Genomic DNA, 143815 nt, shown 5'->3' with positions numbered 1-143815 from the left:
TGTGGGACTTCTCTGGAATTTTGTGTGTTTTTTCTGGAATTGTGTGGGATTCTGAGGAGACTTGAAGAATTTTGAGGAATTTGTTTTAGATTTTGTGGGAATTTGTGGAGATTCTGTGGGATTTTACTGGAATTTGGTGGGCCTTTTCACGAACTTTGTGTGGTTTTGAGGAGACTTGAAGAATTTTGAGGAATTTTTCTTAGATTTTGTGGAAACTTGTGGAGGTTTTGTGTGATTTTTGTGGGATTTTGTGGGATATTGAGGAGATTTAGGATCTTGAGGGATTTCTCATGTATTTTGTGGGAATTTGTGGAGATTTGGTGGGATAATTTTCTGGAATTTGGTCGTGTTTTGAGAAGATTTAGGGAATTTTGTGGTGTTTTTTTTTTAATTTTGTGGGAAACTGTGCTGATTTTATGGGGCGTTTCTGGAATTTGGGCAAGTTTTCAGAAGATTTAGGGAATTGTGTGAGATTTTTCCTGGAATTTTGTTGGATATTAGGGAGATTTTGTGGGATGCTTGTGGAACTTTGGGGGACTTTTCTGGTATTTCGTGAGATTCTGTAGAGAACAGACGAATTATCAGGGATTTTTCATGTATTCTGTGGGAATTTGTGGAGATTCTGTGGGATTTTTCTGGAATTTGGCCGTGTTTTGAGAAGATTTAGGGAATTTTGTGGGACTTTTCTGGGATTTTGTTGGATTTTGAGGACATTTTGTGGGATGTTTCGGGAATTTGGTGGGGCTTTTCAGGAATTTTGTGGTATTTTGAAAAGATTTAGGGAATTTTGTGGTGTTTTTTCTTGAATTTTGTGGGAAACTGTGCTGATTTTATGGGGCGTTTCTGGAATTTGGTCGAGTTTTCAGAAGTGTTAGGGATTTTTGTGAGATTTTTGTGGGATGTTCTGGGAATTGGTGGAGATTTTGTGGGACATTCCTGTGAATTGGTAGGGTTTTGAAATGATTGAGGGAGTTTTGTGGGTCTTCTCTGGAATTTTGTGTGTTTTTTCTGGAATTGTGTGGGATTCTGAGGAGACTTGAAGAATTTTGAGGAATTTTTCTTAGATTTTGTGGAAACTTGTGGAGGTTTTGTGTGATTTTTGTGTGGTTTTGTGGGATATTGAGGCGATTTAGGGATCTTGAGGGATTTCTCATGTATTTTGTGGGAATTTGTGGAGATTTGGTGGGATATTTTTCTAGAATTTGGTCGTGTTTTGAGAAGATTTAGGAAATTTTGTGGGATTTTTCCTGGAATTTTGTTGGATATTAGGGAGAATTTGTGGGATGTTTGTGGAACTTTGAGGGACTTTTCTGGAATTTGGTGAGATTCTGTAGAGAACTGACGAATTATCAGGGATTTTTCATGTATTCTGTGGGAATTTGTGGAGATTTGGTGGGATTTTTCTGGAATTTGGCCGTGTTTTGAGAAGATTTAGAGAATTTTGTGGGATTTTTCTTGAATTTTGTTGGATATTGAGGAGATTTTGTGCGATGTTTGTGGAACTTTGAGGGACTCTTCTGGAATTTGGTGAGATTCTGTAGAGAACTGATGAATTATCAGGGATTTTTCATGTATTCTGTGGGAATTTGTGGAGATTCGGTGGGATTTTTCTGGAATTTTGGTTGTGTTTTGAGAAAATTTAGGGAATTTTGTGGGATTTTTCTGGGATTTTGTTGGGTATTGGGGACATTTTGTGGGATGTTTCTGGAATTTGGTGGGGCTTTTCAAGAATTTTGTGGTATTTTGAAAAGATTTTGGGAATTTTGTGGTGTTTTTTCTTGAATTTTGTGGGAAACTGTGCTGATTTTATGGGGCGTTTCTGGAATTTGGTCGAGTTTTCAGAAGATTTAGGGAATTTTGTGGGATTTTTGTGGGATGTTCTGGGAATTGGTAGAGATTTTGTGGGACATTCCTGTGAATTGGTAGGGTTTTGAAATGATTTAGGGAGTTTTGTGGGACTTCTCTGGAATTTTGTGTGTTTTTTCTGGAATTGTGTGGGATTCTGAGGAGACTTGAAGAATTTTGAGGAATTTGTTTTAGATTTTGTGGGAATTTGTGGAGATTCTGTGGGATTTTTCTGGAATTTGGTGGGCCTTTTCACGAACTTTGTGTGGTTTTGAGGAGACTTGAAGAATTTTGAGGAATTTTTCTTAGATTTTGTGGAAACTTGTGGAGGTTTTGTGTGATTTTTGTGGGATTTTGTGGGATATTGTGGCGATTTAGGGATCTTGAGGGATTTTTCATGTATTTTGTGGGATTTTGTGGAGATTTGGTGGGATATTTTTCTAGAATTTGGTCGTGTTTTGAGAAGATTTAGGGAATTTTGTGGGATTTTTCCTGGAATTTTGTTGGATATTAGGGAGATTTTGTGGGATATTTGTGGAACTTTGAGGGACTTTTCTGGAATTTGGTGAGATTCTGTAGAGAACTGACAAATTATCAGGGATTTTTCATGTATTCTGTGGGAATTTGTGGAAATTTGGTGGGATTTTTCTGGAATTTGGTAGAGTTTTGAGAAGATTTAGGGAATTTTGTGGGACTTTTCTGGGATTTTGTTGGATATTGAGGACATTTTGTGGGATGTTTCGGGAATTTGGTGGGGCTTTTCAGGAATTTTTTGGTATTTTGAAAAGATTTAGGGAATTTTGTGGTGTTTTTTCTTGAATTTTGTGGGAAACTGTGCTGATTTTATGGGGCGTTTCTGGAATTTGGTCGAGTTTTCAGAAGATTTAGGGATTTTTGTGGGATTTCTGTGGGATGTTCTGGGAATTGGTGGAGATTTTGTGGGACATTCCTGTGAATTGTTAGGGTTTTGAAATGATTTAGGGAGTTTTGTGGGACTTCTCTGGAATTTTGTGGGGTTTTTCTGGAATTGTGTGGGATTCTGAGGAGACTTGAAGAATTTTGAGGAATTTTTCTTAGATTTTTTGGAAACTTGTGGAGGTTTTGGGTGATTTTTGTGTGATTTTGTGGGATATTGAGGAGATTTAGGATCTTGAGGGATTTCTCATGTATTTTGTGGGAATTTGTGGAGATTTGGTGGGATAATTTTCTGGAATTTGGTCGTGTTTTGAGAAGATTTAGGGAATTTTGTGGTGTTTTTTTTTTAATTTTGTGGGAAACTGTGCTGATTTTATGGGGCGTTTCTGGAATTTGGGCAAGTTTTCAGAAGATTTAGGGAATTGTGTGAGATTTTTCCTGGAATTTTGTTGGATATTAGGGAGATTTTGTGGGATGCTTGTGGAACTTTGGGGGACTTTTCTGGTATTTCGTGAGATTCTGTAGAGAACAGACGAATTATCAGGGATTTTTCATGTATTCTGTGGGAATTTGTGGAGATTCTGTGGGATTTTTCTGGAATTTGGCCGTGTTTTGAGAAGATTTAGGGAATTTTGTGGGACTTTTCTGGGATTTTGTTGGATTTTGAGGACATTTTGTGGGATGTTTCGGGAATTTGGTGGGGCTTTTCAGGAATTTTGTGGTATTTTGAAAAGATTTAGGGAATTTTGTGGTGTTTTTTCTTGAATTTTGTGGGAAACTGTGCTGATTTTATGGGGCGTTTCTGGAATTTGGTCGAGTTTTCAGAAGATTTAGGGATTTTTGTGAGATTTTTGTGGGATGTTCTGGGAATTGGTGGAGATTTTGTGGGACATTCCTGTGAATTGGTAGGGTTTTGAAATGATTGAGGGAGTTTTGTGGGTCTTCTCTGGAATTTTGTGTGTTTTTTCTGGAATTGTGTGGGATTCTGAGGAGACTTGAAGAATTTTGAGGAATTTTTCTTAGATTTTGTGGAAACTTGTGGAGGTTTTGTGTGATTTTTGTGTGGTTTTGTGGGATATTGAGGCGATTTAGGGATCTTGAGGGATTTCTCATGTATTTTGTGGGAATTTGTGGAGATTTGGTGGGATATTTTTCTAGAATTTGGTCGTGTTTTGAGAAGATTTAGGAAATTTTGTGGGATTTTTCCTGGAATTTTGTTGGATATTAGGGAGAATTTGTGGGATGTTTGTGGAACTTTGAGGGACTTTTCTGGAATTTGGTGAGATTCTGTAGAGAACTGACGAATTATCAGGGATTTTTCATGTATTCTGTGGGAATTTGTGGAGATTTGGTGGGATTTTTCTGGAATTTGGCCGTGTTTTGAGAAGATTTAGAGAATTTTGTGGGATTTTTCTTGAATTTTGTTGGATATTGAGGAGATTTTGTGCGATGTTTGTGGAACTTTGAGGGACTCTTCTGGAATTTGGTGAGATTCTGTAGAGAACTGACGAATTATCAGGGATTTTTCATGTATTCTGTGGGAATTTGTGGAGATTCGGTGGGATTTTTCTGGAATTTTGGTTGTGTTTTGAGAAAATTTAGGGAATTTTGTGGGATTTTTCTGGGATTTTGTTGGGTATTGGGGACATTTTGTGGGATGTTTCTGGAATTTGGTGGGGCTTTTCAAGAATTTTGTGGTATTTTGAAAAGATTTAGGGAATTTTGTGGTGTTTTTTCTTGAATTTTGTGGGAAACTGTGCTGATTTTATGGGGCGTTTCTGGAATTTGGTCGAGTTTTCAGAAGATTTAGGGAATTTTGTGGGATTTTTGTGGGATGTTCTGGGAATTGGTAGAGATTTTGTGGGACATTCCTGTGAATTGGTAGGGTTTTGAAATGATTTAGGGAGTTTTGTGGGACTTCTGTGGAATTTTGTGTGTTTTTTCTGGAATTGTGTGGGATTCTGAGGAGACTTGAAGAATTTTGAGGAATTTGTTTTAGATTTTGTGGGAATTTGTGGAGATTCTGTGGGATTTTTCTGGAATTTGGTGGGCCTTTTCACGAACTTTGTGTGGTTTTGAGGAGACTTGAAGAATTTTGAGGAATTTTTCTTAGATTTTTTGGAAACTTGTGGAGGTTTTGTGTGATTTTTGTGGGATTTTGTGGGATATTGTGGCGATTTAGGGATCTTGAGGGATTTTTCATGTATTTTGTGGGATTTTGTGGAGATTTGGTGGGATATTTTTCTAGAATTTGGTCGTGTTTTGAGAAGATTTAGGGAATTTTGTGGGATTTTTCCTGGAATTTTGTTGGATATTAGGGAGATTTTGTGGGATATTTGTGGAACTTTGAGGGACTTTTCTGGAATTTGGTGAGATTCTGTAGAGAACTGACGAATTATCAGGGATTTTTCATGTATTCTGTGGGAATTTGTGGAGATTTGGTGGGATTTTTCTGTAATTTGGCCGTGTTTTGAGAAGATTTAGAGAATTTTGTTGGATTTTTCTTGAATTTTGTTGGATATTGAGGAGATTTTGTGCGATGTTTGTGGAACTTTGAGGGACTCTTCTGGAATTTGGTGAGATTCTGTAGAGAACTGACGAATTATCAGGGATTTTTCATGTATTCTGTGGGAATTTGTGGAGATTCGGTGGGATTTTTCTGGAATTTTGGTTGTGTTTTGAGAAAATTTAGGGAATTTTGTGGGATTTTTCTGGGATTTTGTTGGGTATTGGGGACATTTTGTGGGATGTTTCTGGAATTTGGTGGGGCTTTTCAAGAATTTTGTGGTATTTTGAAAAGATTTTGGGAATTTTGTGGTGTTTTTCCTTGAATTTTGTGGGAAACTGTGGTGATTTTATGGGGCGTTTCTGGAATTTGGTCAAGTTTTCAGAAGATTTAGGGATTTTTGTGGGATTTTTGTGGGATGTTCTGGGAATTGGTAGAGATTTTGTGGGACATTCCTGTGAATTGGTAGGGTTTTGAAATGATTTAGGGAGTTTTGTGGGACTTCTCTGGAATTTTGTGGGGTTTTTCTGGAATTGTGTGGGATTCTGAGGAGACTTGAAGAATTTTGAGGAAGTTTCCTTAGATTTTGTGGAAACTTGTGGAGGTTTTGTGTGATTTTTGTGGAATTTTGTGGGATATTGAGGGGATTTAGGGATCTTGGCGGATTTTACATGTATTTTGTGGCAATTTGTGGAGATTTGGTGGGATTTTTTTCCAGAATTTGGTCGTGTTTTGAGAAGATTTAGGGAATTTGGTGGGATTTTTCTGGAATTCTGTAGGCATTTTCAAGGACTTTGTGTGGTTTGGAGGAGACTTGAAGAATTTTGAGGAAGTTTCCTTAGATTTTGTGGAAACTTGTGCAGGTTTTGTGTGATTTTTGTGGAATTTTGTGGGATATTGAGGCGATTTAGGGATCTTGAGGGATTTTTCATGTATTTTGTGGGAATTTGTGGAGATTTGGTGGGATATTTTTCTAGAATTTGGTTGTGTTTTGAGAAGATTTAGGGAATTTGGTGGCATTTCTCTGGAATTTTGTTGGATATTGAGGACATTTTGTGGGATGTTTGTGGAACTTTGAGAAACTTTTCTGGAATTTTGTGGGATTCTGCAGAGAATTGACAAATTATCAGGGATTTTTCATGTATTTTTTGGGAATTTGTGGAGATTCTGTGGGATTTTTGTGGAATTTGGTAGAGTTTTGAAATTATTTAGATCATTTTCTGGGATGTTTCTGGAATTTGTTGGGGCCTTTTCAAGGACTTTGTGTGGTTTGGAGGAGACTTGAAGAATTTTGAGGAAGTTTCCTTAGATTTTGTGGAAACTTGTGCAGGTTTTGTGTGATTTTTGTGGAATTTTTTGGGATATTGAGGGGATTTAGGGATCTTGGCGGATTTTACATGTATTTTGTGGGAATTTGTGGAGATTTGGTGGGATTTTTTTCTAGAATGTTGTCGTGTTTTGAGAAGATTTAGGGAATTTGGTGGGATTTCTCTGGAATTTTGTTGGATTTTGGGGAGATTTTGAGGGATGTTTGTGGAACTTTAAGGGACTTTCCTGGAATTTGGTGGGATTCTGCAGAGAATTGACAAATTATCACAAATTTTTCATGTATTTTTTGGGAATTTGTGGAGATTCTATGGGGTTTTTGTGGAATTTGGTAGAGTTTTGGAATGATTTAGGTCATTTTGTGGGATATTTCTGGAATTTGGTGGGGCTTTTCAAGAATTTTGTGGTATTTTGAAAAGATTTAGGGAATTTGGTGGTGTTTTTCTTGAATTTTGTGGGCCTTTTCAAGGACTTTGTGTGGTTTTGAGGAGACTTGAAGAATTTTGAGGAAGTTTCCTTAGATTTTGTGGAAACTTGTGGAGGTTTTGTGTGTTTTTTGTGGAATTTTGTGGGATATTGAGGGGATTTAGAGATCTTGGGGGATTTTACATGTATTTTGTGGGAATTTGTGGAGATTTGGTGGGATTTTTTTCTAGAATTTTGTTGTGTTTTGAGAAGATTTAGGGAATTTGGTGGCATTTCTCTGGAATTTTGTTGGATTTTGGGGAGATTTTGAGGGATGTTTGTGGAACTTTGAGGGACTTTTCTGGAATTTTGTGGGATTCTGCAGAGAATTGACAAATTATCAGGGATTTTTCATGTATTTTTTGGGAATTTGTGGAGATTCTGTGGGGTTTTTGTGGAATTTGGTAGAGTTTTGGAATGATTTAGGTCATTTTGTGGGATATTTCTGGAATTTGGTGGGGCTTTTCAATAATTTTGTGGTATTTTGAAATGATTTAGGGAATTTTGTGGGACTTCTCTTGAATTTTGTGGGGATTTTTCTGGAATTCTGTGGGATTCTGAACAGACTTGAAGAATTATGAGGAATTTGTTTTAGATTTTGTGGGAATTTGTAGAGATTCTGTGGGATTTTTCTGGAATTCTGTGGGCCATTTCAAGGACTTTGTGTGGTTTGGAGGAGACTTGAAGAATTTTGAGGAAGTTTCCTTAGATTTTGTGGAAACTTGTGGAGGTTTTGTGTGTTTTTTGTGGAATTTTGTGGGATATTGAGGGGATTTAGGGATCTTGGGGGATTTTACATGTATTTTGTGGGAATTTGTGGAGATTTGGTGGGATTTTTTTCCAGAATTTGGTCGTGTTTTGAGAAGATTTAGGGAATTTAGTGGGATTTCTCTGGAATTTTGTTGGATTTTGGGGAGATTTTGAGGGATGTTTGTGGAACTTTGAGGGACTTTTCTGGAATTTTGTGGGATTCTGCAGAGAATTGACAAATTATCAGGGATTTTTCATGTATTTTTTGGGAATTTGTGGAGATTCTGTGGGGGTTTTGTGGAATTTGGTAGAGTTTTGGAATGATTTAGGTCATTTTGTGGGATATTTCTGGAATTTGGTGGGGCTTTTCAAGAATTTGGTGGTATTTTGAAAAGATTTAGGGAATTTGGTGGTGTTTTTCTTGAATTTTGTGGGAAACTGTGGTGATTTTATGGGGCGTTTCTGGAATTTGGTTGAGTTTTCAGAAGATTTAGGGATTTTTGTGGGATTTTGTTGGGATTTTCTGGGAATCGGTGGAGATTTTGTGGGACATTCCTGTGAATTGGTAGGGTTTTGAAATGATTTAGGGAATTTTGTGGGACTTCTCTGGAATTTTGTGGGGATTTTTCTGGAATTCTGTGGGATTCTGAACAGACTTGAAGAATTATGAGGAATTTGTTTTAGATTTTGTGGGAATTTGTGGAGATTCTGTGGGATGTTTCTGGAATTTGGTGGGCCTTTTCAAGGACTTTGTGTGGTTTTGAGGAGACTTGAAGAATTTTGAGGAAGTTTTTTAGATTTTGTGGAAACTTGTGGAGGATTTGTGTGATTTTTGAGGAATTTTGTAGGAAATTTTGGAGATTTAGGGATCTTGAGGGATTTTTCATGTATTTTGTGTGAATTTGTGGAGATTCTGTGGGATTTTTGTGGAATTTGGTAGAGTTTTGGAATGATTTAGGTCATTTTGTGGGATATTTCTGGAATTTGGTGGGGCTTTTCTTGAATTTTGTGGTATTTTGAAAAGATTTAGGGAATTTGGTGGTATTTTTCTAGAATTTTGTGGGCCTTTTCAAGGACTTTGTGTGGTTTGGAGGAGACTTGAAGAGTTTTGAGGAAGTTTCCTTAGATTTTATGGAAACTTGTGGAGGTTTTGTGTGATTTTTGTGGAATTTTGTGGGATATTGAGGGGATTTAGGGATCTTGGGGGATTTTACATGTATTTTGTGGGAATTTGTGGAGATTTGGTGGGATTTTTTTCCAGAATTTGGTCGTGTTTTGAGAAGATTTAGGGAATTTGGTGGCATTTCTCTGGAATTTTGTTGGATATTGAGGACATTTTGTGGGATGTTTGTGGAACTTTGAGGGACTTTTCTGGAATTTTGTGGGATTCTGCAGAGAATTGACAAATTATCAGGGATTTTTCATGTATTTTTTGGGAATTTGTGGAGATTCTGTGGGGTTTTTGTGGAATTTGGTAGAGTTTTGAAATTATTTTGGTCAATTTCTGGGATGTTCCTGGAATTTGTTGGGGCCTTTTCAAGGACTTCGTGTGGTTTGGAGGAGACTTGAAGAATTTTGAGGAAGTTTTCGTAGATTTTGTGGAAACTTGTGGAGGTTTTGTGTGATTTTTGTGGAATTTTGTGGGATATTGAGGGGATTTAGGGATCTTGAGGGCTTTTACATGTATTTTGTGGGAATTTGTGGAGATTTGGTGGGATTTTTTTCTAGAATTTTGTCGTGTTTTGAGAAGATTTAGGGAATTTGGTGGGATTTCTCTGGAATTTTGTTGGATTTTGGGGAGATTTTGAGGGATGTTTGTGGGACTTTGAGGGACTTTTCTGGAATTTTGTGGGATTCTGCAGAGAATTGACAAATTACCAGGGATTTTTCATGTATTTTTTGGGAATTTGTGGAGATTCTGTGGGGTTTTTGTGGAATTTGGTAGAGTTTTGGAATGATTTAGGTCATTTTGTGGGATATTTCTGGAATTTGGTGGGGCTTTTCAAGAATTTGGTGGTATTTTGAAAAGATTTAGGGAATTTGGTGGTGTTTTTCTTGAATTTTGTGGGAAACTGTGGTGATTTTATGGGGCGTTTCTGGAATTTGGTTGAGTTTTCAGAAGATTTAGGGATTTTTGTGGGATTTTGTTGGGATTTTCTGGGAATCGGTGGAGATTTTGTGGGACATTCCTGTGAATTGGTAGGGTTTTGAAATGATTTAGGGAATTTTGTGGGACTTCTCTGGAATTTTGTGGGGATTTTTCTGGAATTCTGTGGGATTCTGAACAGACTTGAAGAATTATGAGGAATTTGTTTTAGATTTTGTGGGAATTTCTGGAGATTCTGTGGGATTTTTCTGGAATTCTGTGGGCCTTTTCAAGGACTTTGTGTGGTTTTGAGGAGACTTGAAGAATTTTGAGGAATTTTTTTAGATTTTGTGGAAACTTGTGGAGGATTTGTGTGATTTTTGAGGAATTTTGTAGGAAATTTTGGAGATTTAGGGATCTTGAGGGATTTTTCATGTATTTTGTGTGAATTTGTGGAGATTCTGTGGGATTTTTGTGGAATTTGGTAGAGTTTTGGAATGATTTAGGTCATTTTGTGGGATGTTTCTGGAATTTGGTGGGGCTTTTCTTGAATTTTGTGGTATTTTGAAAAGATTTAGGGAATTTGGTGGTATTTTTCTAGAATTTTGTGGGCCTTTTCAAGGACTTTGTGTGGTTTGGAGGAGACTTGAAGAATTTTGAGGAAGTTTCCTTAGATTTTGTGGAAACTTGTGGAGGTTTTGTGTGATTTTTGTGGAATTTTGTGGGATATTGAGGGGATTTAGGGATCTTGGGGGATTTTACATGTATTTTGTGGGAATTTGTGGAGATTTGGTGGGATTTTTTTCCAGAATTTGGTCGTGTTTTGAGAAGATTTAGGGAATTTAGTGTGATTTTTCTGGAATTCTGTAGGCCTTTTCAAGGACTTTGTGTGGTTTGGAGGAGACTTGAAGAATTTCGAGGAAGTTTCCTTAGATTTTGTGGAAACTTGTGGAGGTTTTGTGTGATTTTTGTGGAATTTTGTGGGATATTGAGGGGATTTAGGGATCTTGGGGGATTTTACATGTATTTTGTGGGAATTTGTGGAGATTTGGTGGGATTTTTTTCCAGAATTTGGTCGTGTTTTGAGAAGATTTAGGGAATTTAGTGGGATTTCTCTGGAATTTTGTTGGATTTTGGGGAGATTTTGAGGGATGTTTGTGGAACTTTGAGGGACTTTTCTGGAATTTTGTGGGATTCTGCAGAGAATTGACAAATTATCAGGGATTTTTCATGTATTTTTTGGGAATTTGTGGAGATTCTGTGGGGGTTTTGTGGAATTTGGTAGAGTTTTGGAATGATTTAGGTCATTTTGTGGGATATTTCTGGAATTTGGTGGGGCTTTTCAAGAATTTGGTGGTATTTTGAAAAGATTTAGGGAATTTGGTGGTGTTTTTCTTGAATTTTGTGGGAAACTGTGGTGATTTTATGGGGCGTTTCTGGAATTTGGTTGAGTTTTCAGAAGATTTAGGGATTTTTGTGGGATTTTGTTGGGATTTTCTGGGAATCGGTAGAGATTTTGTGGGACATTCCTGTGAATTGGTAGGGTTTTGAAATGATTTAGGGAATTTTGTGGGACTTCTCTGGAATTTTGTGGGGATTTTTCTGGAATTCTGTGGGATTCTGAACAGACTTGAAGAATTATGAGGAATTTGTTTTAGATTTTGTGGGAATTTGTGGAGATTCTGTGGGATGTTTCTGGAATTTGGTGGGCCTTTTCAAGGACTTTGTGTGGTTTTGAGGAGACTTGAAGAATTTTGAGGAAGTTTTTTAGATTTTGTGGAAACTTGTGGAGGATTTGTGTGATTTTTGAGGAATTTTGTAGGAAATTTTGGAGATTTAGGGATCTTGAGGGATTTTTCATGTATTTTGTGTGAATTTGTGGAGATTCTGTGGGATTTTTGTGGAATTTGGTAGAGTTTTGGAATGATTTAGGTCATTTTGTGGGATATTTCTGGAATTTGGTGGGGCTTTTCTTGAATTTTGTGGTATTTTGAAAAGATTTAGGGAATTTGGTGGTATTTTTCTAGAATTTTGTGGGCCTTTTCAAGGACTTTGTGTGGTTTGGAGGAGACTTGAAGAGTTTTGAGGAAGTTTCCTTAGATTTTATGGAAACTTGTGGAGGTTTTGTGTGATTTTTGTGGAATTTTGTGGGATATTGAGGGGATTTAGGGATCTTGGGGGATTTTACATGTATTTTGTGGGAATTTGTGGAGATTTGGTGGGATTTTTTCCAGAATTTGGTCGTGTTTTGAGAAGATTTAGGGAATTTGGTGGCATTTCTCTGGAATTTTGTTGGATATTGAGGACATTTTGTGGGATGTTTGTGGAACTTTGAGGGACTTTTCTGGAATTTTGTGGGATTCTGCAGAGAATTGACAAATTATCAGGGATTTTTCATGTATTTTTTGGGAATTTGTGGAGATTCTGTGGGGTTTTTGTGGAATTTGGTAGAGTTTTGAAATTATTTTGGTCATTTTCTGGGATGTTCCTGGAATTTGTTGGGGCCTTTTCAAGGACTTCGTGTGGTTTGGAGGAGACTTGAAGAATTTTGAGGAAGTTTTCTTAGATTTTGTGGAAACTTGTGGAGGTTTTGTGTGATTTTTGTGGAATTTTGTGGGATATTGAGGGGATTTAGGGATCTTGAGGGCTTTTACATGTATTTTGTGGGAATTTGTGGAGATTTGGTGGGATTTTTTTCTAGAATTTTGTCGTGTTTTGAGAAGATTTAGGGAATTTGGTGGGATTTCTCTGGAATTTTGTTGGATTTTGGGGAGATTTTGAGGGATGTTTGTGGGACTTTGAGGGACTTTTCTGGAATTTTGTGGGATTCTGCAGAGAATTGACAAATTATCACGGATTTTTCATGTATTTTTTGGGAATTTGTGGAGATTCTGTGGGGTTTTTGTGGAATTTGGTAGAGTTTTGGAATGATTTAGGTCATTTTGTGGGATGTTTCTGGAATTTGGTGGGGCTTTTCAAGAATTTTGTGGTATTTTGAAAAGATTTAGGGAATTTTGTGGTGTTTTTCTTGAATTTTGTGGGAAACTGTGGTGATTTTATGGGGCGTTTCTGGAATTTGGTTGAGTTTTCAGAAGATTTAGGGATTTTTGTGGGATTTTGTTGGGATTTTCTGGGAATCGGTGGAGATTTTGTGGGACATTCCTGTGAATTGGTAGGGTTTTGAAATGATTTAGGGAATTTTGTGGGACTTCTCTGGAATTTTGTGGGGATTTTTCTGGAATTCTGTGGGATTCTGAACAGACTTGAAGAATTATGAGGAATTTGTTTTAGATTTTGTGGGAATTTCTGGAGATTCTGTGGGATTTTTCTGGAATTCTGTGGGCCTTTTCAAGGACTTTGTGTGGTTTTGAGGAGACTTGAAGAATTTTGAGGAATTTTTTTAGATTTTGTGGAAACTTGTGGAGGATTTGTGTGATTTTTGAGGAATTTTGTAGGAAATTTTGGAGATTTAGGGATCTTGAGGGATTTTTCATGTATTTTGTGTGAATTTGTGGAGATTCTGTGGGATTTTTGTGGAATTTGGTAGAGTTTTGGAATGATTTAGGTCATTTTGTGGGATGTTTCTGGAATTTGGTGGGGCTTTTCTTGAATTTTGTGGTATTTTGAAAAGATTTAGGGAATTTGGTGGTATTTTTCTAGAATTTTGTGGGCCTTTTCAAGGACTTTGTGTGGTTTGGAGGAGACTTGAAGAATTTTGAGGAAGTTTCCTTAGATTTTGTGGAAACTTGTGGAGGTTTTGTGTGATTTTTGTGGAATTTTGTGGGATATTGAGGGGATTTAGGGATCTTGGGGGATTTTACATGTATTTTGTGGGAATTTGTGGAGATTTGGTGGGATTTTTTTCCAGAATTTGGTCGTGTTTTGAGAAGATTTAGGGAATTTGGTGGGATTTTTCTGGAATTCTGTAGGCCTTTTCAAGGACTTTGTGTGGTTTGGAGGAGACTTGAAGAATTTCGAGGAAGTTTCCTTAGATTTTGTGGAAACTTGTGGAGGTTTTGTGTGATTTTTGTGGAATTTTTTGGGATATTGAGGGGATTTAGGGATCTTGGGGGATTTTACATGTATTTTGTGGGAATTTGTGGAGATTTGGTGGGATTTTTTTCCAGAATTTGGTCGTGTTTTGAGAAGATTTAGGGAATTTAGTGTGATTTTTCTGGAATTCTGTGGGCCTTTTCAAGGACTTTGTGTGGTTTGGAGGAGACTTGAAGAATTTTGAGGAAGTTTTCGTAGATTTTGTGGAAACTTTTGGAGGTTTTGTGTGATTTTTGTGGAATTTTGTGGGATATTGAGGGATTTAGGGATCTTGAGGGCTTTTACATGTATTTTGTGGGAATTGGTGGAGATTTGGTGGGATTTTTTTCTAGAATTTTGTCGTGTTTTGAGAAGATTTAGGGAATTTGGTGGGATTTCTCTGGAATTTTGTTGGATTTTGGGGAGATTTTGAGGGATGTTTGTGGGACTTTGAGGGACTTTTCTGGAATTTTGTGGGATTCTGCAGAGAATTGACAAATTATCAGGGATTTTTCATGTATTTTTTGGGAATTTGTGGAGATTCTGTGGGGTTTCTGTGGAATTTGGTAGAGTTTTGGAATGATTTAGGTCATTTTGTGGGATATTTCTGGAATTTCGTGGGCCTTTTCAAGAATTTTGTGGTATTTTGAAAAGATTTAGGGAATTTTGTGGTGTTTTTCTTGAATTTTGTGGGAAACTGTGGTGATTTTATGGGGCGTTTCTGGAATTTGGTTGAGTTTTCAGAAGATTTAGGGATTTTTGTGGGATTTTGTTGGGATTTTCTGGGAATCGGTGGAGATTTTGTGGGACATTCCTGTGAATTGGTAGGGTTTTGAAATGATTTAGGGAATTTTGTGGGACTTCTCTGGAATTTTGTGGGGATTTTTCTGGAATTCTGTGGGATTCTGAACAGACTTGAAGAATTATGAGGAATTTGTTTTAGATTTTGTGGGAATTTGTGGAGATTCTGTGGGTCTTTTCTGGAATTTGGTGGGCCTTTTCAAGGACTTTGTGTGGTTTTGAGGAGACTTGAAGAATTTTGAGGAATTTTTTTAGATTTTGTGGAAACTTGTGGAGGATTTGTGTGATTTTTGAGGAATTTTGTAGGAAATTTTGGAGATTTAGGGATCTTGAGGGATTTTTCATGTATTTTGTGTGAATTTGTGGAGATTCTGTGGGATTTTTGTGGAATTTGGTAGAGTTTTGGAATGATTTAGGTCATTTTGTGGGATGTTTCTGGAATTTGGTGGGGCTTTTCTTGAATTTTGTGGTATTTTGAAAAGATTTAGGGAATTTGGTGGTATTTTTCTAGAATTTTGTGGGCCTTTTCAAGGACTTTGTGTGGTTTGGAGGAGACTTGAAGAATTTTGAGGAAGTTTCCTTAGATTTTGTGGAAACTTGTGGAGGTTTTGTGTGATTTTTGTGGAATTTTGTGGGATATTGAGGGGATTTAGGGATCTTGGGGGATTTTACATGTATTTTGTGGGAATTTGTGGAGATTTGGTGGGATTTTTTTCCAGAATTTGGTCGTGTTTTGAGAAGATTTAGGGAATTTGGTGGGATTTTTCTGGAATTCTGTAGGCCTTTTCAAGGACTTTGTGTGGTTTGGAGGAGACTTGAAGAATTTCGAGGAAGTTTCCTTAGATTTTGTGGAAACTTGTGGAGGTTTTGTGTGATTTTTGTGGAATTTTTTGGGATATTGAGGGGATTTAGGGATCTTGGGGGATTTTACATGTATTTTGTGGGAATTTGTGGAGATTTGGTGGGATTTTTTTCCAGAATTTGGTCGTGTTTTGAGAAGATTTAGGGAATTTAGTGTGATTTTTCTGGAATTCTGTGGGCCTTTTCAAGGACTTTGTGTGGTTTGGAGGAGACTTGAAGAATTTTGAGGAAGTTTTCGTAGATTTTGTGGAAACTTTTGGAGGTTTTGTGTGATTTTTGTGGAATTTTGTGGGATATTGAGGGATTTAGGGATCTTGAGGGCTTTTACATGTATTTTGTGGGAATTGGTGGAGATTTGGTGGGATTTTTTTCTAGAATTTTGTCGTGTTTTGAGAAGATTTAGGGAATTTGGTGGGATTTCTCTGGAATTTTGTTGGATTTTGGGGAGATTTTGAGGGATGTTTGTGGGACTTTGAGGGACTTTTCTGGAATTTTGTGGGATTCTGCAGAGAATTGACAAATTATCAGGGATTTTTCATGTATTTTTTGGGAATTTGTGGAGATTCTGTGGGGTTTCTGTGGAATTTGGTAGAGTTTTGGAATGATTTAGGTCATTTTGTGGGATATTTCTGGAATTTCGTGGGCCTTTTCAAGAATTTTGTGGTATTTTGAAAAGATTTAGGGAATTTTGTGGTGTTTTTCTTGAATTTTGTGGGAAACTGTGGTGATTTTATGGGGCGTTTCTGGAATTTGGTTGAGTTTTCAGAAGATTTAGGGATTTTTGTGGGATTTTGTTGGGATTTTCTGGGAATCGGTGGAGATTTTGTGGGACATTCCTGTGAATTGGTAGGGTTTTGAAATGATTTAGGGAATTTTGTGGGACTTCTCTGGAATTTTGTGGGGATTTTTCTGGAATTCTGTGGGATTCTGAACAGACTTGAAGAATTATGAGGAATTTGTTTTAGATTTTGTGGGAATTTGTGGAGATTCTGTGGGTCTTTTCTGGAATTTGGTGGGCCTTTTCAAGGACTTTGTGTGGTTTTGAGGAGACTTGAAGAATTTTGAGGAATTTTTTTAGATTTTGTGGAAACTTGTGGAGGATTTGTGTGATTTTTGAGGAATTTTGTAGGAAATTTTGGAGATTTAGGGATCTTGAGGGATTTTTCATGTATTTTGTGTGAATTTGTGGAGATTCTGTGGGATTTTTGTGGAATTTGGTAGAGTTTTGGAATGATTTAGGTCATTTTGTGGGATGTTTCTGGAATTTGGTGGGGCTTTTCTTGAATTTTGTGGTATTTTGAAAAGATTTAGGGAATTTGGTGGTATTTTTCTAGAATTTTGTGGGCCTTTTCAAGGACTTTGTGTGGTTTGGAGGAGACTTGAAGAATTTTGAGGAAGTTTCCTTAGATTTTGTGGAAACTTGTGGAGGTTTTGTGTGATTTTTATGGAATTTTGTGGGATATTGAGGGGATTTAGGGATCTTGGCGGATTTTACATGTATTTTGTGGCAATTTGTGGAGATTTGGTGGGATTTTTTTCCAGAATTTGGTCGTGTTTTGAGAAGATTTAGGGAATTGGGTGGGATTTTTCTGGAATTCTGTAGGCCTTTTCAAGGACTTTGTGTGGTTTGGAGGAGACTTGAAGAATTTTGAGGAAGTTTCCTTAGATTTTGTGGAAACTTGTGCAGGTTTTGTGTGATTTTTGTGGAATTTTTTGGGATATTGAGGGGATTTAGGGATCTTGGCGGATTTTACATGTATTTTGTGGGAATTTGTGGAGATTTGGTGGGATTTTTTTCCAGAATTTGGTCATGTTTTGAGAAGATTTAGGGAATTTAGTGGGATTTTTCTGGAATTCTGTGGGCCTTTTCAAGGACTTTGTGTGGTTTGGAGGAGACTTGAAGATTTTTGAGGAAGTTTTCGTAGATTTTGTGGAAACTTGTAAAGGTTTTGTGGGATTTTTGTGGAATTTTGTGGGATATTGAGGGATTTAGGGATCTTGAGGGCTTTTACATGTATTTTGTGGGAATTTGTGGAGATTTGGTGGGATTTTTTTCTAGAATTTTGTCGTGTTTTGAGAAGATTTAGGGAATTTGGTGGGATTTCTCTGGAATTTTGTTGGATTTTGGGGAGATTTTGAGGGATGTTTGTGGGACTTTGAGGGACTTTTCTGGAATTTTGTGGGATTCTGCAGAGAATTGACAAATTATCAGGGATTTTTCATGTATTTTTTGGGAATTTGTGGAGATTCTGTGGGGTTTTTGTGGAATTTGGTAGAGTTTTGGAATGATTTAGGTCATTTTGTGGGATATTTCTGGAATTTGGTGGGGCTTTTCAAGAATTTTGTGGTATTTTGAAAAGATTTAGGGAATTTTGTGGTGTTTTTCTTGAATTTTGTGGGAAACTGTGGTGATTTTATGGGGCGTTTCTGGAATTTGGTCGAGTTTTCAGGAGATTTAGGGATTTTGGTGGGATTTTGGTGGGATTTTCTGGGAATCGGTGGAGATTTTGTGGGACATTCCTGTGAATTGGTAGGGTTTTGAAATGATTTAGGGAATTTTGTGGGACTTCTCTGGAATTTTGTGGGGATTTTTCTGGAATTCTGTGGGATTCTGAACAGACTTGAAGAATTATGAGGAATTTGTTTTAGATTTTGTGGGAATTTCTGGAGATTCTGTGGGATTTTTCTGGAATTCTGTGGGCCTTTTCAAGGACTTTGTGTGGTTTTGAGGAGACTTGAAGAATTTTGAGGAATTTTTTTAGATTTTGTGGAAACTTGTGGAGGATTTGTGTGATTTTTGAGGAATTTTGTAGGAAATTTTGGAGATTTAGGGATCTTGAGGGATTTTTCATGTATTTTGTGTGAATTTGTGGAGATTCTGTGGGATTTTTGTGGAATTTGGTAGAGTTTTGGAATGATTTAGGTCATTTTGTGGGATGTTTCTGGAATTTGGTGGGGCTTTTCTTGAATTTTGTGGTATTTTGAAAAGATTTAGGGAATTTGGTGGTATTTTTCTAGAATTTTGTGGGCCTTTTCAAGGACTTTGTGTGGTTTGGAGGAGACTTGAAGAATTTTGAGGAAGTTTCCTTAGATTTTGTGGAAACTTGTGGAGGTTTTGTGTGATTTTTGTGGAATTTTGTGGGATATTGAGGGGATTTAGGGATCTTGGGGGATTTTACATGTATTTTGTGGGAATTTGTGGAGATTTGGTGGGATTTTTTTCCAGAATTTGGTCGTGTTTTGAGAAGATTTAGGGAATTTGGTGGGATTTTTCTGGAATTCTGTAGGCCTTTTCAAGGACTTTGTGTGGTTTGGAGGAGACTTGAAGAATTTCGAGGAAGTTTCCTTAGATTTTGTGGAAACTTGTGGAGGTTTTGTGTGATTTTTGTGGAATTTTGTGGGATATTGAGGGGATTTAGGGATCTTGGGGGATTTTACATGTATTTTGTGGGAATTTGTGGAGATTTGGTGGGATTTTTTTCCAGAATTTGGTCGTGTTTTGAGAAGATTTAGGGAATTTAGTGGGATTTCTCTGGAATTTTGTTGGATTTTGGGGAGATTTTGAGGGATGTTTGTGGAACTTTGAGGGACTTTTCTGGAATTTTGTGGGATTCTGCAGAGAATTGACAAATTATCACGGATTTTTCATGTATTTTTTGGGAATTTGTGGAGATTCTGTGGGGGTTTTGTGGAATTTGGTAGAGTTTTGGAATGATTTAGGTCATTTTGTGGGATATTTCTGGAATTTGGTGGGGCTTTTCAAGAATTTGGCGGTATTTTGAAAAGATTTAGGGAATTTGGTGGTGTTTTTCTTGAATTTTGTGGGAAACTGTGGTGATTTTATGGGGCGTTTCTGGAATTTGGTTGAGTTTTCAGAAGATTTAGGGATTTTTGTGGGATTTTGTTGGGATTTTCTGGGAATCGGTGGAGATTTTGTGGGACATTCCTGTGAATTGGTAGGGTTTTGAAATGATTTAGGGAATTTTGTGGGACTTCTCTGGAATTTTGTGGGGATTTTTCTGGAATTCTGTGGGATTCTGAACAGACTTGAAGAATTATGAGGAATTTGTTTTAGATTTTGTGGGAATTTGTGGAGATTCTGTGGGATGTTTCTGGAATTTGGTGGGCCTTTTCAAGGACTTTGTGTGGTTTTGAGGAGACTTGAAGAATTTTGAGGAAGTTTTTTAGATTTTGTGGAAACTTGTGGAGGATTTGTGTGATTTTTGAGGAATTTTGTAGGAAATTTTGGAGATTTAGGGATCTTGAGGGATTTTTCATGTATTTTGTGTGAATTTGTGGAGATTCTGTGGGATTTTTGTGGAATTTGGTAGAGTTTTGGAATGATTTAGGTCATTTTGTGGGATATTTCTGGAATTTGGTGGGGCTTTTCTTGAATTTTGTGGTATTTTGAAAAGATTTAGGGAATTTGGTGGTATTTTTCTAGAATTTTGTGGGCCTTTTCAAGGACTTTGTGTGGTTTGGAGGAGACTTGAAGAGTTTTGAGGAAGTTTCCTTAGATTTTATGGAAACTTGTGGAGGTTTTGTGTGATTTTTGTGGAATTTTGTGGGATATTGAGGGGATTTAGGGATCTTGGGGGATTTTACATGTATTTTGTGGGAATTTGTGGAGATTTGGTGGGATTTTTTCCAGAATTTGGTCGTGTTTTGAGAAGATTTAGGGAATTTGGTGGCATTTCTCTGGAATTTTGTTGGATATTGAGGACATTTTGTGGGATGTTTGTGGAACTTTGAGGGACTTTTCTGGAATTTTGTGGGATTCTGCAGAGAATTGACAAATTATCAGGGATTTTTCATGTATTTTTTGGGAATTTGTGGAGATTCTGTGGGGTTTTTGTGGAATTTGGTAGAGTTTTGAAATTATTTTGGTCATTTTCTGGGATGTTCCTGGAATTTGTTGGGGCCTTTTCAAGGACTTCGTGTGGTTTGGAGGAGACTTGAAGAATTTTGAGGAAGTTTTCTTAGATTTTGTGGAAACTTGTGGAGGTTTTGTGTGATTTTTGTGGAATTTTGTGGGATATTGAGGGGATTTAGGGATCTTGAGGGCTTTTACATGTATTTTGTGGGAATTTGTGGAGATTTGGTGGGATTTTTTTCTAGAATTTTGTCGTGTTTTGAGAAGATTTAGGGAATTTGGTGGGATTTCTCTGGAATTTTGTTGGATTTTGGGGAGATTTTGAGGGATGTTTGTGGGACTTTGAGGGACTTTTCTGGAATTTTGTGGGATTCTGCAGAGAATTGACAAATTATCACGGATTTTTCATGTATTTTTTGGGAATTTGTGGAGATTCTGTGGGGTTTTTGTGGAATTTGGTAGAGTTTTGGAATGATTTAGGTCATTTTGTGGGATGTTTCTGGAATTTGGTGGGGCTTTTCAAGAATTTTGTGGTATTTTGAAAAGATTTAGGGAATTTTGTGGTGTTTTTCTTGAATTTTGTGGGAAACTGTGGTGATTTTATGGGGCGTTTCTGGAATTTGGTTGAGTTTTCAGAAGATTTAGGGATTTTTGTGGGATTTTGTTGGGATTTTCTGGGAATCGGTGGAGATTTTGTGGGACATTCCTGTGAATTGGTAGGGTTTTGAAATGATTTAGGGAATTTTGTGGGACTTCTCTGGAATTTTGTGGGGATTTTTCTGGAATTCTGTGGGATTCTGAACAGACTTGAAGAATTATGAGGAATTTGTTTTAGATTTTGTGGGAATTTCTGGAGATTCTGTGGGATTTTTCTGGAATTCTGTGGGCCTTTTCAAGGACTTTGTGTGGTTTTGAGGAGACTTGAAGAATTTTGAGGAATTTTTTTAGATTTTGTGGAAACTTGTGGAGGATTTGTGTGATTTTTGAGGAATTTTGTAGGAAATTTTGGAGATTTAGGGATCTTGAGGGATTTTTCATGTATTTTGTGTGAATTTGTGGAGATTCTGTGGGATTTTTGTGGAATTTGGTAGAGTTTTGGAATGATTTAGGTCATTTTGTGGGATGTTTCTGGAATTTGGTGGGGCTTTTCTTGAATTTTGTGGTATTTTGAAAAGATTTAGGGAATTTGGTGGTATTTTTCTAGAATTTTGTGGGCCTTTTCAAGGACTTTGTGTGGTTTGGAGGAGACTTGAAGAATTTTGAGGAAGTTTCCTTAGATTTTGTGGAAACTTGTGGAGGTTTTGTGTGATTTTTGTGGAATTTTGTGGGATATTGAGGGGATTTAGGGATCTTGGGGGATTTTACATGTATTTTGTGGGAATTTGTGGAGATTTGGTGGGATTTTTTTCCAGAATTTGGTCGTGTTTTGAGAAGATTTAGGGAATTTGGTGGGATTTTTCTGGAATTCTGTAGGCCTTTTCAAGGACTTTGTGTGGTTTGGAGGAGACTTGAAGAATTTCGAGGAAGTTTCCTTAGATTTTGTGGAAACTTGTGGAGGTTTTGTGTGATTTTTGTGGAATTTTTTGGGATATTGAGGGGATTTAGGGATCTTGGGGGATTTTACATGTATTTTGTGGGAATTTGTGGAGATTTGGTGGGATTTTTTTCCAGAATTTGGTCGTGTTTTGAGAAGATTTAGGGAATTTAGTGTGATTTTTCTGGAATTCTGTGGGCCTTTTCAAGGACTTTGTGTGGTTTGGAGGAGACTTGAAGAATTTTGAGGAAGTTTTCGTAGATTTTGTGGAAACTTTTGGAGGTTTTGTGTGATTTTTGTGGAATTTTGTGGGATATTGAGGGATTTAGGGATCTTGAGGGCTTTTACATGTATTTTGTGGGAATTGGTGGAGATTTGGTGGGATTTTTTTCTAGAATTTTGTCGTGTTTTGAGAAGATTTAGGGAATTTGGTGGGATTTCTCTGGAATTTTGTTGGATTTTGGGGAGATTTTGAGGGATGTTTGTGGGACTTTGAGGGACTTTTCTGGAATTTTGTGGGATTCTGCAGAGAATTGACAAATTATCAGGGATTTTTCATGTATTTTTTGGGAATTTGTGGAGATTCTGTGGGGTTTCTGTGGAATTTGGTAGAGTTTTGGAATGATTTAGGTCATTTTGTGGGATATTTCTGGAATTTCGTGGGCCTTTTCAAGAATTTTGTGGTATTTTGAAAAGATTTAGGGAATTTTGTGGTGTTTTTCTTGAATTTTGTGGGAAACTGTGGTGATTTTATGGGGCGTTTCTGGAATTTGGTTGAGTTTTCAGAAGATTTAGGGATTTTTGTGGGATTTTGTTGGGATTTTCTGGGAATCGGTGGAGATTTTGTGGGACATTCCTGTGAATTGGTAGGGTTTTGAAATGATTTAGGGAATTTTGTGGGACTTCTCTGGAATTTTGTGGGGATTTTTCTGGAATTCTGTGGGATTCTGAACAGACTTGAAGAATTATGAGGAATTTGTTTTAGATTTTGTGGGAATTTGTGGAGATTCTGTGGGTCTTTTCTGGAATTTGGTGGGCCTTTTCAAGGACTTTGTGTGGTTTTGAGGAGACTTGAAGAATTTTGAGGAATTTTTTTAGATTTTGTGGAAACTTGTGGAGGATTTGTGTGATTTTTGAGGAATTTTGTAGGAAATTTTGGAGATTTAGGGATCTTGAGGGATTTTTCATGTATTTTGTGTGAATTTGTGGAGATTCTGTGGGATTTTTGTGGAATTTGGTAGAGTTTTGGAATGATTTAGGTCATTTTGTGGGATGTTTCTGGAATTTGGTGGGGCTTTTCTTGAATTTTGTGGTATTTTGAAAAGATTTAGGGAATTTGGTGGTATTTTTCTAGAATTTTGTGGGCCTTTTCAAGGACTTTGTGTGGTTTGGAGGAGACTTGAAGAATTTTGAGGAAGTTTCCTTAGATTTTGTGGAAACTTGTGGAGGTTTTGTGTGATTTTTGTGGAATTTTGTGGGATATTGAGGGGATTTAGGGATCTTGGGGGATTTTACATGTATTTTGTGGGAATTTGTGGAGATTTGGTGGGATTTTTTTCCAGAATTTGGTCGTGTTTTGAGAAGATTTAGGGAATTTGGTGGGATTTTTCTGGAATTCTGTAGGCCTTTTCAAGGACTTTGTGTGGTTTGGAGGAGACTTGAAGAATTTCGAGGAAGTTTCCTTAGATTTTGTGGAAACTTGTGGAGGTTTTGTGTGATTTTTGTGGAATTTTTTGGGATATTGAGGGGATTTAGGGATCTTGGGGGATTTTACATGTATTTTGTGGGAATTTGTGGAGATTTGGTGGGATTTTTTTCCAGAATTTGGTCGTGTTTTGAGAAGATTTAGGGAATTTAGTGTGATTTTTCTGGAATTCTGTGGGCCTTTTCAAGGACTTTGTGTGGTTTGGAGGAGACTTGAAGAATTTTGAGGAAGTTTTCGTAGATTTTGTGGAAACTTTTGGAGGTTTTGTGTGATTTTTGTGGAATTTTGTGGGATATTGAGGGATTTAGGGATCTTGAGGGCTTTTACATGTATTTTGTGGGAATTGGTGGAGATTTGGTGGGATTTTTTTCTAGAATTTTGTCGTGTTTTGAGAAGATTTAGGGAATTTGGTGGGATTTCTCTGGAATTTTGTTGGATTTTGGGGAGATTTTGAGGGATGTTTGTGGGACTTTGAGGGACTTTTCTGGAATTTTGTGGGATTCTGCAGAGAATTGACAAATTATCAGGGATTTTTCATGTATTTTTTGGGAATTTGTGGAGATTCTGTGGGGTTTCTGTGGAATTTGGTAGAGTTTTGGAATGATTTAGGTCATTTTGTGGGATATTTCTGGAATTTCGTGGGCCTTTTCAAGAATTTTGTGGTATTTTGAAAAGATTTAGGGAATTTTGTGGTGTTTTTCTTGAATTTTGTGGGAAACTGTGGTGATTTTATGGGGCGTTTCTGGAATTTGGTTGAGTTTTCAGAAGATTTAGGGATTTTTGTGGGATTTTGTTGGGATTTTCTGGGAATCGGTGGAGATTTTGTGGGACATTCCTGTGAATTGGTAGGGTTTTGAAATGATTTAGGGAATTTTGTGGGACTTCTCTGGAATTTTGTGGGGATTTTTCTGGAATTCTGTGGGATTCTGAACAGACTTGAAGAATTATGAGGAATTTGTTTTAGATTTTGTGGGAATTTGTGGAGATTCTGTGGGTCTTTTCTGGAATTTGGTGGGCCTTTTCAAGGACTTTGTGTGGTTTTGAGGAGACTTGAAGAATTTTGAGGAATTTTTTTAGATTTTGTGGAAACTTGTGGAGGATTTGTGTGATTTTTGAGGAATTTTGTAGGAAATTTTGGAGATTTAGGGATCTTGAGGGATTTTTCATGTATTTTGTGTGAATTTGTGGAGATTCTGTGGGATTTTTGTGGAATTTGGTAGAGTTTTGGAATGATTTAGGTCATTTTGTGGGATGTTTCTGGAATTTGGTGGGGCTTTTCTTGAATTTTGTGGTATTTTGAAAAGATTTAGGGAATTTGGTGGTATTTTTCTAGAATTTTGTGGGCCTTTTCAAGGACTTTGTGTGGTTTGGAGGAGACTTGAAGAATTTTGAGGAAGTTTCCTTAGATTTTGTGGAAACTTGTGGAGGTTTTGTGTGATTTTTATGGAATTTTGTGGGATATTGAGGGGATTTAGGGATCTTGGCGGATTTTACATGTATTTTGTGGCAATTTGTGGAGATTTGGTGGGATTTTTTTCCAGAATTTGGTCGTGTTTTGAGAAGATTTAGGGAATTGGGTGGGATTTTTCTGGAATTCTGTAGGCCTTTTCAAGGACTTTGTGTGGTTTGGAGGAGACTTGAAGAATTTTGAGGAAGTTTCCTTAGATTTTGTGGAAACTTGTGCAGGTTTTGTGTGATTTTTGTGGAATTTTTTGGGATATTGAGGGGATTTAGGGATCTTGGCGGATTTTACATGTATTTTGTGGGAATTTGTGGAGATTTGGTGGGATTTTTTTCCAGAATTTGGTCATGTTTTGAGAAGATTTAGGGAATTTAGTGGGATTTTTCTGGAATTCTGTGGGCCTTTTCAAGGACTTTGTGTGGTTTGGAGGAGACTTGAAGATTTTTGAGGAAGTTTTCGTAGATTTTGTGGAAACTTGTAAAGGTTTTGTGGGATTTTTGTGGAATTTTGTGGGATATTGAGGGATTTAGGGATCTTGAGGGCTTTTACATGTATTTTGTGGGAATTTGTGGAGATTTGGTGGGATTTTTTTCTAGAATTTTGTCGTGTTTTGAGAAGATTTAGGGAATTTGGTGGGATTTCTCTGGAATTTTGTTGGATTTTGGGGAGATTTTGAGGGATGTTTGTGGGACTTTGAGGGACTTTTCTGGAATTTTGTGGGATTCTGCAGAGAATTGACAAATTATCAGGGATTTTTCATGTATTTTTTGGGAATTTGTGGAGATTCTGTGGGGTTTTTGTGGAATTTGGTAGAGTTTTGGAATGATTTAGGTCATTTTGTGGGATATTTCTGGAATTTGGTGGGGCTTTTCAAGAATTTTGTGGTATTTTGAAAAGATTTAGGGAATTTTGTGGTGTTTTTCTTGAATTTTGTGGGAAACTGTGGTGATTTTATGGGGCGTTTCTGGAATTTGGTCGAGTTTTCAGGAGATTTAGGGATTTTGGTGGGATTTTGGTGGGATTTTCTGGGAATCGGTGGAGATTTTGTGGGACATTCCTGTGAATTGGTAGGGTTTTGAAATGATTTAGGGAATTTTGTGGGACTTCTCTGGAATTTTGTGGGGATTTTTCTGGAATTCTGTGGGATTCTGAACAGACTTGAAGAATTATGAGGAATTTGTTTTAGATTTTGTGGGAATTTCTGGAGATTCTGTGGGATTTTTCTGGAATTCTGTGGGCCTTTTCAAGGACTTTGTGTGGTTTTGAGGAGACTTGAAGAATTTTGAGGAATTTTTTTAGATTTTGTGGAAACTTGTGGAGGATTTGTGTGATTTTTGAGGAATTTTGTAGGAAATTTTGGAGATTTAGGGATCTTGAGGGATTTTTCATGTATTTTGTGTGAATTTGTGGAGATTCTGTGGGATTTTTGTGGAATTTGGTAGAGTTTTGGAATGATTTAGGTCATTTTGTGGGATGTTTCTGGAATTTGGTGGGGCTTTTCTTGAATTTTGTGGTATTTTGAAAAGATTTAGGGAATTTGGTGGTATTTTTCTAGAATTTTGTGGGCCTTTTCAAGGACTTTGTGTGGTTTGGAGGAGACTTGAAGAATTTTGAGGAAGTTTCCTTAGATTTTGTGGAAACTTGTGGAGGTTTTGTGTGATTTTTGTGGAATTTTGTGGGATATTGAGGGGATTTAGGGATCTTGGGGGATTTTACATGTATTTTGTGGGAATTTGTGGAGATTTGGTGGGATTTTTTTCCAGAATTTGGTCGTGTTTTGAGAAGATTTAGGGAATTTGGTGGGATTTTTCTGGAATTCTGTAGGCCTTTTCAAGGACTTTGTGTGGTTTGGAGGAGACTTGAAGAATTTCGAGGAAGTTTCCTTAGATTTTGTGGAAACTTGTGGAGGTTTTGTGTGATTTTTGTGGAATTTTGTGGGATATTGAGGGGATTTAGGGATCTTGGGGGATTTTACATGTATTTTGTGGGAATTTGTGGAGATTTGGTGGGATTTTTTTCCAGAATTTGGTCGTGTTTTGAGAAGATTTAGGGAATTTAGTGGGATTTCTCTGGAATTTTGTTGGATTTTGGGGAGATTTTGAGGGATGTTTGTGGAACTTTGAGGGACTTTTCTGGAATTTTGTGGGATTCTGCAGAGAATTGACAAATTATCACGGATTTTTCATGTATTTTTTGGGAATTTGTGGAGATTCTGTGGGGGTTTTGTGGAATTTGGTAGAGTTTTGGAATGATTTAGGTCATTTTGTGGGATATTTCTGGAATTTGGTGGGGCTTTTCAAGAATTTGGCGGTATTTTGAAAAGATTTAGGGAATTTGGTGGTGTTTTTCTTGAATTTTGTGGGAAACTGTGGTGATTTTATGGGGCGTTTCTGGAATTTGGTTGAGTTTTCAGAAGATTTAGGGATTTTTGTGGGATTTTGTTGGGATTTTCTGGGAATCGGTGGAGATTTTGTGGGACATTCCTGTGAATTGGTAGGGTTTTGAAATGATTTAGGGAATTTTGTGGGACTTCTCTGGAATTTTGTGGGGATTTTTCTGGAATTCTGTGGGATTCTGAACAGACTTGAAGAATTATGAGGAATTTGTTTTAGATTTTGTGGGAATTTGTGGAGATTCTGTGGGATGTTTCTGGAATTTGGTGGGCCTTTTCAAGGACTTTGTGTGGTTTTGAGGAGACTTGAAGAATTTTGAGGAAGTTTTTTAGATTTTGTGGAAACTTGTGGAGGATTTGTGTGATTTTTGAGGAATTTTGTAGGAAATTTTGGAGATTTAGGGATCTTGAGGGATTTTTCATGTATTTTGTGTGAATTTGTGGAGATTCTGTGGGATTTTTGTGGAATTTGGTAGAGTTTTGGAATGATTTAGGTCATTTTGTGGGATATTTCTGGAATTTGGTGGGGCTTTTCTTGAATTTTGTGGTATTTTGAAAAGATTTAGGGAATTTGGTGGTATTTTTCTAGAATTTTGTGGGCCTTTTCAAGGACTTTGTGTGGTTTGGAGGAGACTTGAAGAGTTTTGAGGAAGTTTCCTTAGATTTTATGGAAACTTGTGGAGGTTTTGTGTGATTTTTGTGGAATTTTGTGGGATATTGAGGGGATTTAGGGATCTTGGGGGATTTTACATGTATTTTGTGGGAATTTGTGGAGATTTGGTGGGATTTTTTTCCAGAATTTGGTCGTGTTTTGAGAAGATTTAGGGAATTTGGTGGGATTTCTCTGGAATTTTGTTGGATTTTGGGGAGATTTTGAGGGATGTTTGTGGGACTTTGAGGGACTTTTCTGGAATTTTGTGGGATTCTGCAGAGAATTGACAAATTATCAGGGATTTTTCATGTATTTTTTGGGAATTTGTGGAGATTCTGTGGGGTTTCTGTGGAATTTGGTAGAGTTTTGGAATGATTTAGGTCATTTTGTGGGATATTTCTGGAATTTCGTGGGCCTTTTCAAGAATTTTGTGGTATTTTGAAAAGATTTAGGGAATTTTGTGGTGTTTTTCTTGAATTTTGTGGGAAACTGTGGTGATTTTATGGGGCGTTTCTGGAATTTGGTTGAGTTTTCAGAAGATTTAGGGATTTTTGTGGGATTTTGTTGGGATTTTCTGGGAATCGGTGGAGATTTTGTGGGACATTCCTGTGAATTGGTAGGGTTTTGAAATGATTTAGGGAATTTTGTGGGACTTCTCTGGAATTTTGTGGGGATTTTTCTGGAATTCTGTGGGATTCTGAACAGACTTGAAGAATTATGAGGAATTTGTTTTAGATTTTGTGGGAATTTGTGGAGATTCTGTGGGTCTTTTCTGGAATTTGGTGGGCCTTTTCAAGGACTTTGTGTGGTTTTGAGGAGACTTGAAGAATTTTGAGGAATTTTTTTAGATTTTGTGGAAACTTGTGGAGGATTTGTGTGATTTTTGAGGAATTTTGTAGGAAATTTTGGAGATTTAGGGATCTTGAGGGATTTTTCATGTATTTTGTGTGAATTTGTGGAGATTCTGTGGGATTTTTGTGGAATTTGGTAGAGTTTTGGAATGATTTAGGTCATTTTGTGGGATGTTTCTGGAATTTGGTGGGGCTTTTCTTGAATTTTGTGGTATTTTGAAAAGATTTAGGGAATTTGGTGGTATTTTTCTAGAATTTTGTGGGCCTTTTCAAGGACTTTGTGTGGTTTGGAGGAGACTTGAAGAATTTTGAGGAAGTTTCCTTAGATTTTGTGGAAACTTGTGGAGGTTTTGTGTGATTTTTATGGAATTTTGTGGGATATTGAGGGGATTTAGGGATCTTGGCGGATTTTACATGTATTTTGTGGCAATTTGTGGAGATTTGGTGGGATTTTTTTCCAGAATTTGGTCGTGTTTTGAGAAGATTTAGGGAATTGGGTGGGATTTTTCTGGAATTCTGTAGGCCTTTTCAAGGACTTTGTGTGGTTTGGAGGAGACTTGAAGAATTTTGAGGAAGTTTCCTTAGATTTTGTGGAAACTTGTGCAGGTTTTGTGTGATTTTTGTGGAATTTTTTGGGATATTGAGGGGATTTAGGGATCTTGGCGGATTTTACATGTATTTTGTGGGAATTTGTGGAGATTTGGTGGGATTTTTTTCCAGAATTTGGTCATGTTTTGAGAAGATTTAGGGAATTTAGTGGGATTTTTCTGGAATTCTGTGGGCCTTTTCAAGGACTTTGTGTGGTTTGGAGGAGACTTGAAGATTTTTGAGGAAGTTTTCGTAGATTTTGTGGAAACTTGTAAAGGTTTTGTGGGATTTTTGTGGAATTTTGTGGGATATTGAGGGATTTAGGGATCTTGAGGGCTTTTACATGTATTTTGTGGGAATTTGTGGAGATTTGGTGGGATTTTTTTCTAGAATTTTGTCGTGTTTTGAGAAGATTTAGGGAATTTGGTGGGATTTCTCTGGAATTTTGTTGGATTTTGGGGAGATTTTGAGGGATGTTTGTGGGACTTTGAGGGACTTTTCTGGAATTTTGTGGGATTCTGCAGAGAATTGACAAATTATCAGGGATTTTTCATGTATTTTTTGGGAATTTGTGGAGATTCTGTGGGGTTTTTGTGGAATTTGGTAGAGTTTTGGAATGATTTAGGTCATTTTGTGGGATATTTCTGGAATTTGGTGGGGCTTTTCAAGAATTTTGTGGTATTTTGAAAAGATTTAGGGAATTTTGTGGTGTTTTTCTTGAATTTTGTGGGAAACTGTGGTGATTTTATGGGGCGTTTCTGGAATTTGGTCGAGTTTTCAGGAGATTTAGGGATTTTGGTGGGATTTTGGTGGGATTTTCTGGGAATCGGTGGAGATTTTGTGGGACATTCCTGTGAATTGGTAGGGTTTTGAAATGATTTAGGGAATTTTGTGGGACTTCTCTGGAATTTTGTGGGGATTTTTCTGGAATTCTGTGGGATTCTGAACAGACTTGAAGAATTATGAGGAATTTGTTTTAGATTTTGTGGGAATTTCTGGAGATTCTGTGGGATTTTTCTGGAATTCTGTGGGCCTTTTCAAGGACTTTGTGTGGTTTTGAGGAGACTTGAAGAATTTTGAGGAATTTTTTTAGATTTTGTGGAAACTTGTGGAGGATTTGTGTGATTTTTGAGGAATTTTGTAGGAAATTTTGGAGATTTAGGGATCTTGAGGGATTTTTCATGTATTTTGTGTGAATTTGTGGAGATTCTGTGGGATTTTTGTGGAATTTGGTAGAGTTTTGGAATGATTTAGGTCATTTTGTGGGATGTTTCTGGAATTTGGTGGGGCTTTTCTTGAATTTTGTGGTATTTTGAAAAGATTTAGGGAATTTGGTGGTATTTTTCTAGAATTTTGTGGGCCTTTTCAAGGACTTTGTGTGGTTTGGAGGAGACTTGAAGAATTTTGAGGAAGTTTCCTTAGATTTTGTGGAAACTTGTGGAGGTTTTGTGTGATTTTTGTGGAATTTTGTGGGATATTGAGGGGATTTAGGGATCTTGGGGGATTTTACATGTATTTTGTGGGAATTTGTGGAGATTTGGTGGGATTTTTTTCCAGAATTTGGTCGTGTTTTGAGAAGATTTAGGGAATTTGGTGGGATTTTTCTGGAATTCTGTAGGCCTTTTCAAGGACTTTGTGTGGTTTGGAGGAGACTTGAAGAATTTCGAGGAAGTTTCCTTAGATTTTGTGGAAACTTGTGGAGGTTTTGTGTGATTTTTGTGGAATTTTGTGGGATATTGAGGGGATTTAGGGATCTTGGGGGATTTTACATGTATTTTGTGGGAATTTGTGGAGATTTGGTGGGATTTTTTTCCAGAATTTGGTCGTGTTTTGAGAAGATTTAGGGAATTTAGTGGGATTTCTCTGGAATTTTGTTGGATTTTGGGGAGATTTTGAGGGATGTTTGTGGAACTTTGAGGGACTTTTCTGGAATTTTGTGGGATTCTGCAGAGAATTGACAAATTATCACGGATTTTTCATGTATTTTTTGGGAATTTGTGGAGATTCTGTGGGGGTTTTGTGGAATTTGGTAGAGTTTTGGAATGATTTAGGTCATTTTGTGGGATATTTCTGGAATTTGGTGGGGCTTTTCAAGAATTTGGCGGTATTTTGAAAAGATTTAGGGAATTTGGTGGTGTTTTTCTTGAATTTTGTGGGAAACTGTGGTGATTTTATGGGGCGTTTCTGGAATTTGGTTGAGTTTTCAGAAGATTTAGGGATTTTTGTGGGATTTTGTTGGGATTTTCTGGGAATCGGTGGAGATTTTGTGGGACATTCCTGTGAATTGGTAGGGTTTTGAAATGATTTAGGGAATTTTGTGGGACTTCTCTGGAATTTTGTGGGGATTTTTCTGGAATTCTGTGGGATTCTGAACAGACTTGAAGAATTATGAGGAATTTGTTTTAGATTTTGTGGGAATTTGTGGAGATTCTGTGGGATGTTTCTGGAATTTGGTGGGCCTTTTCAAGGACTTTGTGTGGTTTTGAGGAGACTTGAAGAATTTTGAGGAAGTTTTTTAGATTTTGTGGAAACTTGTGGAGGATTTGTGTGATTTTTGAGGAATTTTGTAGGAAATTTTGGAGATTTAGGGATCTTGAGGGATTTTTCATGTATTTTGTGTGAATTTGTGGAGATTCTGTGGGATTTTTGTGGAATTTGGTAGAGTTTTGGAATGATTTAGGTCATTTTGTGGGATATTTCTGGAATTTGGTGGGGCTTTTCTTGAATTTTGTGGTATTTTGAAAAGATTTAGGGAATTTGGTGGTATTTTTCTAGAATTTTGTGGGCCTTTTCAAGGACTTTGTGTGGTTTGGAGGAGACTTGAAGAGTTTTGAGGAAGTTTCCTTAGATTTTATGGAAACTTGTGGAGGTTTTGTGTGATTTTTGTGGAATTTTGTGGGATATTGAGGGGATTTAGGGATCTTGGGGGATTTTACATGTATTTTGTGGGAATTTGTGGAGATTTGGTGGGATTTTTTTCCAGAATTTGGTCGTGTTTTGAGAAGATTTAGGGAATTTGGTGGCATTTCTCTGGAATTTTGTTGGATATTGAGGACATTTTGTGGGATGTTTGTGGAACTTTGAGGGACTTTTCTGGAATTTTGTGGGATTCTGCAGAGAATTGACAAATTATCAGGGATTTTTCATGTATTTTTTGGGAATTTGTGGAGATTCTGTGGGGTTTTTGTGGAATTTGGTAGAGTTTTGAAATTATTTTGGTCATTTTCTGGGATGTTCCTGGAATTTGTTGGGGCCTTTTCAAGGACTTCGTGTGGTTTGGAGGAGACTTGAAGAATTTTGAGGAAGTTTTCGTAGATTTTGTGGAAACTTGTGGAGGTTTTGTGTGATTTTTGTGGAATTTTGTGGGATATTGAGGGGATTTAGGGATCTTGAGGGCTTTTACATGTATTTTGTGGGAATTTGTGGAGATTTGGTGGGATTTTTTTCTAGAATTTTGTCGTGTTTTGAGAAGATTTAGGGAATTTGGTGGGATTTCTCTGGAATTTTGTTGGATTTTGGGGAGATTTTGAGGGATGTTTGTGGGACTTTGAGGGACTTTTCTGGAATTTTGTGGGATTCTGCAGAGAATTGACAAATTATCAGGGATTTTTCATGTATTTTTTGGGAATTTGTGGAGATTCTGTGGGGTTTTTGTGGAATTTGGTAGAGTTTTGGAATGATTTAGGTCATTTTGTGGGATATTTCTGGAATTTGGTGGGGCTTTTCAAGAATTTTGTGGTATTTTGAAAAGATTTAGGGAATTTTGTGGTGTTTTTCTTGAATTTTGTGGGAAACTGTGGTGATTTTATGGGGCGTTTCTGGAATTTGGTTGAGTTTTCAGAAGATTTAGGGATTTTTGTGGGATTTTGTTGGGATTTTCTGGGAATCGGTGGAGATTTTGTGGGACATTCCTGTGAATTGGTAGGGTTTTGAAATGATTTAGGGAATTTTGTGGGACTTCTCTGGAATTTTGTGGGGATTTTTCTGGAATTCTGTGGGATTCTGAACAGACTTGAAGAATTATGAGGAATTTGTTTTAGATTTTGTGGGAATTTCTGGAGATTCTGTGGGATTTTTCTGGAATTCTGTGGGCCTTTTCAAGGACTTTGTGTGGTTTTGAGGAGACTTGAAGAATTTTGAGGAATTTTTTTAGATTTTGTGGAAACTTGTGGAGGATTTGTGTGATTTTTGAGGAATTTTGTAGGAAATTTTGGAGATTTAGGGATCTTGAGGGATTTTTCATGTATTTTGTGTGAATTTGTGGAGATTCTGTGGGATTTTTGTGGAATTTGGTAGAGTTTTGGAATGATTTAGGTCATTTTGTGGGATGTTTCTGGAATTTGGTGGGGCTTTTCTTGAATTTTGTGGTATTTTGAAAAGATTTAGGGAATTTGGTGGTATTTTTCTAGAATTTTGTGGGCCTTTTCAAGGACTTTGTGTGGTTTGGAGGAGACTTGAAGAATTTTGAGGAAGTTTCCTTAGATTTTGTGGAAACTTGTGGAGGTTTTGTGTGATTTTTGTGGAATTTTGTGGGATATTGAGGGGATTTAGGGATCTTGGGGGATTTTACATGTATTTTGTGGGAATTTGTGGAGATTTGGTGGGATTTTTTTCCAGAATTTGGTCGTGTTTTGAGAAGATTTAGGGAATTTGGTGGGATTTTTCTGGAATTCTGTAGGCCTTTTCAAGGACTTTGTGTGGTTTGGAGGAGACTTGAAGAATTTCGAGGAAGTTTCCTTAGATTTTGTGGAAACTTGTGGAGGTTTTGTGTGATTTTTGTGGAATTTTTTGGGATATTGAGGGGATTTAGGGATCTTGGGGGATTTTACATGTATTTTGTGGGAATTTGTGGAGATTTGGTGGGATTTTTTTCCAGAATTTGGTCGTGTTTTGAGAAGATTTAGGGAATTTAGTGTGATTTTTCTGGAATTCTGTGGGCCTTTTCAAGGACTTTGTGTGGTTTGGAGGAGACTTGAAGAATTTTGAGGAAGTTTTCGTAGATTTTGTGGAAACTTTTGGAGGTTTTGTGTGATTTTTGTGGAATTTTGTGGGATATTGAGGGATTTAGGGATCTTGAGGGCTTTTACATGTATTTTGTGGGAATTGGTGGAGATTTGGTGGGATTTTTTTCTAGAATTTTGTCGTGTTTTGAGAAGATTTAGGGAATTTGGTGGGATTTCTCTGGAATTTTTTTGGATTTTGGGGAGATTTTGAGGGATGTTTGTGGGACTTTGAGGGACTTTTCTGGAATTTTGTGGGATTCTGCAGAGAATTGACAAATTATCAGGGATTTTTCATGTATTTTTTGGGAATTTGTGGAGATTCTGTGGGGTTTTTGTGGAATTTGGTAGAGTTTTGGAATGATTTAGGTCATTTTGTGGGATATTTCTGGAATTTCGTGGGCCTTTTCAAGAATTTTGTGGTATTTTGAAAAGATTTAGGGAATTTTGTGGTGTTTTTCTTGAATTTTGTGGGAAACTGTGGTGATTTTATGGGGCGTTTCTGGAATTTGGTTGAGTTTTCAGAAGATTTAGGGATTTTTGTGGGATTTTGTTGGGATTTTCTGGGAATCGGTGGAGATTTTGTGGGACATTCCTGTGAATTGGTAGGGTTTTGAAATGATTTAGGGAATTTTGTGGGACTTCTCTGGAATTTTGTGGGGATTTTTCTGGAATTCTGTGGGATTCTGAACAGACTTGAAGAATTATGAGGAATTTGTTTTAGATTTTGTGGGAATTTGTGGAGATTCTGTGGGTCTTTTCTGGAATTTGGTGGGCCTTTTCAAGGACTTTGTGTGGTTTTGAGGAGACTTGAAGAATTTTGAGGAATTTTTTTAGATTTTGTGGAAACTTGTGGAGGATTTGTGTGATTTTTGAGGAATTTTGTAGGAAATTTTGGAGATTTAGGGATCTTGAGGGATTTTTCATGTATTTTGTGTGAATTTGTGGAGATTCTGTGGGATTTTTGTGGAATTTGGTAGAGTTTTGGAATGATTTAGGTCATTTTGTGGGATGTTTCTGGAATTTGGTGGGGCTTTTCTTGAATTTTGTGGTATTTTGAAAAGATTTAGGGAATTTGGTGGTATTTTTCTAGAATTTTGTGGGCCTTTTCAAGGACTTTGTGTGGTTTGGAGGAGACTTGAAGAATTTTGAGGAAGTTTCCTTAGATTTTGTGGAAACTTGTGGAGGTTTTGTGTGATTTTTATGGAATTTTGTGGGATATTGAGGGGATTTAGGGATCTTGGCGGATTTTACATGTATTTTGTGGCAATTTGTGGAGATTTGGTGGGATTTTTTTCCAGAATTTGGTCGTGTTTTGAGAAGATTTAGGGAATTGGGTGGGATTTTTCTGGAATTCTGTAGGCCTTTTCAAGGACTTTGTGTGGTTTGGAGGAGACTTGAAGAATTTTGAGGAAGTTTCCTTAGATTTTGTGGAAACTTGTGCAGGTTTTGTGTGATTTTTGTGGAATTTTTTGGGATATTGAGGGGATTTAGGGATCTTGGCGGATTTTACATGTATTTTGTGGGAATTTGTGGAGATTTGGTGGGATTTTTTTCCAGAATTTGGTCATGTTTTGAGAAGATTTAGGGAATTTAGTGGGATTTTTCTGGAATTCTGTGGGCCTTTTCAAGGACTTTGTGTGGTTTGGAGGAGACTTGAAGATTTTTGAGGAAGTTTTCGTAGATTTTGTGGAAACTTGTAAAGGTTTTGTGGGATTTTTGTGGAATTTTGTGGGATATTGAGGGATTTAGGGATCTTGAGGGCTTTTACATGTATTTTGTGGGAATTTGTGGAGATTTGGTGGGATTTTTTTCTAGAATTTTGTCGTGTTTTGAGAAGATTTAGGGAATTTGGTGGGATTTCTCTGGAAGTTTGTTGGATTTTGGGGAGATTTTGAGGGATGTTTGTGGGACTTTGAGGGACTTTTCTGGAATTTTGTGGGATTCTGCAGAGAATTGACAAATTATCAGGGATTTTTCATGTATTTTTTGGGAATTTGTGGAGATTCTGTGGGGTTTTTGTGGAATTTGGTAGAGTTTTGGAATGATTTAGGTCATTTTGTGGGATATTTCTGGAATTTGGTGGGGCTTTTCAAGAATTTTGTGGTATTTTGAAAAGATTTAGGGAATTTTGTGGTGTTTTTCTTGAATTTTGTGGGAAACTGTGGTGATTTTATGGGGCGTTTCTGGAATTTGGTCGAGTTTTCAGGAGATTTAGGGATTTTGGTGGGATTTTGGTGGGATTTTCTGGGAATCGGTGGAGATTTTGTGGGACATTCCTGTGAATTGGTAGGGTTTTGAAATGATTTAGGGAATTTTGTGGGACTTCTCTGGAATTTTGTGGGTTTTTTCTGGAATTCTGTGGGATTCTGAACAGACTTGAAGAATTATGAGGAATTTGTTTTAGATTTTGAGGGAATTTGTGGAGATTCTGTGGGTCTTTTCTGGAATTTGGTGGGCCTTTTCAAGGACTTTGTGTGGTTTTGAGGAGACTTGAAGAATTTTGAGGAAGTTTTCTTAGATTTTGTGGAAACTTGTGGAGGATTTGTGTGATTTTTGTGTGATTTTGTAGGAAATTTTGGAGATTTAGGGATCTTGAGGGATTTTTCATGTATTTTGTGTGAATTTGTGGAGATTCTGTGGGATTTTTGTGGAATTTGGTAGAGTTTTGGAATGATTTAGGTCATTTTGTGGGATGTTTCTGGAATTTGGTGGGGCTTTTCTTGAATTTTGTGGTATTTTGAAAAGATTTAGGGAATTTGGTGGGATTTTTCTAGAATTTTGTGGGCCTTTTCAAGGACTTTGTGTGGTTTGGAGGAGACTTGAAGAATTTTGAGGAAGTTTCCTTAGATTTTGTGGAAACTTGTGGAGGTTTTGTGTGATTTTTGTGGAATTTTGTGGGATATTGAGGGGATTTAGGGATCTTGGCGGATTTTACATGTATTTTGTGGCAATTTGTGGAGATTTGGTCGGATTTTTTTCCAGAATTTGGTCGTGTTTTGAGAAGATTTAGGGAATTTGGTGGGATTTTTCTGGAATTCTGTGGGCCTTTTCAAGGACTTTGTGTGGTTTGGAGGAGACTTGAAGAATTTTGAGGATGTTTTCGTAGATTTTGTGGAAACTTTTGGAGGTTTTGTGTGATTTTTGTGGAATTTTGTGGGATATTGAGGGGATTTAGGGATCTTGAGGGCTTTTACATGTATTTTGTGGGAATTTGTGGAGATTTGGTGGGATTTTTTTCTAGAATTTTGTCGTGTTTTGAGAAGATTTAGGGAATTTGGTGGGATTTCTCTGGAATTTTGTTGGATTTTGGGGAGATTTTGAGGGATGTTTGTGGGACTTTGAGGGACTTTTCTGGAATTTTGTGGGATTCTGCAGAGAATTGACAAATTATCAGGGATTTTTCATGTATTTTTTGGGAATTTGTGGAGATTCTGTGGGGTTTTTGTGGAATTTGGTAGAGTTTTGGAATGATTTAGGTCATTTTGTGGGATATTTCTGGAATTTCGTGGGCCTTTTCAAGAATTTTGTGGTATTTTGAAAAGATTTAGGGAATTTTGTGGTGTTTTTCTTGAATTTTGTGGGAAACTGTGGTGATTTTATGGGGCGTTTCTGGAATTTGGTTGAGTTTTCAGAAGATTTAGGGATTTTTGTGGGATTTTGTTGGGATTTTCTGGGAATCGGTGGAGATTTTGTGGGACATTCCTGTGAATTGGTAGGGTTTTGAAATGATTTAGGGAATTTTGTGGGACTTCTCTGGAATTTTGTGGGGATTTTTCTGGAATTCTGTGGGATTCTGAACAGACTTGAAGAATTATGAGGAATTTGTTTTAGATTTTGTGGGAATTTGTGGAGATTCTGTGGGTCTTTTCTGGAATTTGGTGGGCCTTTTCAAGGACTTTGTGTGGTTTTGAGGAGACTTGAAGAATTTTGAGGAATTTTTTTAGATTTTGTGGAAACTTGTGGAGGATTTGTGTGATTTTTGAGGAATTTTGTAGGAAATTTTGGAGATTTAGGGATCTTGAGGGATTTTTCATGTATTTTGTGTGAATTTGTGGAGATTCTGTGGGATTTTTGTGGAATTTGGTAGAGTTTTGGAATGATTTAGGTCATTTTGTGGGATGTTTCTGGAATTTGGTGGGGCTTTTCTTGAATTTTGTGGTATTTTGAAAAGATTTAGGGAATTTGGTGGTATTTTTCTAGAATTTTGTGGGCCTTTTCAAGGACTTTGTGTGGTTTGGAGGAGACTTGAAGAATTTTGAGGAAGTTTCCTTAGATTTTGTGGAAACTTGTGGAGGTTTTGTGTGATTTTTATGGAATTTTGTGGGATATTGAGGGGATTTAGGGATCTTGGCGGATTTTACATGTATTTTGTGGCAATTTGTGGAGATTTGGTGGGATTTTTTTCCAGAATTTGGTCGTGTTTTGAGAAGATTTAGGGAATTGGGTGGGATTTTTCTGGAATTCTGTAGGCCTTTTCAAGGACTTTGTGTGGTTTGGAGGAGACTTGAAGAATTTTGAGGAAGTTTCCTTAGATTTTGTGGAAACTTGTGCAGGTTTTGTGTGATTTTTGTGGAATTTTTTGGGATATTGAGGGGATTTAGGGATCTTGGCGGATTTTACATGTATTTTGTGGGAATTTGTGGAGATTTGGTGGGATTTTTTTCCAGAATTTGGTCATGTTTTGAGAAGATTTAGGGAATTTAGTGGGATTTTTCTGGAATTCTGTGGGCCTTTTCAAGGACTTTGTGTGGTTTGGAGGAGACTTGAAGATTTTTGAGGAAGTTTTCGTAGATTTTGTGGAAACTTGTAAAGGTTTTGTGGGATTTTTGTGGAATTTTGTGGGATATTGAGGGATTTAGGGATCTTGAGGGCTTTTACATGTATTTTGTGGGAATTTGTGGAGATTTGGTGGGATTTTTTTCTAGAATTTTGTCGTGTTTTGAGAAGATTTAGGGAATTTGGTGGGATTTCTCTGGAATTTTGTTGGATTTTGGGGAGATTTTGAGGGATGTTTGTGGGACTTTGAGGGACTTTTCTGGAATTTTGTGGGATTCTGCAGAGAATTGACAAATTATCAGGGATTTTTCATGTATTTTTTGGGAATTTGTGGAGATTCTGTGGGGTTTTTGTGGAATTTGGTAGAGTTTTGGAATGATTTAGGTCATTTTGTGGGATATTTCTGGAATTTGGTGGGGCTTTTCAAGAATTTTGTGGTATTTTGAAAAGATTTAGGGAATTTTGTGGTGTTTTTCTTGAATTTTGTGGGAAACTGTGGTGATTTTATGGGGCGTTTCTGGAATTTGGTCGAGTTTTCAGGAGATTTAGGGATTTTGGTGGGATTTTGGTGGGATTTTCTGGGAATCGGTGGAGATTTTGTGGGACATTCCTGTGAATTGGTAGGGTTTTGAAATGATTTAGGGAATTTTGTGGGACTTCTCTGGAATTTTGTGGGTTTTTTCTGGAATTCTGTGGGATTCTGAACAGACTTGAAGAATTATGAGGAATTTGTTTTAGATTTTGAGGGAATTTGTGGAGATTCTGTGGGTCTTTTCTGGAATTTGGTGGGCCTTTTCAAGGACTTTGTGTGGTTTTGAGGAGACTTGAAGAATTTTGAGGAAGTTTTCTTAGATTTTGTGGAAACTTGTGGAGGATTTGTGTGATTTTTGTGTGATTTTGTAGGAAATTTTGGAGATTTAGGGATCTTGAGGGATTTTTCATGTATTTTGTGTGAATTTGTGGAGATTCTGTGGGATTTTTGTGGAATTTGGTAGAGTTTTGGAATGATTTAGGTCATTTTGTGGGATGTTTCTGGAATTTGGTGGGGCTTTTCTTGAATTTTGTGGTATTTTGAAAAGATTTAGGGAATTTGGTGGGATTTTTCTAGAATTTTGTGGGCCTTTTCAAGGACTTTGTGTGGTTTGGAGGAGACTTGAAGAATTTTGAGGAAGTTTCCTTAGATTTTGTGGAAACTTGTGGAGGTTTTGTGTGATTTTTGTGGAATTTTGTGGGATATTGAGGGGATTTAGGGATCTTGGCGGATTTTACATGTATTTTGTGGCAATTTGTGGAGATTTGGTGGGATTTTTTTCCAGAATTTGGTCGTGTTTTGAGAAGATTTAGGGAATTTGGTGGGATTTTTCTGGAATTCTGTGGGCCTTTTCAAGGACTTTGTGTGGTTTGGAGGAGACTTGAAGAATTTTGAGGATGTTTTCGTAGATTTTGTGGAAACTTTTGGAGGTTTTGTGTGATTTTTGTGGAATTTTGTGGGATATTGAGGGGATTTAGGGATCTTGAGGGCTTTTACATGTATTTTGTGGGAATTTGTGGAGATTTGGTGGGATTTTTTTCTAGAATTTTGTCGTGTTTTGAGAAGATTTAGGGAATTTGGTGGGATTTCTCTGGAAGTTTGTTGGATTTTGGGGAGATTTTGAGGGATGTTTGTGGGACTTTGAGGGACTTTTCTGGAATTTTGTGGGATTCTGCAGAGAATTGACAAATTATCAGGGATTTTTCATGTATTTTTTGGGAATTTGTGGAGATTCTGTGGGGTTTTTGTGGAATTTGGTAGAGTTTTGGAATGATTTAGGTCATTTTGTGGGATATTTCTGGAATTTTGTGGGGCTTATCAAGAATTTTGTGGTATTTTGAAAAGATTTAGGGAATTTTGTGGTGTTTTTCTTGAATTTTGTGGGAAACTGTGGTGATTTTAGGGGGCGTTTCTGGAATTTGGTCGAGTTTTCAGAAGATTTAGGGATTTTTGTGGGATTTTGTTGGGATTTTCTGGGAATCGGTGGAGATTTTGTGGGACATTCCTGTGAATTGGTAGGGTTTTGAAATGATTTAGGGAATTTTGTGGGACTTCTCTGGAATTTTGTGGGGATTTTTCTGGAATTCTGTGGGATTCTGAACAGACTTGAAGAATTTTGAGGAATTTGTTTTAGATTTTGTGGGAATTTGTGGAGATTCTGTGGGTCTTTTCTGGAATTTGGTGGGCCTTTTCAAGGACTTTGTGTGGTTTTGAGGAGACTTGAAGAATTTTGAGGAATTTTTTTAGATTTTGTGGAAACTTGTGGAGGATTTGTGTGATTTTTGAGGAATTTTGTTGGAAATTTTGGAGATTTAGGGATCTTGAGGGATTTTTCATGTATTTTGTGTGAATTTGTGGAGATTCTGTGGGATTTTTGTGGAATTTGGTAGAGTTTTGGAATGATTTAGGTCATTTTGTGGGATGTTTCTGGAATTTGGTGGGGCTTTTCTTGAATTTTGTGGTATTTTGAAAAGATTTAGGGAATTTGGTGGTATTTTTCTAGAATTTTGTGGGCCTTTTCAAGGACTTTGTGTGGTTTGGAGGAGACTTGAAGAATTTTGAGGAAGTTTCCTTAGATTTTGTGGAAACTTGTGGAGGTTTTGTGTGATTTTTGTGGAATTTTTTGGGATATTGAGGGGATTTAGGGATCTTGGCGGATTTTACATGTATTTTGTGGGAATTTGTGGAGATTTGGTGGGATTTTTTTCCAGAATTTGGTCGTGTTTTGAGAAGATTTAGGGAATTTAGTGGGATTTTTCTGGAATTCTGTGGGCCTTTTCAAGGACTTTGTGTGGTTTGGAGGAGACTTGAAGAATTTTGAGGAAGTTTTCGTAGATTATGTGGAATCTTGTGCAGGTTTTGTGTGATTTTTGTGGAATTTTGTGGGATATTGAGGGAATTTAGGGATCTTGAGGGCTTTTACATGTATTTTGTGGGAATTTGTGGAGATTTGGTGGGATATTTTTCTAGAATTTGGTCCTGTTTTGAGAAGATTTAGGGAATTTGGTGGGATTTCTCTGGAATTTTGTTGGATTTTGGGGAGATTTTGAGGGATGTTTGTGGGACTTTGAGGGACTTTTCTGGAATTTTGTGGGATTCTGCAGAGAATTGACAAATTATCAGGGATTTTTCATGTATTTTTTGGGAATTTGTGGAGATTCTGTGGGGTTTTTGTGGAATTTGGTAGAGTTTTGGAATGATTTAGGTCATTTTGTGGGATATTTCTGGAATTTGGTGGGGCTTTTCAAGAATTTTGTGGTATTTTGAAAAGATTTAGGGAATTTGGTGGTGTTTTTCTTGAATTTTGTGGGAAACTGTGGTGATTTTAGGGGGCGTTTCTGGAATTTGGTTGAGTTTTCAGAAGATTTAGGGATTTTTGTGGGATTTTGTTGGGATTTTCTGGGAATCGGTGGAGATTTTGTGGGACATTCCTGTGAATTGGTAGGGTTTTGAAATGATTTAGGGAATTTTGTGGGACTTCTCTGGAATTTTGTGGGGATTTTTCTGGAATTCTGTGGGATTCTGAACAGACTTGAAGAATTATGAGGAATTTGTTTTAGATTTTGTGGGAATTTGTGGAGATTCTGTGGGTCTTTTCTGGAATTTGGTGGGCCTTTTCAAGGACTTTGTGTGGTTTTGAGGAGACTTGAAGAATTTTGAGGAATTTTTTTAGATTTTGTGGAAACTTGTGGAGGATTTGTGTGATTTTTGAGGAATTTTGTAGGAAATTTTGGAGATTTAGGGATCTTGAGGGATTTCTCATGTATTTTGTGTGAATTTGTGGAGATTCTGTGGGATTTTTGTGGAATTTGGTAGAGTTTTGGAATGATTTAGGTCATTTTGTGGGATGTTTCTGGAATTTGGTGGGGCTTTTCTTGAATTTTGTGGTATTTTGAAAAGATTTAGGGAATTTGGTGGTATTTTTCTAGAATTTTGTGGGCCTTTTCAAGGACTTTGTGTGGTTTGGAGGAGACTTGAAGAATTTTGAGGAAGTTTCCTTAGATTTTGTGGAAACTTGTGGAGGTTTTGTGTGATTTTTGTGGAATTTTTTGGGATATTGAGGGGATTTAGGGATCTTGGGGGATTTTACATGTATTTTGTGGGAATTTGTGGAGATTTGGTGGGATTTTTTTCCAGAATTTGGTCGTGTTTTGAGAAGATTTAGGGAATTTAGTGGGATTTTTCTGGAATTCTGTGGGCCTTTTCAAGGACTTTGTGTGGTTTGGAGGAGACTTGAAGAATTTTGAGGAAGTTTTCGTAGATTATGTGGAAACTTGTGCAGGTTTTGTGTGATTTTTGTGGAATTTTGTGGGATATTGAGGGAATTTAGGGATCTTGAGGGCTTTTACATGTATTTTGTGGGAATTTGTGGAGATTTGGTGGGATATTTTTCTAGAATTTGGCCCTGTTTTGAGAAGATTTAGGGAATTTGGTGGGATTTCTCTGGAATTTTGTTGGATTTTGGGGAGATTTTGAGGGATGTTTGTGGGACTTTGAGGGACTTTTCTGGAATTTTGTGGGATTCTGCAGAGAATTGACAAATTATCAGGGATTTTTCATGTATTTTTTGGGAATTTGTGGAGATTCTGTGGGTTTTTTGTGGAATTTGGTAGAGTTTTGGAATGATTTAGGTCATTTTGTGGGATATTTCTGGAATTTGGTGGGGCTTTTCAAGAATTTTGTGGTATTTTGAAAAGATTTAGGGAATTTGGTGGTATTTTTCTAGAATTTTGTGGGCCTTTTCAAGGACTTTGTGTGGTTTGGAGGAGACTTGAAGAATTTTGAGGAAGTTTCCTTAGATTTTGTGGAAACTTGTGGAGGTTTTGTGTGATTTTTGTGGAATTTTGTGGGATATTGAGGGGATTTAGGGATCTTGAGGGCTTTTACATGTATTTTGTGGGAATTTGTGGAGATTTGGTGGGATTTTTTTCTAGAATTTGGTCGTGTTTTGAGAAGATTTAGGGAATTTGGTGGGATTTCTCTGGAATTTTGTTGGATTTTGGGGAGATTTTGAGGGATGTTTGTGGGACTTTGAGGGACTTTTCTGGAATTTTGTGGGATTCTGCAGAGAATTGACAAATTATCAGGGATTTTTCATGTATTTTTTGGGAATTTGTGGAGATTCTGTGGGGTTTTTGTGGAATTTGGTAGAGTTTTGGAATGATTTAGGTCATTTTGTGGGATATTTCTGGAATTTGGTGGGGCTTTTCAAGAATTTTGTGGTATTTTGAAAAGATTTAGGGAATTTTGTGGTGTTTTTCTTGAATTTTGTGGGAAACTGTGGTGATTTTATGGGGCGTTTCTGGAATTTGGTTGAGTTTTCAGAAGATTTAGGGATTTTTGTGGGATTTTGTTGGGATTTTCTGGGAATCGGTGGAGATTTTGTGGGACATTCCTGTGAATTGGTAGGGTTTTGAAATGATTTAGGGAATTTTGTGGGACTTCTCTGGAATTTTGTGGGGATTTTTCTGGAATTCTGTGGGATTCTGAACAGACTTGAAGAATTATGAGGAATTTGTTTTAGATTTTGTGGGAATTTGTGGAGATTCTGTGGGATGTTTCTGGAATTTGGTGGGCCTTTTCAAGGACTTTGTGTGGTTTTGAGGAGACTTGAAGAATTTTGAGGAAGTTTTCTTAGATTTTGTGGAAACTTGTGGAGGATTTGTGTGATTTTTGAGGAATTTTGTAGGAAATTTTGGAGATTTAGGGATCTTGAGGGATTTTTCATGTATTTTGTGTGAATTTGTGGAGATTCTGTGGGATTTTTGTGGAATTTGGTAGAGTTTTGGAATGATTTAGGTCATTTTGTGGGATGTTTCTGGAATTTGGTGGGGCTTTTCTTGAATTTTGTGGTATTTTGAAAAGATTTAGGGAATTTGGTGGTATTTTTCTAGAATTTTGTGGACCTTTTCAAGGACTTTGTGTGGTTTGGAGGAGACTTGAAGAATTTTGAGGAAGTTTCCTTAGATTTTGTGGAAACTTGTGGAGGTTTTGTGTGATTTTTGTGGAATTTTGTGGGATATTGAGGGGATTTAGAGATCTTGGGGGATTTTACATGTATTTTGTGGGAATTTGTGGAGATTTGGTGGGATTTTTTTCCAGAATTTGGTCGTGTTTTGAGAAGATTTAGGGAATTTGGTGGGATTTTTCTGGAATTCTATAGGCCTTTTCAAGGACTTTGTGTGGTTTGGAGGAGACTTGAAGAATTTTGAGGAAGTTTCCTTAGATTTTGTGGAAACTTGTGGAGGTTTTGTGTGATTTTTGTGGAATTTTTTGGGATATTGAGGGGATTTAGGGATCTTGGCGGATTTTACATGTATTTTGTGGGAATTTGTGGAGATTTGGTGGGATTTTTTTCCAGAATTTGGTCGTGTTTTGAGAAGATTTAGGGAATTTAGTGGGATTTTTCTGGAATTCTGTGGGCCTTTTCAAGGACTTTGTGTGGTTTGGAGGAGACTTGAAGAATTTTGAGGAAGTTTTCGTAGATTTTGTGGAAACTTGTGGAGGTTTTGTGTGATTTTTGTGGAATTTTGTGGGATATTGAGGGGATTTAGGGATCTTGAGGGCTTTTACATGTATTTTGTGGGAATTTGTGGAGATTTGGTGGGATTTTTTTCTAGAATTTGGTCGTGTTTTGAGAAGATTTAGGGAATTTGGTGGGATTTCTCTGGAATTTTGTTGGATTTTGGGGAGATTTTGAGGGATGTTTGTGGGACTTTGAGGGACTTTTCTGGAATTTTGTGGGATTCTGCAGAGAATTGACAAATTATCAGGGATTTTTCATGTATTTTTTGGGAATTTGTGGAGATTCTGTGGGGTTTTTGTGGAATTTGGTAGAGTTTTGGAATGATTTAGGTCATTTTGTGGGATATTTCTGGAATTTGGTGGGGCTTTTCTTGAATTTTGTGGTATTTTGAAAAGATTTAGGGAATTTGGTGGTGTTTTTCTTGAATTTTGTGGGAAACTGTGGTGATTTTATGGGGCGTTTCTGGAATTTGGTTGAGTTTTCAGAAGATTTAGGGATTTTTGTGGGATTTTGTTGGGATTTTCTGGGAATCGGTGGAGATTTTGTGGGACATTCCTGTGAATTGGTAGGGTTTTGAAATGATTTAGGGAATTTTGTGGGACTTCTCTGGAATTTTGTGGGGATTTTTCTGGAATTCTGTGGGATTCTGAACAGACTTGAAGAATTATGAGGAATTTGTTTTAGATTTTGTGGGAATTTGTGGAGATTCTGTGGGATGTTTCTGGAATTTGGTGGGCCTTTTCAAGGACTTTGTGTGGTTTTGAGGAGACTTGAAGAATTTTGAGGAAGTTTTCTTAGATTTTGTGGAAACTTGTGGAGGATTTGTGTGATTTTTGAGGAATTTTGTAGGAAATTTTGGAGATTTAGGGATCTTGAGGGATTTTTCATGTATTTTGTGTGAATTTGTGGAGATTCTGTGGGATTTTTGTGGAATTTGGTAGAGTTTTGGAATGATTTAGGTCATTTTGTGGGATGTTTCTGGAATTTGGTGGGGCTTTTCAAGAATTTTGTGGTATTTTGAAAAGATTTAGGGAATTTGGTGGTATTTTTCTAGAATTTTGTGGGCCTTTTCAAGGACTTTGTGTGGTTTGGAGGAGACTTGAAGAATTTTGAGGAAGTTTCCTTAGATTTTGTGGAAACTTGTGGAGGTTTTGTGTGATTTTTGTGGAATTTTGTGGGATATTGAGGGGATTTAGAGATCTTGGGGGATTTTACATGTATTTTGTGGGAATTTGTGGAGATTTGGTGGGATTTTTTTCCAGAATTTGGTCGTGTTTTGAGAAGATTTAGGGAATTTGGTGGGATTTTTCTGGAATTCTATAGGCCTTTTCAAGGACTTTGTGTGGTTTGGAGGAGACTTGAAGAATTTTGAGGAAGTTTCCTTAGATTTTGTGGAAACTTGTGGAGGTTTTGTGTGATTTTTGTGGAATTTTTTGGGATATTGAGGGGATTTAGGGATCTTGGCGGATTTTACATGTATTTTGTGGGAATTTGTGGAGATTTGGTGGGATTTTTTTCCAGAATTTGGTCGTGTTTTGAGAAGATTTAGGGAATTTAGTGGGATTTTTCTGGAATTCTGTGGGCCTTTTCAAGGACTTTGTGTGGTTTGGAGGAGACTTGAAGAATTTTGAGGAAGTTTTCGTAGATTTTGTGGAAACTTGTGGAGGTTTTGTGTGATTTTTGTGGAATTTTGTGGGATATTGAGGGGATTTAGGGATCTTGAGGGCTTTTACATGTATTTTTTGGGAATTTGTGGAGATTTGGTGGGATTTTTTTCTAGAATTTTGTCGTGTTTTGAGAAGATTTAGGGAATTTGGTGGGATTTCTCTGGAATTTTGTTGGATTTTGGGGAGATTTTGAGGGATGTTTTTGGAACTTTGAGGGACTTTTCTGGAATTTTGTGGGATTCTGCAGAGAATTGACAAATTATCAGGGATTTTTCATGTATTTTTTGGGAATTTGTGGAGATTCTGTGGGGTTTTTGTGGAATTTGGTAGAGTTTTGGAATGATTTAGGTCATTTTGTGGGATATTTCTGGAATTTGGTGGGGCTTTTCAAGAATTTTGTGGTATTTTGAAAAGATTTAGGGAATTTTGTGGTGTTTTTCTTGAATTTTGTGGGAAACTGTGGTGATTTTATGGGGCGTTTCTGGAATTTGGTCGAGTTTTCAGAAGATTTAGGGATTTTTGTGGGATTTTGGTGGGATTTTCTGGGAATCGCTGGAGATTTTGTGGGACATTCCTGTGAATTGGTAGGGTTTTGAAATGATTTAGGGAATTTTGTGGGATTTCTCTGGAATTTTGTGGGGTTTTTATGGAATTGTGTGGGATTCGGAGGAGACTTGAAGTATTTTGAGGAATTTTTCTTAGATTTTGTGGAAACTTGTGGAGGTTTTGGGTGATTTTTGTGGGATTTTGTGGGATATTGAGGCGATTTAGGGATCTTGAGGGATTTTTCATGTATTTTGTGTGAATTTGTGGAGATTCTGTGGGATTTTTGTGGAATTTGGTAGAGTTTTGGAATGATTTAGGTCATTTTGTGGGATGTTTCTGGAATTTGGTGGGTCTTTTCAAGAATTTTGTGGTATTTTGAAAAGATTTAGGGAATTTTGTGGTATTTTTCTAGAATTTTGTGGGCCTTTTCAAGGACTTTGTGTGGTTTGGAGGAGACTTGAAGAATTTTGAGGAAGTTTCCTTAGATTTTGTGGAAACTTGTGGAGGTTTTGTGTGATTTTTGTGGAATTTTGTGGGATATTGAGGGGATTTAGGGATCTTGGCGGATTTTACATGTATTTTGTGGCAATTTGTGGAGATTTGGTGGGATTTTTTTCCAGAATTTGTTCGTGTTTTGAGAAGATTTAGGGAATTTGGTGGGATTTTTCTGAAATTCTATAGGCCTTTTCAAGGACTTTGTGTGGTTTGGAGGAGACTTGAAGAATTTTGAGGAAGTTTCCTTAGATTTTGTAGAAACTTGTGGAGGTTTTGTGTGATTTTTGTGGAATTTTTTGGGATATTGAGGGGATTTAGGGATCTTGAGGGATTTTTCATGTATTTTGTGTGAATTTGTGGAGATTCTGTGGGATTTTTGTGGAATTTGGTAGAGTTTTGGCATGATTTAGGTCATTTTGTGGGATGTTTCTGGAATTTGGTGGGGCTTTTCTTGAATTTTGTGGTATTTTGAAAAGATTTAGGGAATTTGGTGGTATTTTTCTAGAATTTTGTGGGCCTTTTCAAGGACTTTGTGTGGTTTGGAGGAGACTTGAAGAATTTTGAGGAAGTTTCCTTAGATTTTGTGGAAACTTGTGGAGGTTTTGTGTGATTTTTGTGGAATTTTGTGGGATATTGAGGGGATTTAGGGATCTTGGCGGATTTTACATGTATTTTGTGGGAATTTGTGGAGATTTGGTGGGATTTTTTTCCAGAATTTGGTCGTGTTTTGAGAAGATTTAGGGAATTTGGTGGGATTTTTCTGGAATTCTGTGGGCCTTTTCAAGGACTTTGTGTGGTTTGGAGGAGACTTGAAGAATTTTGAGGATGTTTTCGTAGATTTTGTGGAAACTTTTGGAGGTTTTGTGTGATTTTTGTGGAATTTTGTGGGATATTGAGGGGATTTAGGGATCTTGAGGGCTTTTACATGTATTTTGTGGGAATTTGTGGAGATTTGGTGGGATTTTTTTCTAGAATTTTGTCGTGTTTTGAGAAGATTTAGGGAATTTGGTGGGATTTCTCTGGAAGTTTGTTGGATTTTGGGGAGATTTTGAGGGATGTTTGTGGGACTTTGAGGGACTTTTCTGGAATTTTGTGGGATTCTGCAGAGAATTGACAAATTATCAGGGATTTTTCATGTATTTTTTGGGAATTTGTGGAGATTCTGTGGGGTTTTTGTGGAATTTGGTAGAGTTTTGGAATGATTTAGGTCATTTTGTGGGATATTTCTGGAATTTTGTGGGGCTTATCAAGAATTTTGTGGTATTTTGAAAAGATTTAGGGAATTTTGTGGTGTTTTTCTTGAATTTTGTGGGAAACTGTGGTGATTTTAGGGGGCGTTTCTGGAATTTGGTCGAGTTTTCAGAAGATTTAGGGATTTTTGTGGGATTTTGTTGGGATTTTCTGGGAATCGGTGGAGATTTTGTGGGACATTCCTGTGAATTGGTAGGGTTTTGAAATGATTTAGGGAATTTTGTGGGACTTCTCTGGAATTTTGTGGGGATTTTTCTGGAATTCTGTGGGATTCTGAACAGACTTGAAGAATTTTGAGGAATTTGTTTTAGATTTTGTGGGAATTTGTGGAGATTCTGTGGGTCTTTTCTGGAATTTGGTGGGCCTTTTCAAGGACTTTGTGTGGTTTTGAGGAGACTTGAAGAATTTTGAGGAATTTTTTTAGATTTTGTGGAAACTTGTGGAGGATTTGTGTGATTTTTGAGGAATTTTGTTGGAAATTTTGGAGATTTAGGGATCTTGAGGGATTTTTCATGTATTTTGTGTGAATTTGTGGAGATTCTGTGGGATTTTTGTGGAATTTGGTAGAGTTTTGGAATGATTTAGGTCATTTTGTGGGATGTTTCTGGAATTTGGTGGGGCTTTTCTTGAATTTTGTGGTATTTTGAAAAGATTTAGGGAATTTGGTGGTATTTTTCTAGAATTTTGTGGGCCTTTTCAAGGACTTTGTGTGGTTTGGAGGAGACTTGAAGAATTTTGAGGAAGTTTCCTTAGATTTTGTGGAAACTTGTGGAGGTTTTGTGTGATTTTTGTGGAATTTTTTGGGATATTGAGGGGATTTAGGGATCTTGGCGGATTTTACATGTATTTTGTGGGAATTTGTGGAGATTTGGTGGGATTTTTTTCCAGAATTTGGTCGTGTTTTGAGAAGATTTAGGGAATTTAGTGGGATTTTTCTGGAATTCTGTGGGCCTTTTCAAGGACTTTGTGTGGTTTGGAGGAGACTTGAAGAATTTTGAGGAAGTTTTCGTAGATTATGTGGAATCTTGTGCAGGTTTTGTGTGATTTTTGTGGAATTTTGTGGGATATTGAGGGAATTTAGGGATCTTGAGGGCTTTTACATGTATTTTGTGGGAATTTGTGGAGATTTGGTGGGATTTTTTTCTAGAATTTGGTCGTGTTTTGAGAAGATTTAGGGAATTTGGTGGGATTTCTCTGGAATTTTGTTGGATTTTGGGGAGATTTTGAGGGATGTTTGTGGGACTTTGAGGGACTTTTCTGGAATTTTGTGGGATTCTGCAGAGAATTGACAAATTATCAGGGATTTTTCATGTATTTTTTGGGAATTTGTGGAGATTCTGTGGGGTTTTTGTGGAATTTGGTAGAGTTTTGGAATGATTTAGGTCATTTTGTGGGATATTTCTGGAATTTGGTGGGGCTTTTCAAGAATTTTGTGGTATTTTGAAAAGATTTAGGGAATTTTGTGGTGTTTTTCTTGAATTTTGTGGGAAACTGTGGTGATTTTATGGGGCGTTTCTGGAATTTGGTTGAGTTTTCAGAAGATTTAGGGATTTTTGTGGGATTTTGTTGGGATTTTCTGGGAATCGGTGGAGATTTTGTGGGACATTCCTGTGAATTGGTAGGGTTTTGAAATGATTTAGGGAATTTTGTGGGACTTCTCTGGAATTTTGTGGGGATTTTTCTGGAATTCTGTGGGATTCTGAACAGACTTGAAGAATTATGAGGAATTTGTTTTAGATTTTGTGGGAATTTGTGGAGATTCTGTGGGATGTTTCTGGAATTTGGTGGGCCTTTTCAAGGACTTTGTGTGGTTTTGAGGAGACTTGAAGAATTTTGAGGAAGTTTTCTTAGATTTTGTGGAAACTTGTGGAGGATTTGTGTGATTTTTGAGGAATTTTGTAGGAAATTTTGGAGATTTAGGGATCTTGAGGGATTTTTCATGTATTTTGTGTGAATTTGTGGAGATTCTGTGGGATTTTTGTGGAATTTGGTAGAGTTTTGGAATGATTTAGGTCATTTTGTGGGATGTTTCTGGAATTTGGTGGGGCTTTTCTTGAATTTTGTGGTATTTTGAAAAGATTTAGGGAATTTGGTGGTATTTTTCTAGAATTTTGTGGGCCTTTTCAAGGACTTTGTGTGGTTTGGAGGAGACTTGAAGAATTTTGAGGAAGTTTCCTTAGATTTTGTGGAAACTTGTGGAGGTTTTGTGTGATTTTTGTGGAATTTTGTGGGATATTGAGGGGATTTAGAGATCTTGGGGGATTTTACATGTATTTTGTGGGAATTTGTGGAGATTTGGTGGGATTTTTTTCCAGAATTTGGTCGTGTTTTGAGAAGATTTAGGGAATTTGGTGGGATTTTTCTGGAATTCTATAGGCCTTTTCAAGGACTTTGTGTGGTTTGGAGGAGACTTGAAGAATTTTGAGGAAGTTTCCTTAGATTTTGTGGAAACTTGTGGAGGTTTTGTGTGATTTTTGTGGAATTTTTTGGGATATTGAGGGGATTTAGGGATCTTGGCGGATTTTACATGTATTTTGTGGGAATTTGTGGAGATTTGGTGGGATTTTTTTCCAGAATTTGGTCGTGTTTTGAGAAGATTTAGGGAATTTAGTGGGATTTTTCTGGAATTCTGTGGGCCTTTTCAAGGACTTTGTGTGGTTTGGAGGAGACTTGAAGAATTTTGAGGAAGTTTTCGTAGATTTTGTGGAAACTTGTGGAGGTTTTGTGTGATTTTTGTGGAATTTTGTGGGATATTGAGGGGATTTAGGGATCTTGAGGGCTTTTACATGTATTTTGTGGGAATTTGTGGAGATTTGGTGGGATTTTTTTCTAGAATTTGGTCGTGTTTTGAGAAGATTTAGGGAATTTGGTGGGATTTCTCTGGAATTTTGTTGGATTTTGGGGAGATTTTGAGGGATGTTTGTGGGACTTTGAGGGACTTTTCTGGAATTTTGTGGGATTCTGCAGAGAATTGACAAATTATCAGGGATTTTTCATGTATTTTTTGGGAATTTGTGGAGATTCTGTGGGGTTTTTGTGGAATTTGGTAGAGTTTTGGAATGATTTAGGTCATTTTGTGGGATATTTCTGGAATTTGGTGGGGCTTTTCTTGAATTTTGTGGTATTTTGAAAAGATTTAGGGAATTTGGTGGTGTTTTTCTTGAATTTTGTGGGAAACTGTGGTGATTTTATGGGGCGTTTCTGGAATTTGGTTGAGTTTTCAGAAGATTTAGGGATTTTTGTGGGATTTTGTTGGGATTTTCTGGGAATCGGTGGAGATTTTGTGGGACATTCCTGTGAATTGGTAGGGTTTTGAAATGATTTAGGGAATTTTGTGGGACTTCTCTGGAATTTTGTGGGGATTTTTCTGGAATTCTGTGGGATTCTGAACAGACTTGAAGAATTATGAGGAATTTGTTTTAGATTTTGTGGGAATTTGTGGAGATTCTGTGGGATGTTTCTGGAATTTGGTGGGCCTTTTCAAGGACTTTGTGTGGTTTTGAGGAGACTTGAAGAATTTTGAGGAAGTTTTCTTAGATTTTGTGGAAACTTGTGGAGGATTTGTGTGATTTTTGAGGAATTTTGTAGGAAATTTTGGAGATTTAGGGATCTTGAGGGATTTTTCATGTATTTTGTGTGAATTTGTGGAGATTCTGTGGGATTTTTGTGGAATTTGGTAGAGTTTTGGAATGATTTAGGTCATTTTGTGGGATGTTTCTGGAATTTGGTGGGGCTTTTCAAGAATTTTGTGGTATTTTGAAAAGATTTAGGGAATTTGGTGGTATTTTTCTAGAATTTTGTGGGCCTTTTCAAGGACTTTGTGTGGTTTGGAGGAGACTTGAAGAATTTTGAGGAAGTTTCCTTAGATTTTGTGGAAACTTGTGGAGGTTTTGTGTGATTTTTGTGGAATTTTGTGGGATATTGAGGGGATTTAGAGATCTTGGGGGATTTTACATGTATTTTGTGGGAATTTGTGGAGATTTGGTGGGATTTTTTTCCAGAATTTGGTCGTGTTTTGAGAAGATTTAGGGAATTTGGTGGGATTTTTCTGGAATTCTATAGGCCTTTTCAAGGACTTTGTGTGGTTTGGAGGAGACTTGAAGAATTTTGAGGAAGTTTCCTTAGATTTTGTGGAAACTTGTGGAGGTTTTGTGTGATTTTTGTGGAATTTTTTGGGATATTGAGGGGATTTAGGGATCTTGGCGGATTTTACATGTATTTTGTGGGAATTTGTGGAGATTTGGTGGGATTTTTTTCCAGAATTTGGTCGTGTTTTGAGAAGATTTAGGGAATTTAGTGGGATTTTTCTGGAATTCTGTGGGCCTTTTCAAGGACTTTGTGTGGTTTGGAGGAGACTTGAAGAATTTTGAGGAAGTTTTCGTAGATTTTGTGGAAACTTGTGGAGGTTTTGTGTGATTTTTGTGGAATTTTGTGGGATATTGAGGGGATTTAGGGATCTTGAGGGCTTTTACATGTATTTTTTGGGAATTTGTGGAGATTTGGTGGGATTTTTTTCTAGAATTTTGTCGTGTTTTGAGAAGATTTAGGGAATTTGGTGGGATTTCTCTGGAATTTTGTTGGATTTTGGGGAGATTTTGAGGGATGTTTTTGGAACTTTGAGGGACTTTTCTGGAATTTTGTGGGATTCTGCAGAGAATTGACAAATTATCAGGGATTTTTCATGTATTTTTTGGGAATTTGTGGAGATTCTGTGGGGTTTTTGTGGAATTTGGTAGAGTTTTGGAATGATTTAGGTCATTTTGTGGGATATTTCTGGAATTTGGTGGGGCTTTTCAAGAATTTTGTGGTATTTTGAAAAGATTTAGGGAATTTTGTGGTGTTTTTCTTGAATTTTGTGGGAAACTGTGGTGATTTTATGGGGCGTTTCTGGAATTTGGTCGAGTTTTCAGAAGATTTAGGGATTTTTGTGGGATTTTGGTGGGATTTTCTGGGAATCGCTGGAGATTTTGTGGGACATTCCTGTGAATTGGTAGGGTTTTGAAATGATTTAGGGAATTTTGTGGGATTTCTCTGGAATTTTGTGGGGTTTTTATGGAATTGTGTGGGATTCGGAGGAGACTTGAAGTATTTTGAGGAATTTTTCTTAGATTTTGTGGAAACTTGTGGAGGTTTTGGGTGATTTTTGTGGGATTTTGTGGGATATTGAGGCGATTTAGGGATCTTGAGGGATTTTTCATGTATTTTGTGTGAATTTGTGGAGATTCTGTGGGATTTTTGTGGAATTTGGTAGAGTTTTGGAATGATTTAGGTCATTTTGTGGGATGTTTCTGGAATTTGGTGGGTCTTTTCAAGAATTTTGTGGTATTTTGAAAAGATTTAGGGAATTTTGTGGTATTTTTCTAGAATTTTGTGGGCCTTTTCAAGGACTTTGTGTGGTTTGGAGGAGACTTGAAGAATTTTGAGGAAGTTTCCTTAGATTTTGTGGAAACTTGTGGAGGTTTTGTGTGATTTTTGTGGAATTTTGTGGGATATTGAGGGGATTTAGGGATCTTGGCGGATTTTACATGTATTTTGTGGCAATTTGTGGAGATTTGGTGGGATTTTTTTCCAGAATTTGTTCGTGTTTTGAGAAGATTTAGGGAATTTGGTGGGATTTTTCTGAAATTCTATAGGCCTTTTCAAGGACTTTGTGTGGTTTGGAGGAGACTTGAAGAATTTTGAGGAAGTTTCCTTAGATTTTGTAGAAACTTGTGGAGGTTTTGTGTGATTTTTGTGGAATTTTTTGGGATATTGAGGGGATTTAGGGATCTTGAGGGATTTTTCATGTATTTTGTGTGAATTTGTGGAGATTCTGTGGGATTTTTGTGGAATTTGGTAGAGTTTTGGCATGATTTAGGTCATTTTGTGGGATGTTTCTGGAATTTGGTGGGGCTTTTCTTGAATTTTGTGGTATTTTGAAAAGATTTAGGGAATTTGGTGGTATTTTTCTAGAATTTTGTGGGCCTTTTCAAGGACTTTGTGTGGTTTGGAGGAGACTTGAAGAATTTTGAGGAAGTTTCCTTAGATTTTGTGGAAACTTGTGGAGGTTTTGTGGGATTTTTGTGGAATTTTGTGGGATATTGAGGGGATTTAGGGATCTTGGCGGATTTTACATGTATTTTGTGGGAATTTGTGGAGATTTGGTGGGATTTTTTTCCAGAATTTGGTCATGTTTTGAGAAGATTTAGGGAATTTAGTGGGATTTTTCTGGAATTCTGTGGGCCTTTTCAAGGACTTTGTGTGGTTTGGAGGAGACTTGAAGAATTTTGAGGAAGTTTTCGTAGATTTTGTGGAAACTTGTGGAGGTTTTGTGTGATTTTTGTGGAATTTTGTGGGATATTGAGGGGATTTAGGGATCTTGAGGGCTTTTACATGTATTTTTTGGGAATTTGTGGAGATTTGGTGGGATTTTTTTCTAGAATTTTGTCGTGTTTTGAGAAGATTTAGGGAATTTGGTGGGATTTCTCTGGAATTTTGTTGGATTTTGGGGAGATTTTGAGGGATGTTTTTGGAACTTTGAGGGACTTTTCTGGAATTTTGTGGGATTCTGCAGAGAATTGACAAATTATCAGGGATTTTTCATGTATTTTTTGGGAATTTGTGGAGATTCTGTGGGGTTTTTGTGGAATTTGGTAGAGTTTTGGAATGATTTAGGTCATTTTGTGGGATATTTCTGGAATTTGGTGGGGCTTTTCAAGAATTTTGTGGTATTTTGAAAAGATTTAGGGAATTTTGTGGTGTTTTTCTTGAATTTTGTGGGAAACTGTGGTGATTTTATGGGGCGTTTCTGGAATTTGGTCGAGTTTTCAGAAGATTTAGGGATTTTTGTGGGATTTTGGTGGGATTTTCTGGGAATCGCTGGAGATTTTGTGGGACATTCCTGTGAATTGGTAGGGTTTTGAAATGATTTAGGGAATTTTGTGGGATTTCTCTGGAATTTTGTGGGGTTTTTATGGAATTGTGTGGGATTCGGAGGAGACTTGAAGTATTTTGAGGAATTTTTCTTAGATTTTGTGGAAACTTGTGGATGTTTTGGGTGATTTTTGTGGGATTTTGTGGGATATTGAGGCGATTTAGGGATCTTGAGGGATTTTTCATGTATTTTGTGTGAATTTGTGGAGATTCTGTGGGATTTTTGTGGAATTTGGTAGAGTTTTGGAATGATTTAGGTCATTTTGTGGGATGTTTCTGGAATTTGGTGGGTCTTTTCAAGAATTTTGTGGTATTTTGAAAAGATTTAGGGAATTTTGTGGTATTTTTCTAGAATTTTGTGGGCCTTTTCAAGGACTTTGTGTGGTTTGGAGGAGACTTGAAGAATTTTGAGGAAGTTTCCTTAGATTTTGTGGAAACTTGTGGAGGTTTTGTGTAATTTTTGTGGAATTTTGTGGGATATTGAGGGGATTTAGGGATCTTGGCGGATTTTACATGTATTTTGTGGCAATTTGTGGAGATTTGGTGGGATTTTTTTCCAGAATTTGTTCGTGTTTTGAGAAGATTTAGGGAATTTGGTGGGATTTTTCTGAAATTCTATAGGCCTTTTCAAGGACTTTGTGTGGTTTGGAGGAGACTTGAAGAATTTTGAGGAAGTTTCCTTAGATTTTGTAGAAACTTGTGGAGGTTTTGTGTGATTTTTGTGGAATTTTTTGGGATATTGAGGGGATTTAGGGATCTTGAGGGATTTTTCATGTATTTTGTGTGAATTTGTGGAGATTCTGTGGGATTTTTGTGGAATTTGGTAGAGTTTTGGCATGATTTAGGTCATTTTGTGGGATGTTTCTGGAATTTGGTGGGGCTTTTCTTGAATTTTGTGGTATTTTGAAAAGATTTAGGGAATTTGGTGGTATTTTTCTAGAATTTTGTGGGCCTTTTCAAGGACTTTGTGTGGTTTGGAGGAGACTTGAAGAATTTTGAGGAAGTTTCCTTAGATTTTGTGGAAACTTGTGGAGGTTTTGTGTGATTTTTGTGGAATTTTGTGGGATATTGAGGGGATTTAGGGATCTTGGCGGATTTTACATGTATTTTGTGGGAATTTGTGGAGATTTGGTGGGATTTTTTTCCAGAATTTGGTCATGTTTTGAGAAGATTTAGGGAATTTAGTGGGATTTTTCTGGAATTCTGTGGGCCTTTTCAAGGACTTTGTGTGGTTTGGAGGAGACTTGAAGAATTTTGAGGAAGTTTTCGTAGATTTTGTGGAAACTTGTGGAGGTTTTGTGTGATTTTTGTGGAATTTTGTGGGATATTGAGGGGATTTAGGGATCTTGAGGGCTTTTACATGTATTTTTTGGGAATTTGTGGAGATTTGGTGGGATTTTTTTCTAGAATTTTGTCGTGTTTTGAGAAGATTTAGGGAATTTGGTGGGATTTCTCTGGAATTTTGTTGGATTTTGGGGAGATTTTGAGGGATGTTTTTGGAACTTTGAGGGACTTTTCTGGAATTTTGTGGGATTCTGCAGAGAATTGACAAATTATCAGGGATTTTTCATGTATTTTTTGGGAATTTGTGGAGATTCTGTGGGGTTTTTGTGGAATTTGGTAGAGTTTTGGAATGATTTAGGTCATTTTGTGGGATATTTCTGGAATTTGGTGGGGCTTTTCAAGAATTTTGTGGTATTTTGAAAAGATTTAGGGAATTTTGTGGTGTTTTTCTTGAATTTTGTGGGAAACTGTGGTGATTTTATGGGGCGTTTCTGGAATTTGGTCGAGTTTTCAGAAGATTTAGGGATTTTTGTGGGATTTTGGTGGGATTTTCTGGGAATCGCTGGAGATTTTGTGGGACATTCCTGTGAATTGGTAGGGTTTTGAAATGATTTAGGGAATTTTGTGGGATTTCTCTGGAATTTTGTGGGGTTTTTATGGAATTGTGTGGGATTCGGAGGAGACTTGAAGTATTTTGAGGAATTTTTCTTAGATTTTGTGGAAACTTGTGGAGGTTTTGGGTGATTTTTGTGGGATTTTGTGGGATATTGAGGCGATTTAGGGATCTTGAGGGATTTTTCATGTATTTTGTGTGAATTTGTGGAGATTCTGTGGGATTTTTGTGGAATTTGGTAGAGTTTTGGAATGATTTAGGTCATTTTGTGGGATGTTTCTGGAATTTGGTGGGTCTTTTCAAGAATTTTGTGGTATTTTGAAAAGATTTAGGGAATTTGGTGGTATTTTTCTAGAATTTTGTGGGCCTTTTCAAGGACTTTGTGTGGTTTGGAGGAGACTTGAAGAATTTTGAGGAAGTTTCCTTAGATTTTGTGGAAACTTGTGGAGGTTTTGTGTGATTTTTGTGGAATTTTGTGGGATATTGAGGGGATTTAGGGATCTTGGCGGATTTTACATGTATTTTGTGGCAATTTGTGGAGATTTGGTGGGATTTTTTTCCAGAATTTGTTCGTGTTTTGAGAAGATTTAGGGAATTTGGTGGGATTTTTCTGAAATTCTATAGGCCTTTTCAAGGACTTTGTGTGGTTTGGAGGAGACTTGAAGAATTTTGAGGAAGTTTCCTTAGATTTTGTAGAAACTTGTGGAGGTTTTGTGTGATTTTTGTGGAATTTTTTGGGATATTGAGGGGATTTAGGGATCTTGAGGGATTTTTCATGTATTTTGTGTGAATTTGTGGAGATTCTGTGGGATTTTTGTGGAATTTGGTAGGGTTTTGGCATGATTTAGGTCATTTTGTGGGATGTTTCTGGAATTTGGTGGGGCTTTTCTTGAATTTTGTGGTATTTTGAAAAGATTTAGGGAATTTGGTGGTATTTTTCTAGAATTTTGTGGGCCTTTTCAAGGACTTTGTGTGGTTTGGAGGAGACTTGAAGAATTTTGAGGAAGTTTCCTTAGATTTTGTGGAAACTTGTGGAGGTTTTGTGTGATTTTTGTGGAATTTTGTGGGATATTGAGGGGATTTAGGGATCTTGGGGGATTTTACATGTATTTTGTGGGAATTTGTGGAGATTTGGTGGGATTTTTTTCTAGAATTTTGTCGTGTTTTGAGAAGATCTATCTATCCATCTATCTATCTATCTATCTATCTATCTATCTATCTATCTATCTATCTATCTATTTCCTATCTATATATCTCCCTATCTATCACCCTATATACATTTCTTTAGTATAGATTTGTATATTTTCATTTCTATATTATTCATTTAAATGCCAAGCTTTTAAATAAATAGGGGAACCAAGTGAGAGAAGTGGCAGCATGGTACGGGTCGTCGCGAGTGCCAGAAGCCCGAAAAAGCGGCCGCGTCAAGGACCCCGGCAGAGTGCGGCGTCGTCACCGCTGCCTGTCGGCGCCCGACCGGCTCGCGCCCGGCCCCGGTGCCGCCGAACGCACAGCCCGTGTCCGCACGGCTGGAGCAGCCGCGGAAAATTGCGACGGGGCGGCGTCGACGCCGGGGTGTTTGTCAGGCAGTCGAATTCACGCACCCACTGCCCGGGGTCCTTCCATTTTCCCGCCTTTTTGGCCGCCATCCTTGGAAGGACAAGCCGGCCACGACCTGGCAGCCATCTTCTGCGTGGCGTGACGTAACTTCCGCCCTTCCTTGCCGCCATCTTTGCTGTGGCTGAAGCCACTTCCGGCAGAGCGGCCATCTTTGTTATGGCACAATTAAGGCCCCCGCTGCTCTCAGCGCGTCTGTCTTACTTATATGCCTGAACGAAAAACCTGCCGACGCCGACCGACTCCGAGCATTCCGCCCGATTTTCCGCCGCCTTTCCCGGGGCGAGGACGATGGCGGCGAGACTCAGCGGCTCCGTAGCTGGGTGGCGGCCGCGCCTGCGGCGGCAGGCATTGGAGTTAACGCCTCTGCCGCGGTCCTCCCGGCCGGCTCCGGCGGGGGGGGGGGGGGGGGAGGCCCGACGCGGCTCGGCTCGGTTCGACTCTTTCCGGCCCGCTTCGGCTCGGCTCTTTCTGGCCCGCTTCGGCTCGGTTCGGCCCCGCCCGCTTCGGCTCGGCTCGCCGCTGCTCGGCCCCGCTCGGCCAGGCCCCGCCCGGCTCGGAGCACAGCTGCAGTACCGCTCTGTGCCCACAATGCGGCAGCACTGCCGCAGAGCTCAGCCCGGGGTGGGCGGGGGGAGCCCCTGCAAGTGCAGAGAAGCGAGGCAAGAAACCACGTGTACAACCCCCTTCCATATGCTGCTACCTGTTTCCAGGCGACGACAAAGATCCATGAAGCAAATGCTTTTTCTTGGCCCATTTTGCTAAGCAAAGCTCTTCTGCAGCTCTTTAGTGCTTGCCAAACTCCAATGCGCGTGCTGCTGCTTCGATCGGATAAGAAGCACAGCTTTCTGACAGCAGCTTTCAGGTTGCTTCAGAAAGAGCTTGGCCATTTGAACGTGCAGCATGTCTGTGTGTGCATAAGCTGCAGGTGCAAGCTCCTGACAAATGTGTTCTGCAGGTACAGTTTCTCCCTGCCGGATGCAGTGGAAATGCTTTCTGCTGGTATTCTCACCAAGAGTCACAGAGTGCTTAACTCAGGAGCTCTGAGAATGGAAGCGCAAGAAGCGTTCCGCATTTGGTGGGATATTTTTCTAGAATTTGGTTGTGTTTTGAGAAGGTTTAGGGAATTTGGTGGGATTTTTCCTGGAATTTTGTTGGATATTGAGGAGATTTTGTGGGATGTTTGTGGAACTTTGAGGGACTTTTCTGGAATTTGGTGAGATTCTGTAGAGAACTGACGAATGATCAGGGATTTTTCATGTATTCTGTGGGAATTTGTGGAGATTTGGTGGGATTTTTGTGGATTTTGGCCGTGTTTTGAGAAGATTTAGGGAATTTTGTGTGATTTTTCTGGGATTTTGTGGGGTATTGAGGACATTTTGTGGGATGTTTCTGGAATTTGGTGGGGCTTTTCAAGAATTTTGTGGTATTTTGAAAAGATTTAGGGAATTTTGTGGTGTTTTTTCTTGAATTTTGTGGGAAACTGTGCTGATTTTATGGGGCGTTTCTGGAATTTGGTCGAGTTTTCAGAAGTGTTAGGGATTTTTGTGAGATTTTTGTGGGATGTTCTGGGAATTGGTGGAGATTTTGTGGGACATTCCTGTGAACTGGAAGGGTTTTGAAATTATTTAGGGAATTTTGTGGGACTTCTCTGGAATTTTGTGTGTTTTTTCTGGAATTGTGTGGGATTCTGAGGAGACTTGAAGAATTTTGAGGAATTTGTTTTAGATTTTGTGGGAATTTGTGTAGATTCTGTGGGATTTTACTGGAATTTGGTGGGCCTTTTCAAGGACTTTGTGTGGTTTGGGGAAGACTTGAAGAATTTTGAGGAATTTTTCTTAGATTTTGTGGAATCTTGTGGAGGTTTTGTGTGATTTTTGTGGGATTTTGTGGGATATTGAGGCGATTTAGGGATCTTGAGGGATTTTTCATGAATTTTGTGGGAATTTGTGGAGATTTGGTGGGATATTTTTCTAGAATTTGGTCGTGTTTTGAGAAGGTTTAGGGAATTTAGTGGGATTTTCCCTGGAATTTTGTTGGATATTGGGGAGATTTTGTGGGATGTCTGTGAAACTTTGAGGGACTTTTCTGGAATTTGGTGAGATTCTGTAGAGAACTGACGAATTATCAGGGATTTTTCATGTATTCTGTGGGAATTTGTGGAGATTCTGTGGGATTTTTGTGGATTTTGGCCGTGTTTTGAGAAAATTTAGGGAATTTTGTGGGATTTTTTTGGGATTTTGTTGGATATTGAGGACATTTTGTGGGATGTTTCTGGAATTTGGTGGGGCTTTTCAAGAATTTTGTGGTATTTTGAAAAGATTTTGGGAATTTTGTGGTGTTTTTTCTTGAATTTTGTGGGAAACTGTGGTGATTTTATGAGGCGTTTGTAGAATTTGGTCGAGTTTTCAGAAGATTTAGGGATTTTTATGGGATGTTCTGGGAATTGGTGGAGATTTTGTGGGACATTCCTGTGAATTGGTAGGGTTTTGAAATGATTTATGGAGTTTTGTGGGACTTCTCTGGAATTTTTTTCTTTTGACACAGGGCAAGAATGGAGTGCCTGGATCTGCAGGAGAACCTGGCCCAGCTGGTATCTCAGTAAGTACCACAAAGGGAAACTCATGCATCCAGGAGAGGTGACTGATAAAATGTAGGAGGAGTGGATTATCTGTAGCTGGTTTGTGTGTTGAGGTTTCCATGGCTGAAGAAGGGTAATCTGAAAATCACTGTCTGGCCACAAGTTTGAAGGGGGCTTGGCTACGTTCCTGGAATTGAGATGCTAGTTGGGTCATCACTGTTCCCAGTGAAAGTTAAGTTTTCACAGTAAATGGAAATGATTGATTGCCTAGCATGGCAAAAAGATTGGCATGCCTCGTCTTCACCAGTAGGTTTAATTTTGCCAAGCAGAGAGCGTGCAGCCAGCAGAGAGTTGTCACAAGGAAGGAGAGGGCCTGAGGGAGTTGGCAGGCTGCCATTGAGGAATAGTGGCAGCAGAAAAATCCTCACAGGCAATTGGGGGAAGAGCAGACAGCGGGCAGTAAACCAGGATCAGGAAGCATAATGAAACTCCCCTGAGGCCATCCTGTGGGGAAGAACAGCTTGGAAATGAAGAGCTGTTAGAAGGACAGTGCGGAGCTGGTGGTTTGCTTGTTTTTTTGTGTTTTTTCCTCTATTCTGCTGAAAGTCGTCCAGAATTCAGCAAATCCATGAAAATATTCCCTTGTGCCCAGTAGCATCTATCACAATGCAGGGCTCTTCCCTCTCTTTGCCCATGGAGACAGTACAGCTTGCTGGACTGTTGCATTAATAGGGAAACAAAAGCAGAGCAGGAGGAATGTGAAAAGCTGCAGCAGGACTTCACTCTTTGTGACTCTTGCAAAGCCATAAAACCAGCCCAGCCTCACCACTGACTTGTGCCCTGATCAAGCATCTGCAGGGATGTCTCAGAGAAGCAAATAACGCCTTTTTGTGTGGGGAGGTAGGACAGGGTGCTGCAGTCTGACAGCCTTTCTGCATCAAAAAATATGTGCCACAGGCTTTTTGTCCTTGACATAAGCTCTTTTTACCTTCCTGGGATTTCTGCCATTGCTTCTTACCCCATGGATCCTTGCTTTTGCCTTTCAAACTTATTTTCTTCTTTTCATTACACCCACCCATTCCCAATTCCTATCACTGATTTTTCACCTTCTGGGTCTTTATCAGGTCACTGTGGCTTTGGGATGCCTTGTGAATGCCAAGTTGGGATTATTATTTTAATCATCATAGTGTTATCACAGTACCTATACGATGTGACCCAGAGACTCACCAGACAGCTTCCTGCACAAACAGCACCACAGCAGCCTTTGCTCCAGAGGATTTAGAGTCCAAAAATAACATAGGAGATTGAAAAAGGATAAAGTCAGATGGATGAGGAAGGGGAAACAATGAGGCAGTGCTGGTCAGCAGAACAGACAGTCATCTCATCATTATCTTTCTCTGCCATTAAAATGAATCCTCTCCTTTTCATAAAGGTTATTATGGGAAGTGTCTGCTTGTGCTGTACATAAATCTATTTATTTTGAAATGCACTAATTTCCTTCACTGTGTGGTGTGACAAGCCAATATTTTATATTTCTATTTTGAAAAAAAGGAGATGTGAGGAAGGTTATCATGACAATAAGGGTGATTTTTTTTTTTTTTCCACCTTCACCAGTGCTGACTTGTAACCACAAGGTAAAACCTGCCAGGAGCCTTCTCTTTAGGCATTTGCTGACAGTACTCATCACAAGTCACACTTGCTCATGCTTAAGCCCACACACAGAAACACGGTCCAGCTCCTGAAGTCTCCAGGGCAAGTTGCACACCCCAAATCCATGTGCTTTGTGCCTGCCAGGCTCATTGGTGCTCACTTTGTATGCGTTTTACTCTAAGAAGAAAAAGGGCTATGTTCTGAACCGAAAAAGTAGGGAACAAACTCTGAAAGCAAAGGTTAAACTAAGAGTTAAAACCACATCAGAAGTGTGCCTGAAACAGTACTGTATCATGAACTGTCATTTCTACTGCCCTGATCTGCAAGGGAAAAGGGACAGTTTGACAGAATATCACAAGAGATAAGTGAAAGACAGACATTTTATAAATTGAACCTGGAAATAAAGGCAAAGGAGAAGCCCTGTATCTGTCTGTTGGTTGTATTTTTTGATTTGAGCAGTACGACCACCTGCACTGTTTCCTCGTTATCACCCATCACAGCATTTCCACTCTCAACACCCCCTTATAAACCATGTGACACCACCACAACCATGGAACACACCTCCTCCCCCTGCCATAATTGTCCCTTCCTTTTCATCTTCTCCCAGGGACCCTGCATAGCTTATTAATAATGCAACCACGGTGCCTGCAACCTGCTTTTCTAAAATACTTTGTTCTTCCTTGTCAGTGTTGGGAGTCCTGCTGCTAAAGGGAAATTTCCCAGTTCCAGTATCTGTAAATGAATGCTCTGGGAAAGAAGTGCTGGGGAAAGGGCTGCTAGTGTCTCTTTCATTTCTGTCCTAAGGGTCCCAAAGGAAATAAAGGAGAAACGGGCAGCCCAGGACTCCCTGGCTTTATAGGACCCCGAGGACCACCTGTAAGTATGTCTGGGGATGGATTAGATCCTCTCTTTACCTGCTTTTAAATGTTAGACAGGAAGATGGGACACGGTCATCTTCAGTTAGATTAAAAAAAAAAAGCATAAGCAGGAGATCTGACAAATCCAGAAGCCATATAATTTTACTTCCAAAGGAAACTGGACTGCAAAAATAGCATTTTTCATATGGATGAGCAACCACAATCTCATGTATGGAGCTGGTACCTGCCAGTCAGCCCTGATAATGTACACATTAATCAGACTGCTTCAGTAGTCTTCTTAATTCAAGTATGGGGTATTTAAGTTCTCAGATTATACCTCTGCATGAACCTTAGATGGTCTAAATAGGGAAATTCTGAGTGCCAGTAATAATACAGGTATTTCTGATATTCGCTATTCTAAAGGGAAATTCTTTTGTTGCTAGCAACAGAGGTACATTGCAATTAAAGCATTCATGTATCTCCCAAAGTGATCTAAAATAATAAATAATTAACCTATACCCATGACAATATCACAACCTCAGAATCCAGTATCTTTAGACCTTTCAAAGTGAGTAAAAGATGTTGAATTCCACTGGAAGGATGGGAAAAGTGAATGCTGGGTTTTTGGTGTTTTGTTGGTTTTTTTTAATTTCTAGATTTGTTGTGACAAAAAATGAGATTTAAAAGATTTTTGTGTCTCCAGCAGAGCTGAATCTTTCATGGGATGGTTCTTGCTTCTTTCTGTATTTTTTAGTATTTTATTTTATAATTTGAAAGTGAGCTTTTGGATGAAAAGAGGAGAAAGAAATATTTTTCTGGATAATTAATTTTAAGCAGCAAACATGGTGGCCATTTAAAACTAAAGTGGCCTTAAGGAAAACTCAAGTGAGTTTAATGCAGTCTAATTTGCATCACACATCTCTGATTAGTTCCATTTCTCATGGATACATGCATGGATACTAACACAGCTGAAGATGCTCTGTTTCCAGGGGAAAATATCACCTGAATGCATGTTATAGATATGATTATGCGTTTTGCCTGCAAACAGACTTAGAAAGATTATTTTTTTCTGTACATGAAATGGGAAAGTGGCCAGAATTTCAGGAACAAGTAGTTTAATGTTCATTTTGCTTTATCTGCAGTTCAGGACTGCAGTGATACTTTTTTCATTGAAACACTAAAATAGAAACTGTATTGTGTACTCATCACATTGTAAGTGAAAAAAAAATTAATATATATATAAATAATTCTATGAGGGTGCTTATTCAAATTATGATTATTTAATATAGTTCTGAAAGACAGGTGAGCAGGCTTAAAATTCCTTTATCCTCTGTATGTGTTTTTCCAGCTGGTGTAATACAAGTTGGTACTTCTTGCAAAATTTACTTAACTTACGTCTTCAGACACTTATGCGTATGATGCTGGTGCTCCTTAATTTAAGCAAGGCCATATAAAGTGTATGAAGCTTTGGGAATTGTTGGTAAGAAAAAGGAACAAAATGTATTGAAAGCAGGAACACACTTGGAGTGAAACATCTGCCCTCAGTTGGTTTGTTAGAAATTACTTCCTGTTATTTATTTTAACATGGCATGCAAATTCACTAAAAAATTCTTTCCAAATAGCAGGATGTGTCTATCCAGGAATGACCAATAGCAGTAAGATAAGGATAAATCATGCAAACCTGCTACCATATAGAAGAAAACTTGTTAACACAACGAAAGACTTGTGGTTATTAGGTGGAGTCTTTCTTCCAACTCCTCCAGTGCAATGCTAAATCCAGTTTCTGTGTCTCTTAGGGAGAGCCAGGTGAGAAAGGTCCTCCTGGAAAAGAGGTAAGTTAAATTCTTAATTGTTTCAATATAAGATTGGTGTCACAGGGAAAAAATCATCAAGGGTGTTAGCACAGTTGCAACAAATTGGGTTTTTTTGATAGAATGGTTGGAAGGGATCTTAAATATCATCGATTTATGCCCACCCTGCCAGGGGCAGAGACACCTTCCACTAGACCAGGTTGCTTGGAACCTCATTCAACCTGATTTTGAACCATTACAGAAATGGGAAATTCACAACTTGTCTGGACAATTTGTTCTAGTGCCTCACCACCCTCACAGTGAAAAATTTCTACCAAATATCACCCTCTCTGACTGTGAAGCCATTTAACTCTTGTTCTATCTCTACAGTCCCTGACAAAAAAGTTCATCCCCATTTTTCTTAAAAACTCCCTTTTAGTACTGGAAGGGGCTCTAAGGTTCCCCCAGAACCTTCCCTCCTTCAGGCTGAACAATCTCTGCCCTCTCAGCCTGAATCCACAGCAGAGGAGCTCCAGCTCTTTGAGCATCTTTGTGGCCTCATCTGAACTTGCTGTAACTGATTCATGTCCTTGCTTATATTCTGGCACCAGAGCTGGACACAGCACACCAGGTGGGGTCTAACTGAAGGGAAGTGGAGGGGGAGAATCATCCCCTCAACATGCTTGTCATGCTTTCTGTTTTGGTTTTTTTTTTTTGTGGGTTGTTGATTTTCTTTTTGTTTTGGATTTTTTTGTCTGGGTTTTTTTGTTGGGTTTTTTTTGGTTATTTTTCTTTAATAAAGAAAGAAGATTGTTGATAATTGAAAGCAAAAGGGAAAGCTCTCAGGAAACTGTGGGGTTGTCATGGAAATAAATTTTCCTGGGGTCACAGGAATCATTACAAAGGCATATGTTTCATTATTTACTCTTATTATGGATGGTTCTTTTATATTTACCTTTATTTTGTTGCAGGGCACACCAGGGAAACAGGGTGCAATTGGCTCCAGAGGAGAGAGGGTAAGTTGGAGAAGATTACAAGTTATTTCATTATGTTGAAATAAAGAGAGCTATTTTGAGTTAGGGCCTGGAGGCAGAGGTCATTCAAAACTGAAGCCAGTGTTTCCCAGTCTCCCAGGTCTCTCTTTAATCATTCTCCATCAGAATAATTTGTGGATCATTTGTAATGCACCAGATGTTGTACTCAGCAACTTAGCCAGCTTAGCTGTGAGCATTTCTCTGTGTTTGAAAATCAGAAGTTTGCCTCTTATTCTGTGGTGGTAATGTCCTTCTTTTCACTTAGGGTGAGCCTGGCATCAAAGGAGAAAAAGGCCCTCAAGGAGAAAAGGGTCCTCCAGGTGATCCTGGGATACCTGGTCATAAGGGCCATCCGGGACTGATGGGTCCCCATGGACCTCCAGGAGACACTGGGCAAGTTGGACCTCCCGGTCCTCCGGGACAACCAGGATTTCCAGGACCAAGGGTAAGATCTCCAGGGAACTGCTTTGTATGGTTATTTTCCTGCCACAGGGATCAGAAAAGTGTCTCGGGATGCATTGAGGCTGACAGAAACTGGAGCAGGAGCATGTTGTAAAGGGAGACAGTGTTTTTAAGCTCTTAATACCCATAAAGGGGAGCTGTCTCACATCTCAGGGAATCATAGCATCATAGAATGGTTTGGGTTAGAAGAAACATTAAAGACGATCTAGTTCCAGCCCCCTGCTATGGGCAGGGGACACCTTCCACTGGATCAGGCTGCTCCAATCTCTATCCAACCTTGGACACTTCCATGGATGGAAGTTGGGAAAGGCTTGTGGGGGTATTGACTTGAACTTCAGGGGAGCTAAATAATCCAGACCCATAGTCAGTGTGGCCAGTTGCTGACACTTTTTATTGCTAAATGCCTAAATCAGGTTCTCTGATGGTAGCCACAGCACTGGAGTCTCAAAAAAGATTCTTTCTATAAGGGCAGTAATATGTAGCACTTCATACAGAGGACTAACACCTTCCTCTGCTGCTGGTTGTTACGAGAGACAAAATGCTGAGCCGTGGAAAGGTCACCACTCTATTTCTGGAAATCCTGGAGTCAGCTCATCAGAATTCATGAAATACTATTTTTGTTTAATATTCTGCCTCTTTTTTTTTTTTTTTTTCCCCTGTTGGTCTCACTACTGAGAATGCCTGAGGGTGGTTTATGTTGTAGTATGAGAAAAACTACCAACAGCAGTGAAGCAACTGTGCCCATCCTGAGGATGAATTGGAGATTATCTCAGAGGAGAAAAAACAGAGAATAATGTCTGATGTAAATGCTGACTAAATTTTAGACAAAGCATTTCTTTGTGTGTGAAATCAAGTGATAGTTATGGAAACTTAATTTAACTAATAGGGTTAAAACCTGAAAACATAATTTGTAAACCTTTAAAGTATGCTTCACAATTATGTTTACTTAGTGGGATATACACTAAGAGCTATCAAAAATGCTTAGTACTTAATGACAAAATTGTTTCTTTTGTCACCAGTGACACATCTTTTTCTCATGCAAAATTTGTGACAGCAAGAAGGTAACAAATAGACCAACTCTGTATTTATTAACAATGCTATTGATTAAAACTGAAATGTCACTTAGCTATTTAATTAAATCTCATGTTTTTAATGAATAACTTCTGATTCAGAAGAACTCACTAGGTTTTCATAAAAAGAGGACACAAACTGCATCCTTGTATGTTAAAAGAGTAAGTGTGAGGAAAAAACAACACTTTTATAAGCAGCTGATCTACAAAAGAATGAAGTCTTTAGGTTGACCAGACACATTTTCAAAACTGGCAGAAATGTAAAGAATAATTTTAGCCAAAAAAAAATTGCAAATTATATTTAAAGTGAAACATCTTACTTTCTGATTTATAAAAGAAATGTTTGCTCTTGCTGCTTGAAAATGGTTTATTGTTTAAATGTAGTTACAATTTTCTTTTGAGCTTTTGCAAAAGCAAGAGCCTGGCTACCCTAAAAGCTTTTTATTATTATTATTTACTTGGAAAGCCACAATCTAAAAAATTATTCTACTTATCAAAAATGCTTTCATAATTTTTTTAGTTACATCATCCAGAGTTGTTCACATTACTTTCAGTTTCTACAGCTACTGCAGCTGTACAACAGCAACAGCACAAAAGACCTCAGAGAAAGGAATAAAGATACTGTACCTTGAGGGCTGGGTAGGGGGCCAAGGCCAGGAAGCCACATCCCCTGCCTCTCTTCAACAGCCTGAAATCAGGCAAAACCTTGTACTGCTTTGGAAGAATAAGTATCATATGCGTGTACTGGCTTCTGTTTCCCGAGATAAGGCCTGTTGGCAGGGGATACATCCAATGTAAGTGTTTTTACCAAGTCCAGATACCCAGCATTAGAACCTTTGGGGTACATGTACATCTCTCTGTGAGGAAATGTGCCATGATGAAAAAGAACATGGGATCTCTGCTGAGATCTGATAGGGCAGAGATGTCTCCTGATGTGATTTCTATAACTTGTCCTATAAATGCATAGTAAGGAGATTTTCTTAAGAATGGATATGGGAACAGTGTTGCAACTAGTGACCTCGGGACCCAGCTCCCTGCTTAAACCACTGAGCCCAGGGTTTTCTAGCAGGCTGGGAACAGAGAATGACTTTGACTCTGTATCCCACAGCAGAGTCCTGGAAAAGCCGACAGCCCAGGGCTTGGGCAGGGGCCCTCTTTGCTGGGTTAAGAACTGTCAGGATGGCCATGTCCAGAGAGTGGTGGGGAATGGTACTGCATCCAGTTGGTGTCTGGTGACTAGCGGTGTCCCCCGTGGCCAGTCCTGTTCAGTGTCTGTCCTGCTGATGTGGCCAAGGGCATTGAGGGTATCCTCAGGAGGAAATTTGTGATGACACCAAGGTGGGTGGGAGTGTTGATGTGCTGGAGGGTAGGAAGGATCTTCAGGGGCATGTGGACAGGCTGGATTGATGGTGTATGACCAGTGGGGTGAGGTTCCAGAAGAGCCAGGCCTGGGTCCTGCCCTTGTGTCCCAAGAATCCCCTCAGTGCCCCAGGCTGGGGGCAGAGTGGCTGGAAAGCTGCCTGGCAGGAAAGGCCATGGGGGTGCTGGCTTAGAGTATCCAAACTGACATGACCTGGCATGTGCCCAGGTGGGTAAGGGGGCTGGTGGCTTCCTGGCCTTCTATGTCAGCAGCAGCATGGCCAGCAGGACCAGGGCAGTGATTGTCCCTCTGTGCTGGGCTATGGGGAGGCCACACCTGGAGTGCTGTGTGCAGGTGTGTGCCCCTGGTAAGGTGTGGTCAGTGAGAGATGCCTGTGTGTGAATGAAGGTGCCAAAGAGACCATCTACCAAAGTTAACAATGGGGATTTTATTTAACAAGAAACGTGTGGTATAGAGGTAGGGATGGGAAAGAAACAATGGGGATTTGATTTAACAAGAAATGTGGGGTAGAGGGATAGGGATGGGAAAGAAGAGAGTGAGAAGGGGAGTAGGGGGTAAAGTTGGGGTGGGGTGCCAATGCCACCCGGACCTGCCACTGGGAGCCGACCATTCTCAGGGGGAGCTGGCATCTCAGGGCCTCCTCCTGGTTCTGGCTCTGGGCTCAGTCCTCTCGCTGCCCCCTGAGGCAGCTGAAGGAGAAGAGCCGGCGCAGAGCCCGCCGGGCCGTCTTGGCGATGGAGCGCCATGGCCGTGGGGCCGGGGGCTGCGGGACGGCTGCGCTGCCGGCGGGGCAAGCAGGAGCGCTGCGTGCCAGGGGCTGGGCAGGCAGCGGGCAAGCCCCTGCCGGCTCCCCAGCCCTGCGGGGCTCTTCCTGGGGAGGGGCGGCCTGGGCACAGCCAGCCTCAAGCCATTCCACTTCAATCTCCTCCATGGTTTCGGCAGGCGAGGCACAAACCAGAGACATCTTTGCCTCTTCAGGAAGAGCCATGGGGAGAGGCTCGCTGTGCCCCTCATTGCAGGGATCACCGTCTGCCGCTGGTGCTGTCTCTTCCTCTTCTTCTTCCTGTGTTGGGAGAGACAGCGCGCTCTCTGGCTCACTCTGCATCTCTCCTGGTGCTGCTCTGTCATGGAGCTCTTCTTCATCCCATATTTCCAGTACCTGGTTTAGAAGGGTACTTGATGGCGAGTCCCCAGAGACAGAGCACAGCTGTTCCAACAGGTCAGGATGTGCAATCTCTGTGTTGTTTTCTGCCTCTCCTGTGGAGCCCTTGACGAGAGCATCAGAAGGTATGGAGTTGTCTGCGACAGGGTCCAGCTCGGCCAACAACTGGTCAAGAGACACAAGCTGGGAGAACTTTTGTGTCTCTCCTGCAGCAACTTCCGTCACGCTGGATGCACTGTGCAGGTCCGAGGGGCCTACAGCTGGCTTCAGGGTGGGGCTTGGTGGATCCCTGGAGATGCATGTGGACCTTACGGGGCTTTCTTTGTCTTCTAGGGAGGAGAAGATGTCTCTAAACATCACATCATACACTTTGTCTTCCATCTCCTCCAGCTGCTTACTCATTTTACAGAGACGAAGCATCACAGCCTCGTCATCCTCTGGGCACAGCTGCTTGCGATGCGCACTTTGCTTGGCTGGACGATGAATTGCCTCTGCCCCTTGGCGCCCACTCAACCACTTTGTGGTTCTCTGGGTGGACTCGATGGGCCTGTTCTCATGAAGACATGGGCCCAGGTCTCTGAACACATCACTGCAGGTGCTGCTACCATGCCCTTCCAGAAGCTTGAGGAGCACCTCTGTCTCAGAGTGCCCCAGGTGCTGCCAAGCCGGCTGGCTCCCAGTGCAGATCTGCACGCTGTGTGCGGGTTGCACGGGTGGCAGGCGATGGTCCTGCCTTGCCGCTGACCCATGCCAGAACCCTTCTGTTCTGCTTGCCAGGGAAGGTGTTTCCCAGGCCCCACCAGCAGCCAGAGTTCCCCATGGTGAAGGTGTCATGAGCTCTTGGTAGCCACTGGCCACAGAGCCCACAACATGTGCTGTGCCTCTGGGAGGAGACCCAGAGGCTGCTGCTGCTGGCAGAGGGGGCAGCTTGAGCCTTGCAGAGGCTGCTCTTTGAATTTGAGGGCTGAGCTGGCAAGGAGGTTCCAGTGGCAGTTGAGGGCCATGGAGAGGCGGCAAGTCGGACACAGACAGTCTCTGTGTCTGTGTGACACTGCCGCGTGGCATCTTGATTGTTGAGGTGACCTGAGGTGGTCCCTGTGGCTGGCTGTGGGTCACCTGTGGGAAGCAGGGGTAGGAGTGGGATGGAGGTGGCTGTGTGAGCGCGGTGTCTCCCACGTGTCAGCAAGCCCAGGGCAGGTGCTGGCCACAGCAGCCAGGCTGGGCTGGGTTCCCAGCTGTGCTCATTGCCTCAGGGTCATTGCTGTGCCTGAGCCATCCCATCATTGGCTCCCTTGCAGAGCGTGGCCTGGTGCCAGGCCTGGCTGTCTGTGCCCCAGGGCTTCCCCCACCTCCCACTGCAGCCTCTCCCTCCATCCCCAGCCCTCACCTTTTGCTGCTTGGATAGCAGTGACTGCCCCTCATGGGGCTGGTCATGGGCATTTGCCTCCTCTTTCTTCCACATTGTGGGAGTGCTCTGACGAACACTGGCCACAATCACCCAGGGGAGCTGCTTCCTCCAGAGAAGCTGCTGCCTCCTCAGAGAGCTGCTCTCCTGGGAGTGGCCACTGCAGGGATTTGTTGCCCCCACAGTCACGACACAAACTCACGTCACAATGGCCTCTGGGCACGATGTCACCGCGGGTCACAAAGGCCTGGTGGGCACGGCCGCCCTTTGTTCCAGGGGCCAGGCGGTTTCCATGCAGCCAAGCCTCATCACAAAGGCCTTTTTTAGGCCTCTGTCCCTCTCTTTCCCTATGCTAGTTCTTCTTCCAATGACTTGCAGTTCTCGTTTCTCCCACCTTGTGTTCCTCCCCTAAACATCCCAAAAGAAGCCTTTTGCTGGTGGCCAACCGTTTTATTACCCATCCAGCCAAGCATGTGTCCCAGCATTTGGCCCCAACACCAGATAAAAAGGATCATCAGAAGGCAAAAAATAATTGAATTTAATCTGGCCACTACTGTAAAAGACAATAAAAAGTCTTTATTAGAAGAGATTAGGAACACAGGAGTGCCAAAGAAAAATCTACTCTTTATTTGATGTGAGGGTGAGGGGAACATGATCACAAGGGACGAGGAAAAGGCTGAGGTACAGAATGCCTTGTTTGCCTCAGCTTTCAGGAGTCAGATGGGTTATCTGGAGGACAAGCAGTCCCCTGAGCTGGCACACAGGGACAGGGAGCAGACCTGACCCCCTGCAATCCTGGTGTAAGTAATTGGTGACCTACAGAGCTGCTAAGACCCTGACAAGTCTATGGGGCTGCCCAGAGTCCCCCAGGGGTGCTGAGGGAGCCCATGGAAGAGCTTGCCAAGCAACTCTCCCATCCTTTATTGTCATCATTCCTGGCCAGTCAGGGAGGTCCCAGGTGACTGGAGGTGCCAATGGGACACCCAAGGTCCAAGAAGGGCTGCAGGGAGGATGTGAGGAACTGCAGGCCTGTCAGCCTGACCTCGGGGCCTGGTGAGGTTCTGGAGCAGATCATCGTGAGGGGGATCACATGGCCCAGAGAGGACAACTGAGGGATCAGGCCCGGCCTGATTTAGCGTTTAGGAAAGGCGGGTCCTGCCTGAGCAACCTGATGTCCTTTGCGCTGAGGATGATGCGCCTCAGGGCTGTGGGAAAAGCTGTGTATGGAGTCTCTCTGGACTTGAGCCAAGCGTTAGACTCTGTATCCCACAGCACAGTCCTGGAAAAGCCGACAGCCCAGGGCTTGGGCAGGGGCCCTCTTTGCTGGGTTAAGAACTGTCAGGATGGCCATGTCCAGAGAGTGGTGGGGAATGGTGCTGTATTGAATTAGCATCCAGTCAGTAGTGGTGGCCCCCGTGGCCAGTCCTGTTCAATGTCTGTCCTGCTGATGTGGCCAAGGGCATTGAGGGTATCCTCAGGAGGAAATTTGTGATGACACCAAGGTGGGTGGGAGTGTTGATGTGCTGGAGGGTAGGAAGGATCTTCAGGGGCATGTGGACAGGCTGGATTGATGGTGTATGACCAGTGGGGTGAGGTTCCAGAAGAGCCAGGCCTGGGTCCTGCCCTTGTGTCCCAAGAATCCCCTCAGTGCCCCAGGCTGGGGGCAGAGTGGCTGGAAAGCTGCCTGGCAGGAAAGGCCATGGGGGTGCTCGCCAACAGGGGCCAAACATGAAGCCAGCATTTGCCCAGGTGGGCAAGGAGGCCGGTGGCCTCCTGGCCTTCTGTGTCAGCAGCAGTGTGGCCAGCAGGACCAGGGCAGTGATTGTCCCTCTGAGCTGGGCACTGGGGAGCCTACACATTATATTCTCTATTGTCATGGTTTTTAAGCATTAACTAAAAAAATTACTGAAAAACTTACTTATTTCTTGCTGTGAGATATGGATTAGAACAAGAACAAAACAGGCTTAAAATTTAAAAGGAATAGAGAAAGTTTATTAACAAAACTACAAGAATAAGAACACCAGAATAAACTTCCAGAAAACTCTTTTATCCCCCACTACCCAACCATTCCCTTGCTCACATGACAATATAGAGACAGAAAAGTTTGGAACTTTGGTGTTTAAAACCGTCCCAATTCCTGCTAGTCTTTTCATCAGTCTTTGTAGAGAAACAGAAGTCTTCTTCTGCTAATCTATGGAGTTTCTCACAAGAAAGCTATTTCTGTTATAGCTCTCTATTTTTCTGATGCCAGCTGCCCGGAAATCTGTCATCAGTTCACTCCTCCCATTTCACATCACTATGAGGTGTGTATGGGTCAATGAATCTAGGGATGTCATTTTTAAGGACGAGTTATTCAAAGGCAAAAGTTCTCTTCATCTGTCTCTGTGAGCTTCTCTGGAAACAGAAGTTTTCTCTTTGCCTCTACAATGGCCCTAAATCTTCAACTATTACTTCTCCCCCCTCTGTTCCAGCACCTCACTGTATCCCAACTACTCCACCTTTTGCTCAAAATCCACACTTTGAACCCGCCATTCCTCCCAATATACTCTGTCATGAATTAAAGGAGTTTTTTCAGATCACTATTGTCCATCTCCATAGCTTTAACAGAAAAATATTTCAGCTTATAAAGCATCTCCTTATTCTCTACCTTTTCTGAAGTTTAATTCTTTTCTTTACTGTCTCTAATAGTTTATAAAGTCTCTTCACATGTTGATTACTCTCTTTTTCTTTCTCTGGAAAAAAGGATTAATCTGCAAGTCTCATCTGGGTAATGAAAAGGTTAAAATCTTGCCCAGGCTTTGTAGATAGTTCTGTGACTTCTGCTGGAGCAGCAGCTGGATTTGTCTGTGATGGAAAGTTCTTCATAGCTGCTCTAGAGAGTGTGGTCACTGTCTCAGCCTGACGCAGGTCAAGAGCTTTTTCCTTTCTTTACTCGGCAGTCTCTGGTGAATTCAATCCCAGCAAAAACTGCAGCCGAGCCAGGGACTGGCCTGGCCTGGCCAGAGCCCGGGGCAAGCCCCACAGGCCCCATCTCCCAGCCGGGAGCTGTGGCAGGTCCAGCCCAGCCCCCGCCTGGGCCACATGGCCTGGAAACAAAGAGACAAAGAAATTCCCAGGCTTAGGTCTTAAGGTGGTGTTCACAGGTTGATCTTACTTTTCAATGGTTAAAACTGCTGTCAATTCTTAGAAATGGCCAGCTGTTGGCTAGGAGAAAAAGTCCCATCAGCCGCCAGTAGTTTTAACTTCCTTAGGTGTTTTTCTTTGTTTTCTTAAATGCCAATCTGTCACATCTATGCAGTTCTGGGCCCCTCATTTCAGTAAGGATGTTGAGGTTCTGGAGTAGTTCCAGAGAAGAGAACAGATACAGTGAAATGTCTGGAACCCAACTCCTGTGAAAACTGAGGGTGCTAGTTTTGGTCATCTTGGAGAAAGGGACCCTTATGGGCCATTTTATTGCTCAATAAGTGCCTAAGAAGAGGATGTATCCACATGGAGTTCAGTCTCTTCTCTGAGACAGCTAGTGATAGGACAAGAGGACGTAGTCTCAGGCTGTGCCAGGGAGGTTTATTTTTAACACTATGAAGAATTTCCTCATAGAAGGGATAATTAAATCTTGGAATGGGCTGCCTTGGGAACTGGTGAAGTCACTGTCCCTAGAGGTGTTTAAGGAACGACTGGACATGTTACTCAGTGCCATGGTTTACTTGACATGGTGGTGTTCAGTCAAAGGCTGGACTTCATGATCTCAGAGGTCTTTTCCAGTCCATATTATTTTGTGATCGTTTTGAGTCCATTCACATTCCTGTTTTAGGCAGAGCAAGCAGCCCACTGTGTGCTGTGCATGATTATATGGCACCTGCTGAGCCCTTTATGGAGGGCTCAGTTTGCAGGAAAAGGCCCACCAAATTCCAGAAAAATCCCACAGAATCTTCACAAATTCCCACAAAATCTAAAACAAATTCCTCAAAATTCTTCAAGTCTCCTCAGAATCCCACACAATTCCAGAAAAACCCCACAAAATTCCAGAGAAGTCCCACAAAACTCCCTAAATCATTTCAAAACCCTACCAATTCACAGGAAGGTCCCACAAAATCTCCACCAATTCCCAGAACATCCCACAAAAATCCCTAAATCTTCTGAAAACTCGACCAAATTCCAGAAACGCCCCATAAAATCAGCACAGTTTCCCACAAAATTCAAGAAAAAACACCACAAAATTCCCTAAATCTTTTCAAAATACCACAAAATTCTTGAAAAGCCCCACCAAATTCCAGAAACATCCCACAAAATGTCCTCAATACCCAACAAAATCCCAGAAAAATCCCACAAAATTCCCTAAATCTTCTCAAAACACAACCAAAATCCAAAAAAATCCCACAGAATCTCCACAAATTCCCACAGAATACATGAAAAATCCCTGATAATTCGTCAGTTCTCTACAGAATCTCAAAAAATTCCAGAAAAGTCCATCAAAGTTCCACAAACATCCCACAAAATGTCCTCAATATCCAACAAAATTCCAGGAAAAATCCCACAAAATTCCCTAAATCTTCTCAAAACACGACCAAAATCCACAAAAATCCCACAGAATCTCCACAAATTACCACAGAATACATGAAAAATCCCTGATAATTCGTCAGTTCTCTACAGAATCTCACCAAATTCCAGAAAAGTAACTCAAAGTTGCACAAACATCCCACAAAATCTCCCCAATATCCAAGAAAATTCCAGGAATAATCCCACAAAATTCCCTAAATCTTCTCAACACACGGCCAAATTCCACAAAAATCCCACCAAATCTCCACAAATTCCCACAAAATACATGAAAAATCCCTCAAGATCCCTACATCACCTCAATATCCCACAAAATTCCACAAAAATCACACAAAACCTCCACAAGATTCCACAAAATCTAAGAAAAATTCCTCAAAATTCTTCAAGTCTCCTCAAAACCACACAAAGTCCTGGAAAAGGCCCACCAAATTCCAGAAAAATCCCACCAAATCTCCACAAATACCCACAAAATACATGTAAAATCCCTCAAGATCCCTAAATCCCTCAATATCCCACAAAATACCATAAAAATCACACAAAACCTCCACAAATTCGCACAAAATCAAAAAAAATTCCTCAAAATTCTTCAAGTCTCCTCAAAACCACACAAAGTCCTTGAAAAGGCCCCACCAAATTCCAGAAACATCCCAGAAAATGACCTAAATCATTCCAAAACTCTACCAAATTCCACAAAAACCCCACAGAATCTCCACAAATTCCCAAAAAATACATGAAAAATCCCTGATAATTTGTCAATTCTCTGCAGAATCCCACAAAATTCCAGAAAAGTCCCTCAAAGTTCCACAAACATCCCACAAAATTTCCTCAATATCCAACAAAATTCCAGAGAAATGCCACCAAATTCCCTAAATCTTCTCAAAACACGACCAAATTCTAGAAAAATATCCCACCAAATCTCCACAAATTCCCACAAAATACATGTAAAAGCCCTCAAGATCCCTAAATCCCTCAATATCCCACAAAATTCCACAAAAATCACACAAAACCTCCACAAGTTTCCACAAAATCTAAGGAAACTTCCTCAAAATTCTTCAAGTCCCCTCCAAACCACACAAAGTCCTTGAAAAGGCCTATAGAATTCCAGAAAAATCCCACCAAATTCCCTAAATCTTCTCAAAACACGACAAAATTCTAGAAAAATATCCCACCAAATCTCCACAAATTCCCACAAAATACATGTAAAATCCCCCAAGATCCCTAAATCCCCTCAATATCCCACAAAATTCCACAAAAATCACACAAAACCTCCACAAGTTTCCACAAAATCTAAGGAAACATCCTCAAAATTCTTCAAGTGTCCTCCAAACCACACAAAGTCCTTGAAAAGGCCTATAGAATTCCAGAAAAATCCCACCAAATTCCCTAAATCTTCTCAAAACACGACCAAATTCTGGAAAAAAATCCCACCAAATCTCCACAAATTCCCACAAAATACATGTAAAATCCCCCAAGATCCCTAAATCCCCTCAATATCCCACAAAATTCCACAAAAATCACACAAAACCTCCACAAGTTTCCACAAAATCTACGAAAACTTCCTCAAAATTCTTCAAGTCTCCTCCAAACCACACAAAGTCCTTGAAAAGGCCCACAGAATTCCAGAAAAATCCCACCAAATTCCCTAAATCTTCTCAAAACACGACCAAATTCTAGAAAAATATCCCACCAAATCTCCACAAATTCCCACAAAATACATGTAAAATCCCCCAAGATCCCTAAATCCCCTCAATATCCCACAAAATTCCACAAAAATCACACAAAACCTCCACAAGTTTCCACAAAATCTACGAAAACTTCCTCAAAATTCTTCAAGTCTCCTCCAAACCACACAAAGTCCTTGAAAAGGTCCACAGAATTCCAGAAAAATCCCACAGAATCTCCACAAATTCCCACAAAATCTAAAACAAATTCCTCATAATTCTTCAAGTCTGTTCAGAATCCCACAGAATTCCAGAAAAATCCCCACAAAATTCCAGAGAAGTCCCACAAAATTCCCTAAATCATTTCAAAATACCACAAAATTCTTGAAAAGCCCCACCAAATTCCAGAAATATCCCACAAAATGACCTAAATCATTCCAAAACTCTACCAAATTCCACAAAAACCCCACAGAATCTCCACAAATTCCCAAAAAATACATGAAAAATCCCTGATAATTTGTCAATTCTCTGCAGAATCCCACAAAATTCCAGAAAAGTCCCTCAAAGTTCCACAAACATCCCACAAAATGTCCTCAATATCCAACAAAATTCCAGAGAAATGCCACCAAATTCCCTAAATCTTCTCAAAACACGACAAAATTCTAGAAAAAAATCCCACCAAATCTCCACAAATTCCCACAAAATACATGTAAAAGCCCTCAAGATCCCTAAATCCCCTCAATATCCCACAAAATTCCACAAAAATCACACAAAACCTCCACAAGTTTCCACAAAATCTACGAAAACTTCCTCAAAATTCTTCAAGTCTCCTCCAAACCACACAAAGTCCTTGAAACGGTCTACCAAATTCCAGAAACATCCCACAGAATCTCCACAAATTCCCACAAAATCTAAAACAAATTCCCCATAATTCTTCAAGTCTGTTCAGAATCCCACAGAATTCCAGAAAAATCCCCACAAAATTCCAGAGAAGTCCCACAAAACTCCCTAAATCATTTCAAAACCCTACCAATTCACAGGAATGTCCCACAAAATCTCCACCGATTCCCAGAAAATCCCACCAAAATCCCACCAAAATCCCTAAATCTTCTGAAAACTCAACCAAATTCCAGAAACGCCCCATAAAATCAGCACAGTTTCCCACAAAATTCAAGAAAAAACACCACAAAATTCCCTAAATCTTTTCAAAATACCACAAAATTCTTGAAAAGCCCCACCAAATTCCAGAAACATCCCACAAAATGTCCTCAATACCCAACAGAATCCCAGAAAAATCACACACAATTCCCTAAATCTTCTCAAAACACGGCCAAAATCCACAAAAATCCCACCAAATCTCCACAAATTCCCACAGAATACAGGAAAAATCCCTGATAATTCGTCAGTTCTCTACAGAATCTCACAAAATTCCAGAAAAGTCCCTCAAAGTTCCACAAACATCCCACAAAATGTCCTCAATATCCAACAAAATTCCAGAGAAATGCCACCGAATTCCCTAAATCTTCTCAAAACACGACCAAATTCTAGAAAAATATCCCACCAAATCTCCACAAATTCATACAAAATACATGAAAAATCCCTCAAGATCCCTAAATCTCCAAAATTTCCTACAAAATTCCTCAAAAATCACACAAATCCTCCACAAGTCTCCACAAAATCTAAGGAAACTTCCTCAAAATTCTTCAAGTCTCCTCAAAACCACACAAAGTCCTTGAAAAGGCCCACCAAATTCCAGAAAAGACCCACAGAATCTCCACAAATTCCCACAAAATCTAAAACAAATTCCTCATAATTCTTCAAGTCTGTTCAGAATCCCACAGAATTCCAGAAAAATCCCCACAAAATTCCAGAGAAGTCCCACAAAATTCCCTAAATCATTTCAAAACCCTACCAATTCACAGGAATGTCCCACAAAATCTCCACCGATTCCCAGAAAATCCCACCAAAATCCCACAAAAATCCCTAAATCTTCTGAAAACTCAACCAAATTCCAGAAACGCCCCATAAAATCAGCACAGTTTCCCACAAAATTCAAGAAAAAACACCACAAAATTCCCTAAATCTTCTCAAAACTCTACCAAATTCCAGAAAAATCCCACCAAATCTCCACAAATTCCCACAGAAGACATGAAAAATCCCTGATAATTCGTCAGTTCTCTACAGAATCTCACCAAATTCCAGAAAAGTCCCTCAAAGTTCCACAAGCATCCCACAAAATCTCCCTAATATCCAACAAAATTCCAGGAAAAATCCCACAAAATTCCCTAAATCTTCTCAAAACACGACCAAATTCTAGAAAAATATCCCACCAAATCTCCACAAAATCCCACAAAATACATGAGAAATCCCTCAAGATCCCTAAATCGCCTCAATATCCCACAAAATCCCACAAAAATCACACAAAACCTCCACAAGTTTCCACAAAATATAAAAAAAAATCCTCAAAATTCTTCAAGTCTCCTCAAAACCACACAAAGTCCTTGAAAAGGCCCACCAAATTCCAGTAAAATCCCACAGAATCTACACAAATTCCCACAAAATCTAAAACAAATTCCTCAAAATTCTTCAAGTCTCCTCAGAATCCCACACAATTCCAGAAAAAACCCACAAAATTCCAGAGAAGTCCCACAAAACTCCCTAAATCATTTCAAAACCCTACCAATTCACAGGAATGTCCCACAAAATCTCCACCAATTCCCAGAACATCCCACAAAAATCTCACAAAAATCCCTAACACTTCTGAAAACTCGACCAAATTCCAGAAACGCCCCATAAAATCAGCACAGTTTCCCACAAAATTCAAGAAAAAACACCACAAAATTCCCTAAATCTTTTCAAAATACCACAAAACTCTTGAAAATCCCCACCAAATTCCAGAAACATCCGACAAAATGTCCTCAATACCCAACAAAATCCCAGAAAAATCCCACAAAATTCCCTAAATCTTCTCAAAACACGGCCAAAATCCACAAAAATCCCACCAAATCTCCACAAATTCCCACAGAATACATGAAAAATCCCTGATAATTCTTCAGTTCTCTACTGAATCTCACCAAATTCCAGAAAAGTCCCTCAAAGTTCCACAAACATCCCACAAAATCTCCCCAGTATCCAACAAAATTCCAGGAAAAATCCCACAAAATTCCCTAAATCTTCTCAAAACACGACCAAAATCCACAAAAATCCCACAGAATCTCCACAAATTCCCACAGAATACATGAAAAATCCCTGAGATCCCTAAATTGCCTCAATATCCCACAAAATTCCACAAAAATCACACAAAGCCTCCACAAGTTTCCACAAAATCTACGAAAAATTCCTCAAAATTCTTCAAGTCTCCTCAAAACCACACAAAGTCCTTCAAAAAGGCCCACCAAATTCCAGAAAAATCTTACAGAATTCCCTAAATCTTCTCAAAACTCTACGAAATTCCAGAAAAATCCCACCAAATCTCCACAAATTCCCACAGAATACATGAAAAGTCCCTGATAATTCGTCAGTTCTCTACAGAATCTCACCAAATTCCAGAAAAGTCCCTCAAAGTTCCACAAACATCCCACAAAATCTCCCCAGTATCCAACAAAATTCCAGGAATAATCCCACAAAATTCCCTAAATCTTCTCAAAACACGGCCAAAATCCACAAAAATCCCACCAAATCTCCACAAATTCCCACAGAATACATGAAAAATCCCTGATAATTCGTCAGTTCTCTACAGAATCTCACAAAATTCCAGAAGAGTCCCTCAAAGTTCCACAAAAAACCCACAAAATCTCCCCAGTATCCAATAAATTTCCAGGAAAAATCCAACAAAATTCCCTAAATCTTCTCAAAACACTACCAAATTCTAGAAAAATATCCCACCAAATCTCCACAAATTCCCACAAAATATATGAAAAATCTCTCAAGATCCCTAAATCGCCTCAATATCCCACAAAATCCCACAAAAATCACACAAAACCTCCACAAGATTCCACAAAATCTAAGAAAATTTCCTCAAAATTCTTCAAGTCTCCTCCAAACCACACAAAGTCCTTGAAAAGGCCCACCAAATTCCAGTAAAATCCCACAGAATCTCCACAAATTCCCACAAAATCTAAAACAAATTCCTCAAAATTCTTCAAGTCTCCTCAGAATCCCACACAATTCCAGAAAAACCCCACAAAATTCCAGAGAAGTCCCACAAAACTCCCTAAATCATTTCAAAACCCTACCAATTCACAGGAATGTCCCACAAAATCTCCACCAATTCCCAGAACATCCCACAAAAATCTCACAAAAATCCCTAACACTTCTGAAAACTCGACCAAATTCCAGAAACGCCCCATAAAATCAGCACAGTTTCCCACAAAATTCAAGAAAAAACACCACAAAATTCCCTAAATCTTTTCAAAATACCACAAAACTCTTGAAAATCCCCACCAAATTCCAGAAACATCCGACAAAATGTCCTCAATACCCAACAAAATCCCAGAAAAATCCCACAAAATTCCCTAAATCTTCTCAAAACACGGCCAAAATCCACAAAAATCCCACCAAATCTCCACAAATTCCCACAGAATACATGAAAAATCCCTGATAATTCGTCAGTTCTCTACAGAATCTCACAAAATTCCAGAAAAGTCCCTCAAAGTTCCACAAACATCCCACAAAATGTCCTCAATATCCAACAAAATTCCAGAGAAATGCCACCGAATTCCCTAAATCTTCTCAAAACACGACCAAATTCTAGAAAAATATCCCACCAAATCTCCACAAATTCATACAAAATACATGAAAAATCCCTCTAGATCCCTAAATCCCTCAATATCCTACAAAATTCCACAAAAATCACACAAAACCTCCACAAGTTTCCACAAAATCTACGAAAACTTCCTCAAAATTCTTCAACTCTCCTCCAAACCACACAAAGTCCTTGAAAAGGCCCACAGAATTCCAGAAAAATCCCACCAAATTCCCTAAATCTTCTCAAAACACGACCAAATTCTGGAAAAAAATCCCACCAAATCTCCACAAATTCCCACAAAATACATGTAAAATCCCCCAAAATCCCTAAATCCCCTCAATATCCCACAAAATTCCACAAAAATCACACAAAACCTCCACAAGTTTCCACAAAATCTAAGGAAACTTCCTCAAAATTCTTCAAGTCTCCTCCAAACCACACAAAGTCCTTGAAAAGGCCCACAAAATTCTAGAAAAATACCACCAAATTCCCTAAATCTTTTCAAAATACCACAAAATTCAAGAAAAGCCCCACCAAATTCCAGAAACATCCCACTAAATGACCTAAATCATTCCAAAACTCTACCAAATTCCACAAAAATCCCACAGAATCTCCACAAATTCACACAAAATACATGAAAAATCTCTCAAGATCCCTAAATCTCCAAAATTTCCTACAAAATTCCTCAAAAATCACACAAATCCTCCACAAGTCTCCACAAAATCTAAGGAAACTTCCTCAAAATTCTTCAAGTCTCCTCAAAACCACACAAAGTCCTTGAAAAGGCCCACCAAATTCCAGAAAAGACCCACAGAATCTCCACAAATTCCCACAAAATCTAAAACAAATTCCTCAGAATTCCTCAAGTCTGTTCAGAATCCCACAGAATTCCAGAAAAATCCCCACAAAATTCCAGAGAAGTCCCACAAAATTCCCTAAATCATTTCAAAACCCTACCAATTCACAGGAATGTCCCACAAAATCTCCACCGATTCCCAGAAAATCCCAACAAAATCCCACAAAAATCCCTAAATCTTCTGAAAACTCAACCAAATTCCAGAAACGCCCCATAAAATCACCACAGTTTCCCACAAAATTCAAGAAAAACACCACAAAATTCCCTAAATCTTTTCAAAATACCACAAAATTCTTGAAAAGCCCCACAAAATTCCAGAAACATCCCACAAAATGACCTAAATCATTCCAAAACTCTACCAAATTCCACAAAAACCCCACAGAATCTCCACAAATTTTCAAAAAATACATGAAAAATTCGTGATAATTTGTCAATTCTCTGCAGAATCCCACAAAATTCCAGAAAAGTCCCTCAAAGTTCCACAAGCATCCCTCAAAATCTCCCCAAAATCCAACAAAATTCCAGAGAAATCCCACCAAATTCCCTAAATCTTCTCAAAACACGACCAAATTCTAGAAAAAAATCCCACCAAATCTCCACAAATTCCCACAAAATACATGTAAAAGCCCTCAAGATCCCTAAATCCCTCAATATCCCACAAAATCCCACAAAAATCACACAAAACCTCCACAAGTTTCCACAAAATCTAAGAAAACTTCCTCAAAATTCTTCAAGTCTCCTCCAAACCACACAAAGTCCTTGAAAAGGCCCACAAAATTCTAGAAAAATACCACCAAATTCCCTAAATCTTTTCAAAATACCACAAAATTCAAGAAAAGCCCCACCAAATTCCAGAAACATCCACTTCTACTTGACTCCCTGTTCTAATGTGTAATGTCAGTAACATTCTCCTGCTTATTAAAAATGATTAATAGGCAAAATATGGGGTCAGAGGATGCAGAACTCATCTTTTTAATCTGCCCCCAAATATCCAAAGTACTGTTTCCTTTCAATGGAGAAACGAATGAATTTAAATCTTCTAGTTTTGCTTAAAATTGCTGCATCATTTCTGAAGGCTTTGCTATTACCCAAATTCCACTCAAAATTGGTAGTGAGGTCTCAAGTCACTCTTGTTATGGGTCATGAAGTTCTGCACAGAATAGAAGAACCATGTGAGTCTTGGTGTGAGGCCACTGAAGCAGAGTTTTCTCTCTGGTTTCACTCACCCAACTCTCTTGTCATTCACAGGATCCTATAAGCACGTGAGATCAGTCTTAGAAAATAAATCCAAACTATTGCTTCTCTACCATAAAAAGTGTGGAAGTTACTTTCTGTTGTTTCCATTCTGATTCGTTTGTGTGAGTATTTCAGGTCCTCAAATTTGTCAGTGTCCTACTTGATCATCACATTTAATCCTTTAGAGGTGCTAAAGATGCTCTTGTCCAAAATGACTTTGGGGAACAGTCATTCTTTGATCTGCACTCAGTAATTGTTTGATTTGCTCAAAGGACTGTAATCCTATGACAGAAGAAGAGCAATTAAATATCAGAATTATTCAATTACTCTTAATGTAGGGATTTAAATGTGTTTTCTTGCATTGTAGTGGTTTTGAATATTTTAAGACACTTGCACAGGCATAGGGTCTGAAACTCATAAAACAAGAAAAATGCCTAATTGCTCTATGCATGGATTATTTATAACTGTGTGGTCTATGAAGGAATAAGAGTCCATAAAAAGAATGCCACTGAGTGTTAAAACCAATCTGCTTGCTACATTTTTATTGGGAGGAGAGTCTTAGCTCTTTGGTTTCAGAAACATTGTGTTATGGATATGGTTCTTGCTTTCTAATTTTAAATCAGAAAGAGGAGGAGTAAATATTGGTTGAGGAACTTGGTGTATCAGGGTATAATTACTCTATAACAGATGAAGCCATGAAGCCTTTGGAGATTTCTGTTCTATTTGCTCTGAAGTTTAGACCTTCTAATTTACTTGGGAGGGGCAGGGAGAGGTTAGAATTACTGTATCTGCATATGGATTTGGGGAGGCATACCCTGAGTTAGGCAGAAGTGTTTATGTCAGCCTACCTCTCTCTCTTCCTATTTATTTTCTTGGTTCGTTTCTTCTCTGCTCTCTTAATGAACACATGGATTTAAACCTCTTAGGGCACACTGAGGCTTCCTTCTGGTTCTCTCCTTGTCTGGAAGATACCAGCATAGGTTATGCCGGTGCATGGGTTTTGTCTAACAAGCTTGGCACAGAATTTGTTCAAGGCTGGCAAATGGTGGCATCAGGAATGCAAAATACATTTAATTTCATTGAACGTGTAAAATGATTTCCTCCTGAATTCCCTTAAGTGATGCAATTCAGCCCAGAGTCAAGTTTTACATCCAAGTTGTTACAGAAATAGTAATAATTCAGTCATATAATGGCTGAAACAGCACTGCTATAGTGCACAATTCAAATCTGTCCCTACAGTGGTACTAAAATCAGTTATCACCTTTGAAAGCTTCTCTGGACACTTGGCACTTAAATTGATCAATTGATCCATTAACGCTCCCCTTTTGCTAACCTATTGGTTAGTTGGTCTCCTTTAATTTTCCCCTTTGGTGAAGCAGTTCCACTGGTCTGCATGTAATTATGGTCCTACATGCCTTTTCAAAAACTGCATTTTGGGAAGCTTGTGCTGGTTTTTGTGTGGGAGAAGTAGGGAAATTGTTGTTACCTGTGGTAACTATCCAGAAAAGGAAAAGAAACCCCAAACCCCCATAGCTGATGTACTATATCTATCTGGTTTATATTTCACATGACCTAGAATTTGTTACCTATGGCTGAAGGGAAACAAACAAACAAAAGCTACAAATGATAAAAAAGTCACAACTGAAAGAGGTGTAAGTAGTGAAAATGAGTTGGAAAGAAATGGCACTTGGAGTTGGATTAGATATAACAAGACCAGGCTTGCTCTGTTCTGAGAGTGAGGAATAATAGAAGAGATTGAAAAGTAACCTTAGCACTCAAGGGTCAAGAAGAAATAATGTTGGTTATTTTTCTTAACAACATCTTTTGATTTTAAATTTTCCTCTGATAATTGGCAGTATAGCAGAAGATGTATTCAGCAGCAACAGCAAATCTGTGCCACATTCAGTTTAACCATTTACCCATAGACTAGGAAATCAATGCTGTTTAATAAGGATAAAGGAGGGCAAAATTGTGATTCAAAACACTTTTCCTTCATAAAGCAAGTATTTTGTTTAAGCATTTTTAAAAATACAATACTGCTTCAGCAGAGTGTCCTAATAATGAAATAGTTTGTTAAATGTATACATTCAAATAGCCAGTAACTCTGTATTTACAGAGCTAATAGTGCTCTTGCTGGAAACACCAGGGAGGATAAAAACACTAAGTGGTTATTTTGCTTGGGAGAAAAATGATTCGGCTTCAGCAAATTGTCTGCTGATATTGAGGATTCTCAAACAACACATACCTTCCCATCCCTTGTCTACCTTGAAATCCCATTTCAATACGTTTCATTATCCTGTAAGTTAAATAAGAAAAGCTAAGAACGTAGGCAAGGCTTAACAGTGATGATCCATGTGAAGAGTGGTTATTTTTCTGTTTTACATTAAAAATTGAACAGGCTTTGAAAAGAAGCAGGCCCAGGTATTGTTTTGAAGTGAATTGTAACATCAGTACATTTGTAGTGAAATTGTTGCTGGGTGCTGTTTTGTAGCAGCAAAACTGCAGAGGTGAACAGAAGATGCAGAATGCATTTGAGGTGGAATTATTAACTACTTGGTGTAGGCTTCAAAGAGACAAGAGCTGCAACCATCAGCTCCTTGTGGTGCCTGGTCTGGGTGCTCCTTTAGGGTTTGGAGGTGGGGTAGAAAGCTGGTGCTTTGGAAGGCTTGAGTGTGTTTGCATCCATCTGTGCATGCCCAGCTTTATGATGGGTGGTACTGATTTAGCTCTTCACTTCTATTTCCTCTGGGAACCTAAATAAACATGATAGGACTCTTGGGAAACCCAGCTACTAGTACTGCATCACTGTCACCATGGCAGAGCTCAAATTATTAAAGCAAGGCAAAAAACCTCAAATCTAGTAAGTAAAAGTTCTATTTCATTTCTATTCCCTGGCAGTCGTATTTCTGGCCTATGACTGTAGTGTGTTGTAGATGTTCAAGATAAAAGTTGATTTCAGGTGATAAAGTACACTTAAATTTTCATAAGTCTTCATGTAAAAAACAGATCCTAAGCTTGTACAATTTTATGATTCACCCTTAGTCACTGGAGCTTAGAGTAGAGAATATATTCTGAAAGTGCCATGTTATCAGTGGCTTCTCAAGTCCTTTCTGATTTAGCCCCTGGCTCTAAGCAGACTGTCCTGCTTTCTGTGAGAGTAATAAAAAGATAAGCCTTGAGAGATGTGTAGGGGGGAGAAGGAGCTCATTTGCATTCAGATGAGCTATTCTTCCAGCCTCTCTCTCTATTTGATCTTATAAAAATTATCCTAGATTTGATCAAGAGCAGAGAAAAGATGCATAAATCCAAAGACAGGTTAACAGCAGAGTTTCTCATCATGGTAACTCCAGTAGAAAAGTGATGCATAGGAACACATCTTTGCACTCACTGAAACCTGTGTACAGTGTCTCGTGTCATTGGTCAGGAGTATTAGATGTGACACTGAGACATCAAACAACTTCACAATGAGCTGAAATAGAGAATTCCATCTTAATAAGGCTTCTCCTAAAATGCTGGTAGGGTCCCTTATCTTTGATGACATTAATTTTCTTTTTGGCCACCATTGCACATGGCATGCCAAATATTTTATTGCTAGAAACTATATTCCAAGGCTGTAGGGTTGTGTTCATGACACAGATACCATAAATTATCTTCAGCCATATCATCTGATAATTCTCCTAAAGTAGAGCTACTCATACAGGCCTGTGGGGCAATGCATCTGTAAATTTGTATTTCTAATGGAAGTGTCCTTACATTCATTTAGTACAAATGAGTGCAGACCCTCAGTGGTGTAAAGTCATTGGGATCCACTAAGCCAAGAACACTAGGCAGAGATATTTTCCAGCCCAGAATCCTGCTAGGATGCACAAATGTAGACCCTTCTCAGCCTTCCCCAATGACTTTGAGCTTATGGAAATAAGATTATAGGACAGGATGTAAAATTTGGTGGCAGATAGAGAACACTGCTGTTTCTTCTTCTCTGGCAGACTGTTCAGGAGGAAGTTTACTTGTAGTAATACCTTTTGGACCCAAAAAATGAAAGTAAACTTTAGAAAGTAAGTACCTCTGAGAAGAGCTGAACTCAGAATGTGGTTTAACATGGCAGATAAACACAAGATGCAGAGCAGGTATTTTTCTTTCACCTTTTTCACATTAATTGCCACGGGGGGAAAAGCTCCTACATCCTTGTTCTGTATGAGACTCTTTTTCTCTTTTACCAACTGTGGAGGAGCGAACCCAGGAATGAGCTGGGGAGGAAAAAGGACTGAACAGTTCTTTATTTTGGCCTCTGGAGAATCAAAGTTGTGGCCTGAAACCTACCCGAGCCAAGTGTATTTTCAGTTTGTAGAAGCTTGCTCTGCTATGAATTTCTGTCTCTTGGCTGGATACTCAGCATCTCTAAGTGCAGAATCCTCCCTGGCACCGTATATCCTTGCCTTGTCCCTGCCACCACCACTCAAATATTTTCCTTTCATTGTAAAGTGAGTGAGATTTTACTCAGGTGGAATTCTGCAGTGCTGGGAAAGAAGGTTTTTTCCTTCTTCATTTTTTTATAATGAATTTCTTTTTTATTCTATTCACACCTTCTGAGTGAGCCTTTCATAAGGGCTTCTGTATTTCACAGAGGTACACCTATTTGGGTTTGAAGACTTTGATACAATTGTAATCACTTGAAAATGGAACCTGTTCGATTTGTATGGAAGGCAGCCATTCTCCCTGTTCCAAACTTCATAAAATAGTTTATCCACGTTGAAAAAAACAGTACCTCTTGGAGATAGTGGAGACAGTGCATGATGGTGATTCCAGGGATGGAGAAGAAGGACCATCACCTTCCTCACACCATCAAACTTAAGACTAAGGTTTGCAGTTCTAATTTTAATCCACAGTAATCTACAGACAATCCTTTATTATCTAAAAAAGCTGATACCGTCAAGGTGGAAGCGGGCTGAAGTAGGAAGAGTTAGGTTTCTTCAAAGCTCTTGTTTCCAGCAGGATTGGAGAGCCTTTACCTTTTGTAACAGGAAGGTTTTAAATTTGTAATGCTGACCTTGCAACTGGAACTTGGTCGCTCCATTGTTGCACTTGGAGCAGCCAGATGACCTCAAAGGAGAAGTGCGTTGTTCTGACTTCTGTGGAAGCAGTGGCTGCAAATACCATCAGGAAGTGCTGGACTGGCAGGACATTGGATGGATGCTCTTAGGCCACAGAGCTGGAAATATCAGCTGTAGCCACATGGTAAGTCCATTTATGTAATTCCTAACCTGTTCCTCACACGATCTGTGCTCCTCTATTCCGTATCAGCTTGGTGAGGAGGGAGATGAGACTGTTGGGGGAAAGAAACCACTTATATTTAAAGCAGAGAAACTGTTCCATTAAAAATGGTGAAGATAAACCTGTGAGGCTACCAAAGAAATCTTTCTTTGTCTTCCAGTTAATAACTTCAAATGGATAACAAATCTATGCTGTATAATCTGCTTTGAATGGATTTCCTTTGGAACGTGTGCTTCTTCCTGAATGACAGAACTGCAATATTTTCACACTTGCAGTTTCACCCTCAAATGGCCACAGGAAATGCAGCAGCTTCTGTTTTCTGTTGCTTCTGTTTGTTAATGCTTCAAGGTGTTGCTCTGTATTTGTACCCAGCTGTCATGACCTTAGAAAGAGAATGTTGTAAAGATAGGAGTAAAAAAGCCAGAGAGCTCCTCCTTGCAGCAGACACGGGCAGCATTGGATCCTAATTGTTTTTGCAAGGCATCCTGATGGGGAGAGGCAGATGTCAAGAATGGCAACTTCAGCAGGTGTGTGGCTGCTTTGTAGCTTGGGCTGGATTCAGGAAGGGCAGTGTTCCAGAGAGCAAAGTCAAGAGTTTGAAACAAGTAAGTGTGAGGTGCCCAGAAAGGCAGGGCCCACACTGCTCATGTGTGTCAGGGGAAGGTGAGAATCAGGCCCATCTGCTCCTAGAAATGCAGGTTCCAGCTTTAGCAGCCAAAGGCTATGCAAATAAATGGCTTCTATGTATTGGAGAGCATAGAGCATGAAGTTAGTGTTTCATGCAGGTGTTTGAAGGCAATGTGGGATTCCAGAGCTTAGTGTTTGAATTGCAACTTGAATTTCCTTCTTTGCTGTTATTTAGACTGCTCTGAAGTAGTCATGAGAAGCAAAAATGAAAGGCAATGTTGTTTGATGGGGACTGTGGTAGGGCTTTCTTGCCAGATTTGAAATGGCTTGAATTGATTAAAATCTCCAGGTGAGGGGAAGGTTGTATCCATTCCTCTCTCTTATTAAAGCAAATTTTCCAAGAGGGATGTAAAATTGCAGTTGAGGGTTGGGGTGGTTTTTTCTTTTTTCCCTTCTTTCATGTGCAACCTAACAACTCCAATTTCGCAGGCCTATTTAACATTTGATCCCTAAAAGTCAGTCCTTTGCTTTGTATTTTGGGCACTTGTTCATCTTGGGGAATTTGTCATCTTCTCAGGGCATTGAAGGTCAACCAAATGCTGCAGGTTTCATTCTTCCTTTCATATGGTCTATGTCCTGGGGTTTGACTCTTAAGCAGAGCTATTTTTTTATTTTGCAGCCTAGCAGTTGTACGGTGGGGCTGTGTGCAGGTGAATTCACTTGAGAACGATGGGTAAATCAGCTCCTGGGAAGATGTGCACTGCCTGGCCCCGATGCTTCAGCATGCTTGAGGTCAGCTTGGCTGTCTCTGACTGTCTAATAATAATGCAGAATGATAGAATTAAGTATTCATTGTAATTGGTGATCAATAAGATTTGTTTTCAGCTAAATCTGCGTGCTAGTTTCTAAAGCACTCCAGTCTGTTTCATCAATGACCTTTGTGGTTTTAGCTTAAGCTTTCCAGTTTCTGCTGTTGTTATTTTCTGCCCTGTCGCTGGGAGAGGAAGGGATGATGGCTGGAGGTTTGGCAGTCAGCGAGGGCCTGGCCACCACTGCAGTTCTGTACACTCAGCCTTGGAGATGTGATCAGGAATGTGCTGTTAGTTGCCAGTTTTGTATTGCAAAGACTGAGCATGCTGCCATCACTGTGTTTGATGAGTGAGTTTTCATTGGTTTGGTCCAACTCCAAAGCAGCCTTAATTTGAAGGTGGAATTCTTTGTGGATGAGGCTGTGAAGAATATGGTGTTTATACTCCCATCCTACGGGCAGTACGGTAGAACAGCTCCTAACTGATTTGGTAATAAAGACCTAGTTTTTCTTCACTAAACCTGCCCTAGCCAAATTCATCAGCTGGTGATAGCTATCTCTGGAGTGGAAAACCTTTATTGAGTTGATTGACAATTTAATATACTTTGTCAAGCTGTGTTGTTTAGTTTCTGTTGATCCAGAGACACCTGAGGCTCCTTTTGCTTCCTAAGGGATTAAAGTAGCAAGCACTTAGAATGAGATATTGGGAAGATGGGTGCAGGAGACTTTGTAATTTACTATGGAAAAATGTAATAATGATGATGAATATTTCAGGTGGAAATGATAGCATTTCACTATATACTATGTGAAATGCTTTTATGTGTTTTTTTTCATTTCTCTTTTATTTTTTAATCCTGGATAAATTAAATGAGGCTTTTGGGGAAAGCATGAGCTGGAATTTCTATTGAGGTTGATAACCTCTGATTCTGCTCTCGTTTGTCTGTCTGCTGGAACTTGTAGCAAACTAGCTATGTCCAAGTTTAATTGTGTAATAATTATTTTTCAAATTGAGCCCTTCTCACTTGGTGCTGATGTATTTGGGGGAGGAAGGGGAATGGAGAGTAAAGAGCTCCTTTCATGAATACAATTGAAATTTCATCTTGCTGATTTGAGCCTTTCCAAGATTCAAGTGAGCATTGGATCAGGTTGGAACTGAGGGGATGACTCATGACTCTGGCATAAAAACTACATTGCATTCCACATATTAGGAGTTTTCTGTTGCCCACAAGAAAGTTCAGGAAAAAAAGACAAAAAGAGAAATGGGTTTCAAATTTCCTGTGCTATTTTCAGTTGACTCCTCTTTCTGGAGATGCCTTAGCAAGTGTAGGACATCTGAAAAACTTGGAACTGCAACTTTCTTGTTGAGGCTCTGATGAACATTGCTTCTGTCATCAAGTTCTTGTGATCATACTTTGAACTTAGCTGAGTAATGTTGGTATCAGCAGACTCTACTAAAGCCATGCCTTCCTAATTAATAATGCATTCTTAATAAAAAAAAAAAAAATCTATTTCTTCATGTATTTAATTACCTAGTGAGTGTAAGACTGAATGAAGTTAATACCGTGCAGATTTCAAGCAAAACGCTGCTTTTTAATGTGCTTCAGTATAGGCTATGCACAAGTCAATAGACATGATTTTTAAGCTTCAGTTACCTTTCATTACCCTGTGTGTATTCAAATTCAGATTGATGAATGCTGAACCAAAAGCAGACATCATAGAGCTAATTGAAGTTCTTTAAATTCAGAGGCAAACTATTTTCATAGCTTTGTTTTGAGGGTGGGTTGCTTTTGATGTTTGGGGGTTTTTTTGGCTAAGGCAATGGCAAACATTTATTTATCCAGCTCCCTCCCCATTTTCCACCATCGTTGTTGCCAGTGATGCCTGCAGTGCTCAGTGGTCAATGACCCTCAGCCAGGGTGAGCTGCAGGAGCCTTACAGACGGGCCTGTTCTTTCTCCCAGTGCTAGAACAAGTGCAACAGCACAGTGCCATTTTGCTAAAAGCTAATATTTTTCCCAGCAGCTTCTTCTCCAGGCAGAATGAAATGCTTTCTTCAAGAGCAACCACATCTTTTCTCTGCCTGAAAGGTTGTGTTTGTTTGGGGTTTTTTCTCTTGCCTTAGGTGAGTGATAAAAAAAAAAATGAAGAGGAAAGCCCAAGGAAATGCCAAAAGTACCACCTGGTAGTAATTTTGTGTGAGTGTCTCCATTTACACCTCAAACTTGCTCTTGGAGAACTTGGAGCTGCATTTAAAATGTATTTTGGTAGGTGGTCTGCTGCTGACTATCTGCATTTCTTCTTCCATTTCTTTTCTGTGCTTGTTTGGTATTGCTGCTGAATGTCCCCAAAGAGTAAAGTGGTGTGGAAGAGTTGAGGAAGCAGCTTTTGAAATTCTAAAGCTGATGTGTAGGTTTTGTTCCTCTTGGATTTTTAAAAGCAGGTATGTCATCCAAGTTAACTTTCTTCAGCAAGTAACAAGATTGTCGTCCTTCCACTGATGCTCTGTATTTTAACAGAGGTATTTGATGGTGCTGGAAAGGAGCAAGATGCAGAATGAGTTTGAGAGAAGTGATTTAAAGTGGGAGCACAGATGGTTGATTCCTAAAAATCAAAAAACGGATGTTTTGTTTTGTAGGAAAATGAAATCTAATCCTATTTGAGGGTCAACAGGATAAATACAAAGAACTAAATACAGATGTAGATACATATATACATATATGCGTATATATATATATATATATATATAAACCCCCCCCCCAGAGATCTATGAAGAAGGACTGATTGGTGCCATAGCCCAGGCAGCCTGTGGATCTAATTGCCTGCCTGAATTCAGCCCTTGCCTGGATGCCAGGGGAGACTTCCCTGGATTTGTCTCCAGACAGCTTTCCAGGGATGATCCTGCTCCTTTCCTGGTGCCCCAGAGTGCTGCAAGCCCCCCGTCCTGGGGCCATGGTGATGCCTGCCGGGGCCTTTAGGGTCCCCCCTAAAGTGCAGACAGGATTTGACTGCAAGCTTCCTTGGAAGGTGGAGGCAGGTGAATATTGGCCACCTTCTTCTTTCCCGCTGCCCTCCGCCCTCTTGCAAAGCCTGCTGGGGCACTCGGGCTCTCCATTGCAGGCAGTCTGGAGCTGCCATGCAAAGCCATCTCTCAAGGAGTCCCCAGGTCTCAGGTGCAACCTCAAGAAAATGACACAGCAACGTGTAGAAAACGTGAACTTTATTCACTTGACTACTTCTAAAATCTACAATCCAACGTTACTAGAAGACTATGGGGTAAGAATCTTAAGGCTAAGAAACTTCAATGCTTCAACTGTTTAGAACTGAACACTAAGGGAAAGGTCAACTTCTTGGGGGAAACGTGGTGGGGAATCGAACAACAACAGGGGTGTGGCTAACTTGTAAGGTGGGGAACGTCGCAGTGCCTGGGCTGGGCACTGGTCACCCGTTCCCCGTAAGGTTCTTTAGATGGAGCGCGACGCTGGAGGTCAGAGCTGTGGGGAGGTGCGGAGTCTCCTGTCACTGCCCTCTTTTGCCGCCGTCTTGGTGGTTGGCCTCCTCGGCTGAGAGCTGTAGCGAAGGTGCAGCCGCATCAGGTCACGGTTTTGCCTGAGCAGCTGCATCAACTTGGTGGGACAGCCGAGTCTTCGATGGCGGCGGGGCCCCGCACGGCCCGAAGGGCTCTGGAGATTCCGCTGCAAGGCAAAGCACAGGGATCCCCATGGAAGAGGCAGAGAGGCAGAGCGGGGCCGGCACCTGTGGGGCTGCCTTTGGCCTGGGAGACAGAGACTCGGGCTGAGTTGGGCTGGGCTGGCCCGGGGAAGAGGCTGCAGCAGGCAGAGCTCTGGCCGCCTCTGCTTGGTGCTGTCCATGGGGCTCAGCCCCTGGGCTGCATTCCCCAGCCAGGAGCTCAGGCCCCTTCTGCCGCAGGGCATTGGCCAAAGGGTGCCCAAGAGGCCCTCAAGGTCTGCCCCATCCCACCTGCCCCTGACCCCCCACCCCCTGCCTCACCTCTCCCCAGCGTCTCTGAAATCTTCTTCCAAGGGCCCATCCCATGGCCATTCCTATGAGGAGCACGTCAATGAGCAGGAGTGTCCTGGATGCCCACCAGAGGAGCGCAGAGTCCTTCTCCTCCAAGTCGAAATCCTCCGGAACCAGAGGAGAGGCACCCGTGCTCCTCTCGGGTTTGCTCACAGGGTCGAGGGGATGAGCCAAGAGCAGCAGCACGTAAAGCTGCAGCAGCGCGGAGGAGCCGTGAGCAGCCATAGTGCTCTGCCAGCAGCACCGAGGCTCTGGGCGTCTCTCTGCGAGCAGCTGTGCCTGGGCTCTGGGGCGCAGCAACAGCTGGGGACAGTTGCCAGCCAGCGTGCCGTCCCCAGAGGCTGTGATGTCACAGAAGCACAGAACGCCCTGGCTGCAGAGAGCCCTGAGAGAATGTTGAGTCCAAGCTGGGAGCCATGGCGGCAAGCATGGCCAGCAGAGCGGGGCCCGAGCGCTGCGGCCTGGCTTGCCTTGCACCCGTGCCACAATGATGACTCCAGCAGCCCCTGTCAGGCCATTGCAGTATCTGATGGCCCACGCTGGGCACAAGTTCTTCCCAATGGCCAGCGTAAACCTCCCTTGGCCCAGCTTCCAAGCCTTGTTGGCATCTGCTCTCTCTTGTCCTTGCCCACCTGGCTGGCGCTGCCGTGTTGCTCGCTGGCCTGTCTGTGGGAGAAGAGGCTGTGCCAATGAGTGCTGCTCAACTTGGAGGCCATTCAAAGGAGGATTTGATTGTGCCTGCTGTGGGAAGAAGGAATATGCGTGCACATGGCCACTGCCCATAGGTTTTACCCCAGATTTTCATGAGCAGCTGTCCTAGTGAAAGTCAAGTCTGTTTTAGTGAGTATTTGAGGGCTTCCAGAACACAGTGCCATCTCAGGGGAATTCTGCTGGTTGAGTTCTACTGAGGCTTTGAGATGAGTTGCAAATCCTGAAAATGTTCTCCTTGCCCAGGTAGTAATTTCACAGTTTAGACTGTGGGGATATTGACTGCTCAATGTTGAGGACCTCATGTAACTTTCAGCACCAGAAATTTTCAACCTCCAGTGATTGTCCTTGAGACAAAACCATTTGAAATCTTTTTTTCTGTGGACAGGAATTGCTTCGGTGTTACTTCACATCATCCATTAAAAATTTGATGCCTGGAACAAGTCCCGAGTGCTGTGTGATTTCCTTGGTCGTGTTCCTTGGAATGGCTTCCCCCCCATTTTGTGAAGCTGGCCCCAGAAAGGTCATAGATGGGTGAGAAGTTCTGAAAGGCCAAGTGGTGCAGATCTTTGCCTCCTGTTTCGAGGTCTGTGGTGAGCTGTGAGTCAAAGAGCTGATTTGAAGTGATGGTGAAAACACAGTTGAACCTTTTTGCAGCAGGATGGATGGATAGAAGCAAAGCACAGCACGACTGGCAGCAGCAAATGAATTAAAATGCATCCCTGGAATATGTTTCTTGGATTGTTCTTCTAGTATTGTGGTAGTAATTCTGATGTCTGAGTAGTGAACAAGCAACAAGTAGTGAACACGTGATTTGTAGTCAATTTTCTATTTCTTATGTAGTGGAGAGTATGGATGCTAGCTTTGGAGCAGGCTGCAGAGAGCTGCAGAAACTGCAGGCCCCATGGCCTATCAGTCCTGCCCGAGAAGCTAGCCTGGGATTTCATAGGAGGATTTCAAAACAATCCTCACAGACAGAAAACAGCTGCCAGGTGCTGTTTGTCTGTCCTCTTGTTTTCCTTGCAGGAGAAAGACAGGGGGGTGGTGAGCCCCGCTGACCAATGATGGTGATGTAGCACTTTACTAAGCAATAAGAGTTTCCTTTCTGTACTTTCCACGTATCTGTCTATTAGACAAGCCTAGAGTAATAAAGTAGAGAAGATTCTCCTGTTGTGACTCCCTTGAGAGTCCGTGTCGTTCTTTCCCACCGTTCCCAATCAGAACGACAGAAGAGATTTTTAAGAATTGTGTTTTTCTCTCCTGGTTGAGGAATGTGTTCTTCACGGGCTGAATCTTCATATCACTTGGTTTTTGTAGAAGAGCAGTTTCAGCAGCAGATGATTCTCCTTGCCCTCCTTTTCATGTTTCTTGTCTGTATTATTGCCTGGCAGGTTAACCTTTTCAAATTGCGTGCTGCAAAACATTGCTACTAAGGATAGTTGGTGTCCAAACAGGTTCTTTTCTCGCTTGGATTTCAACTATTGAAAGATGAAAGGTTTCTAATGAAGCTACAGAATTGCATATCACTGGGACCTTGACTTCTTCCCTGCTTGGATCTAGATAAAGAGATTCTTGCCAATTGAACTGCTGACATATTATGTAGAGATCAGGAGTGGCCACCACAAGTGGTACTGAATTCTTGGAAATGTGGTGATTTTTGTTAGAAATGATTTTAGCTTCGACAGTGCAAGCTTATCATATCCATCTGCATTTGTGTTCTATTAATCATGGGGTTTTGTATTAAGCATGGGCTTCAGTTTGCTGTCTTTTTGTCACTTCTTCAAATACCAGTTTTCTACACCTGCTGGCTTGTTCCTTCTGACTTCAAATGGTATCTCTTGGGCACATAACTTCATCTTATTGTGAACAGCGCAAAGAACATGTTTTGGTCTGTCTTGATTTGATGGAGTGATTGCTGTGGAAGGACTGGGAGGTTTTGTGGTTTAAGGTGAAAGAAGTTCAGCAGCCTTGGCAAGTAAGTGTGCCAGTTTACAAGGTGAATCTACAGAAACCCCCGTGCTTCAGCTGCAATGTACAATCTCTGAGGCTGCTGCTGTCGGGGTGCCTTTGTTCTGTTGGTTTGGGAACCCATATTCTACACAGCATCATTTGTCAGAACTCCATTTCACTTGTACAGTCCCTCTGTTTTCCCACTTCTGAATGATGGTTTTCTCTGTGCCTTTAACATGGGGAATTCTGGGTGATAAAAATAATACATATTCCATAATGTTTTTCGTTTCCTCTTGGAGTTTTTTCTAGTTTTCAAATAATTACCTTTTGTTTCTAGCTGGGGGCAAAATGCATTTGCAGTTTCAGTGGGTTTTTTCCCAATTTCTAATCTTACTTGGGCACTAGATAAGGGAGAAAAATGCCCTAGTTTCATGGAAAAGATTCTGTGTTATTCCATGCCTTGAAATGAATTAAAATACGGTTCTATTGCTCTCTGTTTCATTTCTTCACTTCATTTGGTAGAGTTTAGAAATCTCTTGCCATGAACTAGGTAGTGCAGAGTGCCTGCCTTGCTGTGTTGAACTCCTGGGTGAGCATGCCAGGCTTAGTTTAGAGATTTGCTTATAAACATCCCTTATTCCTTGTGAAATCTATCATTTGGTTTGTTTGTAGTTGTGTTAGAGGATAAAGAGGAGGGGGATCAGCCTGGAAAATTTGTCATCTGAACTGAATTTGTACCCTTTAGGCCATCAGTGACTGCTCCTTAGCTTTCTCAAGGCATGAAGGACACTGGGAGTTCCTCCCAGACTCTTCTTTTGGGACAGCAGTCCTTTCTCTTTGGCTCCATGAGATGCTCTGCACAGGAGTGCTTGAGCTCTGAAGGGCAGGGGCATTCCATGAGGGTGAATAATAAAGAACTGCTGTAGCCTGAACTGTTTCCAACTTAACCCAGCAGAAGGAATTGTTTCCCAGTTCTGAGTCTAATGGTGCTGCTGACAAATTTTGCAGTTTCAGAGCAGCAGTGCAAGATGTGCAAGGGGCTTGTGTGGAGGGAGAGCAGAAGCTTGTAACACTGGACCTTTGTCCCGTGGGCAGCTGTGCGATTTTAAGCGGGAATGTTCCGGAGGGGTGTGGAATTGAAGAAATGTTTGGAAGATTTGTAGGTTTGTTGCTGTAGGTGTGAAGGGTGGGGACAAGTCTTGTCCAGTGGCGGAGCAATGATTAGGTAAGGTACTGGGAGAGGCTCTGAGGATGGTGTTGCTGTTGCATGTGATTTTTCTGGAGGCCAGCTGATGCACACAAGATTTGTTATGACTACCAGGATTACAACTAAACAGAATGCAGTCATTTTTCTTGTAATTTAGTGCAGCATCTTTTGATCCGTGATGAGCTGAAGGCTCAGTGTAGAAGGCTGAAAGGAAATGGCATGCTCTCAAGAGATTTTGGTCTTTGCGGCTTCATGAAGGTGGATAGGACATAATTCCTTCGCTCATTGGAGCTGCAGAATTTAGTTTGATCTCCTCTGTTTCTAAGCCGTGCTAAAAGGTGTTCCTTCCCTCAATTTTGATGGCAGCAGAGAGTCAGCTAATGAATGTGGATCTAGGTAAGGTTTGTGGAACAAAATCAAACACAATTGTCTGAAAAGCTGTTAGACATGCCTACAGTCAGTGTCAACAGAGAAGGAAGAGGTTAAAATTCCATCTTAATTTTAGAGCTCTTCCTCTCTTCTGCCTGCTTTTCCCATAGTGCATATGGAACCAGCATAGTTCATTTGATCCCTACCCCTGAGTGCAGCAGCTCACCTGCTTTCTGCTGCCCGCCTTTGCTTTCTTGTCAGATGGAAACACTGAAATAGAAAAGGTGATGTGACTTAATTGACTTCATTCAAATGCCTTGGCAATTGAATTTCAGTCTCTTGGCTGGATACTCAGCATCTCTAAGTGCAGAATCCTCCCTGGCACCGTATATCCTTGCCTTGTCCCTGCCACCACCACTCAAATATTTTCCTTTCATTGTAAAGTGAGTGAGATTTTACTCGGGTGGAATTCTGCAGTGTTAGGGAATGAAGGCTTTTTCCTTCCTCATTTTTTTATGATGAATTTCTTTTTTATTCTATTCACACCTTCTGAGTGAGCCTTTCATAAGGGCTTCTGTATTTCACAGAGGTACACCTATTTGGGTCTGAAGACTTTGATACAATTGTAATCACTTGAAAATGGAACCTGTTCGATTTGTATGGAAGGCAGCCATTCTCCCTGTTCCAAACTTCCTAAAATAGTTTATCCACGTTGAAAAAAAAAATACCTCTTGGAGATAGTGGAGACAGTGCATGATGGTGATTCCAGGGATGGAGAAGAAGGACCATCACCTTCCTCACACCGTCAAACTTAAGACTAAGGTCTGCAGTTCTAATTTTAATCCACAGTAATCTACAGACAATCCTTTATTATCTAAAAAAGCTGATACCGTTCAAGTTGGAAGCAAGCTGAAGTTGGAAGAGTTAGGTTTCTTCAAAGCTCTTGTTTCCAGCAGGATTGGAGAGTCTTTACCTTTTGTGACAGGAAGGTTTTAAATTTGTAATGCTGACCTTGCAACTGGAACTTGGTCGCTCCATTGTTGCACTTGGAGCAGCCAGATGACCTCAAAGGAGAAGTGCATTGTTCTAACTTGTGTGGAAGCAGTGGCTGCAAATACCATCAGGAAGTGCTGGACTGGCAGGACATTAGATGGATGCTCTTAGGCCACAGAGCTGGAAATATCAGCTGTAGCCACATGGTAAGTCCATTTATGTAATTCCTAACCTGTTCCTCACACGATCTGTGCTCCTCTATTCCGTATCAGCTTGGTGAGGAGGGAGATGAGACTGTTGGGGGAAAGAAACCACTTATATTTAAAGCAGAGAAACTGTTCCATTAAAAATGGTGAAGATAAACCTGTGAGGCTACCAAAGAAATCTTTCTTTGTCTTCCAGTTAATAACTTCAAATGGATAACAAATCTATGCTGTATAATCTGCTTTGAATGGATTTCCTTTGGAACGTGTGCTTCTTCCTGAATGACAGAACTGCAATATTTTCACACTTGCAGTTTCACCCTCAAATGGCCACAGGAAATGCAGCAGCTTCTGTTTTCTGTTGCTTCTGTTTGTTAATGCTTCAAGGTGTTGCTCTGTATTTGTACCCAGCTGTCATGACCTTAGAAAGAGAATGTTGTAAAGATAGGAGTAAAAAAGCCAGAGAGCTCCTCCTTGCAGCAGACACGGGCAGCATTGGATCCTAATTGTTTTTGCAAGGCATCCTGATGGGGAGAGGCAGATGTCAAGAATGGCAACTTCAGCAGGTGTGTGGCTGCTTTGTAGCTTGGGCTGGATTCAGGAAGGGCAGTGTTCCAGAGAGCAAAGTCAAGAGTTTGAAACAAGTAAGTGTGAGGTGCCCAGAAAGGCAGGGCCCACACTGCTCATGTGTGTCAGGGGAAGGTGAGAATCAGGCCCATCTGCTCCTAGAAATGCAGGTTCCAGCTTTAGCAGCCAAAGGCTATGCAAATAAATGGCTTCTATGTATTGGAGAGCATAGAGCATGAAGTTAGTGTTTCATGCAGGTGTTTGAAGGCAATGTGGGATTCCAGAGCTTAGTGTTTGAATTGCAACTTGAATTTCCTTCTTTGCTGTTATTTAGACTGCTCTGAAGTAGTCATGAGAAGCAAAAATGAAAGGCAATGTTGTTTGATGGGGACTGTGGTAGGGCTTTCTTGCCAGATTTGAAATGGCTTGAATTGATTAAAATCTCCAGGTGAGGGGAAGGTTGTATCCATTCCTCTCTCTTATTAAAGCAAATTTTCCAAGAGGGATGTAAAATTGCAGTTGAGGGTTGGGGTGGTTTTTTCTTTTTTCCCTTCTTTCATGTGCAACCTAACAACTCCAATTTCGCAGGCCTATTTAACATTTGATCCCTAAAAGTCAGTCCTTTGCTTTGTATTTTGGGCACTTGTTCATCTTGGGGAATTTGTCATCTTCTCAGGGCATTGAAGGTCAACCAAATGCTGCAGGTTTCATTCTTCCTTTCATATGGTCTATGTCCTGGGGTTTGACTCTTAAGCAGAGCTATTTTTTTATTTTGCAGCCTAGCAGTTGTACGGTGGGGCTGTGTGCAGGTGAATTCACTTGAGAACGATGGGTAAATCAGCTCCTGGGAAGATGTGCACTGCCTGGCCCCGATGCTTCAGCATGCTTGAGGTCAGCTTGGCTGTCTCTGACTGTCTAATAATAATGCAGAATGATAGAATTAAGTATTCATTGTAATTGGTGATCAATAAGATTTGTTTTCAGCTAAATCTGCGTGCTAGTTTCTAAAGCACTCCAGTCTGTTTCATCAATGACCTTTGTGGTTTTAGCTTAAGCTTTCCAGTTTCTGCTGTTGTTATTTTCTGCCCTGTCGCTGGGAGAGGAAGGGATGATGGCTGGAGGTTTGGCAGTCAGCGAGGGCCTGGCCACCACTGCAGTTCTGTACACTCAGCCTTGGAGATGTGATCAGGAATGTGCTGTTAGTTGCCAGTTTTGTATTGCAAAGACTGAGCATGCTGCCATCACTGTGTTTGATGAGTGAGTTTTCATTGGTTTGGTCCAACTCCAAAGCAGCCTTAATTTGAAGGTGGAATTCTTTGTGGATGAGGCTGTGAAGAATATGGTGTTTATACTCCCATCCTACGGGCAGTACGGTAGAACAGCTCCTAACTGATTTGGTAATAAAGACCTAGTTTTTCTTCACTAAACCTGCCCTAGCCAAATTCATCAGCTGGTGATAGCTATCTCTGGAGTGGAAAACCTTTATTGAGTTGATTGACAATTTAATATACTTTGTCAAGCTGTGTTGTTTAGTTTCTGTTGATCCAGAGACACCTGAGGCTCCTTTTGCTTCCTAAGGGATTAAAGCAGCAAGCACTTAGAATGAGATATTGGGAAGATGGGTGCAGGAGATTTTGTAATTTACTATGGAAAAATGTAATAATGATGATGAATATTTCAGGTGGAAATGATAGCATTTCACTATATACTATGTGAAATGCTTTTATGTGATTTTTTTTCATTTCTCTTTTATTTTTTAATCCTGGATAAATTAAATGAGGCTTTTGGGGAAAGCATGAGCTGGAATTTCTATTGAGGTTGATAACCTCTGATTCTGCTCTCGTTTGTCTGTCTGCTGGAACTTGTAGCAAACTAGCTATGTCCAAGTTTAATTGTGTAATAATTATTTTTCAAATTGAGCCCTTCTCACTTGGTGCTGATGTATTTGGGGGAGGAAGGGGAATGGAGAGTAAAGAGCTCCTTTCATGAATACAATTGAAATTTCATCTTGCTGATTTGAGCCTTTCCAAGATTCAAGTGAGCATTGGATCAGGTTGGAACTGAGGGGATGACTCATGACTCTGGCATAAAAACTACATTGCATTCCACATATTGGGAGTTTTCTGTTGCCCACAAGAAAGTTCAGGAAAAAAAGACAAAAAGAGAAATGGGTTTCAAATTTCCTGTGCTATTTTCAGTTGACTCCTCTTTCTGGAGATGCCTTAGCAAGTGTAGGACATCTGAAAAACTTGGAACTGCAACTTTCTTGTTGAGGCTCTGATGAACATTGCTTCTGTCATCAAGTTCTTGTGATCATACTTTGAACTTAGCTGAGTAATGTTGGTATCAGCAGACTCTGCTAAAGCCATGCCTTCCTAATTAATAATGCATTCTTAATAAAAAAAAAAAAAATCTATTTCTTCATGTATTTAATTACCTAGTGAGTGTAAGACTGAATGAAGTTAATACCGTGCAGATTTCAAGCAAAACGCTGCTTTTTAATGTGCTTCAGTATAGGCTATGCACAAGTCAATAGACATGATTTTTAAGCTTCAGTTACCTTTCATTACCCTGTGTGTATTCAAATTCAGATTGATGAATGCTGAACCAAAAGCAGACATCATAGAGCTAATTGAAGTTCTTTAAATTCAGAGGCAAACTATTTTCATAGCTTTGTTTTGAGGGTGGGTTGCTTTTGATGTTTGGGGGTTTTTTTGGCTAAGGCAATGGCAAACATTTATTTATCCAGCTCCCTCCCCATTTTCCACCATCGTTGTTGCCAGTGATGCCTGCAGTGCTCAGTGGTCAATGACCCTCAGCCAGGGTGAGCTGCAGGAGCCTTACAGACGGGCCTGTTCTTTCTCCCAGTGCTAGAACAAGTGCAACAGCACAGTGCCATTTTGCTAAAAGCTAATATTTTTCCCAGCAGCTTCTTCTCCAGGCAGAATGAAATGCTTTCTTCAAGAGCAACCACATCTTTTCTCTGCCTGAAAGGTTGTGTTTGTTTGGGGTTTTTTCTCTTGCCTTAGGTGAGAGATAAAAAAAAAATGAAGAGGAAAGCCCAAGGAAATGCCAAAAGTACCACCTGGTAGTAATTTTGTGTGAGTGTCTCCATTTACACCTCAAACTTGCTCTTGGAGAACTTGGAGCTGCATTTAAAATGTATTTTGGTAGGTGGTCTGCTGCTGACTATCTGCATTTCTTCTTCCATTTCTTTTCTGTGCTTGTTTGGTATTGCTGCTGAATGTCCCCAAAGAGTAAAGTGGTGTGGAAGAGTTGAGGAAGCAGCTTTTGAAATTCTAAAGCTGATGTGTAGGTTTTGTTCCTCTTGGATTTTTAAAAGCAGGTATGTCATCCAAGTTAACTTTCTTCAGCAAGTAACAAGATTGTCGTCCTTCCACTGATGCTCTGTATTTTAACAGAGGTATTTGATGGTGCTGGAAAGGAGCAAGATGCAGAATGAGTTTGAGAGAAGTGATTTAAAGTGGGAGCACAGATGGTTGATTCCTAAAAATCAAAAAACGGATGTTTTGTTTTGTAGGAAAATGAAATCTAATCCTATTTGAGGGTCAACAGGATAAATACAAAGAACTAAATACAGATGTAGATACATATATACATATATGCGTATATATATATATATATATATATATATATATATATATATATAAACCCCCCCCCAGAGATCTATGAAGAAGGACTGATTGGTGCCATAGCCCAGGCAGCCTGTGGATCTAATTGCCTGCCTGAATTCAGCCCTTGCCTGGATGCCAGGGGAGACTTCCCTGGATTTGTCTCCAGACAGCTTTCCAGGGATGATCCTGCTCCTTTCCTGGTGCCCCAGAGTGCTGCAAGCCCCCCGTCCTGGGGCCATGGTGATGCCTGCCGGGGCCTTTAGGGTCCCCCCTAAAGTGCAGACAGGGTTTGACTGCAAGCTTCCTTGGAAGGTGGAGGCAGGTGAATATTGGCCACCTTCTTCTTTCCCGCTGCCCTCCGCCCTCTTGCAAAGCCTGCTGGGGCACTCGGGCTCTCCATTGCAGGCAGTCTGGAGCTGCCATGCAAAGCCATCTCTCAAGGAGTCCCCAGGTCTCAGGTGCAACCTCAAGAAAATGACACAGCAACGTGTAGAAAACGTGAACTTTATTCACTTGACTACTTCTAAAATCTACAATCCAACGTTACTAGAAGACTATGGGGTAAGAATCTTAAGGCTAAAAAACTTGAATACTTCATCTGTTTAGAACTGAACACTAAGGGAAAGGTCAACTTCTTAGGGGAAACGTGGTGGGGAATCGAACAACAACAGGGGTGTGGCTAACTTGTAAGGTGGGGAACGTCGCAGTGCCTGGGCTGGGCACTGGTCACCCGTTCCCCGTAAGGTTCTTTAGATGGAGCGCGACGCTGGAGGTCAGAGCTGTGGGGAGGTGCGGAGTCTCCTGTCACTGCCCTCTTTTGCCGCCATCTTGGTGGTTGGTTGAGGGCTGTCGCGAAGGAGCAGCCGCATCAGGTCACGGTTGTCCATCAGCAGCTGCATCAGCTCCGTGGGACAGCCCTGTCTTCGATGGCGGCGTGGCCCCGCACGGCCCAAAGGGCTCTGGAGATTCCGCTGCAAGGCAAAGCACAGGGATCCCCATGGAAGAGGCAGAGGGGCAGAGCGGGGCCGGCACCTGTGGGGCTGCCTTTGGCCTGGGAGACAGAGACTCGGGCCCAGTTGGGCTGGGCTGGCCCGGGGAAGAGGCTGCAGCAGGCAGAGCTCTGCCGCCTCTGCTTGGTGCTGTCCATGGAGCTCAGCCCCTGGGCCGCATTCCCCAGCCAGGAGCTCAGGCCCCTTCTGCCGCAGGGCATTGGCCAAAGGGTGCCCAAGAGGCCCTCAAGGTCTGCCCCATCCCGCCTGCCTGACCCCCCAGCCCCTGCCTCACCTCTCGCCAGCGTCTCTGAATTCTTTTTCCGAGCGACCATCCCATGGCCATTCCTATGATGAGCAGGTCCATGAGCAGGAATGTCCTGGCCGCCCACCGGATGCGCTCAGGGTCCGACTCGTCCAGATGGCAATCCTCCAGAAGCAGAGGAGAAGCACCCGTGCTGCGCTCAGGTTTGCTCACAGGGTCGAGGGGATGAGCCAAGAGCAGCAGCACGTAAAGCTGCAGCAGCGCGGAGGAGCCGTGAGCAGCCATAGTGCTCTGCCAGCAGCACCGAGGCTCTGGGCGTCTCTCTGCGAGCAGCTGTGCCTGGGCTCTGGGGCGCAGCAACAGCTGGGGACAGTTGCCAGCCAGCGTGCCGTCCCCAGAGGCTGTGATGTCACAGAAGCACAGAACGCCCTGGCTGCAGAGAACCCTGAGAGAATGTTGAGTCCAAGCTGGGAGCCATGGCGGCAAGCATGGCCAGCAGAGCGGGGCCCGAGCGCTGCGGCCTGGCTTGCCTTGCACCCGTGCCACAATGATGACTCCAGCAGCCCCTGTCAGGCCATTGCAGTATCTGATGGCCCACGCTGGGCACAAGTTCTTCCCAATGGCCAGCGTAAACCTCCCTTGGCCCAGCTTCCAAGCCTTGTTGGCATCTGCTCTCTCTTGTCCTTGCCCACCTGGCTGGCGCTGCCGTGTTGCTCGCTGGCCTGTCTGTGGGAGAAGAGGCTGTGCCAATGAGTGCTGCTCAACTTGGAGGCCATTCAAAGGAGGATTTGATTGTGCCTGCTGTGGGAAGAAGGAATATGCGTGCACATGGCCACTTCCCATAGGTTTTACCCCAGATTTTCATGAGCAGCTGTCCTAGTGAAAGTCAAGTCTGTTTTAGTGAGTATTTGAGGGCTTCCAGAACACAGTGCCATCTCAGGGGAATTCTGCTGGTTGAGTTCTACTGAGGCTTTGAGATGAGTTGAAAATCCTGAAAATGTTCTCCTTGCCCAGGTAGTAATTTCACAGTTTAGACTGTGGGGATATTGATTGCTCAGTGTTGAGGACCTCATGTAACTTTCAGCCCCAGAAACTTTCAACCTCCAGTGATTGTCCTTGAGACAAAACCATTTGAAATCTTTTTTTCTGTGGACAGGAATTGCTTCGGTGTTACTTCACATCATCCATTAAAAATTTGATGCCTGGAACAAGTCCCGAGTGCTGTGTGATTTCCTTGGTCGTGTTCCTTGGAATGGCTTCCCCCCCATTTTCTGAAGCTGGCCCCAGAAAGGTCATAGATGGGTGAGAAGTTCTGAAAGGCCAAGTGGTGCAGATCTTTGCCTCCTGTTTCGAGGTCTGCGGTGAGCTGTGAGTCCAAGAGCTGATCTGACGTGATGGTGAAAACACAGTTGTCGTGGTTTTAAAGCAGTAACTGAAAAAATACTAGAAAACTTACTTATTTCTTGCTGTGAGATATGGATTAGAGCAAGAGCAAAACAGGCTTAAAACTTAAAAGGAATAAAGAAAGTTTATTCACAAAACTACAAGAATAAGAACACCAGAATAAACTTTCAGAAAACCCTTTTATCCCGCACTACCCAGCATTCCCTTGTTCACATGACGAGATAGAGACAAAAGACTTTGGAACTTTGGTGTTTAAAACAGTCCCAATTCTTGCTAGAGTCTCTTTATCAGTGTTTGTATAGAAACAGAAATCTTCTTCTGCTAATCTATGGAGTTTCTCACAAGAAAAATATTTCTGTTATAGTTTTCTATTTGTTTGATGCCAGCTGCCCGGAAATCTGCCATCAGTTCACTCCTCCCATTTCACATCACTCTGAGGTGTGTATGGGCCATGAGTCCTCTTCATCTGTCTCTGTGAGCTTCGCAGGAAAACAGTTTTCTCATTGCCCTCAAGGCCTCAAATCTTCACTCCACTCTGTTCCAGCGCCTCACTGTATCACAATTACTCTACTTTTTACTCAAAATCCACACTTTGAACACTCCATGCTTCCCAATATACTCTGTCATGAATTAAAGGAGTTTTTTTCAGAACATGGTTGTCCATCTCCATAGCTTTAAGAGAAAAATATTTCAGCTTATAAAGCATCTCCTTATTCTCTCTTCCCTATCTAAAACTTAAGCCTTGTTTTTGTCCTATATTTTTCTAATACTAAAAAAAAAAAAATCTGTGTTTTTCTAAAAGTGAAAAAAAAAAATAAAAAAATAAAGTAAAGAGTAGAAACAGAATAATATTTCTGAGAGGCAGGACATTTTTTAGTTTGTGTTGTCCGATGGAACAACAGTCACTTGAAGAAATTCCATATAGTAGAACATGTCACATTTGTCAATTTTAACCTGAAATTTATTAACAGGAATGTCTGTACTACGAACATGTGTTAAGTATAGGAATATATTGCATGTTTTCCTACTTGTAAGAAGTAAATTTCTGTCTTTACAAGCTAACACCATTAATTTCAGCTCTTAGTTATTCCCATTGCATATTCTTTTAAACAGACTTAATCAGACAAATTTTGTGTTATTTAGCAAGTAATGCTTGGTTATTACTACAAGTTCTTGAAGTCATAACACTTAAAATTGCAGTACATATATATTATTCTTACTATGATGATGTGAGTTGGCTGCTAGTCATTTAACTATATATAAGGTCTTACTATTTCTTAGTGCAATTACTTAAAATAAGTGTCTTGGAAATTGTTTTTATTTTTAGATTTAAAACTGTTCTTACTAAAGTTGATTTGTTAAAGATTGGACAATGTATATTTAATAATTAATGTTCCCCAGTGATATTTATTGTCAGTCAGGATTCACTTTACAGTCAATAAATAACCTAAAAAATCTGAATTTTGTAGCCAGTTTTGTCTAATTCTTAGAGCAATGCTTTGGGAAATTGGAGATATATATATATGAATATAAATATGTATATCTGCTATATACCTTTTTTTTGATGGTTTTGTCCTACTACTGCAAATGTTTCTTTTTGTTTGTTTTTTCCTAACATACATAAAATTTTCTTAACCATATTTAAAGCTACCAGCTTGTTATTCTGACAAAACCCTGTGAGAATAAATTATTTTTATTAATACTCTACATGTCAAAACCTTGCAGTCAGTCAAATAACAGAAGGAGTGTTCATTGTCTCTCTCCCCCACTGATGCTGTTCTAGGAGTTGGAGTTAGAAGATTCAGACATCAAGTGAAACAGTGAAAGATGATAAGAAAACACTTGATTCTCACAAGGTATTTCCTACTAAAAGAGATTGTTTTGCAGTTTTGTTTGCTCTTGACACTATTTTGAGTAAATGTGAATTCCTAAGACATGCTCAAGGCAATTAAATATTTATGCTCCCCAAACTCAATTTTTAAGCAACATTTTCTGTTTACAAGAATCAGGTTTGCTTTGGTTTTATCTCTTTTCTTTCAGGTTACAAGACAGATTTTTTTATTATTATTTTCATTGGGGGAAAAAGATATGTATTTATAGTGTTTGTGAAGACTTTGCTCAGCTGAAAAAGTAATAGGTAACATGAGTATAACATTGTGTTCTTCCATATTTCTATTTTTAAGTCCTATTACATGTGATATTTTCCATTTTGCCTTCTATTAGGCCTGAAATTGGAAACTATTTAAAACCTAACAAACCCCGGAGTTTATCCCTGTTCTTTGAATAGCAACAGAAGTATGGCTGTCATGGTTTGACACATCAATGAAGAACAGCCTCTGCTCTGCAGCAGGTACTCAAGTGGAACTTTTGCAAGTGGGCTCTCATCAGGAGTGAAACACTGGCTGCTGACTCTGCTGCTTTTGGTCACAGACTGCTGCCTTTATGAACCAGGTTTGTCCTTCTGCCTCTTTTGTGTTTTATATAGACTTGATTACAAATGAGGCACTTGTCCTCTTACCTGGGAGTTGCAGCAGGTCAGCAGCAGCAGGAGTTACTGGCTGCTTCCCATCAGCTGACTCCTTTTAGCCAACCCTTCCCATTTCCTGCGCCAATCCGATTTTTCCAAGCAATTAGGAAGAAAACTAAACCATAACTTTTACAAAATCACTTTAGGGAAGATGTTGCTTAATTGTTTGCTTCATTCAAATGAACACTTCTAACATTCACTTCTCTGAGTAAGAATGCCTTTTATGAGAAGCTGCTAAAAATAGGAATTTGAGAGCAGGGATGTTAAAAGTAGGGCCAGAGAGGAGCAAATTTGTCGCAGGGCAAGTTCTGTTTGCACTGAGGGAGTACTATCAATTTTGTCTCTGTCCTGTCTTTCACTGGTCCTGAAACAACAGTGCCTGCTTGAACAAACCTGCTCCTCAGGAGTGATTGGATCTGGTGCTCTGGGTGTTAGCAGCTGCAGTGCTGAACCACAGGCAGACATGAGATCTGACTGGATCACCCTTGCTAACATTTTCATGTAGAACCCATAACTCACTTGATCAGCAACACTTGCTTGAATGCTGCCTTTTGCCTTGGCTCTTCCCACTAAATAGTTCTTGAGCTGGGAAGTGGTCCTGATCTAAGAATCTGCAGTAATCTTTAATTCTGCCTTTATAACTCAGGAAACCACAGTAACCTTCATTTTAGAATGTGAACATTTTTTGGACAAACACTGAATTGTAGCTTCATTGACATGAGCTAAAGTAAGCTCTTTCAGTGGTCCTAGAGTGGTAGCTGTAAAAGGCAATCAGAGTGAAGATCCTGAATAATTTTCTTTTCCAGCCAGGTTTTAATGTATTTCCCCTGCAAATCAATTCATGTATCATAGAGCTCAATTACCTGCCCATAAAATGAGAGTTGTTGCTCAGAACTGTGGAATTAGGGTAACAAGAACTGTAATGATACACTAGATAAACACTGTTGCAATACTCTCTCAGCCCTGTTAGGGTATTTTAAATTTGCAGCAGATCTCAGTAAGGATGAGAAAATGCTGAGCTACATAAAAATGATGGAGACTGGAGGAGAAATTAGCCTTGCAGTGTTCTACAGTCCCAACATTTCCAACCACCACACCTGGTAGTGAAAATGCTGGTTTGTATTTGAAAAAAAGGAACTGCAATCAATCAAATGCACTGCCAAGTATAAATTAATTTCTGTAAGTCAAGTCCCTTAGGAACAATTCCTTAATAAAAGATCTGTTTCAAATCTCCTAAGTCTTCTAAAACCAACCCCAACAAAACACAGAAAACATAGTGTCTTTATTTGACCTGTCCTAGACTTCATTTATTTATTTACAGTCTGAAGGATGAGTCAAGTACCTGCAGTGGTGCCTTTAGCAATGCAAAACAAAATATTTTGAATATTCTTATTTAGCGTTCCAGTTTTAATGAGCTTGGAGCATAGTGAAGGAGATCAGATGTTTGCAGGTTCTGGATGAGGGTAGAAATAATTAAAAAGCATCTTGAAAGTAACATCATATTTTTGTCAGCCATCTCTTCAGGGACTACTTTAAATCCCAGAATGTTCAAGAGCCATCATCACTGTACAAACAGAAGCTCCAACTGAACGAAACCAGAAGAAGTGGATATGGCAAATTCTCTGGTCCAAGTGGTGATATTAATCTGGTGAGGCTCTGGATTCCCATTTCAGACATACTATCACAGCTTAAATATAGGAAAAAATTGGGATTTTACTTTGCTGTGGTCTCTTTTTGTTTTGCAAAATATGTGATAGTTAATATATGAGTAAAATCTTGTATAAAAACAGGTTTGTTTTTTGGTTTTTTTTCTAACAAATAGCCAAATGCATATTACCTGCCTTGCTGGAAAATAATTGAGGTCTTCCTCTAAGAAATTTTTTCTCAGAGTGCCTTTCTTTGTGATTTGTGTTCTTATCTTAGGAAGATACAGGAGTTGCTCATTTTAATGCTGTCCAGCGGACTATTCCATGCTTTCTCAGCTGTTTGGATCTGCAGTTCAGGATTGGACCAAGAAAAATGGTGATGGGATCAAATTATTTTTATTCTTAAATGAGGACAATTCCATTTTTAAACATACACATGTGCTTCCAATGCTTTCAGTAGTCAAGGATGAAATTTTGAACAGACATGAATTCCTCAGTCTTTGTTTCTTTTTCCCTGAAGGATGGAATTTGGACTTTGCCCACCAGTGCAGTCCTTGCTATGGGCAGATGTTTCTTCTGTTCTTCTTACCAGCAGTAGGAGTGGTTGGACACTGAACCTCAAAGAAGAGGGAGCTAACATCCCTTACCTGGATAAGTCCCACAGGTAAGCACCTTGGAGAAGTTCTTCAACCAAAACCAGTTCCTGTAAGGCTTTCCAGCCCTTGACAGGAAATAAGCTGATTCCTGCAGGCTGCAACATGAAGACTTCCAGACTGAAGTGAGCATCCTGCTATAAGGAAGGATTTGGGAGTAGTGAGTCATCATTTGTATGGGAAATTAATCTGTGATTTTTATTTATTGTTTTTTTTCATTTGAAGTAACATCACATCATCATAGAGAGACATTGTCTGTCATTTCTGGTGTGGATACCTGAATAACTCAGCTAGACAGGTAGCATGATAAGGTAATACAATGCAGATATTGAAAGGAATTTTTTGGATGATTTTTTTGTTAGTTCAAGCTGCAGTCCCTGATTTATTCAGGCTTTGAAGTACCATGCAAGCCTTTCCCACAGAAGAAATTCTGTTTTATGTAAATAATGCACTGTGCAGTAAACTAGAAGAAAGCAGGGAGCATAGAGCATGAAGTTAGTGTTTCATGCAGGTGTTTGAAGGCAATGTGGGATTCCAGAGCTTAGTGTTTGAATTGCAACTTGAATTTCCTTCTTTGCTGTTATTTAGACTGCTCTGAAGTAGTCATGAGAAGCAAAAATGAAAGGCAATGTTGTTTGATGGGGACTGTGGTAGGGCTTTCTTGCCAGATTTGAAATGGCTTGAATTGATTAAAATCTCCAGGTGAGGGGAAGATTGTATCCATTCCTCTCTCTTATTAAAGCAAATTTTCCAAGAGGGATGTAAAATTGCAGTTGAGGGTTGGGGTGGTTTTTTCTTTTTTCCCTTCTTTCATGTGCAACCTAACAACTCCAATTTCACAGGCCTATTTAACATTTGATCCCTAAAAGTCAGTCCTTTGCTTTGTATTTTGGGCACTTGTTCATCTTGGGGAATTTGTCATCTTCTCAGGGCATTGAAGGTCAACCAAATGCTGCAGGTTTCATTCTTCCTTTCATATGGTCTATGTCCTGGGGTTTGACTCTTAAGCAGAGCTATTTTTTTATTTTGCAGCCTAGCAGTTCTACCGTGGGGCTGTGTGCAGGTGAATTCACTTGAGAACGATGGGTAAATCAGCTCCTGGGAAGATGTGCACTGCTTGGCCCCGATGCTTCAGCATGCTTGAGGTCAGCTTGGCTGTCTCTGACTGTCTAATAATAATGCAGAATGATAGAATTAAGTATTCATTGTAATTGGTGATCAATAAGATTTGTTTTCAGCTAAATCTGCGTGCTAGTTTCTAAAGCACTCCAGTCTGTTTCATCAATGACCTTTGTGGTTTTAGCTTAAGCTAAAAATCTAGTTTCTGCTGTTGTTATTTTCTGCCCTGTCGCTGTGAGAGGAAGGGATGATGGCTGGAGGTTTGGCAGTCAGCGAGGGCCTGGCCACCACTGCAGTTCTGTACACTCAGCCTTGGAGATGTGATCAGGAATGTGCTGTTAGTTGCCAGTTTTGTATTGCAAAGACTGAGCATGCTGCCATCACTGTGTTTGATGAGTGAGTTTTCATTGGTTTGGTCCAACTCCAAAGCAGCCTTAATTTGAAGGTGGAATTCTTTGTGGATGAGGCTGTGAAGAATATGGTGTTTATACTCCCATCCTACGGGCAGTACGGTAGAACAACTCCTAACTGATTTGGTAATAAAGACCTAGTTTTTCTTCACTAAACCTGCCCTAGCCAAATTCATCAGCTGGTGATAGCTATCTCTGGAGTGGGAGTTCTTTATTGAGTTGATTGACAATTTGATATACTTTGTCAAGCTGTGTTGTTTAGTTTCTGTTGATCCAGAGACACCTGAGGCTCCTTTTGCTTCCTAAGGGATTAAAGTAGCAAGCACTTAGAATGAGATATTGGGAAGATGGGTGCAGGAGACTTTGTAATTTACTATGGAAAAACATAATAATGATGATGAATATTTCAGGTGGAAATGATAGTATTTCACTATATACTATGTGAAATGCTTTTATGTGATTTTTTTTCATTTCTCTTTTATTTTTTAATCCTGGATAAATTAAATGAGGCTTTTGGGGAAAGCATGAGCTGGAATTTCTATTGAGGTTGATAACCTCTGATTCTGCTCTCGTTTGTCTGTCTGCTGGAACTTGTAGCAAACTAGCTATGTCCAAGTTTAATTGTGTAATAATTATCTTTCAAATCGAGCCTTTCTCACTTGGTGCTGATGTATTTGGGGGAGGGAGGGGAATGGAGAGTAAAGAGCTCCTTTCATGAATACAATTTTAATTTCATCTTGCTGATTCGAGCCTTTCCAAGATTCAAGTGAGCATTGGATCAGGTTGGAACTGAGGGGATGACTCATGACTCTGGCATAAAAACTACATTGCATTCCACATATTAGGAGTTTTCTGTTGCCCACAAGAAAGTTCAGGAAAAAAAGACAAAAAGAGAAATGGGTTTCAAATTTCCTGTGCTATTTTCAGTTGACTCCTCTTTCTGGAGATGCCTTAGCAAGTGTAGGACATCTGAAAAACTTGGAACTGCAACTTTCTTGTTGAGGCTCTGATGAACATTGCTTCTGTCATCAAGTTCTTGTGTTCATACTTTGAACTTAGCTGAGTAATGTTGGTATCAGCAGACTCTACTAAAGCCATGCCTTCCTAATTAATAATGCATTCTTAATAAAAAAAAAAAAATCTATTTCTTCATGTATTTAATTACCTAGTGAGTGTAAGACTGAATGAAGTTAATACCGTGCAGATTTCAAGCAAAACGCTGCTTTTTAATGTGCTTCAGTATAGGCTATGCACAAGTCAATAGACATGATTTTTAAGCTTCAGTTACCTTTCATTACCCTGTGCATATTCAAATTCAGATTGATGAATGCTGAACCAAAAGCAGACATCATAGAGTTAATTGAAGTTCTTTAAATTCAGAGGCAAACTATTTTCATAGCTTTGTTTTGAGGGTGGGTTGCTTTTGATGTCTGGGGTTTTTTTGGCTAAGGCAATGGCAAACATTTATTTATCCTGCTCCCTCCCCATTTTCCACCATCGTTGTTGCCAGTGATGCCTGCAGTGCTCAGTGGTCAATGACCCTCAGCCAGGGTGAGCTGCAGGAGCCTTACAGACGGGCCTGTTCTTTCTCCCAGTGCTAGAACAAGTGCAACAGCACAGTGCCATTTTGCTAAAAGCTAATATTTTTCCCAGCAGCTTCTTCTCCAGGCAGAATGAAATGCTTTCTTCAAGAGCAACCACATCTTTTCTCTGCCTGAAAGGTTGTGTTTGTTTGGGGTTTTTTCTCTTGCTTTAGGTGAGAGATAAAAAAAAAATGAAGAGGAAAGCCCAAGGAAATGCCAAAAGTACCACCTGGTAGTAATTTTGTGTGAGTGTCTCCATTTACACTTCAAACTTGCTCTTGGAGAACTTGGAGCTGCATTTAAAATGTATTTTGGTAGGTGGTCAGCTGTTGACTATCTGCATTTCTTCTTCCATTTCTTTTCTGTGCTTGTTTGGTATTGCTGCTGAATGTCCCCAAAGAGTAAAGTGGTGTGGAAGAGTTGAGGAAGCAGCTTTTGAAATTCTAAAGCTGATGTGTAGGTTTTGTTCCTCTTGGATTTTTAAAAGCAGGTATGTCATCCAAGTTAACTTTCTTCAGCAAGTAACAAGATTGTCGTCCTTCCACTGATGCTCTGTATTTTAACAGAGGTATTTGATGGTGCTGGAAAGGAGCAAGATGCAGAATGAGTTTGAGAGAAGTGATTTAAAGTGGGAGCACAGATGGTTGATTCCTAAAAATCAAAAAACGGATGTTTTGTTTTGTAGGAAAATGAAATCTAATCCTATTTGAGGGTCAACAGGATAAATACAAAGAACTAAATACAGATGTAGATACATATATACATATATGCGTATATATATATATATATATATATATATGTATAACCCCGCCCCCCGAAATCTATGAAGCAGGACTGATTGGTGCCATAGCCCAGGCAGCCTGTGGATCTAATTGCCTGCCTGAATTCAGCCCTTGCCTGGATGCCAGGGGAGACGTCTCTGGATTTGTCTCCAGACAGCTTTCCAGGGATGATCCTGCTCCTTTCCTGGTGCCCCAGAGTGCTGCAAGCCCCCCGTCCTGGGGCCATGGTGATGCCTGCCGGGGCCTTTAGGGTCCCCCCTAAAGGGCAGACAGGGTTTGACTGCAAGCTTCCTTGGAAGGTGGAGGCAGGTGAATATTGGCCACCTTCTTCTTTCCCGCTGCCCTCCGTGCTCTTGCAAAGCCTGCTGGGGCACTGGGGCTCTCCATTGCAGGCAGTCTGGAGCTGCCATGCAAAGCCATCTCTCAAGGAGTCCCCAGGTCTCAGGTGCAACCTCAAGAAAATGACACAGCAACGTGTAGAAAACGTGAACTTTATTCACTTGACTACTTCTAAAATCTACAATCCAACGTTACTAGAAGACTATGGGGTAAGAATCTTAAGGCTAAGAAACTTCAATGCTTCAACTGTTTAGAACTGAACACTAAGGGAAAGGTCAACTTCTTGGGGGAAACGTGGTGGGGAATCGAACAACAACAGGGGTGTGGCTAACTTGTAAGGTGGGGAACGTCGCAGTGCCTGGGCTGGGCACTGGTCACCCGTTCCCCGTAAGGTTCTGTAGCTGGAGCGCGACGCTGGAGGTCAGAGCTGTGGGGAGGTGCGGAGTCTCCTGTCACTGCCCTCTTTTGCCGCCGTCTTGGTGGTTGGCCTCCTCGGCTGAGAGCTGTAGCGAAGGTGCAGCCGCATCAGGTCACGGTTTTGCCTGAGCAGCTGCATCAACTTGGTGGGACAGCCGAGTCTTCGATGGCGGCGGGGCCCCGCACGGCCCGAAGGGCTCTGGAGATTCCGCTGCAAGTCAAAGCACAGGGATCCCCATGGAAGAGGCAGAGAGGCAGAGCGGGGCCGGCACCTGTGGGGCTGCCTTTGGCCTGGGAGACAGAGACTCGGGCCCAGTTGGGCTGGGCTGGCCCGGGGAAGAGGCTGCAGCAGGCAGAGCTCTGCCGCCTCTGCTTGGTGCTGTCCATGGAGCTCAGCCCCTGGGCCACATTCCCCAGCCAGGAGCTCAGGCCCCTTCTGCCGCAGGGCATTGGCCAAAGGGTGCCCAAGAGGCCCTCAAGGTCTGCCCCATCCCACCTGCCCCTGACCCCCCACCCCCTGCCTCACCTCTCCCCAGCGTCTCTGAAATCTTCTTCCAAGGGCCCATCCCATGGCCATTCCTATGAGGAGCACGTCAATGAGCAGGAGTGTCCTGGACGCCCACCAGAGGAGCGCAGAGTCCTTCTCCTCCAGGTCGAAATCCTCCGGAACCAGAGGAGAGGCACCCGTGCTCCTCTCGGGTTTGCTCACAGGGTCGAGGGGATGGGCCAAGAGCAGCAGCACGTAAAGCTGCAGCAGCGCGGAGGAGCCGTGAGCAGCCATAGTGCTCTGCCAGCAGCACCGAGGCTCTGGGCGTCTCTCTGCGAGCAGCTGTGCCTGGGCACTGGGGCGCAGCAACAGCTGGGGACAGTTGCCAGCCAGCGTGCCGTCCCCAGAGGCTGTGATGTCACAGAAGCACAGAACGCCCTGGCTGCAGAGAGCCCTGAGAGAATGTTGAGTCCAAGCTGGGAGCCATGGCGGCAAGTATGGCCAGCAGAGCGGGGCCCGAGCGCTGCGGCCTGGCTTGCCTTGCACCCGTGCCACAATGATGACTCCAGCAGCCCCTGTCAGGCCATTGCAGTATCTGATGGCCCACGCTGGGCACAAGTTCTTCCCAATGGCCAGCGTAAACCTCCCTTGGCCCAGCTTCCAAGCCTTGTTGGCATCTGCTCTCTCTTGTCCTTGCCCACCTGGCTGGCGCTGCCGTGTTGCTCGCTGGCCTGTCTGTGGGAGAAGAGGCTGTGCCAATGAGTGCTGCTCAACTTGGAGGCCATTCAAAGGAGGATTTGATTGTGCCTGCTGTGGGAAGAAGGAATATGCGTGCACATGGCCACTTCCCATAGGTTTTACCCCAGATTTTCATGAGCAGCTGTCCTAGTGAAAGTCAAGTCTGTTTTAGTGAGTATTTGAGGGCTTCCAGAGCACAGTGCCATCTCAGGGGAATTCTGCTGGTTGAGTTCTACTGAGGCTTTTGAGATGAGTTGCAAATCCTGAAAATGTTCTCCTTGCCCAGGTAGTAATTTCACAGTTTAGACTCTGGGGATATTGATTGCTCAGTGTTGAGGACCTCATGTAACTTTCAGCCCCAGAAACTTTCAACCTCCAGTGATTGTCCTTGAGACAAAACCATTTGAAATCTTTTTTTCTGTGGACAGGAATTGCTTCGGTGTTACTTCACATCATCCATTAAAAATTTGATGCCTGGAACAAATCCCGAGTGCTGTGTGATTTCCTTGGTCGTGTTCTTTGGAATGGCTTCCCCCTCATTTTGTGAAGCTGGCCCCAGAAAGGTCATAGATGGGTGAGAAGTTCTGAAAGGCCAAGCGGTGCAGATCTTTGCCTCCTGTTTCGAGGTCTGCGGTGAGCTGTGAGTCCAAGAGCTGATCTGACGTGATGGTGAAAACACAGTTGTCGTGGTTTTAAAGCAGTAACTGAAAAAATACTAGAAAACTTACTTATTTCTTGCTGTGAGATATGGATTAGAGCAAGAGCAAAACAGGCTTAAAACTTAAAAGGAATAAAGAAAGTTTATTCACAAAACTACAAGAATAAGAACACCAGAATAAACTTTCAGAAAACCCTTTTATCCCGCACTACCCAGCATTCCCTTGTTCACATGACAAGATAGAAACAAAAGACTTTGGAACTTTGGTGTTTAAAACAGTCCCAATTCTTGCTAGAGTCTCTTTATCAGTGTTTGTATAGAAACAGAAATCTTCTTCTGCTAATCTATGGAGTTTCTCACAAGAAAAATATTTCTGTTATAGTTTTCTATTTGTTTGATGCCAGCTGCCCGGAAATCTGCCATGAGTTCACTCCTCCCATTTCACATCACTCTGAGGTGTGTATGGGCCATGAGTCCTCTTCATCTGTCTCTGTGAGCTTCGCAGGAAAACAGTTTTCTCATTGCCCTCAAGGCCTCAAATCTTCACTCCACTCTGTTCCAGCGCCTCACTGTATCACAATTACTCTACTTTTTACTCAAAATCCACACTTTGAACACTCCATGCTTCCCAATATACTCTGTCATGAATTAAAGGAGTTTTTTTCAGAACATGGTTGTCCATCTCCATAGCTTTAAGAGAAAAATATTTCAGCTTATAAAGCATCTCCTTATTCTCTCTTCCCTATCTAAAACTTAAGCCTTGTTTTTGTCCTATATTTTTCTAATACTAAAAAAAAAAAAATCTGTGTTTTTCTAAAAGTGAAAAAAAAAATAAAAAAATAAAGTAAAGAGTAGAAACAGAATAATATTTCTGAGAGGCAGGACATTTTTTAGTTTGTGTTGTCCGATGGAACAACAGTCACTTGAAGAAATTCCATATAGTAGAACATGTCACATTTGTCAATTTTAACCTGAAATTTATTAACAGGAATGTCTGTACTACGAACATGTGTTAAGTATAGGAATATATTGCATGTTTTCCTACTTGTAAGAAGTAAATTTCTGTCTTTACAAGCTAACACCATTAATTTCAGCTCTTAGTTATTCCCATTGCATATTCTTTTAAACAGACTTAATCAGACAAATTTTGTGTTATTTAGCAAGTAATGCTTGGTTATTACTACAAGTTCTTGAAGTCATAACACTTAAAATTGCAGTACATATATATTATTCTTACTATGATGATGTGAGTTGGCTGCTAGTCATTTAACTATATATAAGGTCTTACTATTTCTTAGTGCAATTACTTAAAATAAGTGTCTTGGAAATTGTTTTTATTTTTAGATTTAAAACTGTTCTTACTAAAGTTGATTTGTTAAAGATTGGACAATGTATATTTAATAATTAATGTTCCCCAGTGATATTTATTGTCAGTCAGGATTCACTTTACAGTCAATAAATAACCTAAAAAATCTGAATTTTGTAGCCAGTTTTGTCTAATTCTTAGAGCAATGCTTTGGGAAATTGGAGATATATATATATGAATATAAATATGTATATCTGCTATATACCTTTTTTATGACGGTTTTGTCCTACTACTGCAAATGTTTCTTTTTGTTTGTTTTTTCCTAACATACATAAAATTTTCTTAACCATATTTAAAGCTACCAGCTTGTTATTCTGACAAAACCCTGTGAGAATAAATTATTTTTATTAATACTCTACATGTCAAAACCTTGCAGTCAGTCAAATAACAGAAGGAGTGTTCATTGTCTCTCTCCCCCACTGATGCTGTTCTAGGAGTTGGAGTTAGAAGATTCAGACATCAAGTGAAACAGTGAAAGATGATAAGAAAACACTTGATTCTCACAAGGTATTTCCTACTAAAAGAGATTGTTTTGCAGTTTTGTTTGCTCTTGACACTATTTTGAGTAAATGTGAATTCCTAAGACATGCTCAAGGCAATTAAATATTTATGCTCCCCAAACTCAATTTTTAAGCAACATTTTCTGTTTACAAGAATCAGGTTTGCTTTGGTTTTATCTCTTTTCTTTCAGGTTACAAGACAGATTTTTTTATTATTATTTTCATTGGGGGAAAAAGATATGTATTTATAGTGTTTGTGAAGACTTTGCTCAGCTGAAAAAAGTAATAGGTAACATGAGTATAACATTGTGTTCTTCCATATTTCTATTTTTAAGTCCTATTACATGTGATATTTTCCATTTTGCCTTCTATTAGGCCTGAAATTGGAAACTATTTAAAACCTAACAAACCCCGGAGTTTATCCCTGTTCTTTGAATAGCAACAGAAGTATGGCTGTCATGGTTTGACACATCAATGAAGAACAGCCTCTGCTCTGCAGCAGGTACTCAAGTGGAACTTTTGCAAGTGGGCTCTCATCAGGAGTGAAACACTGGCTGCTGACTCTGCTGCTTTTGGTCACAGACTGCTGCCTTTATGAACCAGGTTTGTCCTTCTGCCTCTTTTGTGTTTTATATAGACTTGATTACAAATGAGGCACTTGTCCTCTTACCTGGGAGTTGCAGCAGGTCAGCAGCAGCAGGAGTTACTGGCTGCTTCCCATCAGCTGACTCCTTTTAGCCAACCCTTCCCATTTCCTGCGCCAATCCGATTTTTCCAAGCAATTAGGAAGAAAACTAAACCATAACTTTTACAAAATCACTTTAGGGAAGATGTTGCTTAATTGTTTGCTTCATTCAAATGAACACTTCTAACATTCACTTCTCTGAGTAAGAATGCCTTTTATGAGAAGCTGCTAAAAATAGGAATTTGAGAGCAGGGATGTTAAAAGTAGGGCCAGAGAGGAGCAAATTTGTCGCAGGGCAAGTTCTGTTTGCACTGAGGGAGTACTATCAATTTTGTCTCTGTCCTGTCTTTCACTGGTCCTGAAACAACAGTGCCTGCTTGAACAAACCTGCTCCTCAGGAGTGATTGGATCTGGTGCTCTGGGTGTTAGCAGCTGCAGTGCTGAACCACAGGCAGACATGAGATCTGACTGGATCACCCTTGCTAACATTTTCATGTAGAACCCATAACTCACTTGATCAGCAACACTTGCTTGAATGCTGCCTTTTGCCTTGGCTCTTCCCACTAAATAGTTCTTGAGCTGGGAAGTGGTCCTGATCTAAGAATCTGCAGTAATCTTTAATTCTGCCTTTATAACTCAGGAAACCACAGTAACCTTCATTTTAGAATGTGAACATTTTTTGGACAAACACTGAATTGTAGCTTCATTGACATGAGCTAAAGTAAGCTCTTTCAGTGGTCCTAGAGTGGTAGCTGTAAAAGGCAATCAGAGTGAAGATCCTGAATAATTTTCTTTTCCAGCCAGGTTTTAATGTATTTCCCCTGCAAATCAATTCATGTATCATAGAGCTCAATTACCTGCCCATAAAATGAGAGTTGTTGCTCAGAACTGTGGAATTAGGGTAACAAGAACTGTAATGATACACTAGATAAACACTGTTGCAATACTCTCTCAGCCCTGTTAGGGTATTTTAAATTTGCAGCAGATCTCAGTAAGGATGAGAAAATGCTGAGCTACATAAAAATGATGGAGACTGGAGGAGAAATTAGCCTTGCAGTGTTCTACAGTCCCAACATTTCCAACCACCACACCTGGTAGTGAAAATGCTGGTTTGTATTTGAAAAAAAGGAACTGCAATCAATCAAATGCACTGCCAAGTATAAATTAATTTCTGTAAGTCAAGTCCCTTAGGAACAATTCCTTAATAAAAGATCTGTTTCAAATCTCCTAAGTCTTCTAAAACCAACCCCAACAAAACACAGAAAACATAGTGTCTTTATTTGACCTGTCCTAGACTTCATTTATTTATTTACAGTCTGAAGGATGAGTCAAGTACCTGCAGTGGTGCCTTTAGCAATGCAAAACAAAATATTTTGAATATTCTTATTTAGCGTTCCAGTTTTAATGAGCTTGGAGCATAGTGAAGGAGATCAGATGTTTGCAGGTTCTGGATGAGGGTAGAAATAATTAAAAAGCATCTTAAAAGTAACATCATATTTTTGTCAGCCATCTCTTCAGGGACTACTTTAAATCCCAGAATGTTCAAGAGCCATCATCACTGTACAAACAGAAGCTCCAACTGAACGAAACCAGAAGAAGTGGATATGGCAAATTCTCTGGTCCAAGTGGTGATATTAATCTGGTGAGGCTCTGGATTCCCATTTCAGACATACTATCACAGCTTAAATATAGGAAAAAATTGGGATTTTACTTTGCTGTGGTCTCTTTTTGTTTTGCAAAATATGTGATAGTTAATATATGAGTAAAATCTTGTATAAAAACAGGTTTGTTTTTTGGTTTTTTTTCTAACAAATAGCCAAATGCATATTACCTGCCTTGCTGGAAAATAATTGAGGTCTTCCTCTAAGAAATTTTTTCTCAGAGTGCCTTTCTTTGTGATTTGTGTTCTTATCTTAGGAAGATACAGGAGTTGCTCATTTTAATGCTGTCCAGCGGACTATTCCATGCTTTCTCAGCTGTTTGGATCTGCAGTTCAGGATTGGACCAAGAAAAATGGTGATGGGATCAAATTATTTTTATTCTTAAATGAGGACAATTCCATTTTTAAACATACACATGTGTTTCCAATGCTTTCAGTAGTCAAGGATGAAATTTTGAACAGACATGAATTCCTCAGTCTTTGTTTCTTTTTCCCTGAAGGATGGAATTTGGACTTTGCCCACCAGTGCAGTCCTTGCTATGGGCAGATGTTTCTTCTGTTCTTCTTACCAGCAGTAGGAGTGGTTGGACACTGAACCTCAAAGAAGAGGGAGCTAACATCCCTTACCTGGATAAGTCCCACAGGTAAGCACCTTGGAGAAGTTCTTCAATCTCCACCAATTCCCAGAACATCCCACAAAAATCTCACAAAAATCCCTAAATCTTCTGAAAACTCGACCAAATTCCAGAAACGCTCCATAAAATCAGCACAGTTTCCCACAAAATTCAAGAAAAAACACCACAAAATTCCCTAAATCTTCTCAAAACACAACCAAATTCTAGAAAAATATCCCACCAAATCTCCACAAATTCCCACAAAATACATGAGAAATCCCTCAAGATCCCTAAATCGCCTCAATATCCTACAAAATCACACAAAAATCCCACAAAACCTCCACAAGTTTCCACAAAATCTAAGAAAAATTCCTCAAAATTCTTCAAGTCTCCTCAGAATCCCACACAATTCCAGAAAAAACACACAAAATTCCAGAGAAGTCCCACAAAACTCCCTAAATCATTTCAAAACCCTACCAATTCACAGGAATGTCCCACAAAATCTCCACCAATTCCCAGAACATCCCACAAAAATCTCACAAAAATCCCTAAATCTTCTGAAAACTCGACCAAATTCCAAAAACGCCCCATAAAATCAGCACAGTTTCCCACAAAATTCAAGAAAAAACACCACAAAATTCCCTAAATCTTCTCAAAACACAACCAAATTCTAGAAAAATATCCCACCAAATCTCCACAAATTCCCACAAAATACATGAGAAATCCCTCAAGATCCCTAAATCGCCTCAATATCCTACAAAATCACACAAAAATCCCACAAAACCTCCACAAGTTTCCACAAAATCTAAGAAAAATTCCTCAAAATTCTTCAAGTCTCCTCAGAATCCCACACAATTCCAGAAAAAACACACAAAATTCCAGAGAAGTCCCACAAAACTCCCTAAATCATTTCAAAACCCTACCAATTCACAGGAATGTCCCACAAAATCTCCACCAATTCCCAGAACATCCCACAAAAATCTCACAAAAATCCCTAAATCTTCTGAAAACTCGACCAAATTCCAGAAACGCTCCATAAAATCAGCACAGTTTCCCACAAAATTCAAGAAAAAACACCACAAAATTCCCTAAATCTTCTCAAAACACAACCAAATTCTAGAAAAATATCCCACCAAATCTCCACAAATTCCCACAAAATACATGAGAAATCCCTCAAGATCCCTAAATCGCCTCAATATCCCACAAAATCACACAAAAATCCCACAAAACCTCCACAAGTTTCCACAAAATCTAAGAAAAATTCCTCAAAATTCTTCAAGTCTCCTCAGAATCCCACACAATTCCAGAAAAAACACACAAAATTCCAGAGAAGTCCCACAAAACTCCCTAAATCATTTCAAAACCCTACCAATTCACAGGAATGTCCCACAAAATCTCCACCAATTCCCAGAACATCCCACAAAAATCTCACAAAAATCCCTAAATCTTCTGAAAACTCGACCAAATTCCAGAAACGCTCCATAAAATCAGCACAGTTTCCCACAAAATTCAAGAAAAAACACCACAAAATTCCCTAAATCTTCTCAAAACACAACCAAATTCTAGAAAAATATCCCACCAAATCTCCACAAATTCCCACAAAATACATGAGAAATCCCTCAAGATCCCTAAATCGCCTCAATATCCCACAAAATCACACAAAAATCACACAAAACCTCCACAAGTTTCCACAAAATCTAAGAAAAATTCCTCAAAATTCTTCAAGTCTCCTCAGAATCCCACACAATTCCAGAAAAAACACACAAAATTCCAGAGAAGTCCCACAAAACTCCCTAAATCATTTCAAAACCCTACCAATTCACAGGAATGTCCCACAAAATCTCCACCAATTCCCAGAACATCCCACAAAAATCTCACAAAAATCCCTAAATCTTCTGAAAACTCGACCAAATTCCAGAAACGCCCCATAAAATCAGCACAGTTTCCCACAAAATTTAAGAAAAAACACCACAAAATTCTCTAAATCTTCTCAAAACACAACCAAATTCTAGAAAAATATCCCACCAAATCTCCACAAATTCCCACAAAATACATGAGAAATCCCTCAAGATCCCTAAATCGCCTCAATATCCCACAAAATCACACAAAAATCACACAAAACCTCCACAAGTTTCCACAAAATCTAAGAAAAATTCCTCAAAATTCTTCAAGTCTCCTCAGAATCCCACACAATTCCAGAAAAAACACACAAAATTCCAGAGAAGTCCCACAAAACTCCCTAAATCATTTCAAAACCCTACCAATTCACAGGAATGTCCCACAAAATCTCCACCAATTCCCAGAACATCCCACAAAAATCCCACAAAAATCCCTAAATCTTCTGAAAACTCAACCAAATTCCAGAAATGCCCCATAAAATCAGCACAGTTTCCCACAAAATTCAAGAAAAAACAACACAAAATTCCCTAAATCTTTTCAAAATACCACAAAATTCTTGAAAAGCCCCACCAAATTCCAGAAACATCCCACAAAATTTCCTCAATACCCAACAAAATCCCAGAAAAATCACACAAAATTCCCTAAATCTTCTCAAAACACGGCCAAAATCCACAAAAATCCCATCAAATCTCCACAAATTCCCACAGAATACATGAAAAATCCCTGATAATTTCTCAGTTCTCTACAGAATCTCACCAAATTCCAGAAAAGTCCCTCAAAGTTCCACAAACATCCCACAAAATCTCCTCAATATCCAACAAAATCCCAGAAAAATCACACAAAATTCCCTAAATCTTCTCAAAACACGACTAAATTCTAGAAAAATGTCCCACCAAATCTCCACAAAATCCCACAAAATACACGAAAAATCCCTCAAGATCCCGAAATCGCCTCAATATCCCACAAAATCCCACAAAAATCACACAAAACCTCCACAAGTTTCCACAAAATCTAAGAAAAATTCCTCAAAATTCTTCAAGTCTCCTCAAAACCACACAAAGTCCTTGAAAAGGCCCACCAAATTCCAGTAAAATCCCACAGATTCTCCACAAATTCCCACAAAATCTAAAAAAAATTCCTCAAAATTCTTCAAGTCTCCTCAGAATCCCACACAATTCCAGAAAAAACACACAAAATTCCAGAGAAGTCCCACAAAACTCCCTAAATCATTTCAAAACCCTACCAATTCACAGGAATGTCCCACAAAATCTCCACCAATTCCCAGAACATCCCACAAAAATCTCACAAAAATCCCTAAATCTTCTGAAAACTCGACCAAATTCCAGAAACGCCCCATAAAATCAGCACAGTTTCCCACAAAATTCAAGAAAAAACACCACAAAATTCCCTAAATCTTCTCAAAACACAACCAAATTCTAGAAAAATATCCCACCAAATCTCCACAAATTCCCACAAAATACATGAGAAATCCCTCAAGATCCCTAAATCGCCTCAATATCCCACAAAATCACACAAAAATCACACAAAACCTCCACAAGTTTCCACAAAATCTAAGAAAAATTCCTCAAAATTCTTCAAGTCTCCTCAGAATCCCACACAATTCCAGAAAAAACACACAAAATTCCAGAGAAGTCCCACAAAACTCCCTAAATCATTTCAAAACCCTACCAATTCACAGGAATGTCCCACAAAATCTCCACCAATTCCCAGAACATCCCACAAAAATCTCACAAAAATCCCTAAATCTTCTGAAAACTCGACCAAATTCCAGAAACGCCCCATAAAATCAGCACAGTTTCCCACAAAATTTAAGAAAAAACACCACAAAATTCTCTAAATCTTCTCAAAACACAACCAAATTCTAGAAAAATATCCCACCAAATCTCCACAAATTCCCACAAAATACATGAGAAATCCCTCAAGATCCCTAAATCGCCTCAATATCCCACAAAATCCCACAAAAATCCCACAAAACCTCCACAAGTTTCCACAAAATCTAAGAAAAATTCCTCAAAATTCTTCAAGTCTCCTCAGAATCCCACACAATTCCAGAAAAAACACACAAAATTCCAGAGAAGTCCCACAAAACTCCCTAAATCATTTCAAAACCCTACCAATTCACAGGAATGTCCCACAAAATCTCCACCAATTCCCAGAACATCCCACAAAAATCTCACAAAAATCCCTAAATCTTCTGAAAACTCGACCAAATTCCAGAAACGCCCCATAAAATCAGCACAGTTTCCCACAAAATTCAAGAAAAAACACCACAAAATTCCCTAAATCTTCTCAAAACACAACCAAATTCTAGAAAAATATCCCACCAAATCTCCACAAATTCCCACAAAATACATGAGAAATCCCTCAAGATCCCTAAATCGCCTCAATATCCCACAAAATCACACAAAAATCACACAAAACCTCCACAAGTTTCCACAAAATCTAAGAAAAATTCCTCAAAATTCTTCAAGTCTCCTCAGAATCCCACACAATTCCAGAAAAAACACACAAAATTCCAGAGAAGTCCCACAAAACTCCCTAAATCATTTCAAAACCCTACCAATTCACAGGAATGTCCCACAAAATCTCCACCAATTCCCAGAACATCCCACAAAAATCCCACAAAAATCCCTAAATCTTCTGAAAACTCAACCAAATTCCAGAAATGCCCCATAAAATCAGCACAGTTTCCCACAAAATTCAAGAAAAAACAACACAAAATTCCCTAAATCTTTTCAAAATACCACAAAATTCTTGAAAAGCCCCACCAAATTCCAGAAACATCCCACAAAATTTCCTCAATACCCAACAAAATCCCAGAAAAATCACACAAAATTCCCTAAATCTTCTCAAAACACGGCCAAAATCCACAAAAATCCCATCAAATCTCCACAAATTCCCACAGAATACATGAAAAATCCATGATAATTTGTCAGTTCTCTACAGAATCTCACCAAATTCCAGAAAAGTCCCTCAAAGTTCCACAAACATCCCACAAAATCTCCTCAATATCCAACAAAATCCCAGAAAAATCACACAAAATTCCCTAAATCTTCTCAAAACACGACTAAATTCTAGAAAAATGTCCCACCAAATCTCCACAAAATCCCACAAAATACACGAAAAATCCCTCAAGATCCCGAAATCGCCTCAATATCCCACAAAATCCCACAAAAATCACACAAAACCTCCACAAGTTTCCACAAAATCTAAGAAAAATTCCTCAAAATTCTTCAAGTCTCCTCAAAACCACACAAAGTCCTTGAAAAGGCCCACCAAATTCCAGTAAAATCCCACAGATTCTCCACAAATTCCCACAAAATCTAAAACAAATTCCTCAAAATTCTTCAAGTCTCCTCAGAATCCCACACAATTCCAGAAAAAACACACAAAATTCCAGAGAAGTCCCACAAAACTCCCTAAATCATTTCAAAACCCTACCAATTCACAGGAATGTCCCACAAAATCTCCACCAATTCCCAGAACATCCCACAAAAATCTCACAAAAATCCCTAAATCTTCTGAAAACTCGACCAAATTCCAGAAACGCTCCATAAAATCAGCACAGTTTCCCACAAAATTCAAGAAAAAACACCACAAAATTCCCTAAATCTTCTCAAAACACAACCAAATTCTAGAAAAATATCCCACCAAATCTCCACAAATTCCCACAAAATACATGAGAAATCCCTCAAGATCCCTAAATCGCCTCAATATCCCACAAAATCACACAAAAATCACACAAAACCTCCACAAGTTTCCACAAAATCTAAGAAAAATTCCTCAAAATTCTTCAAGTCTCCTCAGAATCCCACACAATTCCAGAAAAAACACACAAAATTCCAGAGAAGTCCCACAAAACTCCCTAAATCATTTCAAAACCCTACCAATTCACAGGAATGTCCCACAAAATCTCCACCAATTCCCAGAACATCCCACAAAAATCTCACAAAAATCCCTAAATCTTCTGAAAACTCGACCAAATTCCAGAAACGCCCCATAAAATCAGCACAGTTTCCCACAAAATTCAAGAAAAAACACCACAAAATTCTCTAAATCTTCTCAAAACACAACCAAATTCTAGAAAAATATCCCACCAAATCTCCACAAATTCCCACAAAATACATGAGAAATCCCTCAAGATCCCTAAATCGCCTCAATATCCCACAAAATCCCACAAAAATCCCACAAAACCTCCACAAGTTTCCACAAAATCTAAGAAAAATTCCTCAAAATTCTTCAAGTCTCCTCAGAATCCCACACAATTCCAGAAAAAACACACAAAATTCCAGAGAAGTCCCACAAAACTCCCTAAATCATTTCAAAACCCTACCAATTCACAGGAATGTCCCACAAAATCTCCACCAATTCCCAGAACATCCCACAAAAATCTCGCAAAAATCCCTAAATCTTCTGAAAACTCGACCAAATTCCAGAAACGCTCCATAAAATCAGCACAGTTTCCCACAAAATTCAAGAAAAAACACCACAAAATTCCCTAAATCTTCTCAAAACACAACCAAATTCTAGAAAAATATCCCACCAAATCTCCACAAATTCCCACAAAATACATGAGAAATCCCTCAAGATCCCTAAATCGCCTCAATATCCCACAAAATCACACAAAAATCACACAAAACCTCCACAAGTTTCCACAAAATCTAAGAAAAATTCCTCAAAATTCTTCAAGTCTCCTCAGAATCCCACACAATTCCAGAAAAAACACACAAAATTCCAGAGAAGTCCCACAAAACTCCCTAAATCATTTCAAAACCCTACCAATTCACAGGAATGTCCCACAAAATCTCCACCAATTCCCAGAACATCCCACAAAAATCTCACAAAAATCCCTAAATCTTCTGAAAACTCAACCAAATTCCAGAAACGCCCCATAAAATCAGCACAGTTTCCCACAAAATTTAAGAAAAAACACCACAAAATTCCCTAAATCTTCTCAAAACACAACCAAATTCTAGAAAAATATCCCACCAAATCTCCACAAATTCCCACAAAATACATGAGAAATCCCTCAAGATCCCTAAATCGCCTCAATATCCCACAAAATCACACAAAAATCCCACAAAACCTCCACAAGTTTCCACAAAATCTAAGAAAAATTCCTCAAAATTCTTCAAGTCTCCTCAGAATCCCACACAATTCCAGAAAAAACACACAAAATTCCAGAGAAGTCCCACAAAACTCCCTAAATCATTTCAAAACCCTACCAATTCACAGGAATGTCCCACAAAATCTCCACCAATTCCCAGAACATCCCACAAAAATCTCACAAAAATCCCTAAATCTTCTGAAAACTCAACCAAATTCCAGAAATGCCCCATAAAATCAGCACAGTTTCCCACAAAATTCAAGAAAAAACAACACAAAATTCCCTAAATCTTTTCAAAATACCACAAAATTCTTGAAAAGCCCCACCAAATTCCAGAAACATCCCACAAAATTTCCTCAATACCCAACAAAATCCCAGAAAAATCACACAAAATTCCCTAAATCTTCTCAAAACACGGCCAAAATCCACAAAAATCCCATCAAATCTCCACAAATTCCCACAGAATACATGAAAAATCCCTGATAATTTCTCAGTTCTCTACAGAATCTCACCAAATTCCAGAAAAGTCCCTCAAAGTTCCACAAACATCCCACAAAATCTCCTCAATATCCAACAAAATCCCAGAAAAATCACACAAAATTCCCTAAATCTTCTCAAAACACGACTAAATTCTAGAAAAATGTCCCACCAAATCTCCACAAAATCCCACAAAATACACGAAAAATCCCTCAAGATCCCGAAATCGCCTCAATATCCCACAAAATCCCACAAAAATCACACAAAACCTCCACAAGTTTCCACAAAATCTAAGAAAAATTCCTCAAAATTCTTCAAGTCTCCTCAAAACCACACAAAGTCCTTGAAAAGGCCCACCAAATTCCAGTAAAATCCCACAGATTCTCCACAAATTCCCACAAAATCTAAAACAAATTCCTCAAAATTCTTCAAGTCTCCTCAGAATCCCACACAATTCCAGAAAAAACACACAAAATTCCAGAGAAGTCCCACAAAACTCCCTAAATCATTTCAAAACCCTACCAATTCACAGGAATGTCCCACAAAATCTCCACCAATTCCCAGAACATCCCACAAAAATCTCACAAAAATCCCTAAATCTTCTGAAAACTCGACCAAATTCCAGAAACGCCCCATAAAATCAGCACAGTTTCCCACAAAATTTAAGAAAAAACACCACAAAATTCCCTAAATCTTCTCAAAACACAACCAAATTCTAGAAAAATATCCCACCAAATCTCCACAAATTCCCACAAAATACATGAGAAATCCCTCAAGATCCCTAAATCGCCTCAATATCCCACAAAATCCCACAAAAATCCCACAAAACCTCCACAAGTTTCCACAAAATCTAAGAAAAATTCCTCAAAATTCTTCAAGTCTCCTCAGAATCCCACACAATTCCAGAAAAAACACACAAAATTCCAGAGAAGTCCCACAAAACTCCCTAAATCATTTCAAAACCCTACCAATTCACAGGAATGTCCCACAAAATCTCCACCAATTCCCAGAACATCCCACAAAAATCTCACAAAAATCCCTAAATCTTCTGAAAACTCAACCAAATTCCAGAAATGCCCCATAAAATCAGCACAGTTTCCCACAAAATTCAAGAAAAAACAACACAAAATTCCCTAAATCTTTTCAAAATACCACAAAATTCTTGAAAAGCCCCACCAAATTCCAAAAACATCCCACAAAATTTCCTCAATACCCAACAAAATCCCAGAAAAATCACACAAAATTCCCTAAATCTTCTCAAAACACGGCCAAAATCCACAAAAATCCCATCAAATCTCCACAAATTCCCACAGAATACATGAAAAATCCCTGATAATTTCTCAGTTCTCTACAGAATCTCACCAAATTCCAGAAAAGTCCCTCAAAGTTCCACAAACATCCCACAAAATCTCCTCAATATCCAACAAAATCCCAGAAAAATCACACAAAATTCCCTAAATCTTCTCAAAACACGACTAAATTCTAGAAAAATGTCCCACCAAATCTCCACAAAATCCCACAAAATACACGAAAAATCCCTCAAGATCCCGAAATCGCCTCAATATCCCACAAAATCCCACAAAAATCACACAAAACCTCCACAAGTTTCCACAAAATCTAAGAAAAATTCCTCAAAATTCTTCAAGTCTCCTCAAAACCACACAAAGTCCTTGAAAAGGCCCACCAAATTCCAGTAAAATCCCACAGATTCTCCACAAATTCCCACAAAATCTAAAACAAATTCCTCAAAATTCTTCAAGTCTCCTCAGAATCCCACACAATTCCAGAAAAAACACACAAAATTCCAGAGAAGTCCCACAAAACTCCCTAAATCATTTCAAAACCCTACCAATTCACAGGAATGTCCCACAAAATCTCCACCAATTCCCAGAACATCCCACAAAAATCTCACAAAAATCCCTAAATCTTCTGAAAACTCGACCAAATTCCAGAAACGCTCCATAAAATCAGCACAGTTTCCCACAAAATTCAAGAAAAAACACCACAAAATTCCCTAAATCTTCTCAAAACACAACCAAATTCTAGAAAAATATCCCACCAAATCTCCACAAATTCCCACAAAATACATGAGAAATCCCTCAAGATCCCTAAATCGCCTCAATATCCCACAAAATCCCACAAAAATCCCACAAAACCTCCACAAGTTTCCACAAAATCTAAGAAAAATTCCTCAAAATTCTTCAAGTCTCCTCAGAATCCCACACAATTCCAGAAAAAACACACAAAATTCCAGAGAAGTCCCACAAAACTCCCTAAATCATTTCAAAACCCTACCAATTCACAGGAATGTCCCACAAAATCTCCACCAATTCCCAGAACATCCCACAAAAATCTCACAAAAATCCCTAAATCTTCTGAAAACTCGACCAAATTCCAGAAACGCCCCATAAAATCAGCACAGTTTCCCACAAAATTCAAGAAAAAACACCACAAAATTCCCTAAATCTTCTCAAAACACAACCAAATTCTAGAAAAATATCCCACCAAATCTCCACAAATTCCCACAAAATACATGAGAAATCCCTCAAGATCCCTAAATCGCCTCAATATCCCACAAAATCACACAAAAATCACACAAAACCTCCACAAGTTTCCACAAAATCTAAGAAAAATTCCTCAAAATTCTTCAAGTCTCCTCAGAATCCCACACAATTCCAGAAAAAACACACAAAATTCCAGAGAAGTCCCACAAAACTCCCTAAATCATTTCAAAACCCTACCAATTCACAGGAATGTCCCACAAAATCTCCACCAATTCCCAGAACATCCCACAAAAATCTCACAAAAATCCCTAAATCTTCTGAAAACTCAACCAAATTCCAGAAATGCCCCATAAAATCAGCACAGTTTCCCACAAAATTCAAGAAAAAACAACACAAAATTCCCTAAATCTTTTCAAAATACCACAAAATTCTTGAAAAGCCCCACCAAATTCCAGAAACATCCCACAAAATTTCCTCAATACCCAACAAAATCCCAGAAAAATCACACAAAATTCCCTAAATCTTCTCAAAACACGGCCAAAATCCACAAAAATCCCATCAAATCTCCACAAATTCCCACAGAATACATGAAAAATCCATGATAATTTGTCAGTTCTCTACAGAATCTCACCAAATTCCAGAAAAGTCCCTCAAAGTTCCACAAACATCCCACAAAATCTCCTCAATATCCAACAAAATCCCAGAAAAATCACACAAAATTCCCTAAATCTTCTCAAAACACGACTAAATTCTAGAAAAATGTCCCACCAAATCTCCACAAAATCCCACAAAATACACGAAAAATCCCTCAAGATCCCGAAATCGCCTCAATATCCCACAAAATCCCACAAAAATCACACAAAACCTCCACAAGTTTCCACAAAATCTAAGAAAAATTCCTCAAAATTCTTCAAGTCTCCTCAAAACCACACAAAGTCCTTGAAAAGGCCCACCAAATTCCAGTAAAATCCCACAGATTCTCCACAAATTCCCACAAAATCTAAAACAAATTCCTCAAAATTCTTCAAGTCTCCTCAGAATCCCACACAATTCCAGAAAAAACACACAAAATTCCAGAGAAGTCCCACAAAACTCCCTAAATCATTTCAAAACCCTACCAATTCACAGGAATGTCCCACAAAATCTCCACCAATTCCCAGAACATCCCACAAAAATCTCGCAAAAATCCCTAAATCTTCTGAAAACTCGACCAAATTCCAGAAACGCTCCATAAAATCAGCACAGTTTCCCACAAAATTCAAGAAAAAACACCACAAAATTCCCTAAATCTTCTCAAAACACAACCAAATTCTAGAAAAATATCCCACCAAATCTCCACAAATTCCCACAAAATACATGAGAAATCCCTCAAGATCCCTAAATCGCCTCAATATCCCACAAAATCACACAAAAATCACACAAAACCTCCACAAGTTTCCACAAAATCTAAGAAAAATTCCTCAAAATTCTTCAAGTCTCCTCAGAATCCCACACAATTCCAGAAAAAACACACAAAATTCCAGAGAAGTCCCACAAAACTCCCTAAATCATTTCAAAACCCTACCAATTCACAGGAATGTCCCACAAAATCTCCACCAATTCCCAGAACATCCCACAAAAATCTCACAAAAATCCCTAAATCTTCTGAAAACTCAACCAAATTCCAGAAACGCCCCATAAAATCAGCACAGTTTCCCACAAAATTTAAGAAAAAACACCACAAAATTCCCTAAATCTTCTCAAAACACAACCAAATTCTAGAAAAATATCCCACCAAATCTCCACAAATTCCCACAAAATACATGAGAAATCCCTCAAGATCCCTAAATCGCCTCAATATCCCACAAAATCACACAAAAATCCCACAAAACCTCCACAAGTTTCCACAAAATCTAAGAAAAATTCCTCAAAATTCTTCAAGTCTCCTCAGAATCCCACACAATTCCAGAAAAAACACACAAAATTCCAGAGAAGTCCCACAAAACTCCCTAAATCATTTCAAAACCCTACCAATTCACAGGAATGTCCCACAAAATCTCCACCAATTCCCAGAACATCCCACAAAAATCTCACAAAAATCCCTAAATCTTCTGAAAACTCGACCAAATTCCAGAAACGCTCCATAAAATCAGCACAGTTTCCCACAAAATTCAAGAAAAAACACCACAAAATTCCCTAAATCTTCTCAAAACACAACCAAATTCTAGAAAAATATCCCACCAAATCTCCACAAATTCCCACAAAATACATGAGAAATCCCTCAAGATCCCTAAATCGCCTCAATATCCCACAAAATCCCACAAAAATCCCACAAAACCTCCACAAGTTTCCACAAAATCTAAGAAAAATTCCTCAAAATTCTTCAAGTCTCCTCAGAATCCCACACAATTCCAGAAAAAACACACAAAATTCCAGAGAAGTCCCACAAAACTCCCTAAATCATTTCAAAACCCTACCAATTCACAGGAATGTCCCACAAAATCTCCACCAATTCCCAGAACATCCCACAAAAATCTCACAAAAATCCCTAAATCTTCTGAAAACTCGACCAAATTCCAGAAACGCCCCATAAAATCAGCACAGTTTCCCACAAAATTCAAGAAAAAACACCACAAAATTCCCTAAATCTTCTCAAAACACAACCAAATTCTAGAAAAATATCCCACCAAATCTCCACAAATTCCCACAAAATACATGAGAAATCCCTCAAGATCCCTAAATCGCCTCAATATCCCACAAAATCACACAAAAATCACACAAAACCTCCACAAGTTTCCACAAAATCTAAGAAAAATTCCTCAAAATTCTTCAAGTCTCCTCAGAATCCCACACAATTCCAGAAAAAACACACAAAATTCCAGAGAAGTCCCACAAAACTCCCTAAATCATTTCAAAACCCTACCAATTCACAGGAATGTCCCACAAAATCTCCACCAATTCCCAGAACATCCCACAAAAATCTCACAAAAATCCCTAAATCTTCTGAAAACTCGACCAAATTCCAGAAACGCCCCATAAAATCAGCACAGTTTCCCACAAAATTTAAGAAAAAACACCACAAAATTCTCTAAATCTTCTCAAAACACAACCAAATTCTAGAAAAATATCCCACCAAATCTCCACAAATTCCCACAAAATACATGAGAAATCCCTCAAGATCCCTAAATCGCCTCAATATCCCACAAAATCACACAAAAATCACACAAAACCTCCACAAGTTTCCACAAAATCTAAGAAAAATTCCTCAAAATTCTTCAAGTCTCCTCAGAATCCCACACAATTCCAGAAAAAACACACAAAATTCCAGAGAAGTCCCACAAAACTCCCTAAATCATTTCAAAACCCTACCAATTCACAGGAATGTCCCACAAAATCTCCACCAATTCCCAGAACATCCCACAAAAATCTCACAAAAATCCCTAAATCTTCTGAAAACTCGACCAAATTCCAGAAACGCCCCATAAAATCAGCACAGTTTCCCACAAAATTCAAGAAAAAACACCACAAAATTCCCTAAATCTTCTCAAAACACAACCAAATTCTAGAAAAATATCCCACCAAATCTCCACAAATTCCCACAAAATACATGAGAAATCCCTCAAGATCCCTAAATCGCCTCAATATCCCACAAAATCACACAAAAATCACACAAAACCTCCACAAGTTTCCACAAAATCTAAAACAAATTCCTCAAAATTCTTCAAGTCTCCTCAGAATCCCACACAATTCCAGAAAAAACACACAAAATTCCAGAGAAGTCCCACAAAACTCCCTAAATCATTTCAAAACCCTACCAATTCACAGGAATGTCCCACAAAATCTCTACCAATTCCCAGAACATCCCACAAAAATCCCACAAAAATCCCTAAATCTTCTGAAAACTCAACCAAATTCCAGAAATGCCCCATAAAATCAGCACAGTTTCCCACAAAATTCAAGAAAAAACACCACAAAATTCCCTAAATCTTTTCAAAATACCACAAAATTCTTGAAAAGCCCCACCAAATTCCAGAAACATCCCACAAAATTTCCTCAATACCCAACAAAATCCCAGAAAAATCACACAAAATTCCCTAAATCTTCTCAAAACACGGCCAAAATCCACAAAAATCCCATCAAATCTCCACAAATTCCCACAGAATACATGAAAAATCCCTGATAATTTCTCAGTTCTCTACAGAATCTCACCAAATTCCAGAAAAGTCCCTCAAAGTTCCACAAACATCCCACAAAATCTCCTCAATATCCAACAAAATCCCAGAAAAATCACACAAAATTCCCTAAATCTTCTCAAAACACGACTAAATTCTAGAAAAATGTCCCACCAAATCTCCACAAAATCCCACAAAATACACAAAAAATCCCTCAAGATCCCGAAATCGCCTCAATATCCCACAAAATCCCACAAAAATCACACAAAACCTCCACAAGTTTCCACAAAATCTAAGAAAAATTCCTCAAAATTCTTCAAGTCTCCTCAAAACCACACAAAGTCCTTGAAAAGGCCCACCAAATTCCAGTAAAATCCCACAGATTCTCCACAAATTCCCACAAAATCTAAAACAAATTCCTCAAAATTCTTCAAGTCTCCTCAGAATCCCACACAATTCCAGAAAAAACACACAAAATTCCAGAGAAGTCCCACAAAACTCCCTAAATCATTTCAAAACCCTACCAATTCACAGGAATGTCCCACAAAATCTCCACCAATTCCCAGAACATCCCACAAAAATCTCACAAAAATCCCTAAATCTTCTGAAAACTCGACCAAATTCCAGAAACGCCCCATAAAATCAGCACAGTTTCCCACAAAATTCAAGAAAAAACACCACAAAATTCCCTAAATCTTCTCAAAACACAACCAAATTCTAGAAAAATATCCCACCAAATCTCCACAAATTCCCACAAAATACATGAGAAATCCCTCAAGATCCCTAAATCGCCTCAATATCCCACAAAATCCCACAAAAATCCCACAAAACCTCCACAAGTTTCCACAAAATCTAAGAAAAATTCCTCAAAATTCTTCAAGTCTCCTCAGAATCCCACACAATTTCAGAAAAACCCCACAAAATTCCAGAGAAGTCCCACAAAACTCCCTAAATCATTTCAAAACCCTACCAATTCACAGGAATGTCCCACAAAATCTCCACCAATTCCCAGAACATCCCACAAAAATCCCACAAAAATCCCTAAATCTTCTGAAAACTCGACCAAATTCCAGAAACGCTCCATAAAATCAGCACAGTTTCCCACAAAATTCAAGAAAAAACACCACAAAATTCCCTAAATCTTCTCAAAACACAACCAAATTCTAGAAAAATATCCCACCAAATCTCCACAAATTCCCACAAAATACATGAGAAATCCCTCAAGATCCCTAAATCGCCTCAATATCCCACAAAATCACACAAAAATCACACAAAACCTCCACAAGTTTCCACAAAATCTAAGAAAAATTCCTCAAAATTCTTCAAGTCTCCTCAGAATCCCACACAATTCCAGAAAAAACACACAAAATTCCAGAGAAGTCCCACAAAACTCCCTAAATCATTTCAAAACCCTACCAATTCACAGGAATGTCCCACAAAATCTCCACCAATTCCCAGAACATCCCACAAAAATCTCACAAAAATCCCTAAATCTTCTGAAAACTCGACCAAATTCCAGAAACGCCCCATAAAATCAGCACAGTTTCCCACAAAATTTAAGAAAAAACACCACAAAATTCTCTAAATCTTCTCAAAACACAACCAAATTCTAGAAAAATATCCCACCAAATCTCCACAAATTCCCACAAAATACATGAGAAATCCCTCAAGATCCCTAAATCGCCTCAATATCCCACAAAATCACACAAAAATCACACAAAACCTCCACAAGTTTCCACAAAATCTAAGAAAAATTCCTCAAAATTCTTCAAGTCTCCTCAGAATCCCACACAATTCCAGAAAAAACACACAAAATTCCAGAGAAGTCCCACAAAACTCCCTAAATCATTTCAAAACCCTACCAATTCACAGGAATGTCCCACAAAATCTCCACCAATTCCCAGAACATCCCACAAAAATCTCACAAAAATCCCTAAATCTTCTGAAAACTCGACCAAATTCCAGAAACGCCCCATAAAATCAGCACAGTTTCCCACAAAATTCAAGAAAAAACACCACAAAATTCCCTAAATCTTCTCAAAACACAACCAAATTCTAGAAAAATATCCCACCAAATCTCCACAAATTCCCACAAAATACATGAGAAATCCCTCAAGATCCCTAAATCGCCTCAATATCCCACAAAATCACACAAAAATCACACAAAACCTCCACAAGTTTCCACAAAATCTAAAACAAATTCCTCAAAATTCTTCAAGTCTCCTCAGAATCCCACACAATTCCAGAAAAAACACACAAAATTCCAGAGAAGTCCCACAAAACTCCCTAAATCATTTCAAAACCCTACCAATTCACAGGAATGTCCCACAAAATCTCTACCAATTCCCAGAACATCCCACAAAAATCCCACAAAAATCCCTAAATCTTCTGAAAACTCAACCAAATTCCAGAAATGCCCCATAAAATCAGCACAGTTTCCCACAAAATTCAAGAAAAAACACCACAAAATTCCCTAAATCTTTTCAAAATACCACAAAATTCTTGAAAAGCCCCACCAAATTCCAGAAACATCCCACAAAATTTCCTCAATACCCAACAAAATCCCAGAAAAATCACACAAAATTCCCTAAATCTTCTCAAAACACGGCCAAAATCCACAAAAATCCCATCAAATCTCCACAAATTCCCACAGAATACATGAAAAATCCCTGATAATTTCTCAGTTCTCTACAGAATCTCACCAAATTCCAGAAAAGTCCCTCAAAGTTCCACAAACATCCCACAAAATCTCCTCAATATCCAACAAAATCCCAGAAAAATCACACAAAATTCCCTAAATCTTCTCAAAACACGACTAAATTCTAGAAAAATGTCCCACCAAATCTCCACAAAATCCCACAAAATACACAAAAAATCCCTCAAGATCCCGAAATCGCCTCAATATCCCACAAAATCCCACAAAAATCACACAAAACCTCCACAAGTTTCCACAAAATCTAAGAAAAATTCCTCAAAATTCTTCAAGTCTCCTCAAAACCACACAAAGTCCTTGAAAAGGCCCACCAAATTCCAGTAAAATCCCACAGATTCTCCACAAATTCCCACAAAATCTAAAACAAATTCCTCAAAATTCTTCAAGTCTCCTCAGAATCCCACACAATTCCAGAAAAAACACACAAAATTCCAGAGAAGTCCCACAAAACTCCCTAAATCATTTCAAAACCCTACCAATTCACAGGAATGTCCCACAAAATCTCCACCAATTCCCAGAACATCCCACAAAAATCTCACAAAAATCCCTAAATCTTCTGAAAACTCGACCAAATTCCAGAAACGCCCCATAAAATCAGCACAGTTTCCCACAAAATTCAAGAAAAAACACCACAAAATTCCCTAAATCTTCTCAAAACACAACCAAATTCTAGAAAAATATCCCACCAAATCTCCACAAATTCCCACAAAATACATGAGAAATCCCTCAAGATCCCTAAATCGCCTCAATATCCCACAAAATCCCACAAAAATCCCACAAAACCTCCACAAGTTTCCACAAAATCTAAGAAAAATTCCTCAAAATTCTTCAAGTCTCCTCAGAATCCCACACAATTTCAGAAAAACCCCACAAAATTCCAGAGAAGTCCCACAAAACTCCCTAAATCATTTCAAA

The 143815-nt window shown here is 39.7% G+C and overlaps 2 protein-coding genes across 3 annotated transcripts; one reads left to right on the top strand and one right to left on the bottom strand.

Annotated features, from left to right (window-relative positions):
- The first annotated feature begins 60125 nt into the window (after nucleotides 1-60125).
- Nucleotides 60126-116234, top strand: LOC147653201 (uncharacterized). Its single transcript, XM_086890445.1, has 11 exons — nucleotides 60126-60134; nucleotides 60539-61443; nucleotides 62913-62966; nucleotides 65401-65472; nucleotides 67250-67285; nucleotides 68215-68259; nucleotides 68543-68722; nucleotides 111628-111700; nucleotides 112068-112295; nucleotides 113884-114019; nucleotides 114295-116234. Exons 1-4 carry the CDS (start codon nucleotides 60126-60128, stop codon nucleotides 65453-65455), a joined length of 1023 nt encoding a protein of 340 aa, XP_086746571.1. The 3' UTR covers nucleotides 65456-65472; nucleotides 67250-67285; nucleotides 68215-68259; nucleotides 68543-68722; nucleotides 111628-111700; nucleotides 112068-112295; nucleotides 113884-114019; nucleotides 114295-116234.
- LOC147653202 (uncharacterized) lies at nucleotides 71595-73941 on the bottom strand. 2 transcript variants are annotated; one of them, XM_086889962.1, is made up of 3 exons: nucleotides 73740-73906; nucleotides 72350-73468; nucleotides 71595-72253 (listed from the first exon to the last, which is right to left on the bottom strand). In XM_086889962.1, exons 1-3 carry the CDS (start codon nucleotides 73812-73814, stop codon nucleotides 71852-71854), a joined length of 1596 nt encoding a protein of 531 aa, XP_086746088.1. In that variant the 5' UTR covers nucleotides 73815-73906; the 3' UTR covers nucleotides 71595-71851. The 2 variants fall into 2 exon arrangements, with proteins under 2 accessions (XP_086746088.1, XP_086746089.1); XM_086889963.1 differs by having other exon boundaries at nucleotides 71595-73468; nucleotides 73740-73941.
- Nucleotides 116235-143815: the final 27581 nt, after the last annotated feature.

The sequence above is a fragment of the Cyanistes caeruleus genome, chromosome 5 (genome assembly GCF_971803275.1).
Source record: "Cyanistes caeruleus chromosome 5, bCyaCae1.hap1.1, whole genome shotgun sequence".
Classification (NCBI taxonomy): Eukaryota; Metazoa; Chordata; class Aves; order Passeriformes; family Paridae; genus Cyanistes; species Cyanistes caeruleus.
Note: the sequence above shows the minus strand (reverse complement) of the source record. Positions and strands in the feature narration are given on the sequence as shown.

Coding starts and splice junctions, on each gene's coding strand:
- LOC147653201 (XM_086890445.1), top strand. Junction 61,444..62,912: donor CAAGAAGCGTTCCGCATTTG/GTGGGATATTTT, acceptor CTTTTGACACAG/GGCAAGAATGGAGTGCCTGG. Junction 62,967..65,400: donor CTGGCCCAGCTGGTATCTCA/GTAAGTACCACA, acceptor TTCTGTCCTAAG/GGTCCCAAAGGAAATAAAGG.
- LOC147653202 (XM_086889963.1), bottom strand. CDS start 73,814: ATGTGGAAGAAAGAGGAGGCAAATGCCCATGACCAGCCCCATGAGGGG. Junction 73,469..73,739: donor TGCTATCCAAGCAGCAAAAG/GTGAGGGCTGGG, acceptor TGCTTCCCACAG/GTGACCCACAGCCAGCCACA.